Consider the following 144,179-nt stretch of genomic DNA (forward strand, 5'->3'; position numbering starts at 1 on the left):
TATGTAAACCTAACCCTAACCCTATGTAAACCTAACCCTAACCCTAACCCTAATCCTAACCCTATCCCTGAACTTAACCCTAACCCTAACCCTAACACTAAGACTAACCCTAATTCCCCTAACCCTAATGCTAACCCTAACCCTAACCCTAATGACCCTAACCCTAACACTAACCCTAACCCTAACCCTAATGACCCTAAGCCAAACCCTAACGCTAACCCTAACCCTAATGACCTGAACCCTAACCCTAACCCTAACCCTAATGACCTGAACCCTAACCCTAATGACCCTAACCCTAACCCTAACCCCTAACCCTTACCCCCTAACCCTTACCCCCTAACCTTAACCATAACCCTAACCCTAATGACCCTAACTCTAACCCTAACCCTAACCCTTACCCCCTAACCCTAACCCTTACCCCCTAACCCTAACCCTAACCCTCTAACCCTAGCCCTCTCCTCTCCTCTCCTCTCCTCTCCTCCCTCCTCTCCTCTCCTCTCCTCTCCTCTCCTCTCCTCTCCTCTCCTCTCCTCTCCTCTCCTCTCCTCTCCTCTCCTCTCCTCTCCTCTCCTCTCCTCTCCTCTCCTCTCCTCTCCTCTCCTCTCCTCTCCTCTCCTCTCCTCTCCTCTCCTCTCCTCTCCTCTCCTCTCCTCTCCTCTCCTCTCCTCTCTCCTCTCCTCTCCTCTCCTCTCCTCTCCTCTCCTCTCCTCTCTCTTTTTTCTTTTCTTTTAATTTAGCTGTTGAGTTACAAATAGATTCTTAGAAATACCAAAGAAATGCCTTATCTCCTGTATATTTTAACACAGTGTTTCATTTTACCAATGCTCCTCTTTCATTTGGTTCCAAAGTCTTTCTTTCTTTCATTCCTATTCACAACTAACACTCTTTTCATTGTTGGATCACTCTTTTCTGCATATCCGTTTTTCTCCTCTTCACTGTTCTGTTCCCAGTTTTTTCTGAAAATTACCTTGCTTTTTCTGTTCTTAGGGTTTTTTTGTTTTGTTTTGTTTCATTATCATTTTTAAATATGTAAGTAGCTATAACAGCCACCCTTAAAGTCCTTTGAATACTTATTGTCCTGCATCAAATTCTTCCAAAGGATATACTTATGCTGCATATAGAAAACAGATTGCTGTGCATTATGGTACCAGAGAGTAAGACTTACTAACAATGCAGTCTTTGCAAGAGCTGACACAATGTAGATCTAAGGAATAACAATTAAGATTTGGCTTCCATGTTACAAAAGAAAAGTACCCATACAAGCATAGAGAAAACTTACAGAAAATTGCACTTTTTTTTTTTTTTAAATTGCTAGAAGTAAATGGACACATGGACACCTGCAGCTACCAGCCAAATGAGGATTCCTCCTGCCTACCCCCTCCCTACCCTCGTTCCCTTACCTCTATGCCTCATTGAATGTAAGAGGCATTGTCCGTACAGACAGTGGAACATTACCTTTAGAATCAAACCAATTTATGACTTTCTAAAAGAATAAAAAAAGAGTGAAGAAAAAAAAAAAAGAAAGATTTAGCAAATAGATTGTATTTGGTAAAAGAAATACATTCTCAGTTTATGGTTCATAGCATGTCAGTAGACAATAGCATAACAATAAATGGTAGTACGAACTATCCGTATTACACCAATTAAAGAGCAGAAGACAAAACACTGTATTAGTTCTGCCATGCATACAGACAAAAAAGACTGCAATGATCTTGTGAATAAAGCTTTACATTACTTTAGAGGGACTAATTTACTGAGCCTAAAACTCCCCTTCATCCGAAGGCCCAGCAGAAAAAAATGCAAAGGGGTGAGGAGTGTCCTACAGGGTGGTACTAGACTTCAGGGCTCTACTCTGGATCTGGAATTGTGGTGGGGACTAATCATTTCAGCTTGGGAATCAGCAGCTCTGTGTTTTGATGCCAACACGACGATTCTGTGTTGGGGAGGAGGAGGATGTCTAATCCAGATGATAATGTCCCACCATTTTCTGCTAGCACAGGCAGCATTCTTAATATGTACGTAATGATGTTGCATTAAGGTCACAAAGCTAGTCTCCAATTGCTAACCCTTGTTGGGACATACAGAAAAAAAAGTTGTGTGCAACCAAAGAGGAGTGAAAGAATTTCATTTACACTATGGTGTGAAACCAATCCATCCTACAGAAACAGTTTATGCTTTCTCCAAAGATCCCACAATTTCTCACTCTTTTGGAGGCATGGGTACAGATGCACATTACAAACACAGTGGCACCCATACTGCCCATCTTCTGTTGGAAAATCAGAAAGATGCATTGTTTCTAGAAGCTGAAGAGAATTGAAGAGTGTACTAAGGCAGAGTCACGTAGAGAGGTGTTTGCTAGAGTTACTAAATTAGTGGTTTCTGCTCAGTGCTTTAAAGGTTTTGCTGCCGTGGGTGGAATCATAGGACCCCATTCTGAGGGCAAGTCTCCACAACAAATAAATGTTTCCCTGAGTACTGGCAGCTCACTGTATTACAGGATTTATTTTGTGTGCTTCCCTAGGTAAGCTGTCCTCATGCTTTGCAGCTTTCAGGACATACTCTGTTTGAGGGGGAGAGGCGGGGGCTATGGTGGCCACACCATGAATTTGAATAATGCAGAAGTTCAGATGTCATGCCAGGAGGGTGTAATGGATGAGTTGTTGCCCTTTAGAGCCTTGCCCAGTAAGACTGTGCTTGATTTGAAAGTAAGATTAACACACAAACAGACACATAAACACACACACACAGGTATGTTAGGGCTGCATCAGATAAATAAATAAATAAAAGTGCTGAGACCCTTCAGCTTCAATGAAAGTGATGACAGAGCAGAAGCAGTCAACACTTAGGTGTAGACCCTGGTTTCTACAGAGATCTTGTGTTGAGATTACCAGACACTGGATTTAAGCAAAGAGTTAAGTCTGAAAACAAAAGCATACACTTCTAAGCGTCTCATAAATTGCTTTTAACTGCACAAAGTACTGCAGGGTGCATATGAGCACCCCCACATTAAGTTGAATAGCAGCCAGATAAAATATCCTGCAGCTTTTGCTGGTAATCCTGATGAAAGGAGGCTTATTGTAATAGAGGGAAAATGTAGGAAAGATTTGTAGATAAATGATCATTATAATTCAGTGACCTGGGTGGGGACATGACACAAACAACATTATTTGATGAATCATAGAAAACTGTAACAGGAAGAGTAGCAATCCTTTCTAGCTTGTTTCCAATCTGGTCATTTCTGTAAGCTAATACAGGCAGAAAAATTTACTATAGAACTGCAGTGTGACAATATAGCTAGGTTAGTCAAAACCTGCTACAGAGGCAAAGATGAAAATATCAGTGTAAAAGCAACAACTGTTTTGGAAAACAGTTCTTTTATTTTCTTGACATAGTTCCTGGGAAGAGGGGGGAAATCCCATTTAGGAGTTTTTCTCAGTATCTCACATGTATGGAAAAAAAATCCACAGGTTCGCAGCTCATCTGTTATTTAAAAACATCAATCATTAGAAGGTGTGCAATTAACTTTTGAAATCTGGCAACTATGTACTGTCAAGTGTGTATAAATATGAGTCAACAGAGTCATTTTTGAAAATAGCCCACACAAAATTGAGATATGATACTTCTATGCCTGACAGGAGGGCACACATTCATACAGATTTACATCAAGATTGTAAGCCATATACAATAAAGCAAATTAATAAATTCAACATGAATAAAGCTGATAAAATCCTGTTTTTTAAAGCAGATATGGTTATCAAGTCCTTTAATGAGTTACTCTGGGAGAAAAAAAAAAATATGTTTAAAAGTTCAGTTACAAGATAGAGGCCCAAACATATGGCTGATGTTACAAAGTTTCCTACTGGTTGTTGAAATCTGTTGAATATTTTCTTGATATTATTATAAATGGCTCAGGATTCAAATTAGGATTAAATAAAAAAATAGGATGTATTAAAAGAATATAAAGGAATAGAGGTAAGCAAACAGCGCTGGGTGCACCGGGAGTCTCCGCTCCACCGGGACGCACACCAGTTACATCAAGCAGCTGATTTTTATGCACCTAGACTAATACATATTCATTACTACTTCTAAAAAAATAGATTATTATAATTAGCTTCCGGGGTCCAGTTCCTCCTACTGGAGCATGCGCATCAGTCTCCTCTGGGGGTCTCTAGGGGTCTTTCATGCTGAAGGCTTGTAGTCTTCCTCTCACCTTTGTACTCACTTGGCACTATTCCAAGTTTATGGAACACTCTCTGTACACTCTCTGCAGGTCTTGTCTCCCAACCGTCCTTCAGCTTCTTTTTTCTTCCTCTTAATCTCTTGCCCCCCCTGGCCAGATACCAAGGATCCTCATAATATCCCATAACAGTCACTAGTTGTTATCAGTTGTTCTGAAACTCCCAGACATCAAACACAAACAGCTTTCTTATTTGATGCTTCACGAGTAATTAAAACATTCTTCCCCAGCCATTCACAGACACATCTATAGCAGTGTTAAGTTAATCTCGAAGAAGACAGGAAAAAAGGCTGTAACTGTTAGAAATAGAAGTCCGGAATAACAAAAGCAAACAGGTTCATAAATTTAAGGAGTGTTTTCTGAAGACGTGATAAATTGACTAGAATGAGGGGGAGACTGGGACACACTGCATCTGTGGTTCAAGAATTAAATTGCCAGTGCAGGACCCAGAGGCAGACAGGATTCAAACAGAATTGTTCTTTATGGACACGAATTGTTAACACATTCCTCACAATATGAGGGAGAAAAAAAAAAAAGCTATTGAATTCCCATGTTTACTGTTCTCCTTTCAGGATGTTTTCCTAATATGAGACTGCATCAGGTAGCTACAGCTGTGCACTCTATGTAGGAATGTGCACTTTGACCCTAAATCTGAGTTTTCTGGGAAATGTAGTTTAGAAATCAGAAAGAGAAAAGGACGGTTTTTGATAGACTTATTTGCAATTGATGAAATTAGTGGTTTATCTGAGATATTATGAATAATACCTCTGAAACCAATAAGATGAATGGCTAAAGAAGATTCACTTGATTAAGCTGTAGCACCAGTGATACACTGATAAATGAAAGAAGAGTTGTTTACCATTTTATCTATCATTATTGCTTTCTTTCACCCGCTATATTTCTCCCACTTCATATTTAATGAGTATACCTACTATATAACTTTGATGAGTCTCAGCACAATGACTCATCTTCTTACAATGAAAAGTACCTTTGCAGAGGGTTATCCAAAGAAGGGATCAAAAAGATCTGCAATTTTACATGCACAACTTAGCTGCATCACTGGTATGGATGAAGTTAACACTGAGCAGAGGGACAGCTGCAGTGGCAGAAAGAATATAATAAAGTCTGCCAGAATTTCCTACTTGGTAACTTGAGGGTAGGAGTATCTCTCATATTTTTCTAAGAAAGTAATCACTCCCTAGCATTGGTAGAATAAAGCCATGCTCTACAATCTCCTCCCATGATTTGGCACGCAAGCCTCACTGGCCTTACTTACACTGGGATGCTGCCCCAGCGACAGACACTGTGTCAGTTTCACTGTATCTGCACAACAGCAAAGATTTGCCTTAATGAGATTTCAAGTGTTGTACCTGTGATGCAAACAGTAATTTCCATGACATATTTGGAATCTACAGATATGCCATTTCATTTGGATTTTTGTCAGGCTGAACGCAAAGTGTAGGTATGGCTTTAGTCTTCACAGGATGATCATCAAGACATATTTGTATATTACTCATAGAAGCCAAAAAGAATTCTGCATCAGATGGAGTAACGTTACAACAGTAGATCAGTTAGGAAAAATGACTTCCTCCTGTGGTGGGACAGAACAGGCATGAACCTGTGGATAACATAAATCACAAAAGAGAAAATTACTCCTCAGCCCTGACTTTCTTTTGTTGTATCATAGGTAGTTGTTGACTAAGACACCTGCAGTGGATCCTAGAAAAATAAAAGAGAAAGGGATTATCTTTAAATAACAAAAAAACAACAGTAGAAGTTTGTACCAATTACAGATTAAATTACTGGAGTATAAATATATTTCTTTTTGATTCCAGTATAAGCCTTGCTAAACTCAATACTTGGTTTGCATTCATTTGGGCTACCCCAGTGTGGCTACCTTAGACAGACAGCAGACTTTGATTCAGTTAGGTGCTCTTACTCTTTATATTACCTGAAGCAAGGAATGAAAGCTATGTACTATAAAGCTATGTACTATAAAGCTATGTACTATGAAGCTAGCTTCAAACTCTATGCCTCTGAATTGCTGACCTAAGTAGAAACGTGCAGACTCGCTTTATTAGATGCAAGCATTATGCCTAAAAGGGACCTTGATGCGTGAAGCCTGAGGCAGAATCCTGTACTAGTAAAGAATTTATTGTAGTTTTTTACCTAACCTGATCTTAAATCTTGTGAAGATTTTTCCTGATTTTTAAACTAATTGTATTTAAATTCTGCTCAGATCCCCTGTGTGTGTGTACAACAATTTACTACCTTGCTGTATTTTCAATGTGCGTTTGCACCTTTGATGACTACTATCCTCTCTCTTTTCAGTCCATGTTTCTGTAAAATAAACAAGCACAGATGGTTTAACTTTTCTTCATGAATCATATCTACTACACATCTTCCTGTTGCTCACCTGTAGGTTACCTCCAATTGATCTACATCCTTCTTGAAGTGTGCTGTGCAGGAGACACAATTCATCCATCACTCTAGCCTTGATGCTGCTTCAGAGAATGACAGGATTGGTTCACATATAACATGTACATCTAACAAGTCAGTTTATTCAGAGAAGTTCTATTTAACATTTTTGCAGTTATATTACATTACTGGCTTATGTTCCTTTTTAGCTGCTGAATCTTCTTCTGCAGACAGTGTTTTCAGCTAATATAATTGCTGCAGATAAGAAGCCAGTTCATGAAGTACAGACGAAAGGATCTAGAATTATGACCAGTGCAACAAAGCCAGTAAATACCCACTCAGCAGGGGAGGAGTTAATGAGAGGGTCTGTTAAATCCGTTTTGTGCTGGCATGTCATACACATAATGCATTCCAATCAGACATTTCTGTGGTTTGAACAATTCCTCTCAGCTTTGATGAAAAAAAGTTAAAAAAAATAAAAATTCAAATCAGGATTAACCTGAAAATGTGAAATGTGAAGCAACCAAACATGGACACCTCTGCTGCTTATTAATCTAATTTGGTATGTGCTAAAGTGATGAAATGTTGGCAGGCTTGGGAATTACAGGAAGACAGACACCTTGAGAGGCAGAACATATTCCAGGCAAGAAGATGTAAAAGAGAAAACAGGAAAAAAAAGGGAGAGGAACAGAGAATAAAAAATGGGGAAGGAAAATAAACAAAAAACAGTGGTAACTAACGGTATGGAAAAAACTGTTGAGTGTAATACCAAGTGAGAGAACAACTTATGGTACAATGGGAAGTTTAGTCACTGCATAAGACCAGACTCAACCTTTGACCTTGGTGCAAACTTTTTATCACCAGTAATGAATATTATGCCAGACACTGTGCCAAATGTGTGCCCCAAGAGCATAAACAGGTTGTAATTTGCATGCCTCTGTCAGATGAGTATCATACCCTCATGCTGAACTGAAGCTCAAAGTTCAAATGATTGGAACAAGCTTGGCATCAGAACCTCACTGAAGGACATACTGAATCTTAAAACCAGCTCTAGAAGTAGATAGTGGGTTCAGTAGTCTACTTAACACCTAAGAAGCAGTTAAGTAAATGAGGGAAGGAGACAAGAAAAGACTTAATGAGCAAAATATTAAGGACTGTTAGTAAATGTGTATAGTTAACACATACTTGTTAAGAATACTTGCCAACTGTATGGCATAAGATCCTTGTCAGAAATGATAACTCTCTCCTTGTCTGTTTCTTATGCTCATTTTTATTCTTTTAGTTCCTTTGCTCTCTTTCAGCCACGTCCTCTTCGTGTTTTCCCTGAGGAAGACTTTCACATGTCTCTGTATATTAGGTGGGCCTTCATCTCCAACAGCGTGGAGCAACACTGCCAGCCAGTGGCTGGCTGGGATAAACGCGGGCAGATTTCCCTGTGGTTAGCCTTAGGGACCTGGGACAAGCATGCCTGTGATTGATCTGAGCAGTAAGGAAGAGAAAGGTGTATAAAGAAACGTGTCCCAGAGGCATTATGCCTGCTGCCTGCATTCCCGAGAAATTTCACAAGATTTATTCTGATTTTGAACACCGTGCTTGGAAATGAGCTCCAGGGAAAATGATGTGAAGTGTGACAGACAGCTCAAAATTCCTTTATCTGGCCACACTGCTCCATTTATAAAGCTTTATATGTGAGCTGGTGTGCAGGTTTTTGCCCCTTAATCCCCTGAGGATTGCTCCCTCATCCTGGGACAGTCTGTTCTCTGTCTGTAAGGCCCTACAGTCACAGTCACAGTGGTCCAAGTCAGACTAACAGCACCATTTCCCTTCTGGCACAGATTGGGCAGATTGGGCAATGGAAAATAATGAGACATATGCCCTGGCAAGTGAATCTTGTTCCTGTTGCCTCCTCTTTTTTTTTTTTTTTTTTTTTTTTTTTTTTTTTTTTTTTTTTCCGATACTTGCCCTTGGGTAACAGCATGCCTGGTAGTTACTGCTGATTTATTAAGCTCTGGGACAAATCCACTGCTGACCACGGAAGGTTGCCCAGGTTCTCCTCCTTACATGCAGGAAAAGCCTTTCCTGTCGAAGGAGTGCGGGTAAACGTGTCTGTGATGGATTGTGAAAACTGATGTCCAATAGACCTTTGAAACATTTTACCACGAGCCATTTCATTAAAAGGCTCTGGGGAGGGCTGGCATCAGGCAGCAGTGTGTTACAGGTGACTTTTCCTTCTGCAGGTTTGTAGGAGTGAATGTTACACTTTATCAACATGTGGCAAATGAGCAGAAAAAATGAATTACTGAATTTTTCAGTCCCCTGTAGGAAGCAACCTTCCACACCAATTATTTTGGATGAGTGATAATGATAACGATAATCATTTGCTAATGCCTGTGCACTAAAAGAGCATTCAGCAAATGGTTTCAATCCACACCTACCAATGCTTCTGTATTTGTGAATATTACCTTACTTTAAAGAAACATTTATCGTTACTAAGTTGATATTTATTTAATATAGTTCAACAAGCTTCACATATTTTGCCTATAAACTATTTGAATTTCTGCATACTGTGAGAACTACCTGCTTTAATATTCTACAGTGCCGTTGTTCTTCCTTTTTTTTTTTCTTTTTTAAATCTCAGAATTATTAATCTCCATGAATTCTTATTGTTAGCCTAAGATTTCAGCAATAGTTAAACTGATATTTGGAGGAAAGAAAATCTACCATTTATCCCCAGTCCAATTAGCTGATAATAACAGTGAAGTAAGTGTCAAAAATATAAAAACATTTTGTTCTGAAATTGTAACTATATCCAAGGTCGTTTAGACAAAATCTAGCTTGGTTGCTTCTATTGAAACTTCACGGAAACATGACAAAGACTCACCAGTTCAAAGAAGCAGGTGGGATGGGTGACAGGGGAAGGGAAGGGAAGGGAAGGGAAGGGAAGGGAAGGGAAGGGAAGGGAAGGGAAGGGAAGGGAAGGGAAGGGAAGGGAAGGGAAGGGAAGGGAAGGGAAGGGAAGGGAAGGGAAGGGAAGGGAAGGGAAGGGAAGGGAAGGGAAGGGAAGGGAAGGGAAGGGAAGGGAAGGGAAGGGAAGGGAAGGGAAGGGAAGGGAAGGGAAGGGAAGGGACCACCAGATGGAATGTATAAGTAATCTTTAGAGAAGAAAGGAAACAATTAATCGTTCTGCCCCTGAGACCCTCTTCCTGATCTCCCTGGCGCCGTGATCGTCCAGCTCCGACGTCAAAGGGGAGCGGGGAGCAGCCGTGTGGGGAGACTGAGGAGCAAAGCAGCTTCTACCGTGCAAAACCCGGCATTTAGGCAGAGGTTTGGGAAGGCAGACGGCGACCTGCAGGGGGGCGGGGGCTCGGGGGCGGTGGCTTCTTCCCGCTGCACCGCCGCCTCCTCCGGATCCCCCGGGTCCCCCAGGCGGCCTGTGCTGTGCTGACAGCGGCCCTGGCTGCCCGGGAACCCAGTGGAGCCCCCCACAGGCTCTTTGGCCCGGCCCGGCCCTGGCATAGGCAGGGCCTCCCGCCGCCCCTGGGTGGCGGTGTTACCCCGTGGGACGCGGTCCCGCACCCGTCCTGCTCCGCGCCCCCGGGGGGCTCGTCCCTTCCTGGCGGGGTGTCGGGGGGATGGGGGCACGTCGTCTAACACCGGGAAAAAAAGGGGGGAGAGGTACCGGGGAGGCAAGAGGAGGGTGAGCATCGTCAGTGACCCCGGGGGGATGTCTGGATTAAGTTACGGGGCTGGAGAAATGGTTTTACAAGGGGAAAATATGGCTTCATCATCTCACTTAAAAAAAAAAAAAAAAAAAAAAAAAAAGGTCTGGGAGGAAAAATAAAGGATATTTAAACAGAAAGAACGGGGAGGAATAACTCAGAGTTTTAAAAAGACGAATTATAAACAGCTAAGAGTTAGGAATAAGGGAGCAGAAGTGGTGGGGAGGATGGCTGGGGATGGGTGGGTGCAAAAAGAAGTCGAGCTGCAGCGACAGTCAGCGGCGGAGTAGGACGGGATCGCCGGCCTCTGTGTCACTCCGGGGTGGCACCAGGGGCCCCAGATGAGGCCGCTCTCTCTTCCCCTCAGCTTCTGCTTCCCTCGCCCGGAGACCCGCTGGACATCCTTGAGTGCTGCCCCAAGCAGAGCCAGTTTGGGGGAGCGGGGTCGCTATGGGAGGCATCCGATGATGACCTCCAGTTTCACACTGTGTCACTTCAACCACGACAGCCTGTCTGGGCTTTAAAAAATCCTTTGTTCTCTCCATCAGGATAGATGAAGTTCTGTGTTCAGTCTCTTTTGCTTGCTTGTCACTGCCTGCTTGCCTTTCAGCCCTCACTGGTGTGCGTTTAGCTGTTTCTCTTGAAGAGATGCCTAGAGCTATCAGTGTTTATTGTTACTACATGTATATGTACGCTTGTGTGCAAGTGGGCATAGGTGCACAGGTTTATCCATATCTCTATAATTTACCGCAGCCCACAAGCGTGTATTGAGTGCTATTTAGACATGCGTATGCATGCAGATATATGCCTCCGGACAGACACACTTTGTGTAGTAGACTGGAATAGGTCACAGAATGCAGGAATAAACTGAACAGCTCTGAAATGTGTGAGAAAAAAAGAAAGAAAGGAAAGGAAAGGAAAGGAAAGGAAAGGAAAGGAAAGGAAAGGAAAGGAAAGGAAAGGAAAGGAAAGGAAAGGAAAGGAAAGGAAAGGAAAGGAAAGGAAAGGAAAGGAAAGGAAAGGAAAGGAAGGAAGGAAGGAAGGAAGGAAGGAAGGAAGGAAGGAAGGAAGGAAGGAAGGAAGGAAGGAAGGAAGGAAGGAAGGAAGGAAGGAAGGAAGGAAGGAAGGAAGGAAAGAAAGAAAGAAAGAAAGAAAGAAAGAAAGAAAGAAAGAAAGAAAGAAAGAAAGAAAGAAAGAAAGAGAAAAAGAGAAAAGCCTTGCTTGACTGTGTCTGAACACAGTAATTTCACGAAGAGCAGTTAACTTAATATCCCAAACTTATGCTAAAATCCAACTATATCCGTTTTTTAAAGGACGGGGAATGTTTACTTGCTTCGGAAAATGAAATCAAATTTACTGACAGGCGTTTTTAAGTGCACAGCAGGGTTGAACGGCCAAAGAGAAATAGCCTGAACACACACACACTACGTTTTAGGATACAGAGCTATAAGCAACCTGGGATTAACGCCTGCCTCTTTATGATTAAAAAGGAAAATAATAATAATAAATTAACAATATATTTCGGGAAGCCAATATATTACAAATGCAGCCTTACCATACTAGAGGAAATTAAAAAAAATAATGCTGCAGCTTGAGACGAGTCTTTTAGTTCCCTTTTGGGATACATTTTATGTGTTTTCCCAAACACTCAGGCTTAGGGACATGCCTACCGAAACATAAATACGCACAGAACACGCACACGCACATACGCATGGACAGATAAGATATGTATTAGATTCTGACACATACAGGGTGGGGGGAAGAGCAGGAGAGAGAGAGAGGGAGAGAGAGAGAGAGAGAGAGAGAGAGATCCTCCTACCTGGAGCCATAGATTGCAAGATACGTAGTGTTACCTGGGGAAGTCAGAACAAGTAAAAACACATTGAACTTCAGGGCTCTATGAGGCAGTTGATCAAGATCAGTGCTTGCTCATTTTCTTCCTCAGACTGTCTGTCTTGGGTTTTTGTTTTACCGTTTTGAACAGCTCTTTCTATTTCCTCCCTCTTTAGCTTTACTATCGGAGCCGGCTTTGGTCACCATGGCTCTGGGAAGAGCTGATTATCTGCACGTTGTTGATTTTTTGCAGTTTGGCCGGCTTTGCTTTGGGGCAGCTTCAGAAATGCTCTTGACTGGGATTTAATCGACAAGATCAGTTCGACTTTTTGTGCAGTTTTTATGGCTCAGTCCATTCCCTAGATCATGCACAGAAACTTTCGCAAGTGGATTTTCTACGTGTTTCTATGCTTTGGAGTCATCTATGTCAAACTAGGGTAAGTCCTTTTGCACCACAAACCTTGTCTTTTGGGTCACGTTAGCACGGAGCAAGCGCAGCCGAAAGAAGAGAAGCGACCGAGCGACAAAAGGACGGGAAGCGATCGTGTCTCGCCGCCGGGACCCCGGGGCAGGGTCGCGGTGCGGGGCCCGGTGGCGGCGGGGTCGCTCCGGTGTCGCGGAGCCTGGAGGGAGCCGCTCACCGGGGAACGCCAGATCCTCGTGTTTTGCACCGCTCTGCCGGGCTTCGGTATTAGCTCTGGCTCACGGTACCCTCGGAGCCAAAAAAAAAAAAAAAAAAAAAAAAAAAAAAAGCCTGACAGAGTTAACTCAGCCGCTGCTGATGAGACAATAGAGCGGAGCTTAAGTATTAAAAAGGAGAAAGGGGCGGGAGGAGGGGATTTGTTTTATGCAGGCCTAGACACAATTTGCGCTCCTAACCATCACGCCGACGTGGTGAAATTAACTTGACAACTGCTCCGGCTGCCTCCGCATCCCGGCGGCCGGCCGGACTGGGATGGGGGCGGGGGGGGGAGGGGGGGAGGGCGCCGGCAGGGGCGTCTCGGAGGAACCGGGGGGGACCGGAGGACCGGGGGGGCCCGGCCAGCGCTGCCGGGGATCTCGGCGGTGTCTCCGCGTTGCTGGATGGCAGCTGCCGATTCGGCTCTGTGATTTCAGTCGCTAGGTTTCTCCCTCTGCCTCTCCCCCTTTACCTGGGTGCCCTTATTAATATTGCTCGTCGCAGTAGGCTGACTTGAGTTGAATTTCCACATTCCTGAGCCCCAGCCGAGTCCTTACCTGTCGAGCTACAACCTCTTTAAAGATCCTGTCTTTGCATAGCTGTGGGATTTTTTTTTTTTTTTTAATGATCAAGAATGCATAAGGTGAGTTGCAGTCCGAAAACGCTTGCTTCCCGCCTTGAAACCAACACGGGAAAGAAGGGGCAGCTCGCGCGCGTGTGTGTGTGTGTGTGTGAAGGGGGAGCACGTCCCCGGGGAGTCAGGCCAGAAGCACGGAAAGGGCCGGCAGGGACAAGCACGGAGCCGGCCGCCAGGACCCTCCGGGGTCGCGCAAAGCTGTCGCCCGCTGCCACCCCCCGTCCCCTCCTCGGCCACCCCCCCCCCCCCCCCCGAGCAAAACGGGCGGCGGCGGGGAGGAGGGGGCCGGCGGGGCAAAAGAGAGGCGGTCTGCAGCGGGGGGAGCGCGGGAGCCGGTTGCACGATTTGGGATGGGGGTGGGGGGCCGCTGAACCAGGCTGCAAACGGGATCAGAAGGAAAGCGGTGCCCCCGCCGCCCGCTGCTCCTGCCCGCTCCCTCCCGGCCTGGCCCTGCCCAGAGGGTCCCCAGCAGGTTGCATTCACCTTCGCTCGCCCATCTGGCTAGCCACCTAATTCGTGGCCCGGGCAGTGCGGCAGGGCTCCCAGCCAGCCCTCACGGCTGCAGGTGCCCCGGAGGGGCCCCCCGCGGAGCCTCGGGGGTGCGGGCCGGGCGGGGTACCTGCACCGCCGTCCTCCTGATCCTTCTAAATCCACCCAGACGGGGCGCCCCGTCTGCCCCGGTAGCTGACCGGTAGATTCGGTGCAAAGGCGTCCCTCGCGGAGGGGCAGACGAGCTGAAAGAAAAGGGTTTGCAGAAGGAGGGGTAGTGCTAGCGCTGTTCGCTTTCACTGCGGTTTTAGTCGTAAAGGAAACAGAAGATTGGGCACGTGTTACAGTCTGGAAGGCAGATTTCTTTTCGAAATTGGTTGTGGCTGTTTTAGAAGGGGATTCGTGAGGGAAAAAAATCGCAAGAATGCTGTCGAACGGAGCCTGGAAATAAAATTGAGTGGAGGGCAGGAACAGTAAAAGCCCTTACATAAACCCCATCAGATCCATCACCATGCCTGTAAGGCGATGAGAATACTTCATATTCCCTGAACAATGGGAGAGAAATTTGCTCTGAGATCCAGGGCTACTTCTAGGCTAGGCATGTGGGATGCAATTATTTCCTCTTTCATCAGCCACTGGAACTACCATTTTGTTGAAACCATATCCTCTAAGCGTAATGATACCTTTCCTAGTGAACTCTGTGCGTAGCAAAGGCGGGGGGGTGGGGGGGCGATGAACTGAGATAAAACACGGTTTGCCTCCCCGTGCCTTAGGTTTAGTTTGCAGGGTGAAGGAGAGATGGAGGTAGCAAAGAGCTTGGCTCATGAAGTTACGTTATTTGCCACCGAGCACGTGTTCTTGTCTTAATAAAACGTGATCAGAACTGGCTTTCTGGCTGGACAAGGGCGAAGGGGAGCACGAGGGGAGGGAAAACAAGACAATGCCTAGCTGCTGAGCTGCGGGGCTGCTGCTGCGGCACGGCAGGGTCCCAGCGGCGGCTTGGAGTGGAGAAGCCGCTGTCCCAGTACGGAGGAAGGAGCGAGACCCCACTCAGGTGGTCCTCCCTTCCGCCATCCCTCCCTCCATCCCTCCTCCATCACTCCCTCACACGGAATTCCCGTTCTTCCCACTTCCATTTTGCATTCCCCAGTATGCTTCTGGCCGAGTCGAGCCTTGCTCCCGCACCGGCCGGCACAGGTGAGGGGAGTGAAGCCGCGGTGACCAGCAACCCCCCTGCCCCCCGGTGCGGCGGGGGTCGCTTCTCTCCGTTGCACCGTGCAGTCCCCCTGGCTCCAAGCATCTAGCGGCGAAAACAGAGGCAATCAAACGGCGACCTCGGCTGGCAACTGGATTGAAACGGACATGTTTCCTGCGAAGATCGCAGAGCAGCCAGCTCCAGTTTAATTAATAAACGCGTCGGAAGTTCAAAATCGCAGCTGTGCCACAGATGCAAGTTGCAGCGGATGCCCTAGGGATGAATGCTGGGACCCTCTGGAAAGACGGAGCCACAGGCAGTGCTCAGATCGGGGCTCGGGGGGCAAGCTCCCCGTGTTCCCCGTCGTCTTTCCTGGACGGATAGAAGGGGGGCAGCCAGGGGGAGCGGAGAGGATGCCCGCGGGGAGGAGGCCGAGGTGCGGCTCAGGGTGTGCAGCAGGAGGGAGGCAGGAGCTGGCCCTGCCCGGGGAGCAACGGAAAGCTTGACCCGGTGGCTCCTGCCCCAAACGCCAACGAAATCCCGCTCCCCTCTGAGCCTCCCCGCCCCTGGGCGCAGCCTCGACGGCGGCCACCATGAGGGAGGCAGCACCGGAAGTCCCGGAGAGGTCTCGGGAGGAGACGAGAGGGCTTCAAACGTGGCCCCCGGCCCCTCTCCCCGATGCCTTTGGCTATGCTGCCACAGCCAGCCCGCCGTCGGGGCGCGTCAAGGGACTCATCTTTGACCCCCTTCTTTTCCCCTGCAATAGACTTGCAGCTCTGTGAAGTACAAGAAATACCTGGTTCCGACCTGAAAGAAGTCCAGTGCGTTGCCTGCTGGACGTGCGATCAAAGCTCTTTCCGTCTTCCGACGTGCTCTTCTGCCGGACACTGCAGGTTTTGGTGTAAGATAGAAACCGCAGCTGGGAATACATAAAAGGAAGAAAAGGGAAATACTTTATTCATGCCTGCTCTGCTTCATCTGCCTTCTATCGCACCGTGCCGGCAACCATTTCGGTGCCGTCCTGCTCTTATTTTGTCCAGAAAACACATGTTTGAGGGAGAAGAAATGACAGATGCTGAAATGCCCATATTAGGGGCTACCACCAGTACCAGCTCCTAGAGTGCCACACCATTTTATATGGATTGTATTCGGCTTAAGTCGGTTTATTCGACAAAACAAGTGCACTTCTCGCTATTCCAGACTGCCATACATATAGATACAATTTGCAGAGAATTTAACGCGTTGTTGTTATCACCGGCATCATTGCTATTAATTTTCCGACGTAATAATCGGCCCGCGTTTTTAGCGAAAAGAATTATCTTCCCAAAATGAATCGGCACGATTTGGTTGATTTTATAAGACTTTCCTCCCTCTACACGACAAAGCTAGCTTCCTCCCAAAGCTGTGCAGAAGGGCAAAGCGTCTTCGTTTCGTCCGGGCTGGCTCAGCCCCTGCCAGCCTCACTTCGAAGTTTTCCAGCGTTTACTTTTCATTTTTAGAATTCACTTTCTTCCCTTCCTTCCCCCGCCAGGCACATATTTAAAAGCAAATTTTAAAATATATCTGAAGCCGAAAAAATGCTAGAAATAACCCATCAAAAATCTCTCCCCGTTCTCCCAGCTCGCGCTCAGCTCTGCTGCCCCAGCCACTTCTTAGTCTGAGAGGGGCAACGGGCATCACGGGAGATACACAGCTATATGTCTCTCTCTTTCTATATGTGTCGACAGATGCACACACACACTTAAAGAAATAAATACGACAACTTCAGAATCTTAAAGAATTACAAATAAATAAGAGGATTCTCGGATGTAAGTAATTGAGAGGCTTAAACTTATGTCCCTCATTAATCGAGAGTAGCGTCCTCCAAATGACGCTCACTGTACCAGCGCATGCATTATTCAACTTGTAGATGAAAGTCGTTAAATGAAACAAACCCCCGAGAAGACTCTTATCGGATATTCGGCGGGAAACACCGTTTTAACACCAATTCTACACTCGCGGTTCCATCTGAAGGCTTATTTCGTTGTGCCGCAGGGACAGCTGCACCCATGTGCCAGGACTGGTTAACTCGAGGAGGTGTATCCGGGGTGTCTGGGGTAGCTCTCGGCAAAGAAAGCTCCTTCGGTCGTTAGGCAATTAACCCGAGACGAACATTACAAACGCTACAGACCAAGAAGCCTTAGGAGCCCAATTCTTTTTCGCTCCGGCTGCACTTCAGCTAAACTCGCCGCGGCGCACATTTCTCTTCGGGGCTTCGTTTGGAGACCCGAAGCCCACGTCCTTCCAGCAGGCTCCCATCAGCGGGACTTTGTTTCCTTACCCGAAAACCAGATGAATCCAGGGCTCCGTAGGGCGAGGGGCTCCCGCTGGTGGCAGCAGGGTCGGGGCGAGCTGCCCCGGCCCGGGGCCCGAGGGGCACGCAGGGGAGAGGGGGCTGATCCGCCGGCAAAGCGCCTAGCCCGCCCTGCATCCTCTGGGAAAGAAGGAGGGAAGGGGAGAGGAGGCAGCTCTGCCCCCGGGGGCTGCGGAAGAGGTTCCCGGCCGGCCGGGCGCTGCGGCCCCCTCTCGCCCCCGTCCCCTCGGCTGCTGCCCACCCATCCTTTTCCCCCTTCTCTCACGCCAAAGCCAGCCCCGCCAGGAAGCTACGAGTGTGCATGTCTTTATTTCTCACTCAGGCGGGCTACGACAACGTGCATTTTTTTTTTTTTTTTTTCAGAGGTCCTCCCAAAATCGGAGCTTGATTTGCAACAGCAGGGGCAACAAGAGCCAAGAGCGCTCCGGGGCTGGAGGGGACGGCGGAGCCCTTCGGGGGAGCTGGGGCAGCCACCCATCATAAAGCAATTAACCGGGAGCTGCCGGCTCCTCCAGGACGTCTCCGAGCCAGAGCCCAAGAGCTGCCTTCCCCGAGGCACGAAGCAAGCCGCCCCAAAATGCAGCGCTTAGCGGGTGGGGACCGCTCCGAGAGCTGGGCGTACGGACAGGGCTGGCCCGGGGAGAGAGGGTGCATTGCAGTCCGGGCGACATCCGTGTCTCTCCATTGTCATCCTCTCCTTTAAAAAAAAAAAAAAAAAAAAAGAGGGAGAGAGAGAGGGAGAGAAAAAAAGTAGGCGGATTGCAGTGACTGACTGCCCAATGGCAGCCCCGAGTCTCAGGAGAGTTGCAGAGAGAGGGAGAGAGAGAGAGAGAGAGGCACTTTCTGCCATCCAAATCCCTTAAACCATCCTCATTCCAACACGAGAACCCACTGTAACAACTTCCAACCACTGAGACATGACAGGCAGGAGCCCAGAGGCAGCAGCAGCAGCGAGAGCAGCAGCAGCAGCACATACTCTGCACAGAGAGCAGCATTAACACCAGGGGAATACTAGACACAACAATACAAACAAACAAACAAACAAACAGACAAAGCCCCCCCAAGCCCAAGGGACTGGATTCCAACTCAGATTCAAGCCACAGCTGACACCAAAAAGGGTGGGGAGTTACGACCAGGGGGGGCCAGAAAGGAATAACCAAGGAAGCGAACTCCAAGAGTGTAAACGGGATTCAGCCATGATCCTTTTTTCATCTCGCAGTGTGTTACTCTCAGTGTATTACCCTCAGATTTTCCTCATCCTTACCAGTGGGAGTTACCTGTAAGTGATCCAGATTTTTTTTTAATTGTTATTTTTTCCAAATACCGTTTGAAATGCCCCCGCTAGCTACCTAGGGGCAATGCAAGCAGAGGGAGCCGGGACAAGCCAGCCAGCCCGGGCGGCGGCAGCTCCGCGCAGAGCGTGGTGGTGAGGATGATGATTGATGATGATGGTGGTGGTGGTGGTGATGGCGGCGGAGCTGCTGGCGGTCGGGCTCCGGCAGGGGAAGGTGCACCGCCAGGTAGCTCCCGGGGCTGTCCCGGCGGGGCCGGGACCCTGCGCGCCCCTCCGCGGGGCAGTGGCACCGGGAGGGCGGCGGGCACGGGGCGCGGAGCGGAGCGGAGCCGAGCGGCGTCTCCCCGGGGCCTGCGAGCCCGACTCCTCCTCCTCCTGCCGTAGAGGAGACGGCCACGGCTCCGTGCTCGCCAGGGGAGACCCAGCCCGCAGCCCGAGGGGAGTTGAGGCCGCGCTGCGCGGAGGCGCAGGCTGGCCGGGTGATCTTGCTCAGGAGGGATCTGCAGTCCCGCAGTTAGAGCTGGCTCCAGGACCTTTTCCTTGTGAGGAAGGGGGTGGAGGTAGGGGTGGGGGAAATGAGAGTCGGTGGGTGGGACTGCAAGGAGTTTCGGGCTCGGTTTTTTAATATCTATATCTGTATCTAACTTTGCGGGGGAGAAGTAGCGTACAGGCAGCTCCGTGCGGGCTGCGGGGAGAGGCGGCCGCCGCGCTGCTGCGGGTCCCGGGCAGGTCCGGGACGCCGGCCGGGGGGTCCGGGGCTGCGGGCCAGGGGTCCCCGCACCGACTCGCCGCCGTGCCCGGGAGCCCGGCCGGGGCTGCGCTCCAGAGCCCCGAGGGGCTGCTGGAGGGGCTGCCGAGAGCCCTCAGCCGAGGCGCGCCCACGTTTTGGGGCAGCAGCGCGGACAGGAGGGCGCGGGGGGCTGGAGTAGCTGGTGTAGCGCCCGGACCCGCTCCCTCCCTTGAGCATCCCTCCGGGACCCGGCGCGGCCCTCCGTGCGGGGCGCCGGGCTCGGGGGGGACCCAGGGCTAGCTCTGAGGCGGGCAGGTCGCCGGCTGTGCCCGGGGAGTCGCCTCGGCTCCCGCCTGCGCTCGGAAGGGGCTGCTTCGGTGTCACCTCCTCAAATCCCCCCGGCTGCAGGGGCCGGGAGGATTTCTCTTCTATCCCACCCCCGCGGCGAGCACAGATCTCTGTTTCACGGCGGGTGCAAAATTGGAGCTCCTACCCCTGAGGTGCATGTGGTTTTCTTTCTTTTTCTTTCTTTCTTTCTTTCTTTCTTTCTTTCTTTCTTTCTTTCTTTCTTTCTTTCTTTCTTTCTTTCTTTCTTTCTTTCTTTCTTTCTTTCTTTCTTTCTTTCTTTCTTTCTTTCTTTCTTTCTTTCTTTCTTTCCGTCCGTCCGTCCGTCCGTCTATCCTATCCATCCATCCCTCTGACTATTTTTCTTTCTGTGCACGCAGGCGAGCAACACACATGCACATAAACTAGCACGTGTGCGTGTGTTCTTCCGTGTGCGTATTTTTTTTTTTTTTTTGTGGGCTATAGAAAAATATAGCCCACCGCTAGGCAAAAAAAAAAAAAAAAAAAAAAAAGTAGGAATAAACACAGACATAAAAAGAAACTAAACGCCTATTTCTGCATTCTTAATTCTTAATGAAATGCACATGCCTTGGCTACCGATTTTTAAAGGCGCTTGATTTATGGAGCCACGTTAGGTTTAATTCGGTGGGATGCTACTGATTAGACCAAACAGCCGGGGCTGCCTGCTTCTCTTTCCAGGCGGGACGAGTCTGCTGGTAGGTGATCCAACAGCCCGTGAAAAAATTGCAATGCCATCTTCTTTTTTCAAACAGGAGGAAGGAGTCGTGATAAATAAATAAATATACCCATTTAATATAAACGTAGCCATATTTTTCTCAAAACCGTAGGAAATTACTATCCTACAAAGTTTGCCTTCTATAAATAGTTCAAATCTTGAAACAAAAGTTTTAAACCGCACACCAGATGCTGGGATGCTAGTGGTTTCCCTTGCTGTGTGACATAATTATAAGGTCCGAAAGCAAAAGCTATAGAAGTATAATAATAATACTAAGGCGACTGCTGAGGGGAAATACAAGGGGAGCAATGCCTGCTTTATTTAGAGCGAATCGCTCGGGGATCTTTTGAGCGCTGCCCTGCGACAAAGCGAACTTGTTGCGGGGAAATAATGCTGCCTCGGTTCATCCCGCCGGCGGCAGGTCACTGGGAGCTGGACCCGCGGAGCCGGAGCCGCAGGGACTATTGCAGTCCAGCAGAGCAGAAGGGAAAGGGATCAGGAGGTGAAAGCCAACAAAGCGCAGCCCCAAACCAGCGCGGACGTCCCTCCGGCCATCCATCACCCCGCGGGGACGCAGCCGCCGCCTCCCACAGGCCCCGCTCCCCCCAGCCCCGCTTCCCCCGGGTCGCCCCATCCCCAGCCCTTCTCCCTTCATACCCTTTCCCCTCGGCCCCCCTCCCTTAGACCCCTCTCTACCCGGCCCCGATGCTAACCCCCAGCAGCCCGGAGCGAGCTGGGCACGCTGCGATGCTTCGCCTCGCTCCCGCTTGGAAGTGAAAAGAAAGAGGAGTTATTTCAGTGCTTAATGGATAGTAGCCTAGAGAACTTGCGGTGTTTATTTTGTGGGTAAATATACTCCTCAGGCTTACTAATGGTAGCTTTTGAAGATTAAAGCATAGTAGAGCCTGTTCGAGCATTATCTTCTGGTGTCTGGTTCTGCTACCCTCGCTCTCTGGAAGGGAGGATGCTTCCCAGGCTGCTATTTACTAAACTCCCATGGACTGTCAATGATTATGTTAATTGTGCCCGAGATCTCTATCATCTCTTGGCCGTGCGAGCAACAAATCGTCTTCTGAGCTGCTGGTACTCAGGGGATAAAGGCAAAATTCACGAGGGCAATTTGCAGCAGACGAGCAGAGGGAGAGCAGCGCGTCTGTGCCGCGTCTGTCCCGCTGCCTGCGAGCCGGGCACGGCACGGGTCGGCACGGCTCGCGTGTTTTGCCAGCACGGCTGTAACACACAGGCCGTCCTGGTCAAATGCAATTTTGAAAAGCGCGCAAGCAGAAAGGCACCCAAGGCCTCGGTGCTAAGCGTGCAATGTCCGGGAGAAGACACTCAGATTTAAAGAACAAACTTCTTTATAAAGTCGATTTCTGTACTGTGAGCATGCTATCTGCTAAAGCAATCTTTTCCGGCGTGCTCACCTACTAACCTCTGGCCTTCTGAGACACTGTAAACATTTTTACAACCAGAAGCAATTAGTGTCTGACTTTTCAGAAAATAAAACCGACTTCAGGTAGAGCGGCTGGTAGTAGGGTGACTGATACGTGTTAATGCACTGGACATACGCTGGTAATCCAATTACATATTTAAAGTATACAACTGACATTTAATAATATCGATGTAATTAGTATAAATGTCTTAAAACAGGATTAGATATAACACGGTTTGGCACCGTTTCTCACAGTGCGTGTTTAAGTGCACATGTGTCTGTATGCATACATGTAATTAGCTTCTGAAAAAGACGGGGCTGTTCTGGCTTTCCATTTGTGTATCGCCTTCACTGTTCATCTTCTTCAGGGCTGGGTGCATTCACTAGCAACATGAGAGTGTTCTTAATAAGCTTATTTTGGGGATTATCTGCTGGTACATAGAGTTAATTCAGTTATTTGCTAAAAAGTGATTGGGAATAACTTGTAAGAGAGTGTGTATGTACAAGGTAATAGCAGCATAAACCTTCAGAGCAGCTAAGCATTCTGACACCACAGTATAGCAAATAATTTTTATTAGCCAGTAGGTATTACTAGCAGATTATGAAATATAGGAGAAAAATACCTTTGTATGTGTTGCGTCTGTTCTGCTGATGCTGTCACATCCTTATAATTCCATTTCCTTTACAACAGGGCTTCTCCGTGCCTGTGGGAAGTGGGTTAGGAGCATGTATTTTTCTCACGCTTACAGGAAAGTACTCATGCCTAATCCCTAAAGATTAGGATTGCTGGAGATGGTCCCTGAAATTTTTCTCTTAATCTGGGCAGTGTAGGAGGGAGCTACACAAACATAGAAGAGCAAGCCCGCTCTGTGTTGCAGCTTCTTCAAGAGGAGCCCACTCTTCCCATCCCAGTGAGATCAGAGCTATGTTGACCTCTGTGATAAAACTTGTTATTGGAATGGGATTGTCTCTGGCCCAGTCACTGGACTGTGGTGTTAATCTGTTTTTTCACTGCTCTCGTGCCTTGTTCATCTTTTTGCTGAGGCTGTGTATACTTTGGGGCAAGCTCGTTCCCTCAGCCTCTATTTGTGCAGCATCCAGTGTGCAGAGAGAGTTCTGGTGGGATCCTTAGATTCTCCTGTTCCATAGAACTTCATAATACTCATTTATAAGAGGATTTGGAATAGGACTACAACTTTATTTTGCCTCCACAGATGTGTTGGCTTAGATACAGAAGAGGTGAACTCCCAAATTATATTGACTATTTTTTAGGATCACCTAAACCACCTTTTCTTTTCCTTAGGAGAAACAAGAAAAATAAAGATTTGCATGCTGTGCTGCCGTAATCACTGTAAGATTGGTTTACCTGTCTGATAGAGGTTATTTCCATCTGTTGAAGCTGCCACACAAAGACAGAAAAGTGACTGTGATATAACTTCCTAGTAGCTTTAGAAGATCAAGTCTACCATTTCTCCAAGACACCCAAACTAAAATTCCCTGTCTAAAACTATAGGACTCTGGTAAACATGCCACCCTTCTCCCTGTTTTGTCTAGGCCAAACAATGGATACCCCTGAATTTAAATGCAGATGGATGTAGCCCCCATTCTCAATAGTTTGTGGCAAGCAGGTTCTGGGGATTAGATTTCTAGCACCCTTTAAATTTTAAAAACTCATGAAAAATAATTATAAGGAAAGGTGGTAGCATCTAGAATTTGTAGAATGACAGCCTGCAATTATTACGTGTTGCATTACTAACACAATATTACCATTGGATATAAAGCATCATTAAATATGCAGATGAGCAGGTCAGGTTTAAAGAAGATATGCTAGCATATTAAAGAACAAGGCTAATCCCTCAGAAAACAATCTTTCAAAGGAGGTGTTAAAGAGCCAGACAAAGAAAGCTGCAATTATACTGCTAGACTGACAAACACATTTTATGCAATGGAAAAAATACACCATGTGGACCTGGCAATATGGCACGGTAAAGGTAGAATGGTGCCAAGTGTTTTCTTGGTGCATGCAGCTGTATAATTTGGGCTGAAATACTGTCAAAGGGATTCCCCAAAACACACCTTAATGCTGTTGTCCTCCCAGGTTGCTACAAACAGCAGGAAGCTGGGACCAGCTCTAGATCAAAGGTGTTCTGCAGACATGCTGACACCAAGCATTACAGAACTGTTGCAAGGGTGATTTCTTCAGCCCATAACCTTTGCACATCATTTAACCCACAGTGGATTCTCACCAGTGTTTTTCACATACGTTGGCAAAACACATCTACCTGCTTGCTACCTGACAGCTGGCTTTTCGCAGCTCTAGGTCATATGCTTGACTCTTCTCATTATTTTTGTTCCTCCCTCCTTAATGCTTCATTGCCGTCCTGTACAGCATTGCCCCAACCTGTCCCAGTTCAGGCACACAACTTTTATAGTATGGCAGTAGTACCTACACGGAAGAGTTGTGTGGGAACCAGCCAGGCCTCTGGCCATGAGAACCATGACCAAAATATCAGTGCATGAAAGCAAAATATCCTTGACTTCTGGAATTTTTCTGTGTATGCAGGCAAAGAGCTGAATGAGCTTGTCACTGAAAGTTGTGGATTTACAAGCCCAGAATTACTTGGGAAGCTAAGAAAGATCAGGAACTCAGGCACGCTCTGGAAGAAAAGTCAGGGAAAGAAGGTTCTTCAAGACTATCCATCAGTCCTTTAAGGATTATTAGCACCTTCTCAATCTCTTTTACTTTCCCTTCTGTCTTGCCCCAAATGTAACATTTTCCTGACATGACACATTTTCCCTCCTTTGTGGAAAAAAATGCATAGGACTTGGTAGCTGCTTCAAGATAGCTCCTATATATTTGTCCTTGCTAAAATACATGCATAAGGAGCTCTGCAAATACTTCAGCTGGTGCAAATGTGACAAAATTTTAGCTACAGAGACACAAAGGATTTTCTTAGTAGAGTTCTCTATCTACATGCGATGTATTTCTGTGACTTCTCTCTTCTGCTACTGCCTGAATGCTCTTAGGACAAACCTTTATCCAAAGCACTGAACTGCTTTTTTCCACATTTCTCTTAGGCTTTGTTTCCCCTTTAAAGACAGTTTTCTCAACAGTCTGAGGAAGCTGCAAGATAGCTATCTTTTTCAGTACTAGCAGAGTATAGACAGTTTCTGCAAAGTTAAGATAGCTATGGCCAATGTCATCGCTTTCATAAAATAAATAAATAATAATAATAATAATAAAAAATCTTTCTTCCACTAGGATTTGACAGCAAGATAATTATCACCTGTTAAATATTTTATGGCCAATCACACCTTCTTTAGAAAGTCTGATGGCAGGCTAGATTAGAGAGCTATTGCATCTTTTTCTGGAAATAATTTTAAAAGTGGATACAATTCGTACCCACGTTGTAGCTACAGTTTTGCACATCTATTTTCTTCTCATCCTATACCTGTGTATCAGATCTCCCTCATGGAAAAAAACCACAAAGGACAAAATTCACATTTATGCAAAAATCCCACTTAATCATCATTGTGACATAGTCTTTGCTCCAGCTCTTTGTCCAAAGTCAGATTTCATCCTGAGTTCCTAACTAATTAGGAAAAAGGACATCCAGTGGTATAGCAAGTGTGCAACTGTGGGCAAATCTAGCCTCAGACATTTAACACGTGGCAGAATAATTTTCCCCAGTGAAGTGGCAGCAAGTCCACTGGTACTGTGTCCCAGATTGCTTGCCTGAGGTAGAGCCACTCTGCTGCTAGGTGGACTTTACTGGCAGATTTGTGGTTTCGGTACAAAGCATAAATATAATGCTGATGATTTGCCTCTTCCTCCAGAACATACCTAGAACGCACAACAAAAGTGTTTTCTTCTGGATGGCCACCACCAGAGGTTTGTGTAGCATTTTCGAAAGCTCCTATATCTTGTCTTTTCAGCATGAAGGCCTACGGCTTCTCTCCCCTGGGGTTGCATCTGCAATCTAGTAGCTTAACAAAGCAGAAGCAGCTGTGCTGAAGCTGTGGTTCAAGTGAGAGGAGAACCAAGCCCAAAGCACGAGGCTTGTTCTCCCAGCACCCCTTCTTCTGCAGCCTTGGCACAGGCATGCAGTATTTCACAATTTGAAGGGAATGTGGCCATACTCCCCAAGAACATACAGCAAAAGCAATATTAATAGGAGGCTATTCCTCTATATCAGACAAAACCCAAAATCAGTTCTATGGACTATTGAAGGAATCATTATGGCCTCTGGTGCCAGTAAGAGCTGACATAAAAACATTATTTATTTTTTTTTTTTAGGGGAGAAGCACTTCAGAAATACTGCGGCATTTGCTTGTTGTGCGCAAGGCACTGTGGGGCAGCCCAGCTTTCAAATCTGGAAGTAAGAATAACTCATAAAGATATAAACCACTGTCTGCCTGCAAGTAGGACCTGGAAAACAATTTGAGGTGTATTTAATTTAAAACTATTTAAGTGTGGCTGTTCTGGGCCTGGATATCATATCCACCCTCCTAATCTGGCTGAAGTGAGACATAATTATAAAACGTGACTACTATTTAGTAATAGTTGCTTTCATACAAGGGTTGTAAGTGAATTAATCCTCCCAGTACTCAAGTGAACTGGGCAAGGATCATTTCACTCACAGCTGGGGCAGAACGTGGCAGCTGCCAGGCAGCACATGTCAGAACTGTGAGCACATGGGGGCCAGCACTATTCCTAACATCCCCCACAGCAATGCAGGAAAGCATCTGCAAAAGCCCAAGTGCATCTCTAATTGACCTAGACCCTGGCCAGGGCAGTGGGGTAGCCCCGCTAAAGATGAGGCTTTTCTGTGGTGGGATTTGCTCTGTGGTGATAATAGAGGAGGTCTGAGACTGGAGGAAAACCTCAGATGCTGAATGGCCTGACTTCTGTCAGTTTCTGCCTCAGTTTCTCATAGCTTTAACAGGGCAATGACAGTGCTGGCATGGCATGGAGGGAGGGGAGGAAAGCAAAAGCTGCCACAGCACTTTGGAAATGGAAAATGCAGTGTAAGTGCCATGTCATTACTTTCAGTGACTCTTCTCTGACTGCAAAGAGGAGAGTCAGCGTGACCGTGTCTCCTCAGAAAGATGGCATCGCGCTCACCTGCTTCACCACCATGTCCAGTGTGGCCACTTCCCAGGGTCAAGAGCATCACTTCCGACTGTTTTTCCCCATCCTGGGAGGCTGGCCAGACACCCATGGGCACAGCCAAGCAAGGCTTGGCCACAGAGAGCTGCTGGGCACGAGGCGGTGGCTGGTGGCAGCCTGGGCAGCAGGCAGGACATGGTTAAGGGAGCTCTAGGGGGAATGGCAGCATCTCTCATGACTCTTTTGGCTGCTGGCCAGGAAGCCATGTGACTCGTTGGTTAAAAGAGTCCTCTCAACCATGAGACACTTTTTTTCCCCCCTCTGGTTGTACCTTTTCTTTTCTGAAGTTAAAACAAAACGTACCCACAAAACTTTCCACATTAAAGTTGTACTGTAGTCTGATGACTCAGGGTGAGAAATTCAAGGGGAATGAAGAGCAAGTAACATTTCTGAATCAGATCTGTTGTGCTGAGCCTTAAAGGAAAGGAGGATTTTGCTGGATGGAGAAGAGCACTTCTGTAAAGCACAGTGAGCAAGAAGCAGAAAATAGGACTTACATCGATTCCCTGCTGCTGTGGGCTACAGCTAAATCAGTTGGAGTAGCTTCATATACAGTGGACTTTGATGCTATCAAAAGGGCCAAGGGTGAGGGTGAAAATACATAAGGCTTCATCTGATTCACAGTAAATTCATTTTTCTCCACTCCCATGGCTTTAAGGGGTACAGAATTTAGCTTTACAGTTTTTGGTTGTTTTCCTTTATTGGCAACTGTCCTCACAGTATCTGAGCACCGCCCACAACTATTAGATTGGCACATCCCTCCTAGACTTCCTGGAGTCTTTTGTTCTTCTCCTTTCTATGTCCCTAGGGAGGTCTGCCCAGGGTAGGTGCTTCTGAGGGCTGGGATGGGGTCAGGTTATTGTTGTCAATGTCACTCTGGTTATGTTGTAAAAGATATATCAAAGAGGAAGCTTTTGCACTGTGACCCAAAGGTCATTACACTCTGGATTAGTCTAATCTCTGAAGGTTTGTTCCCCAGACAGATCCTTTCGACTGAGAGTAACTTACCTCTGGGCTCAGAGATTTGTCTTGAATTTTATGATCTTCGTTGTTTCACAGGAGCTCAATAGGCCTGGCAGAGCCCAAAGTTTGGTCAGTCTTCTGTTGCTGGGCCATAATCCACTAATTGCTGTAGGGGTTAGGCTTTACACCTTGAACTGGGGATGAAAGAGAACAGGAGGGATGAGAAAGACATGCATGCAAAGACAATATGCAGAGCACAACCTCCCCTGGTCATACTTTGAAGTCGATATGCTGTTTTCATGGTCAGAACATGTTGGAAGTCATAACGCGTGTGTCTCTCTTCGGCTTTGTCTTCTTCTAGGAGAAAAGGGCAAAACGTTTTGAAACCCCCTAGCAGGGAGCTTACCCATCTCTTTTGGTCTTATGTAGGCCACACCGTGTGGCTGGAAAGCAGCAAGTTCAGGGCTGTCCATTAACCAGTAACACAATACAACCCATGCTAAGGATGTGAGTGGGTGCAGGGCAGACTTTAAAAACAACACCTTACTCCTTTGTAGACCCAAAACACAGAAGTACTTCTGAGCAGAACCAATCCATCATCTCAGTGTAAATACTCAATTTATGAGAATGGACTGGGACGAGCACTTATGCCTGCTGCCCCATCTGCTCTTTTTTTCTCCTTCCCCTAGCCCGGTGTGCTAATGCCTGCTTCTCAGCAACAAGACTTGGCAGGTGGTACCTGATGAGATAATTGTGCCCCAGGGGCAGAAGGAGGCATAAGGTGCAGCCAGGTGCTCCTAATCTGTCCATGGGTGTGATTTTCTGTGGTAACCACACCCTCAAGTGTTGTCTTACTGCAATTAGGAAATTTGTTTAGTTTAGGTCAAGTACTTTTATGAAGGTGCTCTTCACATCTAGTATGTGTTGGCATGGCAGGAGTGTGTAGATGTCCAGGATCAGGTGCTGTGCTGAGTGGTATCCCTGCCACTATGAGCTCATACTTCTCGTCACTTTGTGCTTATTTCCAATCCTCGACCTTCCCTTTCTGCTTCAGGTGCAAATAAAAACAAATGGAAATGCTTCCCCGGGGACTAGGCACAAGTTATATCACAGGCAAGGACCCTTTTAAGAATTCACCACTTTTCCTTTCTGGAGTTTCCATTTTACAGAAAGGGCGTTGAAAGCCAAAATATATGAGGGCTGTACTGCAACAAAGATCAAATGGCAGCTCCTTCCAGAAGGTAGCAAATGCTTTGCTTTTGCAGGCTGACTTGCATTTCAGTCATGCTGCAGGCAGGTATGGCAGCTAGGTTCTAAATCAGTCAGGTTATGAAGAATACCTGACAGGTACACATCTTTCTACTGTTTTATTAAAGACTTGGTGTAATAACATCTGACAGGCAATAAGGTTCTCTGGCTGCCACCGAGGTGAACAGGAAAGGGAGGCCTAATGCTGCTCGCAGCATTTGTTCCCTATGTCTTTACTTGGGCCGAACTGCCGTTGCTTGCCACAAACTACACTGTGGTTCCTGTTCCAGCCTTGCCTGCTTAGGCTGCAGGAAAGGAAGAAGTCTCCATGCCTTCACGCAGGGAAGTGCGTGCAAAATTTTTCCTGTTTGCCCTTCATGTAAGCTTAAATTTTGGTTCCATCTAAACTTTGCCTGAGTTACTACAGGATTTATCTCACAGTATTTTGTTAGGACAGTGCTGTTTATTGTAAAGATGTAGCAAAAAACATCAACTCAGAAGAAGATCTCATATGCTGGGTAAGGGTAAATCAGGGGCCTGGTATATTTTACCTCTCTGAAAGTGGAAAACACTTTCCGTGCTAACAAAAGTCTCGTTTGCTTTTCTTCATATTGCACAGATTATTTTTTTTATTTTTTATTTTTTTGAGGTTTATCAGATCTTTGCTTACATGATAGTTGCTATTGTATACCCAATTAGAAATCAGCATTAGCTTGCTGACAGTAGCTGGCATGGTTTGAGTTCCCCTTAAGACATCTTGTGAGATAATTAAAGCGATGACTGACAACATAGCATAGCAAAAGTAATGTTTCTCAAAATGACGCCACTTCCAGGTTGCTTGTACACATTCTGTTAAATGCAACCCCATTATATCTACCCTTGTTAATGAATTCCCTGAAAATTAGACTGCCCTCCCCCCCCCCCTTTTTTTTTGAGAGCTAATCCTGTAAGTCTCTCAATTTCTGACTCCTTTCATGTTTAAATGTATGCCCAAGAATAGTGTTTACAAAGGGTGCCTGAATCAGAGCCCTGGAAAATGAATTCCTCTCCTTACCCACAAAACCAGTACAGCACAAGCAGAGGGTGTGTGAGCTTCCCCACTCCACCCCATCCTTGTGTCTCATCCATGACCTAGAGGGGCAACCTCTAGCTAGGCATAAGCGGGTGGCTCAGTCTCTGTACTTATTTAATCCTTGGCCAACCTGCTAAGGCTGCCAATAAGGGTGCCAATTGTGGTGGTGGTTTCTGTGATGTGGATAGTTGTCCACTGGGAACTGGATTAAGACCATCAACTCATTTCAAATACTCTAGGCCACAAAGCATCTGCCAAACAGTAACCATTTTTTTTGGTCACTACTGACTTGGGTCATGTTTGGATCAGTGATGAAAGGCTCCATATCCCAGTACCAATCCTCTGAGCAATACAGTTTCCCGGAATAATTTTTTTAAAGAAGGAAAACATTATTTATTGTCCTAAATTCTCCTTTGATCTGCCGTTTTTAGTGTGCATAATGGCTCTTTAAGGTGCCTAATTTTAATTGCCTCACTGTAGAGGATTCAGAGACTGGGAGAAGTTTTGGAAGATGGCAGGTAGCAGATCATGGGGTGTGATCCAGTGAGCCCTCAGGAAGAATGGATACACACCCCAGCACCTCAGCTGGCATTGCATTTGGACCTAAAACTTATACCTTCTTAAAACTTATCTTATACATACTTCTTACAGTCTCTCAGTAGGGAAACTACCATTAAATTGAAGATCACATTGCTTTTGTGTTTGCTCTTGTTCTTTCTAATATATCTAGATATCTATATCAGATAAATGCAGCCAACCAGCTTTTCTGGTAGCTCTTCCAGAAGCTGATTATATTGTCAGATATCTTTGTTACCACAGTCTCTGAACCCTCCACAACCTTTTGTATATGCCTGTTAACATATAATTTTTTTGGGAAATGCCCTATTTCACATGTATTGAACTGAAGGATGCAGGGACTAAATAATTTCACTCAAACCACACAGTCCAGCAGGGTGAGGAAATGAAAGGGAACTTTCCTGATCTCAGTGTAGACCCCAAACCATTAACAGTTCTTCTCTTCAGCATACCTGAAAGTGGAGCTAGGGTCTGCTGAAATTCATAGTGTAGTTGGCAATTAATAATATTGCCTTCAGTAGCTTTGTGTGTTGTGCAGAAAGGACCCCATCTCAGAAAATGCCTGGGTAGGAAGCATGTTGTCAGTATGCTGAAGGAATGTCATTGTGGCTTTTCTTGGATAGTACAAAGCTGTGCAATATTCCCTATTCCCACCAGTTCTCCCTTGAACTGAGCAAAATACTGAGAGGTTACTTTTATCCTACCTTCCTTCCTTCCTTCCTCCCTCCCTCCCTTCCTTGTAAATTCCTTGGGGTAATTTACATTTGTGCTACTATGAAGACACCTTGCTTGCATTAGTTCCTTAGAACAATGACAAATCTACCTTCTTATTCTCCGTTACACCTGGAAATGACGCATGTTATGATATCAAGAAAGTGGCTGTTAAGACAGAAAATTCTCGGCAGATCTATTACAGAAATCGATGGTCAGATGCAACAGATATGGGTAAACAACAATGATATTGAATTAATTGTGAGGCTGTGATAGTATCTGCTTTCTATCACACAAGCAAAGTGTCAGGATCATCATATCAGTAGATATCTCATGGAGGTTTATTGATATTAGGCTGCAAAACAGATATACTGGATTTCCTTATATTTTGTTTAAAATAATAAACAAAAAATATGTTATCCCATGTATCCTTTCAGTGTGAAAAGTTGTTTCTATTAAGAGAAATAGAAGAAAATGGAAAAAGCAGGGAAATTATTGTGTTTGTAAGACTATATGCAGAGATATAGATATATATAGAATTCATAATTCTTTAGTTCTTAAAAAATAAATGTATCACTATAAAGCTTTCTTTTTTTTCTCTCTTTCTCTCTTTTTTTTTTTTTTAATTTAAAGTTTCTTGGCTTATTTGAAGTCCTTTTATCTTGAGTTTCTATTTCCAGAGTAGAAGTTTCCTTTTTAATAGCAGCTGAGGCTTAAATCAAGAAAACATGGAAAAAAATTAAGTATACTGGCTTAAGAGAACTTGTAGTTACATGCATATGTTTAAGTAGACCATGACCTAAACCTAGAAAACATGGGACATACACAGGGCCTACCACCCTCCTATGGTCCCAGAATACAAAGGGATTTCAACACAATTAACTCTTTCCTAAATCAGGTTATTAAGTTGAGGGATAGCTCTCAATTTTACTTTCTTATTAGTATCTAACACACAAAAAGTGAGCTGAAAACATAAAGTGCCAGTGAAATCTCAGGTTGGGGCATGACTCAGGTTTTTCCTTTCAGCCTGATGGCTGTGTACAAGGGCTAGACTTGCTGCCTCAGGAGCTTCAGGACATAAGGTGGGGGAGAGTGAGGGGTAGCAAGGGAGGGACAGCAAGGACAGGGGCTGCATATACCCCATGGAAGAGAGAACGGAGAGATATAGGGGGTGGAAAACCCAACAGGAGGGAGAATGAGTGAACTGGGAAGAGAAAAGGGGAAGGAAGCAGCAGAAAGGAAGAAAATCAGAGGTCAGGAAAGCATGAAAAACAGAAGAGATGGAGCTGGAGGGTGAAGCAGACTTTAGGATCATTGCCAGAGGAAGAGTTCTTGGGAGGTTCAGCACTTAGCTGAATCATGGTTTAACCTTTCTTGTTGATCAAACCTCCATCAGCTGATAATAAATGTAACCACCTGAGAGCACATTTTTTGCAACTCAACATGAGGACCAGAGCTGGGAGAGGAGAATAGTCTGGAACCGGGAGGTAAGTGTGGAGTTAGGAGATGTGATCAGAAAGCAGGAGCAAAGCAGCACAGGAAACCACTCTCAGGCAAGTGACACTCTACTGTGCCTCTGACGCTTAGTTGTCCCCCATAGAGGATGTGACTCAACATCACTGGTCAGGAAGAGACAACAAAGAATAGAGCAGGAGATGTTGATGGCTAATTTCAGCAGGCAAAGGATGATCCCCCTTTTGAGGAGAGGGTAGGGGGAGAGATGCAGGAGAGGGCATGTAAAAGGAGTAAGAAACAAAGCAGAGTTTACATCAATAAGAGAATTTGGCTTTGGAAGAAGATTTTCTGCATGGCTGCTCCACATAAATTGTGTTTAGCTCTACAGATTTTGGGATTTCTGACAAGGCTCTTGAATGTAAACTCCTAAGGACAATTTTACCATTTAGCATCCAAATATGCTGTCATCCACTGAACCTAAAGCCTTGTGAGGGTGCACTTTTAAGTTTAGAAATTTGGTGATATTCTAATAACAATGGTTAATAAGCACATAGATTAAAGGCTGTCTTTATGGGATTTCATTTGTGAGTATTGGGGTACTAGGGAGAAAAGGCCTGTCTGGCCTGTGATTCCATAACTGTAGTGTGTAATATATATATTAGTAACATAATATCGCATTTCTTCAATGATAGCAAATGCTGTGTAATACCAGCATGCAGGAGTGAATTGGGACAGTCACTTGGAGGGGACGCTCAGCTTTTCCTTCCTCTAGAGCATGAGTTCATTTCGAAAAACAGGCTTTCAGGGAGTGTAACATTGTGCGTAGCCAAACCATGAAGGATTTTCTTCTCAAAATATATTCAGCTTCTTTCTTCCCATCTCAATAACTAACTCTCTTCAATCTTTCAGCAGACTAGAATGTTGTTTTTGAATATATATATAGGAGCTATTGCTTGGCACAGAATAGAGATTGTGGCTTCCATACACTATCAGGGTCCAGTGTATTACACTGTATTTTGGAATGTGTCTTTATATATATATATATATATAAAGCTACCAGACATATTTCACATCTCTTCTGTTGTCTTCTTCATGAACACAGATATATAAAGGGTTGAGAAACTATAGAGAGACTCGAAGACTTCAAGTGATTTTTGGATCTTACTTTTAGCCCTGTTTAGAGTTCTCTTTCTAAAGTTTCCCCCAATTTTAATTGAAATTATTGCCTCATACACACATACATGATTTCAGTGTAAGTCACACAAAGTGGTCCCTAAAGTTTCACTCAACAGTTCTTACTGAACTCATGTATAAGTAGATCTAAGACAAGGCAAATGTTAATGTGCACTGGCTATTTTATCTCATCCTTCTAAGGAATTTAAACTCATGGAGAGGAACAGAGTGAGATTGTCATCTGAAGTAAACTATTTTATCAAATCTTAATCTCAGTGCAGCTATGCTGGTTTGGATCTTGTCTCTGGTCTCACAGTCACAGACCTGCATTTTTCTTTTTCTGACTCTTCTATTCCCTTCATTACTGTTTTTCCTAAAATATTTTATTTTAGGATTAAGGAAGGAGATAACTGATAGAGAAACACAGCACTGAAACAAGGCTCTGAAGCCATTGATGGTCCTCTTGGTGCATTCTGCTCCTTGGAACAAACCTGGCATCACCTGCTTTCCATGAGATGTAAAAGGTAGAGAGATGCTACCCAGAGAGTAGGAAGCACAGTGTAAATACCTGGAGGAAGGTTCACTCACAGGCTTAGCGACACATGTTCACACACATGTCACCCAGGCAGAACAGTAAATGCTACAGTGCTTCTAAGCTGAGAACACATATCTGGGCAAACATAGGTTATTATAACTCTGGACAGCAAACCACAAAGGCATTCAAAGAATCACCACCACAACATTTTACAGAATATTATTACAACTGTCACCAGCAGTTCTGTCAGAAATCTGAAAATTGCAAAGGACAAAATTTAGCTACTGAGGAGCAGAGAATTCTCAAAAATTCTCTGGCAGTATGCTGGCACAGTTTGGACCAGAGAGAAAAATGCTGGGCTTTGCTGCTAAGCATCCTGAAGAGAACAGGGAGGAAATATCAGAATGATATTACATTATCATCTACACCTCTTCCTTTACAATCCTCCATGCATTCTTGTGAGCATCTTTATGCGTGTTCTCTGTCTCCTGAACTGCAACACCCCTGGAGCTGCATTAGCTCCGTGGACCAACTGGAAGGCAGTTCTTCATCAAAACCTCTGACCTCACCATAGTTGTCAATTTGGAAATGGGTTTGAATTTTATGAGAGAGAAAGTAAAATGGAGTTCTGCTCATCTGTTCTATATCTGTAGCAGGAGAATGTGTCACAGTATTAGTGGCACACTAGTTAAATCATACCTTTGATGTCACATAAAGCACCCAGTTGGGCATGGTCTCTCTTGTTGTTAAAAGACTTATTTTGTGCATTTATATATTCTGATATAAAATACCTGATATTGTGTGTTGCTCAAGAACTTCATTATACATTATTGATTGTCAGAGGAGAAGTAGAGATTCGAACACAAGGATCTGGGAGCTGGAGCTTCTGGAACTTGGGAAGCTTCCACAGGGGGGAATTTTGGGGGCTGGAGCCTTTGGGGTATCTTGATAGGAGGTGGAGCAGGGCGGCTGTTGAAGAAGTGGAGAACTTGAATTTCTGCTTTCAGTCCTATGACTGACAATGGCTCTAAAGAACCCTCTCCACTCTGTGTCCTTTTCAGCTGCTCCTTCAACCAGAAGTGCCCCACCAGTGCATTTCCTAAAGGCTTTAGTTAAATTATTAGAAGTGAAATGGTTAAGCACACTGATTGCCATTTTCACCAGATTTCAGTAAAAGCAGATTTGTAACATAAACCATGCAGCTTGAATTTCTACCAGAGCTATAGTTCCAGACTCCTTGCAGACTGAAGGGAATGGCAGAGTTACAGTAGTTTGTATGTTGAAGGGCTAAGGGAATTTTTAATATATTCATTTTTTAATATATTCAGTGTCCTGGTAATGGGAGGCACCAAGAAGGTGGAGATACTGAATGCTTTCTTTGCTTCAAGGATTCCCCCCCAGGACTCCTTGACCCTGGAGGGAGGAGAAAGAGTCTGGGAAGCGAAGATCTCCGCCCCGGTTGACAAGAGAGTGGTTTGGGAGCATCTGAGTAGGCTCAACACACACAAATCCATGGGTCCCTATGGGATGCATCCACGTGTGCTAAGGGAGTTGGCAGAGGTGATTGCTGAACTGCTCTCTACCATCTTTGAAAGGTCCTGGAGAACAGGAGAGGTGCCTGAAGACTGGAGGATAGCCAATGTCACTCTGGTCCTCAAGAAGGGCAAGAAGGAGGATCCAGGAAACTACAGGCCAGTCAGTCTCACCTCTGTCCCTGGAAAGGTGTTGGAACAGTTTATTCTGGATGCCATCTCCAAGCAATTGGAAGAGAAGAATGTTATGAGGAGTAGTCAGCATGGATTCACCAAGGGGAAGTCGTGCTCAACCAACCTTGCTGCCTTCTATGATGTCATCACCAGCTGAGTAGACTAGGGGAGAGAGCAGTGGATGTCACCTACCTTGACTTTAGCAAGGCTTTTGATACCGTCTCCCATGACATCCTACTAGCAAAGCTGAGGAAGTGTGGGATAGAGGAGTAGACAGTCAGGTGGGTTGAGAACTGGCTGACTGGCTGAGCTCAGAGGGTGGTGATGGGCGGCACAGAGTCTGGCTGGAGACCTGTGACTAGCAGTGTTCCCCAGGGGTCAGTGCTGGGTCCGGTCTTGTTCAACATCTTCATCGCCGACCTTAATGAGGGAATAGTGTCTGCCCTCAGCAAGTACACCAGTGACACAAAGCTGGGAGGAGTGGCTGACATGCCAGAAGGCTGTGCTGCCATTCAGCGAGACCTGGACAGACTGGAGAGGTGGGCAGGAGGAAACCAAATGAGGTTTAGTAAGAGCAAGAGTAGAGTCCTGCACCTAGGAAGGAACAACCACATGTATCACTACAGGCTGGGGGGCGACCTGCTGGAGAGGAGCTCTGAGGAGAAGGACCTGGGGGTCCTGGTGGACGACAGGTTGACCATGAGCCAGCAGTGTGCCCTGGTGGCCAAGAGGGCCAATGGGATCCTGGCATGCATTAAAAAGAGCATGGCCAGCAGGTCAAGGGAGGTGATCCTCCCCCTCTATTCTGCCCTGGTCAGGCCTCACCTGGAGTACTGTGTCCAGTTCTGGGCTCCCCGGTACAAAACGACAGGGATCTCCTGGAAAGAGTCCAGCGGAGGGCCACAAAGCTGATTCAGGGCCTGGAGCATCTTCCCTATGAGGAAAGGCTGAGAGACCTGGGTCTGTTCAGCCTGGAGAGAAGAGGACTGAGAGGGGATCTCATCAATGTGTATAAATACCCAAGGTGTGGGAGACCGAGGGATTTGGCCAACCTCTTTTCAGTGGTTTGTGGGGATAGGACAAGGGGCAAGGGCCACAAGATGGAGCACAGGAAGTTCTGCACCAACATGCGAAAGAACTTCTTCGCAGTGAGGGTGACGGAGCACTGGAACAGGCTGTCCAGGGAGGTTGTGGAGTCTCCTTCTCTGAAGATATTCAAGGCCTGTCTGGATGCCTACCTGGGCAGCCTGCTCTAAGGAACCTGCTTTGGCAGGGGGTTGGATCCGACGATCTTTCAAGGTCCCTTCCAACCTCTACAATTCTGTAATTCTGTGATTCTGTGATCAAGATGTTGCTGTAGTTTCCAAACCATAAACAAGGACATGTCAATGCAGTTGGCCCCAACTAGTATCTGTGTGAAAGCCTGCCAATATATGTGCGAAGTGTTGCTGAGCATGTGCAAACCTGTGCCAGCCAAGCCTTGTTGCCTCTGTCATCATGTATTCCAGCAATAGCTCTTCTGGAGCTCCACACACATGAGCACATCCTGTATGCTCCTCTATGCTGGGGTGTGAGCACTGCCAGGGTGGTGTTCAGTGGTACGTGCTTTCTGTGCTCCTGTGTGATGTCCTGTACAGGAGAGGATATAAACAGTTCAGAGAGGTATAAAACATATCATTTTTGCTACATGCCATGTCTGTCTCTCTCTAAAGCCATTTGTTTTATCATTGAGAATTGGATGACTTGTCTGTAATACAGCACTGACATGGTGGAGTTGTCACAATGTCCAGTTGTGAAATCATCCCATTGTGGAAAAATCCCTTCAAATGTCACTTCCCTAATGACGTGGCAATTGGTGTCGATCTGGAAAGTGAATTTCAGCATCATGTCAGCTCACTTGGGCCCCAGCCATGCAATGCTGGATGGGATATTTTGTTACTTGGTGTGGTTGTTTGCTACCATGATAAAATACAATTTTATTGTAAAGGTAAAAAGACTTCTACTTCACAGGCCAGAGGGAAAATGACAACATATCAGAACAGGAGTACTTTTGAAGCAACCTGAGGCTGCTATCCTTATAAAAATGCAGATTGCCTCAGGGTCAATGAGTATAGTTGTATAAAGTCTACAAATGGTCAGAAAGTCCTAGCTTCTCTGTTGTACAGCACACTCATTGCCGGTGGCAATGACTTATAAGATATTTCACATTAAGCCTGTCAATCTACCGAGACTAACTGTTCCATCTCTGATATGAGAAGTACTGTTTGTGGGGGAAATATGTTTATTTATGTGCTACTGTTTCTATAAGTTCTCCTTAGGTTTGGAGCTTCAGAAATGGCTCTGGCATGCCCAGGTTAAGGTGCTGGATAAATTATTAGGCATTTCTGCAGCTTACCAGCTGATATCACCACAATGTAATAGATATCAATGTACGTGCTGAACAAAGCAATCTGTTGTATCAGGTTCCCACCTACTTCACTTCAGCGAGAGGTTGATGTTTTGTGGCCTAATTTCACTGAAGTGCGTAATCCTGGGAGTATCCCATTGTCTCTGATCTGAACTCAGTGGGAACATATACAGACTTAAAACTTTCCACACGCTCTTAGAAACATGCCTAAAGCCCATGCCTGGTGTACTCCATGGAACAAACACCGGAAGGTTGAGTGTCTTCTGCAGCCACTGGTGACAAGTGTGCTTCGGTCACAGCGTACTCCCTAGGGTGGGTGATTGCTTCACCAGGCTGTTTACAATTACATTTTTTTCTGACCAGGGCTGTTTAGTTTGCCCCTTTGCTCTCAGACCTTTGCTTGGACAGTCTGGGTCACTTTTTAAGAGCTGCATTTAAAACACAAGTTCAGATCTCTTTGGGAAATCTGCCTGCAATCATCAAAATTGAATGGGACAAATCTATATATGTAACATTCTGAATATACATTGTCACTCAGTTGCCTAAAGGAGATATGAGATCTTGAGGAAATTGGGCTGCTTCTGTGCTGGAAATCCGTCTTTCAACTCCTTGGAAATCCAAGTGATGGACAGATGTCCTTTCAATAATCTGGCTTCCCAGCACTGTTACAAGCTGTACTGAAAGCCTGGAGAATATAGTATGTACTGACTCACACACGTGTGTCACTGACCATGCATCCAGCTGAAGATGTGTGCCTTGCCCAGCGACCTGTATAGTGCTGCCTTTCTTCTCACAGAGCTGCATCCCTGGCTGCATCACCACCCCATCTGGTGATCTAGAAGGGAAGGAGAGGGAAAAACATGGACACAGGCAAGGTCCTGAGCAGAATGGAAATACTAAGATAGCAATAATGAGAACTGATACTGCTCCTGCCTTCCTATGTACATATTGCCAGGCAACTTCTACAGTGAGGACAGTCATTTCTCTGGAGTCCTCAGAGACTCCTGTGGACTTAAGCAGTCTTTAGCACAGGCCACATTTGTTTGCTCCAATCATTTGCTTTAACAGGGTGAGTCAAATAGCTCCAGTTCCCTCCCAGTTTGAGACATGGTTGATTGAAGGGGAGGGTGTGGAGGTTGCAGCAGGAGGGAGAAAGAAGGAATAGTCTCCTTTGAAAGTGAATAAATGCTACCACTTCTGCTAATTGCATAAAAGTCAAAAGCTAAGCCATAAATGGTAGTGCAAGTCTGAGATTACTCGACAGTCCTGTTATTCAAATGCAGAATGCTGTATGAGGCAAATATAGAAGAGCTTAGTGTTAGAAAAGGCTCTTATCTTCACTTCTTAAACCACTCGTGTGTTATGACAAGTCATCCCCAGCCTAACAAATGAAGCTTAGAGCACCCACCAGCAGCATTAAAAAGTACAGATGCTGAGAACGCTAACAGTGGACCCAAATGGCCCCCAATATTTGAAGAACTGACACCTCAGTTCAGCCTTCACTCATATCCCTTTCTCATGAAAGGTCTGAAACTCACCTGTCTGACACCTGCAGATGACCATGCAAAATACTCTTTTTGATAGGAGAATTGACTTCCCTGTCACATTAATCTAGTAATAGACTCTTATGGATTTCAATAGTCTTTGGATCAAGCTCAGGAGTGACCGATAATGCACACAGAGCATTAACATGTGGCCCTGAAGGATGGCAGACATCACAGCTTCTGCTTGTATTTGGCAGCTCCTGTTAAAGCCAGGGCATACCAGAATGGCTCCCTGAGATGACTTGCTGTGGAGTGGCAGAAAACTGGCCTTGGTGTTAATATCTAGAGTTGTTTTCAAAGTGAACTGGATTACATATTTGTGCATGGGATCTTTCCTTTGAAAATTTCAGTATATGGAAACCACAATTGCTCCATGATAAGAGGTAAACAAAGAACAAAAGGAACTATCGTGTTGCAATCCATTTGGATGTTTATCTGTAGCAACACATAGAGGTGGATTCACACGACCAAATTTAGGCAACTAAGAGAGTCAAGTTAGGCGTCTAGTCTCCCTGCATGCTTTGTATAGTTAATGGAGAAACAGGCAGGTCCATGGCATTGTTCAATCCACCTCCATTGTGAATCATCCTGGGACTCAGCTAGCTCTTTCCTTGATGGTAGAAGGAATTTAGGGTGCCCTGTTGCCTAACTCAGGCACCTTTGGCAACATTATGAATGGTATAGAAAATGGGCCCAATGAAGAACACTACCAAATATCACCACTGAATTCCTATTAAAATGAATCAGACCTAACTTTGAGTAAGAATGCTGAGATTCAGGAGAGTTTGAAGGGAGCAAATGTTATGCTAAATAGGCAGGGGACCAAAAACTCTGTGCCTATATCACACCTTGGATCCCAAGTAACATAGGGAAAATGCAGTCCTGGCAGTCTTTCTGCTGCATGAATTTTCAGATTGATGAATGGGAGCTGTAATAGTCCCACATAAATTAAAATAGTCTTGCTACATTGCAGCAGCAGCATCCTTCTTTATGCTGGTGGACTGAATGACAGCACTGTTACATGACAGCATCTCTATGGAGGTGGGATAGTGAGGGCCCACTTACAGGGGTCCACTTACCCACTGAAACAAAGCAGTTCCACAGCCTTTTGTATAAGTTATCAGCACCATGCTCAATGTACAGCTGAGGAGGAAGGAGAACAAACCTCTTTCTAATTCAGGTAAGGAGTTCAGCAGCAGTACAAGCAGAGGTAACACAATCCCTATTGCTGCTGAAACATGTTTGGGACTTCCAAGCAGTGTGAATGAGTCACAGGGAGGGACAGAGAGAGAGAGAAAGAAAAGCAAGCTCAAATCTGGGAAGGTAGGAAGTGTGGGTGGAAGGCAAATACCATAGAAGAGCAAAGGGCTGCTGTGTGAGTTAATTGAATCCTATACTAATACTTATCATAAATACCAAAGAGGTTTTAGCAACCGCAAGCTTTCAGAAAACAGTAAATGAAAACTGTTTCCTGTGGCCAGAAGTACCAGAGAGGAAGATGTGAGTGGAGGAAAAAGAGATAGCAGGACTGTGAACACAAGGGAAAGAGTACTGCGGAATATGACATAATGGAACATGGATTAGCAGTGATTATGTGGCATGGATAACAAGATCAGATGATTAGCTTTTCCAGAAAGATGCTGTTTTTTTTTTTTTTTTTTTTTTTTTTTTTTTTTTTTTTCCCCAGTTATCTCTTCTTAACAGGGTGCCAGAATGCAAGAACAATACAAGAAAAACTCTTCTTATTCTAGTGGCTTTTCTTCTCATAACTCTGTACATTTTGCACATAAAGCATTGCAGGATACTTTTTTTTTTTTTTTTTTTTGAGCTACTTAATTTTAGTATTATGTTGCTTGCTTGCTTTGGTTTTCAGACAGCAATGAAAGCAAGTCTTATTTTTAACTATCAAAGCTGCTTTTCGGGAGCTATGTCAATGTGGACATCACCATTTATTACTTTATACTCCACAACATTATCTTCAACAAGGGCCTGCCCCACGGGGTGCAAAATGCATCTTAGAAAGTAAGGAAGAAATGCAATGCAGAGGAGAGTACAAAGAGATTTCTTTGACCCTTTCATGAGAATGTTATAAAATAAACCCTAAACTTTAGGCATTGCCAACATGCGGAAGTGATATAGATATATATATATATATATAAATTTCCAGGAGGACAGAATGCAGTGAGTTTCAAATATAATTGCCAGTGTTGGTCTGTTGGTCTCCAAACCTTCCCAGGTAACTCCATCCACATGTTAAGTAGAACAGTATTCAGAATGGATATAATGGTGAGAATCTGGGCCACAGCTGTTGTAAGTTAGCATTATACATACAAGCCAAAACAGAGAGGGAGGTTTTTTCTTGAAATTGTAGGAATGATTGCTGTGCATTTAGTTTGGTGTTGAAACTTTTCCTGTTCTGTGACTGCCACAGTAATTTCAGATGAGGCAGTTCTAAAGGCTCTCAGGAAGAGGCTACAGAAAGGATACTGCCCTGACCTTCATGACTGTTTTTCTCATAATCTCTAGAGTGCTCTTGAGCAGGAATTTGCAACTGACATCAGAATTGCTGCTCAAAGTTGGCATATAAAATCTCCAAGTTTGTGTTGAAATTTCAGCTTATTTATTTATCTATCTATCTATCTATCTATCTATCTATCTATTTATTTATTTCTTCTGGAGAACTGCCAATGAATCATGTGTGTGGATTGTGTGCCTAAGTGTGCATGGTGTCTTTAACTTCATGGTCACATTTTCCTATGGGATGCCCACATCAGGAGTGCATACCCTAGTATATTTGCTGAAATTGACTGAGGGTCTGCAGGCTTGCTACTTGTGGCTGTGAATGAACACAGGCTGTCTGGACAAGAGAAGGAAGGTCCTGTGGATCAGATGTTTGCGTGTTGCTATCAGGAGCTACATTCTCTTTCCTGTCCTATCCTGGCAGGGGAGGCACCATGATCAGGCAGGTGGTTTTCCCTTACACTCCGGGTATGCTGATCCCTACGATTTCCCCAAATGTAGGAAACTTGAATGTATAATTTGTGGTAGTGGGGGACTGCATTTGTGCTCTCCCCTGGTAAAGGAATTGGAGCTAGATGATATTTAAGGTCCCTTCCAACCCGAACCATTTTATGATTCTATACCATTTACCTGTGTATTGCTAGCAAAGTCATTCAAACTTCTTTTTCATTTTTTTTTTTTTTTTTAATTTAGTAGTAGTTGTTCCCCATGTTTGATTGCTTACTTTGGGTTCCCAGCATATGGCTTTCTGAAGTGGTGAACAACCACAGTTGCAGAAAAGCACCAGAAGTCAGAGGGATCAGTGTTTAAAACCAAAAAGTACTCTGAAGGCTGGTGTCTTAAGACCCATCAAACTGAATTGTTCATACCAGCAAATACTTCATAGTTACATCTTACTAAAATGTTAAGGTGGGAGGAATCATATCTCCTTACCTCAAGTGGATAAATTGTTAAATTATTTTTTTCTGTGATTCTCTCACACTTCACATTGGTTGGTACTATACAAAAGCTAAGGTGAAGCTCAGAGTTAACCTATAAAATGGAATAAAATAAATAAATAAATAAAAATAAAATAAATAAAGAATCAAGTCTGGAGTGTGCATTGAGCAAGAAGAAAGTAAAACAGGGCAACTGCTCATCAAGAGAGTGCATCCATCCTGCACACTAAGTGGAGGAGAGGGTCCTGTGGAATAAAAGGTTATGTTACCATAAGCATGGAAGATAGCTGAATTAAAGTTTCACTGTCAGTCCTCATTCTGTCACTTCCTAAATTTTAAGTACTTGAACTTATGACCTTGAAATGTTAGTTTAGAAATGCTTTCTCTCCATTAATGTTATGCATGCTTACAGTGGTTAATATGGAAAGATTGATAGAATGACCCTTGACATGAAAGCCTGATGTAGATTTTTATCCCCTCCATTTTACGGCAACAGCACTTTCCATACTTGATTTTCTGAGGCTTCCTCTATGACTTAATATATTGGCTCACTCACTTTTAAATTAACAAGTTACTTGAAACCTGTTAAATCCTAGAATTTAACAGTTTGGAATTCTAGAGGCATTTACCAAATTCATCCCTCATACTACTTTAATGACTTTGGTATTTGGCTTATTGCACCCATTTTCTTTTGGAAGATTAATCCTGCTAGCCTTACTCACAATGAAGAGATGCATAGACTTGGCCTATTACACTGGACTTCTTTGTATCAACAACTCAGTAAACGAAAAGACATATTTGGATACCTTTGCAGGGCAAAAAAGAACTACTCTGTGTTTTGCAGAAGAAACAGAAGCATTCACAGGGCAAATTACAACTTTGCCACATAGTTGATAGGAAACTGCTAAGTGATGATTTCTTGCAGCAGTTTGCTGAAGATCTCAGTTTGCTTATAAGCTCTTTGTTAAATACATTCTAACTCTTGAACTCTAGCTCCTATTAAAAGAAGGTGCATTTATAGATAAAGGTGTTAGAACACGCTGTATTTTCTACAGCTGATTATGCTGCTGAGAAAGTATAATCCAAACCCTGCCTTTTGCAGAAGGAAAGCAAAGTGCTTGGCTGTGTGTTAGCACATAGGTGCATGTGCACATGTGCATGGGTGTGCAGGTGCCTGTAACAAAGGAGGAGTTAACTACTCTTTGAAAAAAAAAAAATCAACCCTGGCAATTTCTGGTTTTACTTCATTTCTTTTGAAGAAAAAATGTGTGAAAGGTGAAGCCTGCAAAACAACTTGGCTACATTAGGCTAGGGAGCATGAAGAAGGCCGACAGCAGAAGAGAGGTATCATGGAATACATCTGGACATAAGCAGCATTGGTTGGAAGACATCATCATGCCATGGCTGTTTGGTGGCTAAGGATAAGATGGATGTTGTAGGCTCCCCAGGGGCCTCACCAAGTCCCTTCTGTAACAGGCAGATTTACCATCCCTGTTGCCAGTGTTGGCTCCAAGTCCAAGAGGTAGGTCTGAGAATGTGACTTTTTCCTCTGAGGGTCCCCAAGGTTATGGATAAACTTGCAGTGAGTATGGCAGTACCCTCCAGCCTTTCAAAACCCAAAGACAATGGACAGCTGGGAAGAGCCTAAGCCATGGGAAGCAATGGGTTAAATTTACTATCTCACCATTCATCTACCCAGAGAAAAAAATAGAGAGATTGGCTTGTGAAGAAAGAGAAATCAACTCAATCTTCAGTTGCTACTGTCAGTGTCATAGAGCAGAATTAAATTTCATACTGCAGAAGTTTCAGTTTTCTCTTTGACTGTCAGTGGCATACATAATTGCCTGAATCAGTGATGGGAAGCTGAAAACAGAATCATTCAGATATTTATAACAGCAAACGTTATAGCAGGAGTCATAAGAGCAAACCACTAAGGGGAGGAATGGACCATTCACCTTTGAAAGTGCTCATAGAAAGTCTGGATCCTTTCTGGCATGGGCTATGGTCTTTGGTTTCTTAAATTAGTAGTTCATGGCCTCTTTAGAGGTCCAGTAAGGGTTCAGATGGTATTACAAAGTTTTAGGTAGCAGCATGCAGCCACTTGGTTCCTCCAAGGTGGAGGAGTGAGGGGCAGCTGTGGTTACTGACTGACTGTGGTTGCACCAGCCAAAGCACTGTGCAGCAGCTTCAATTTGCTGACAGGAGATTGGCTCCTATAAACTGAGGTGCCTTGCAGCCAGCTAGGAGAGTAAAGATGGTGGAGCAGAGAAGAGGTATGTTACTGCCAGGTGAGGAATCAACATAGTTGACATTAACAAATCCACAAAATTTGTGTTGTAGTTATACACAGGCTGCATCTATGATAAGAATTTGAGATATAATTTATCTACTATGTCCTCCTTGTCTTTAGAAGGAGATAATCAATGCATGTGATAATACTTATTTTAATGTTAATATTAGTCTGTTTAAGATAGTTGAATTTAAAAATGGTCCTTAAGATGGTACTGCTGAGCAACATGAAATGAGACATTTAAGATTTGCTATACCTACAGTCATATGCCTTCTTTGGGACTGGGAAACATTGACGTATCTTTGGAAAAAGTGAAGCGGATGGTTTGTTTTGTAATTACTAAGTGCTGGACTCAGCACCTGGGATGGGGCATCCCTGGCTGTATATGTACAGACTGAGGGACAAGAGGCTGGAGAGCTGCCCTGCAGAAAGGGATCTGGGGGTTTTGGTTGACGTCAAATTGAACATGAGCCAGCAGTGTATCCTGGATGCCAAACAGGCCAACTCTACCCTGGGGTGCATCAAGCATGATATTGGTAGCCAAGGTCAAGGGAAGTGATTGTCCTGCTCTGCTCTCCTCTGGTACAGCCTCACTGCAAGTACTGTGTGCAGTTTTGGGCGCCAAAGTATAAGAAGGACATAAAACTCTTAGACAGTGTCCAAAGGAGGCATACAAAGATTGTGAAGGGTCTAGAGGGAAAGATGTATGGGGAGTGGCTGAAAGCACTTTGTTTGTTCAGCCCAGAGACTGAGGGGAGGCCTCATGGTGGCCTGCAGCTCCCTCAGGAGGGGAGCAGAAGGGCAGGCACTGAGCTTTGTTCTCTGGGGACAGCGACAGGACCCGAGGGAATGGCATGGAGCTGGGACAGGGGAGGGTCAGGCTGGGGGTTAGGGAAAGGCTCTTCACTGAGGGGTGTTCGGGCACTGGAACAGGCTCCCCAAGGAAGTGGTCATGTCACCAAGCTGCCAGAGTTTAAGAAGCATTTGAACAGTGCTCTCAGACACACAATCTGATTTTTTGGTTGTCATGTATGGAGTGAGGGGTTGGATGCAATGATCCTTGTGGGTCCCTTCCACCTCAGGATATTCTGCAATTCTATAATTCTGCAATACAACTTCAATAAAAACTTCAACTAATCTAGGAAAAAGCTATGGACAGCTAGAAAGACAAAACAAACCCACAATGCAACATCTTTCTCTTGAACAAGTGAATAACAGCAACTACAACGACAAAGATCAGGATTATTACGAAGTGTGAAAAGGATCATCTGGATGGCAGAGGAAAGCACTAAGCATGATGCTATTGTCAAATTTTTTAGTGCCTCTCTTCTTTGCTGTCAGCTTGTTCATTACTGGTGGTACATATGTAGTCAGTTGGTATGTGCCTTCTAATTAATTTTTCAAGTAAATTAACACCTAGCACTGAGTCCTTATCATGAGAGAGATCACAGTAATGGGCAAGTTACTATCCTGACCCACGTACCCTCTGTGAAGGTAAAACGAATGCAAGGAAGCAGGAAGGAAGCACAAGACAATGAAGTGGCTTGTCCAAAAATACACAGGGACCAGAATAGGACCAGATCTTGTTATTTTGAGCTGGTATCCAAGCCACTAGAGAAGTGACTCTCCAGTCTTGCCTGTGGGCTTTCTGGGAGTGTAGGTTAGCAAGGAAAGCATGCCCAGGATGCTCTTCAGGACCAGAAGACTTGCAATATCCTGCCTCTCTCTGATGCCACCCTCACATAGTTGGACTCAGAGCTCAGGCTGCTCTGTTCACTCCTAGGTATCAGTTCACTTCCCATGTTCACTTGCTTTAAGGAAGTCTCCTGTTATGACCCATCCTGTTTAAAGTGCATTTCATAGTAGGGCAAATAGCCAAATATTTTATGAGTCTATGACTCCAGAGGAGAATCTCCCAGATTTGCATTTCAAATGTGAAACATATGGGATACTTGGCCTATCCTCTTCTTGATTTGACTTTATAATGGTAAGGTCTCTCATTCAGAAAGACAATAGGAAGGTAAATGTGGTAAAACAGTGCACTAAGTATACACCAGGGAGGATTTCCTTGCCGTTTAGCGTCTGACATACAGCCAAACAACCAAAACCAGCAAAACTTAAATGAGTGTCCAGCAGCTGCTTGGTTTTGGTCTTATATAAAGGAGTACTTCTATTCAAAAATTTATCTCACAGTTTTCTTCAAACTCATGTGTGGGGTTTTGATCCCTTCTTTTACTTTGTACTATAATAGTAGGACTCAATCACTCCAAAAAGGGAAAGAGTATTTCTGTAAATCTCAATAAGCACTGAGAAGCTGTATAGAGTTTGCTTGGCAAAGATGCTACATGTGAAAAATTTCACTGTGCTAAGATGGTAGGGAGCCATGTAAAATATTCTCCAGTGACAGAAGAAAAGCTTTTCCACTAAGGTTCATTACAAGCTTTGTGAAGTAAGAGATGTTTTGGATTAATTGTCACATTCAAATTCAAAACATATATATATATATTATTATTTTTTTTTGCATAATTCTGTGCCTCAGTATTTACATTTCTAACAGTACCACTTCTCATTTCTTGTTATTGCTAGGAATTTCCAATCCCTAATTTTTAAGACCCTAGGCTTTTCTCTGCTTCACGTAAGAGATGTTTGGAAATTATTTGGTTTGTTTGTACAGTGTCTCACTGCTAGATCATACTGACAGCCCATGTCAATCATGAAAGAAGTTGTGGATGTTAGTGGACTGCAATATTTTATGATCTTACATTACAGACTATCTTATTTCTCTTTTCTGTTCTGAATGACTGATTTTCTGTGTCACAGGAAACATATTCTTGATGGATTTTTCTTTGTTTTCATTTTATGTAGTGACATTTTGTGGAGATAGAGGATACACTGCTGAACATAGGGCAGAACTGAGAATAACGCCTTCACCAAGAAACTTACTGTCTATGTCTTCCACTGAAATAATGCAGGTGTGTTTTTGAGCTACATAAACAAACTGGCTAGAGAACTCATCATGACATTTATGGTGCAGAGCAGATCTATGGTATACAAATGGTTATAATGTCAAGCTTTCTGCTTGAGGTCTCCAAGTCTGATAATCACATTTTTTTTTTTCCTCTATTAGCAACACAAGAAGGGTCATAATCCTCTTCTATGCAGTGTGGATTTCTTCATGTCCTTTTCTAGAAAGCCCTGAGATCCTTAGAATACACAATGTAAGTGCAAAAGCAGTAAGCCTATTTCACAAATCTGGCCATACTTACTGTAAGCCAGCTGTTTTGCTATCCACAATTCCTCTGTGGTAGGTTATGTCCAAAATCCATCCTGGCATGACTTCACTTCTCCAGTCAGAGGGCATCCTAAAAAATACACAAAATCATACACCCTTTAATTCTGTGTAAGAGATGCATCCATATACCTTGTATATGTGCCTGTATATAAGGAAGTCATGAATGAACGGTATTTTGTTCCATCCTGAAAGAGTCCCAAAACAGTTGCAGGCCTCTGACATGCGTATTCAATTTCACAATCACAGGGCTATCCCACTGGGCCATGGATTTAAATGCCAAATTATGTCTAAATTTCTAAGTAGAATCATTCAATTCTGAACTAGAAAATGGCCATTTATCAGCAAGCTCTAATCAATTTACTCAAGTAATCAGCTGGTTTCTTGCCCCCAGTTTTGCCAGAAACAAACAAACAAACAAACCTATATTTTTCATTATTCAAGTCAAATGCAGAAAGTGTTAAGGCAAAACCAGAATGCAATATATATTAATGCTTGCAAGAATTTTACCCAGACAATTATAATTAACTTATTTTTCATCAGTTCTCTGATTCCAAAAAACACCAGAGAATTTTTAACACAACAAGAGATCAGGCCCTCTGTTTTATCTCTGGGAGGCAACATCAAAATGTAGTACATGGATCATCATCTATCACCATCTATTTTCACTGTGAGTTAGACATTTGGTATCTCCAGAGGTACTGTCTTTTGGGTTAGTATGAGATTACGTTGTTTTGTTCTACAACAAAGATGCTGATTCTTGTTAGCATTTGGGAGTTGGTTTGTGATGCTTGGATTGTATTATCAGATACTGCGCTGTATGTGTTAGTTATCAAATCCATCGTGAAGTTATAGTTTTCCCTACACAAAACAAAACAAAACAGAAAAAATGGGGTGAAGGTGGTGATTTTCTTATTCTTGTGCTTATGTAAGGCAGAAACAATGTTGTTGATCTTTCTTTTTCTTTTTTTTTTTTTTTTCTTCTTTTTTTTTTTCTTTTTTTTTTTTTTTTCCCTTTACGTGACAGGAAGTTTTCAAGCATAACAAGCAAGAGAGGTCTAAAGTATACTTTAAGACATGGCATTAAGGTATTATTTTACAATATCTTTTGTTGTTGTTGTGAAAATATTCACAACATTCCCTTTGGTTTGTTGAAGTTAACTTGCTGAACAAACATATGATGTTCACCCGTTGCAACTGTTTTTTCCTTTAAAATTAAGACTAATACATCATTCTGTAAGTACTTTTTTAGAACACACGAGAAGTCAGAACAAAAGCAACCAGCTTGGAAAACACTAGCCACTCTAGGAAAAGCCTTGGGAGGATGGATTTTAAATAGCATGAACTGTGATTTTTTTCTGGGCACCTGTGGGGTGGGCTTCCCCACACAGAAGGGCAGTTTGTGTCTCATGGTCAAATTTTCAAAATAAGTGAGATTTCTGTTGACCCTCCAAATGGGTGGCCAACTCATCAGAAAGAATTGTCTGTCAACTGAGTAGATTTGTGACAGGGGTGAGTGGTCCTACTTACGGACTGAACCCATGACCTCCTAATCCTATCTCATGTATAGTGCCTGCTAGACTGTTCAACGGTCATTAGACCTGGGTGAACTATTTGGACAAAAATTGAGCCATTCTGGGATTAAGGAGCCATAGAAACCAAAACCAGCTCTTAAAGTTTTGGCTTTCAGTTTCCACATAATTGTGTATTTCATTGATGTCTTGCCTGTGCTATGTGTTTGTTTTGCCATGACAGTAAACTTTCATGCTGGATCCTATAGGCTAAGCTTGGAAAGCTCAAGCATATGGAATGAGTCCTTTGTGTGTGAGCCAGAGAAACTAGAGTTTAAGGATTCACTTTGATGGAATAACGTGATGGTAATCCAATAAAATCAGGCAGTTTGAATTTTACTCGGGATGAAATGCTCAGAAGTTCAATTAAGAAATGTAAACACTGGTTTAAACCTAGAGTTGTTTATTTTAAGTGGTATTGGATAGAAAGTTTTATACCACGTTCTATAAAAATCCATGAATTATAGCAAATTCAGAAGCATCTAATAATTTGGACTCTTAACTCCTAGGGCCCCTTGAGCATACAGACTGACCTAGAAATTAAACAGAGAGAGACTGTTTTTCTGTCCGGAATTGAAAGACACTTTTTCACCAGCATGTGTCCTTCCTTACTAAAACAAAACAAAACAAACTAAAACAAAAACAGACAGACTTTTCTTTCACTCTGTTTTGAGATAGAAGAGAATAACCCAGTAAGGCTGGAAGTGATGCTACCTCTTTTACCTTAACTGTGCACAAATCTCTGATTACAGCAATTCACGTGCACAGTTGTTCTAAGTCTCTAAAGTGCAATGAAACCAAAACAAGTCAAGTCTACTTCAGCTATGACTTACTGTGAGCTCTTTTTGTCTGCTGTAATTTATGCACCAAACATTCTTTAGATTTATCTGGAAGCCAATATATGCACTATTTCTAAGACTCTTAAAATTGGTGTTTTAAAGCATGACTTTTTTGTATATTAAGTATTTAGTAAGGATATTTTTAATTGCCAGAGTTTTTTTTCTGTCTCAAACACTAGAAGTTTTATTGCAAATTTCGAGACTAAACTATTAAAATTGTTTCTGCACCTTTTACTACAATTCTCCATCTGCCCCAAATTTTCAGTCAGAAGCTGCAACTCGTTTTAGACACAAATGAAAGAGGTGCTGATACTGACAACATTGTACAATGCTGCTGTTCCATCGGTGGGGGCTGAGACACAAGTTCAAAGACTCAAAATATTTTTGCAGGGCTGATTTTACACAGTGCAAGATAGCTTTAACAGTGGGTCCATGCAAGAACTGAAGAAGTCAGAAGAAATGAAAGATCATTTTAAGATGTGTATATAAGTGTAAATAGTCACTTTACTTCAGATCTCCACTCTCTCTGCCTTGCCTGTGTACCTGTTTTCAGATTTGGCGGTGTTTTGTTTTTACATGGCTATGAAGGATATAAGTGAAGACCCCAGTGCTGAGTCAATGTTGGTTTTGATATGCTTCATATATAAATTTTCACTCTCAATATACCAGTACCAATGATTCCTCAGATGAGCTTATTCCCTGTCACCTACAGCTTTCTCAGAAACTGACAGTTAATCTAACATGGGCAGGCAGGGTTGCTCAGTATGGCAAATGGCTTGAGGTCTCTGGTCCTTAAAGTCAGTTGAGCTGGTTGTTTGCCTCCTACAGGGCAGCACTACACTGGATCAAACCTGAAAAGAGCAGTGCTTCTTTTTTCAGGCTGTGATATGAAGAAAGGAGGAACACCTTGGCATTTGGCTTGGGGGAAAACATAGGCAAACAGAAGAAGTTAAGAGTGCTATCTGTAAGAAACCCACAGATTGCAACTGTATTGGGGTATAGGGTATAAAGTCACTGCCCAAATCAAAGCTGCGGGCAGCCCAGGATCACTGGGAGCAGGCAGCATCCAGAATGGCACTACATGTATGCTTTATGTAAAGCCTTATTCTTTCATCCTCGAGAGGAGGAGAGGGGAGAGTATATTTCCTTCAGTGCCAGTCATGATAATCAGTTTAACTTTTTGTGCAGAAAAACATTGACCAATGTGGGGAGGTCTAAAATAGGTCTAGGAAATATGCCTAGGAAGAAAAGCTGCTTTGGAGGGCTGGTTTGCTCTAGAGAAGACTTATCAACAACGTAAAAGATGGTGCAATACTCCCAGGGACAAAATATTCTGTTTCCATGCATCAGAGAAGTGCTGAACTTTAGTTATATAAATTAGGTTAGAGCATAAGGGAAAATAGGTTTTTTAACGGACAATAAAGTCCTGGAACAGATTGTTTTGGGACATTTGGCATCTCCATTACTGGTGCTTCTTATACATAAAGAACTAAGTGCATTAGGAATGAAAAAGATGTAGCTGATCTTGCCTCAGGATAGGTGGATGGACTACTGCCTCCTTATGGTCACTTTCTGTCCTGTTTACTTGTTTCCATTCTTAATACTGTGCTGCCCTACCACCATTCAGACAGAAGTGATTACCACATTGCTTTCTTACAAAACTTTCTATAGGGAATGCAGCTCCTTTAGTCTCCAGCATCTGTGGTCCTGTAGTATCCTAATGGGAGCCTTTTAATGTGCACATACAGTGGCCAGCTCTGCACACTGCCGTACATAAATATCTCAGTCCAACAGAATGCTCTGGCACTTACAGATGCTTTGATGCATGGGTTCTTCTGATATGCCTAAAGACAAGCATACACTTTTTTTTTGGCAAGGCATGTCACATCAACTTAATGCCCACTGTAAGAAACTATGAATGCAGGTTGCAGATTTCACATCTTAGAGCACATCCTGACTTCCCCTGGCTGTAATCACAACACTGTTAAACTGACCTCCCCTTTGACTAGCGGGTAAGTTCCATAGGGCTTAATGATATTTAACTTGTGAGATTTTAGAAAAATGTTTCACAAACTTTAATATAGCCTATGGTATTATTGCTAGTTGAAGTATTTCTGTTCTAGAATGGTTAAATGTAATGCAGAAAGAAAGGTTATATTACTCTATCAATTTCCATTGCACTTAAGGGTAAAATGTTTTTTTGAAAATCAGTAGCAAAAGAATGCCAGCACTGGGGAAAAAAAAAAAAAAAAAAAAAAAAAAAAAAAGGCAGAGTAAATATTTGTTAGCAGAGAAGACTCTTCCAAGAACACAAGGTTGGCTGAAGACAAAGACTGGAGTGCAGCGCGGAGGTAGCTGTTACACCACGCCCAGTCCTCCCAGGGAATTTTCAGCTTTACTGAGCCTGCCCTAGGCTCTTGCTGACCAATGCTGCATGTGCTGTGCTGTCTGCCTGTACACTCTGCAGACTGCATACGCTGCATTTTTATGTAGCTGTTGTAGTACAGCCTCTGCTGGCTCAGCTGTGAATCCCAAATTATTATTTTCACTCACCTCCTTAAATAGGTTCACTTGGGAATGCATGGTAATAAAAGGACTCAAATAATTAGATTTAGAAAGAAAACTGGAGGAAAAGTAGCATGCAAAATACAGTGGAAAAAGGCAGACTCAAAGAGCATCTGTATTTTGAAGGCAGGAAAAAGCTGAAATGGAGTCAATAAACACAGCAAAAATAAATAAATTAAAAAAATCACACATATTCCAGGTGTGAGTACTGGAATATGTATGATTTTTTGAGAGATCTTAGAAGGAGAAGTATTTCATCTGGTTGCTTTCACAAGCTTATAGTGATTTGCAAAAAGCCAGTCCCTAGGGACACACCCAACACAGGCCACTGGGATAATAACACAGATGCACAATGTTTACAGCTCTATACCAAATTTAGAAGCTAACCCTAGAAAAACAACTCAAAATGTCTTTTACTAATCCTTCTGAACACCTGGAATAAGTGCAACGAGCCAGGGACCTAGAAAAGATACCATGTGCTTTCCTAATGCTTTTACATCAGTCAAACTTAAAATTTTGAAATAAGCAGCTAAAAGGAATCTTAGAAATTCATGGGCAGCCTGTTGGGTGTTAATATTGTTCTGTGCAGTGTTGACAGTTTAGATTATACATGTAAAGCACCGTATTTCTGGTCACAGAAAGTCCTGAATATAATATTTTGAATGCTACGAAATATGTATAGGATCTCTCTCTATATTTTATATTCTACAGTTTTTAAGGGGTTGCACACATTTTCACCCTCACTTTCTCAGGCTGCAGCCATTTTATAGTAATGGCTAACTTCTGGAAATAGATCTAAATGTTCGATGAGTCTCACAGCGTGCTAGCAACTAAGCCCTGCTTACAAAGGCTTACAAGGGCCCTGCTTAACCCTGTTGTACACAAACTGCCTCACAACCTCATGCCAGTACTTTAAGGATAAACGATCCGGTGGATCAGAATTTCTTTTTATGTGATTATCAGTGAGAGCTCAATGTAGAAGGCACAGGCCTGCTCCGTAAAAGTGGTTTTGCATGCAGTTAGTTATGATAATGCAGAAGGCTGCAAATAATTTTGTCACTGGAAAATAAGGGTCAACAAACAGACTTTGAAGAGAAAAAGCAAGATTAATTAATGCATTCATAGGCTATTTTTTTTCTAAAAGCAATTCAGTTTGACATTTCCTCAAAAATATGTTACAATCCTTTTTGTTTGTTTGTTTGTTTGTTTTTAGACAGGTATTTATTAGAAACTTACAAAACCTACCTAATGCAGTGTTTCCGTACCATTTTACTTAGGCATCTGCCTTAATGCAAAACTTCTACCTCTTAGATTCATTTTGGGATTTGGTGTTTCCTCTGAAGTCTACATGCAGGGATATATTCTGGTACTTCAGCTGACTTGCAGTTTAATAGCAAATTTTCAGTGCAATAAATGCAACAAAATGACAAGCATGAATTGAAAGCAAATATTGAAATCAGTGGTAGATGTCTTGCATTTAAAGGGCTGGTCCTAACAGCACTCTCCTTCTTTAACTCAAAGCTCTGCAAGATCTTACCTGAGCTGTGCAGGCTAAAAGGGACTTCTATGGCACTTCTGTTTTGGAAGCATGCTTACGTTGCAGCCAGCCAAGTGAAGTCATTTAAAGCTACCTGTCTGGCCGCAGCAAAATCTCCTGGTTGCCAAACCTGTCCAGGGAGCAAGACAAGTACCCGGGCAATCAACTCATGCTGGCCTCTGTGTTGTGGTGGTTATGCTGCAACTTCTGCCAGGTCATCTAAAGCCAGTCTGTATATGTCTGCATGGGGCTGAGCTCACAGCCAGGTGATGGTGCAGGGCTAGCCTGGTCTGGGAGGAGGGTTAGCTGTGTAACCCTGCATCTCCAGCAGCAGGAACAGGCGGGAGGCTGTATCTAAATTCTCATCCATAAATGAACAGATGTCACTCTGCTGTTTCCATTAGTTTGTGCCTGTGTAATTTTCTGTGTTCTCTTTTCTGGTTGTGCTGACCTGCCATTAACATGCCTTGGTATTTTGGTTACTGGTAGTGACACGACAGTACCAACCACAGAATATGTTGGGGCTCTTAATCAATAGAAAAATACCCAAAGGGGGCAAAATATCTTGATTCTAAAAGGAGACTTCCAAGTAGGAGCTGTGATGTAATTTGTTGCTCTGAAAAAGGGCAAAGCATGCCTTCGTGCCAGACCTGGTGAGATCAATGATTTCTGTTTCTGGGATGTCATGTTTCTTTCATATTTTTTTCTACATCCTGGAAACAACATAAGTACATTCACAGTAAGAGAGCGTACACCAACTAATGTAATCTGAGGGAAAGAGAACTGTTGAAAGTGGGTCTAGGGATGAAGGCTTTGTGAGCAGATTGGGTATATGTCAAAAAGTCAATGATCTGCCTGGTATATTTGGGCTCTTGTTAAGAGACCCAGTCCTCACAATTGCTTTCTACATGCTGCATACCTATGCAGGAGAGGCTGTGTTCCACTGACCATGCTATCATCTCAGAGGTTAATCAGTTGAACAGAAAAACTGAGAGACCTTATGATCTTCAACCCCTCCGTTGGCAGACAACTGTCTTGCTTTAAGATGCAGCAAGCATATGGGATTTTGGTTTTAATTTTGCCTGTAGATGTTTTTCAGTTTGATATTCTGATATCTCATGGCTGTAGCAAAGATTTACCACCATGATTTACCACCACTTCAGTGGTGAGGAAAGGAAACAAGAGAAATCTTGAATCAAATTATGTTGGTGTATTCAGTGTACAAAAATTTAATGTCAATGACAAAGTGAATTTAATTTTTTCTGTTCTGCTGTTAATTCAAGACCAGTTAGACAGCTAGATTTGTGGTCATAAGTCAGTGCAGAAATAGCAACCTCCAGTGGTCATTTAGTCCAAGTTACACATTTTGCATGGGGTCAGTATGGCCCCTTTACTTTCATTTCTTGAAAAGACCTCCAAGCTACGTTGTATGGCTTTTCGGTTATAGCTAAAAGCCACATACATGCTTTCACTTTCATGCTTAACAACCAGTTTTAAAATTAACATAAAAGACTAAATACTCTGATAGAATGATGTATTAGTAAATTCTCAGAGTTTATTCTCATTGGCTAGCAGAAAAGAGTTCCTACCTGCACTACCTGCACTAAAGCTTATTTCTTTCTGGGAAGCAGATATTTTCCTTTCTTGTAGATCCATTATTACATGTTTTCCTCTTTCAATTTCCTCTTTCAATTTGTGTGTCATGTTCATGGAAGTCCTGTGCATGCGAAGCCAAAAAAAATAAAAAAAAAAAAGATGATATATCATATACTTAAATGCTAAATGTAAATACGAGAGAGCCTGTATTTTAAAATAGATTTCACCAACAGTCTTCAACATTTAAAAAACACAACCGCATATCTGCTATTAACTAAATGACAATTTAGAGTGAGCTAGCAAAGTGGAATATATGTTTGTATGCATCAGAGCCATTCTACCAGGATTTCAGAGCCACACCATATCTGACACACATCATCAGATTTCACAAACTAAACAGGATATGGTCTTGCCAAATTTTGGACTTTACCCGAATGACTTCATTTTTCTCCTACTCTTATAACTTTTTCACAGGGAAGAGCAGTCTGCTGAACTTTGGACAAAACCAAAACATACACTTCAGTTAGACTTATTTAAGGCTCAGAGTTGATAAAGTTTGGAAAATTTCAATAGCTATGTGTCATCTGTGATGGAGACAATTTATTCATTCTTATTTGCTATATGAACAAAAATCATATAATGAAAGCTTGGGATTTTGCATCTTGAAGTGTGACATTTTCATTTGTCTATAACATTGAAACATTTTAGTGTAGACACATAAATTGTGTGGCTTATCTCTTCCAGCCATTTTGGTATTTCAGAGTTCTATTCCCCCACAGAGAAACTGCAATATCCCATCACAGTTATGGTGCAAGGTAATTTTTTTCCTCTGTAGTGAATAACTATTTAGCAAAAAAATGTAACTTTGTTAGGTATCAGCATGATTCTTTCTTGTGCTAAAGGAAAACAGAAATAGGGTGGAAGGCAAATAATAGCATTTGACATCCATACCAACTGCAAATACTCAGCAGGCATTCAGGACTGGACATGTTGTTATTGATAGCAGATGTTGCCTGGTTCTTTGCTGGGCATAACACAGGTGTGTGGATGCTTGCAGGACTGAAATCGTAGGTTCTGTTAACAATGTGCTTATATAGCCATAAGACAAAAAAATAAGTATTTCAGTGTGATTTCTACATCTGGCATGAAATCAAATCACTTTATATCAACACCATTTTTTATTAAACTTACTCAGATAGTTACATCTTGTGTACCGCCACCATCATCACTGGGAAGACCAAAGCAGTCATATTGTAGTCTCTCACAAATGACCCCTCACATGCCAGGAGAACCATGGCCTGCCTGCAACTTGCTCAGGCCTATCAGCTTACTCTGTTTTAGCAAATAAAATGCTTTTTGAAACCCAAATTGTTTTGCAATCAATGTTTCCCACACTTCAGGTATTTTGACATCCTATTTTAATTTCATTGTTTATAGGTATGCAAAAATGTGTTTCTCCATCTGACAAGATGCCTCTAGAAAAAAAACTAGTGTAGACCAAAAATGAAAATGCTTGTTGCACAGTCGTTTACCTTTGAAATACGGTATGCCTACTTTAAGAGATTATGCAAATGTCCAGTTTGGCAGTGTGATTTATCTGATAGGAGCTATATTTACAGAATCACAGAATTTCTAGGTTGGAAGAGACCTCAAGATCATCGAGTCCAACCTCTGACCTAACTCTAACAGTCCCCACTAAACCATATCCCTAAGCTCTACCTGTGAGGCATTTCTGTTTTTCATGAGCCTTCTCTTGGTGTGAACATTTTCCCACAAAGATCAATGTGGAGAAATGGCTCCTAGATTAGTACGTGGTCACTAAAGATTGTCACATCCTAGACATCATCAGGACTTTATATCAGAAAGGCCTGATTTTGATCAAATATTTATGTTGTTCTGTTTTAAACATAACATAATGGGAAATAAACTCATTACTTTTTTAGAATTCTAAGTTCTTTTGGAAAAGATATTTGCTCTTAGATAAGGCCTCCTGGCTCTTGAAAATGAAATCTGTGGGTAATGCACAGATTTCAGAAAAAAAAAAACAAAAAACAAACCACCATAAAGTAGCCTTATATATAGTGGAGTAATAGTCTTGAATAAATTGAATACAAGTAAACTAGAGGTGTAACATGTCTTCAGGATATCCTGTTACATATCAAGAGTTGCCTCACTAACTGATGAGTAAGTAATGATTACAGTGGACCATCCATGCACCAATCAGATTGGAATGTCATTGTGGGTATAAATCTCAAGAGATATCAGACCAGAAATACTTGTCAGTCATAGTTGCTTATGCTTTCTCTTGCTCTTGAGTGACCAGAAATAACTAACAAAAGGCTTGTACCAAGCACTAGTGGAATCTGTGAAAACAAGTGAGTAGTGGGTGAGTCATTTTTTTTTTTTCTTTAATCACTCCCAGCCCTCCTACCCTGGCATAACACTATTTAGATGAGGGGTAGCTCCTGGGCCTTCAAATTGAGCTTCAGCTATCTTGCATTAGAAAGCAAAGTGAGCACCACGCCCCAGCTATCCTCCATTCAGGCTCAGGACCACTCATATTTGTATGATTCTGTACAGCAAGCTGGGGACGCCATGAACCCAAAGCTTTGCATAAGCTTTCCCCCATCACTCTTGTGTACAAGGATCTAATGTGGATCCTCGTTTCCACTCCTCTCTAAAGCAAGCATTTTGTCTAAGGCACACCCTGCCCTTGTGAGAGCTGTGCCCTCAGGTTTATCTATCTTACCACATTCATTCTGGACCATGCCACCAATCACACTGTATGATCCAGAAGGCTCTTTTTTGAGTGATCTCAGAGAAGTCACTGCCTTTCATTTAACATGAATGACCATGTTGCCACCAATGGCCCACAAGTCCAAAAACTTGGCTTGGAGCTCCAGTGGAGATGAGCGCACCATGGGACAGTATCAAACAGTCCTGTTTGATTTCAATTTCAATAACAGATACACTGAACAATGATTTCTTAAGGCCTGCTGTGGAAAACAAAATTGAAAGCATAAACATATGCAGACGGAATTCAGAGCCCATGATGCTTCCGCCAATTCGTGCAACTTATGCATGCTCAAAATATTTACGTAGGAATTCCTAATTAAGCAAACTATTCAGTAGTGGTGTACTATTTCAGATATGTTACAGTGTCACCACAAAATATGCTAGTGCCTCCTTCCAACAAAGATCCCATTATGGAGCTTTTTATCAGGCACAGTGGGGTAGGTTTTCAGTACAGTAAGCTGTGCAGCTCCTCTTCTGTTAATGGGATTCGTGTGGCTAAATCCCTTCATTCCTTGCTGAAAGGGATCTCCAACAGCAAGTGAAGGTGAATATCGAGTAGCGCAGTCAGGGCTGACATCAGGGTAACCTTAAGCATGCCTGTTCAAAGGACTTGCAGCAAGGCTGTCGATGGCTTGTGGGGAAATGTGTACTGCACCACTGTGCAGCCAGGAATACAAATGAGTAAGGGTGTTAGAGGAGATGGTACAGCTTCTGAAGCCACTCCTGGCCTATAATAAAGTGTTATTTGCACAGGGAGCAAGGACTGATGGAAGAGAGTTTTGAGTGCAGACTCAAATTTCAAACTAAAAGGTTAAAATCAGCTTGGTTAAGTGCTTTGTTAGTATGAAATGTGTTGGTAGTTTTATATTTCTTTTTCTATTTTGCCTTTCATTTGTTGGAACAAAATTCTAAGCTCTTTGGAGAAATCTCAGTGCATGTTTGTGCCTGTACTGGAACTTGGTGAGAACTCTGGTTACTGACTCCTATTTATCTATAAACAGCTAGCTCTATTTATCACTTTGCTAAAAAGCAGATTCTTCTAACAACAGTAAAAACTAGATTTATTTTTTTTTCTCATGTGGTTGTACAACTGCCCATTATAAGGATTTATTTTATATTTGTGTATTTGCCACTTGTGCAAATAAAAAAAGCCCCTCTATAAAATAGAACTCAGGTGATGACGTTCTTATGCAGGACATTCATGAAGTTGCAAGAACATAATAACATTTGATATCAATGAAATAACTAATGTGCTAAAGTTAAGGAAATGCCTGCATTTGCAAATATAAAATAGAGACTCTAGAAAAATTGTTAATGAAAAGTGCATTTTTATTCTGAAAAGCAATATGGCATTCAATATGTGCTTGTTAATTGCTCACATGATTTTAGGGATTAATATTTAATTTCTGAAGTATTTTCAAAGACCTATCATTTTAATGAACTGCTGAATTGCTTGCAATATACAATAATTTTCATGGTTCTGATCCTTACATTTTTCCCTATAATGCTGTGAAAAGGAAGGTTCTGAGACACCACTCCTCAGGTTTAGCTTGTTAACTTTGAACTGCAAAGTCCTATCCAAGCCCAGATTTTTATTTTATTTTATTTTATTTTATTTTATTTTATTTTATTTTATTTTATTTATTTGAAAATTACTCTGTTTAGAGCTCAATTTCAGTTCTGGTGTTTCCCTTGCATTAATGATTAGTGATGGAGAACAGTGATGACTATTCATATGCCAGCCACTACCATTAATTGCTTCGATGTGCAATGTTTTCCCACTAACACGGTTCAATTGGATAACCCATGTGGATGGCCCAACATCACACTTTGAATTGTGCATAGGCTATTGCACTGTGGTATGGTTACAATTATAGCAAACTGCACCCAAAATCTTATCAAAACATTTTATTCAGGATTTCCTTGTGATAAGAATCATGAGAGTTTGTACCACAGAGAAAGATTAGATGGGAAAAGATGCCAAAATGTGGTGTGTGAATCTGTCTTTTGACAGTTATAAAGCAAAACATTCTCCATCAAGTAAAAAAAGTGTGGTCTTCAACCTGCCAAGGTACAGGAGTAAAGCACAGTCCTCCTCAATGTGTGACAGACGCACAAACTGAGGGACACCACAAGAAATAGCGGAGAGGAAGCTTGAAATGCTGCTGGATGCATTTCTTTATTATAAATAAAGTTTTCCAAAACCTCAGATTCATGATTCAGCATTTCTTTTGCCACTAAAATTGTAGTAACAATTTAAAGTAGGCTAAACAAGTCTGAGGGAATATGCTGGTAAATTCAGGCCAAAGAGGGGGAAGTCCCTGGAAGTAGTAATTAAAAAATGAAGGGTCTCCTCCCCCTCTCCCTCCTTCCCCAGTAACTGAAGTTTGATCCTTTTGATAAGGAAGGTCTTAAATCTCTCTTCAAGCACACAGTAATTATCAATATCCTCACAATACTTCCTGAGGCAGATATGATGGTACTTATTTTCTGGATGAATAAGCTGTCCCACTTTGACCAAGGACTGCTCCAAAAACAATGGGAGACCATAGAATACTCTCTTAAACCTAATTATGAGACAGTAGCAATGTGTATGGAGGAAGCAACTAAACTGTAAATTATACATGGAGTAGATACTGTAGCCAAACCTTTCTTACATTTCTTTGTTTTGAAAGTCATAAGTTTTTGCTGCTCAAGTTGAGATAATTGTTAGTGGAAGCTGTGGGGGAAGCTTTCTTTTCCAAAAAAGATGCCAGAAAGTTATCTCATAACTTTTACCAGTATTTTAATGTAAAAATATATTTATATTATACATTATATATATATATATGTTATTTACCAGTTAACTGGTCATGTAGCCTCAGCTAGTCAATGACCACTGGGTACCCAGTGGACCAGAACAGTGTGTCTTGTGTACATATGTTGAACGTCATATTAAATTTTGAAGTCTTGTGTGTGTCCACATCTATGACTTAACCCCACATTCCTTCAGGATTAGGAATTTTCCTCAGCTGGCCCATTGCCTGTGCTTCCTGACAGCATGGCTGACCTGTGTGCCTTTCAGCCTCCCTTACGTGGAAGAGCCATTGACCAAGCTGCAATTTCAGGTCCCCTGTTGGGCATATTCATGTTACGCCTAGATTTATAAGAACACTGTCAAGTAAACATGGTGAGACTGCTCCTGAATCATTTGAGACCCATGTAGCTCCAGGGGTGAAACCTGCCATGGGGAGAAGGGGACAGTACCAGTTATTTCTGGTGTTGGTGGTATGCAAGCCCAGAGAACACAGCTTAACATCAGAGCCCAACAATGAAATTGCAGAGCAAATGTTCAAAAGCCTACTAATTTTTGTAAACTCTTTGCACCTGTCTTTGCAATTTGCTCTCTCCTCTGCCTCAGTGTACAGTGAAGCTTCTCTGCAAGCTCTTCTGCAGTTTGCCTGTCATCCATCACTTACCAATTTAGTTTGCTTAGAATTGGAACTACAATGTTTTCTTTGTCGCTTGGAGAGGCACCCAACTACTATCCTTTATACAACATAAACAGTGTAATGCTATATGATATCATGTGGCTGGATATATACATACTCTGAACAAGATACAGTTCTCTTGCTGTAACTTTGAAAATAGTCAGACTAGATACTAAGATGGTTTGGGAAAAGATTCTGGTATTTTAAAGTGATCAAAGTGATACTTTTCCTTGAAATTTGAAATGACTCCTTCACATGTTACTATCTAAGTACTATGTTAGTTACATGTTAGATGGTCTAAAACCATCGTGGAAGTCAGAGAATCGTATTATCTCTACACAACATTCATTTTTTATTTATTTATTTTTTAACATTATTGTATCTCTTAGAAAGTTTTGGTTTAAAGGCATGTTCATTTAAATATTTTATTGATTTTTTTTAAGTAGAGAGGCCAGAAACAAAATCTCAGCTCAAAACCTGCCTGAATCTTGGGGAGTTGTGGATTCCAGATGCTCCAGCTTTGTTGCTTAGTACTCAGAGAAACAAGAATGAAAGCAACAGGTCTGAGCACTCATGCCCCAAACGCTGTGAGTGGTCAGAGCTGCAACTACATTTTCTTCTTATTTTCGTTTAGTAGGTAGTACCACATGGCATGCATGTTCTGTATTTGCAATACCTTTTTTTCCGTATCTATAAAGCCCCAAGCCATAAATAAAAATACAATGGAGAAATTTCTCATGGATTGTTAACTTTGGAAAAGACGCACAAATACTTATTAAAGGCAGAATGAATCATCATGGAATTTCCATCCCACAGTAAAACTTGTATTTTATTTTGACCAGTGAAGAGTTCTGCATTTCACCCTTTTTGCTCTAGGTTTTACTGTAGTTTATTGAAATGGCAAAATGAAACACTCTGATTTTGTTTAAATGCAACATTTATGTAATTTTGATTACCTTTGAGGTGAAGTTGATAAGTTCCTACAAAATGCTTCAATTTTATTTAGTCAGCATTTTCCAAAATGAGCACTTCCAATGGGAATTTTTTAACACTAAGAAGAGAGGCATAAGTGAGTGTTCAAGATGGAGAGAAAAGGAATGTGGAACTTATTCTGTATCCTGTAACTAACAGGATGGGAAAACAAAACTATCTGTATGATCCAATACTGGGCTGGGAAAAGCTACAGAGGGGAAAAAGTTTGCAGAGGTACTTCCTTGGAGCTGTCAATAAACAGGATGCTGTCTGCCGAGCACAAAAGCCAGCTAGTCCATGCAGCAGGGGCTTTTGCAGGCTTCAGAAGGTCTATATAACTAGTCAGGGATGTGGATCAGTAATAATGACCACATACATCGTTATGGGGTAGTATGCCTCAAGCTCTTCCCTTTTGGTGGTGTATGTTTTTTTTGAAGACATTTTCCAAAGTGTTTCATTGACTTGGGTGCTGAAGAGTGTTTTCTGAAAATGGACTGAAGGCTCCTAAGTTGTGTAGCTGTCTCAGGGTCCAACACATTGGGATGAGAAAGGACTGTTTTGCTAACAAAACTATATTGATTTCCTTGCTCTTTCTGGCTTACCCAGAGTCAGTTGAAGTGTCCCTGCTGGTACTTGACAGATGTGACCTGAGGCATACCTGAATGTGTACCCACGTTGTCTTATTTTTTCAAAATATAACTGCTTAAAATGTAGCTTGTACTGATGTTGAAAAATGAGCCTGTAATGATGCTGAAAAATAAAAAATAAATGCACTAAAGTGAAAACACATGGCAGGTGCAAGTTATATGTAAGCTTTACAAATAATGCTGAAAATATACTTGAAGAATGAGAAATACAAATGTTTCTGGTCTGGATATCCCATATGAAGGATCACTCATATGTGCTCCATGATATTTGCCAGGTCTCGAAGTGCAGTTATGCTGGTGAACTTTCATTAATCACCCAGTACAAGAGTGTAATAACGGGCAAGAAAGTTGGTACTGTCAAGTCATCCTCTAAATTGTGTTCAATGGTTTCAAATGAGTAATGGATGGATGGGCTGCAGTAATTAAAACACTGAGCCTGAATCTGTGTAGGCCATTCAAAGCAGACATTAACTTCAGAGATTCACATACAATCAGTTATCACTATTTCCTTTTTTTTTTTTTTTTTTTTTAAATATGACTTACTTTCCACATCTAAACATCTGATGGCAGTGTGTAGGACTGGAAGCAGAAGTGGCAAAATTCCACTTTTGTGGTGTTTCTGGCACAAATCAGACCAAGAATTACTGCAAAATTTCCAAATCCTCGTACCAGATCAAAAAAGTTGGGATAAATCTGCAGAATTATAGGAACTAAACTTCCAATCCTTCCTCATTTACTTAGCGCCTTGCCTGCCACATGGCAACATACAGCAAAAGCAATTAATAGCCTCATCCTGGTTCTAATGTGTCTTTTTGCTTTTCTTCAGAGCTTTGTCATCTGTGGTGGCTTTAGGAGCTAATATCATCTGCAACAAAATCCCAGGCTTGGCCCCTCGGCAGCGAGCGATCTGTCAGAGCCGCCCTGATGCCATCATTGTGATCGGAGAAGGGGCACAAATGGGAATCAATGAGTGCCAGTATCAGTTTCGGTATGGGAGGTGGAACTGCTCTGCGCTGGGAGAGAAAACAGTCTTTGGACAAGAGCTTCGAGTAGGTAAGGGAGTCTCTAATACAGTGCTAAAGTGGTATGTTGGGGCTATATGTCTTTTAGCTTTCTCACTATGGTTCTGCAATGTTCTAGCTCCCTCTAAGGTATTTGCTTCCTGCAGTTGAACAGTGATGCTCCCAGAGCAACTGTGGTCTGTATTTTTCAATCATCAAATAGTAATTGGCAAGAGACAAGAAATCTCTAATGAACTCTAGACGAAGTCACTCATATCTGTGCAACTTCATACCTAGCAATGACCCAGATCCCTGCACAGGCATCCCAGGGCATAGTCATCACAGCCCATGAAAAACTATTTCCAATTGTTATCCTGTTAGAGGCTGCCATGGTAACTGTGGTGCCTGCTAAGGCCAATCAAAAGGGAACTACAATGAAATCCAAAGAACACCTCCGCAGATTTCCCAAGAGCTTAAGTAAAAGGAGACTCCCTACTAACTGATGGAAGTGTAGCACATACAAAACTGGCCTTCCAATAAAAAATAGCGATACATATCCATTTTAATGTTTCTATCATATTTTTAATAAAATACTGCAATTGATTTGAGGCAGGAAACCTATTTGAAGAAAATAATACTGGATCTTGGCCTGACAAAGCATTAGCTGGCAGAAGTTAAGTGATCACTTTCCATTTACCATATGTATGCTATTATTTCATAGGGAGGATTATGCAAATTTGCACTGAGATCATTATTTTCCTCATCAACTAGCTCAGTATCCTAATCCTTTTCTTGTCCTTTCTTCTCTCCCCCAAGGGCTGTCCACTTACCATATCTCACACTTACAGTGCTCAATGTTGGGATAACATTTTGTGGTGTGTGGCTCTCACAAGAGTGCTCAGAATGAAATCATCCAGCTTCTCTGTGTGGTTGTAGCACATTCTTGTTGTGTCACATTCTTCTCTAGGTGACACCTCTTTCTTGAATTCAGTAGTTCAAGTGAGTTTTGTAACACAATTGAATGTAGCCAGACACAAGATATCTTTAAAACTGTGTAAAAAAATAGCATAACAATTATTCCCATCTGTGCAAAGAAGAGGAAACTTACATAGTGCTTTGGTTGTTAATAGAGATCAAGGCACTTTTTTTTTTTTTTTTCCCCCAACATACTTGTGCAATAAATGCCAAAAGCTGAGGTGCACTTAAGTCAATGACAAAACTGAATACTTTTTTCAAAGCACATGCAAGACTTAGAGTCTGATTGAGGTCTGGGCTTTTTAAGAGCACAGTGGACTAGTTATAACGACTTGTAACTGAATAAGTACATTGATGTCAGGAGAACTGACTTATACTAGCAGAGAATTCATCATACTCTGGCATTACTCCACACAAAATCACAGAAGTGAAAAGACCTAGAAAGCCAAAGTAATGGCTAAAGAAAAGTCTGAATTTTTTGAACTTTAGAAAAATTTTTGGTAGAATTGATGCTGAAAAGATGTTAGTGAGAAATTTGATTTTCAATGTCTCTTCCCACATTTGACTGAGGAAATTTCTAATTCCTCTTAGAAAATACATCACACCTAACCTTTGTTTCTTAAAAGGAAGTGGAAGGCATTAAACATCCTCGAGACACCATATACAGGAAATAAACTAACACTTGACATTTACCTTCATCTTAAAATGAATCAGAAAACCATCTAGTCACCTGTATTGACTATTAGAAGCACAGGTCTAGTCTTCCTTGGTTGGTCTTAAACTTATTTGTGATAAGATGATATCCAAAATGATGTTGCTACTAGAAAATATATAGATGCTAAGCATACTACTGTTGTACTTCTTTATGCTCCTTGTCTTGACCTTGTAAAGCCTGCAGGCATGCTCTGAACCTTAGACAAGTAAGTCCTCTTAACATCTGTGAGATCATCTATATCCTTGGAAAGAGACACTTGGTAGTATTGTAACCAAGTCAGTGTCACTGCTAAACTTTCAGTTGAAAATGTTTTCATGACCTCTGCTTTCCTCTTCAAGCTCAGAATCTTGTGACACCTCATCAGCTTAGGTAGGATTGTATTAATACCTAACAATCTATACCACTGACAGAAATTGTGCAAGTGAGCACAGTGAAAACACTTAAAGAGAATAACAAGTCATGGTTGTGCTTTCTTTCTGAAATAAGAGGTATAGGGAACAGAAATTGTTTGGCATCAGGATGGACCAGCTATCAGGATGGTCAGACTATACAAGTTCTGAAAAAACAAGGTTTTCTTGAGCCACTGATCAGGTCATTTTTGCCAAAATGTTCACCAAATTCTTGACCTCTTCACCAAACCTGGGTGGTTTCTTTCAGCTCTGAAATGACTGATGTGGAATTTGGTGGGTTCTTTTATGGCTTAACCCAAACACAGACAAAACTTGGCAGTTGCAGCTGCATTCTGCTTTGACATTTGTTGGGTGTGAAACCACACAAACTGTAACGGATGGAGAAGGTTTACACGACCTCTGCCAGCTGAGCCAGATGAGTTCCATGCAGGTCTATAAAGAATCCCATAATCCACATCTTTATTTGTTTTATTAGTGGAGTAGCACCCAGAGATGATGTGATCAGTATCTAGGGAAAGGACAAGGTTTAGGAAGTGGTGTTATTACCCTAGTGACGGGAAAACAAGTGAAAAAAAAGGACAAAGTTAAAAAATAAAATAAAATAAAATAAAATAAAATAAAATAAAATAAAATAAAATAAAATAAAATAAAATAAAATAAAATAAAATAAAATAAAATAAAATAAAATAAAATAAAATAAATAAAATACTTAAAAGGTACAAAAGACTTGTGAACATAAATATTCACATGTGTAACAGAACATCTGTATCTGACACACACAGAAACACTAAACCAGACATTTGGTTCCGTCTTGAACAGACTGAAGGAAGAATTAAGACAAAAAAAGACAGATGTTATTCATTTCATCCTCAATAAGCTATGTTGAACTGATGCTGAGCTATCTTTTCAAAGACTTACTTCAGTGAATGGGTCCTCTATCACCACCTATGTAATACACAGGGGTCACCTGTGTATTAAAAACAATGCAAATAATTTGTTCAGAGGTCAGAATAACAACTGTAGCAACCGTGTTATGTGTAGGGCATTCATACTTGTGTGAAAGATTTATAGCAACCATTGATAAAAAGTGATAAGGAGATCCAAATTAGTAGCATGAACAAAGGATGTGGCATGGAAAGAATTAGGCAAGCCTTGTGTATAGCTCCTTTTTTTTTTTTTTAATTGTCTTTATATATATATATTTATAGCTGAGAACTTTTCCAGTCATGCTAACCCCATAGAAAAATATCACTACTACACTTACTTTACTCATCCTGTCCCTGCACATACTCATAATTGTCACCTTCCTGCACTCATCCTTAGTTTTCACACCAGCTTCTCACATAATGTCATCTTTTGCACTCTACTCATTCCTCTTGTTAGAAGCCATAAGTTTACCTCTTTAACAAATGGATTCACAAATTAATTGGTTAATGATAGATAAATTGGTATTATACATCCGATAATCATTGTTGAAAATCCATTGTCCTTCTAACTTTTTGAAGGCAAGGGCCCTGATTTGGAAATGTATAGCCTCTGGTCCTACCAAGCTACTGATGCAAAAGAGTGGATTGGTGTTAATTGCCCCAAATGATGGTTTAAACAATCTGTATGAAGGTACCTCTAAAAGTTATAGATTATTAATAGCAATCGGAAGCAAATAACTCTAAGCAAATAAGTAGCCAGTGCAGCCTTTAAAGTAGGGAGTTAGAATCAATATCAGAATTGAAACCTACCATGGTTCTTTGAAAGTAGATTGTTCTGGCTAATTATTTGAGCATTAACCATTTCCACTGAAATTCTCCCAGCTGAAGTGCTTATAAACAGACTGCTCTTATAGTGTTAAATCCAGGGCAAAAATGAGGTACAGCGGACAAAAGTCTTAGAAATGTATAGCTGTAAATATATAAAGATATCAAAATAATCTGTAGAAGATTCCTTTGTCAGACCCATATAGAAAAGTGTCATGAATTAGTAGTATTCATCTGGCTGTCTCTCTACTCATCAGAATGTCTCAAAGATAACTTTAGATATGGGTTATATGGAAAAACTTATTTGAACTGAACACTTTACAGGGAAGAAGCAACAAATTGGCAAAAAACAAGGGAGTTCTGAAGATTTTTTTTTATTACTTTTTTTTTTTTTAATTTCTGACCTTTTTTGCGGATTTGTAGATTTCTGGTATGTTGAAAAGATGCTTCTGAAGTGAGGCTAAGCTTTGATTGCTGTGAGAGATTTAGGAAAAGACCAATATCTTAAGAAGTTTCCAGTCACCATGCATTTACCCAAATTTTATTCCACTCTCCAGGCTGAAAGGGAGAGGGATGGAAGAGAAAACTGCATTTTTAAAGACTACTGAAATATGTGGATGGATTTTATTAACTCACAGGTGAAGAAGACCTTACAGGTTATTTTGAGAAACAGTCAGAAAATAAAGTTGATTGTCAAGGTTATATACAAGCTTTCACTTGTATATATGCACACATAAAATGCTAGGAAGACAGCATAATTTCAAACAGAAAGTGAAGAAATGAAGGGAAATACCTTCCAGAAGAAAGACACTCATAAAATTGTGATTCTTTATATATTTGCACTGGAAATAGATAACTAAATCCATGTTGAATCCCGCTATTTTAGCTGCAGGCCTAAAAGAACATGGGAATCGGGCATGAAAGATTTGCAAGTGATGGCATTGTGGAGAAATGGTTGGCATTTTATCATGCATAATTAAGTATGTCAGTAAATTATTCTTGGTTCAGGCCATATATAGGCTTAATTAAATTTGGATTCACATATGAATCCAGTCATTTTTATTCTGGGCTACAATGGTGGATTGACCGAGATGCCAAATGTTCATAAAAACTTCCTACCAAAAATGGGAGGAGTAGAGAGGTTCATGTGGACAGTCGGTTGAATATGAGCCAGCAGTGTGCTCAGGTGGCCAAGAAGGCCAACGGCATCCTGGCTTGTATCAGAAACAGCGTGACCAGCAGGGCTAGGGAGGTGATCGTCCCCCTGTACTCGGCTCTGGTGAGGCCGCACCTCGAGTACTGTGTTCAGTTTTGGGCCCCTCGCTACAAGAAGGACATCGAGGTGCTTGAGCGAGTCCAAAGAAGGGCGACGAAGCTGGTGAGGGGCCTGGAGAACAAGTCCTACGAGGAGCGGCTGAAGGAGCTGGGCTTGTTCAGCCTGGAGAAGAGGAGGCTCAGGGGCGACCTTATCGCTCTCTACAGATACCTTAAAGGAGGCTGTAGAGAGGTAGGGGTTGGCCTGTTCTCCCACGTGCCTGGTGACAGGACGAGGGGGAACGGGCTAAAGTTGCACCAGGGGAGTTTTAGGTTAGATGTTAGGAAGAGCTTCTTTACTGAAAGGGTTGTGAGGCATTGGAACAGGCTGCCCAGGGAGGTGGTGGAGTCACCATCCCTGGAAGTCTTCAAAAGCCGTTTAGATGTAGAGCTTAGGGATATGGTTTAGTGGGGACTGTTAGCGTTAGGTCAGAGGTTGGACTCGATGATCTTGAGGTCTCTTCCAACCTAGAAATTCTGTGATTCTGTGATTCTGTGATTATTCTCCAAAAATGGAAAATCACATCCAGGGCGATACATTAATCTAGTACAGTAGTGTCTAGTATGGTATGAGTTGGCCAACTTGGAAAGCTTGACTTGCAGTATGAGCAGAAAATTTTCAATACATGAAGACAGGCAGCATTCTTAGGCATGCTTTACAACCATACATGTGTTTTAATGCTATCAGCAAATCAATAAAGGGAACCATAAACGAGTCCAGATAGTTTGCCTAAAGTAAGTACACTTCTATCTCTTTATTTCCCTTTCTTTCCTCTTGTCATTTTTTTTCTTTCAGTTTCTTTATGTTCTCATTTTCCAATTTTTAATCAATATATGTTGTTAGTTAATACTTACTAATATTCATGTATCAGGTTGACTGTATGTTTATTATTCAAATATCTGTGTATTTATTATGGGAAAATCTATATTTATGGAATTGTGTTATATCCAATAAAAACAATATGGGGAAAAGAAAGGAATCGTGCAGCTGGAAACAATTTAGAGGGGGAAAATGAGTTGGAATTAGATTATTTTAAATGTGATACAGAGAACAGTATACACTTCACCAACGGAAAGGCAGTAATTATCTTTGTCATAGCAGTAGGTGCTATGATTGGTTTAGGCATTTGCCAGTTACTGTCAACCGCAATTGCACAGTGGCCTTTGGATATAATGTGGATTTTTTTTTTCTGTTGTTGTCATATAGCATGGTTCCAGATAACAAAGTCATTTTAACATTCAAGCAACTGATCAGAAAGGAACTTGTTTGTAATTTGAGCTGGATGTCTGCATTGGTGCTAGGATATGGCAAAAGACATTCCAATGTAGAATGGCATCTTGGCATCTTGGGGGATGGCAGCAGCTTCCAACTCATAGTGCAGCAGGTTATCTGGGGTTTCAGGACATAGGTACACACAATATGTTCAATCAGCCAAGACTGTGTGTGAAACTTAGAGAAGCCTGCCTAATACCAATACAAATTGGGTCCTTGCTACTCACATGGCTAACTTGGATTGACTGCTGATGTCCATTTCACAAAATGTCATGTGGAGGCATTGCATTTGCTTGTGTGATTTAGTTAAATGAGTATATGCTATTAAATGCCATGGCAAATTTAATGAACCATGGTTTATGCAAGAATAGTTTTTAATAGAAACACAGCGTGTATTACAAGATGCGCAATCCTTAGTTATTTAAAGAAAGAGATTTCCAATTATTAGGCTGAATTAAAAAATAAAAATAAAAAATAAAACAGTGCACAGTGAACTGCCACCGGTACTGTTTGAGTAACTGTCTGGGAGACAGGCAGAGGCAGCAGTAAAGAGAAGAAAATACAAGCTCTGAGGACCTCCTCAGAATGTTCATTTTGCTGGAAAGATTTATCTTAGTGCAAATACCCATTGAAAGCCTTATATTAAATAGCTCAAACAAACCGTGTATTTCTTTTCACAACTGACAAGTTGTTGTTGGAAGGAGAAATAAAAATATTCTTAACTTGAAGAATATCCAGTATATTTGTACTATCTTATTAGATATATATTGCAGAAAGATTTCAGTTATACCAGAGATAGAACAAAGATAGAAAGTCCATGTTAGAACAAATTTGGGCAAATCTACCTAATGTCCCTCATACCTATATTAGTTATCCTGTAGGCAATAAGGTAACTAAAAAAAAGGCATGCAAGCTGCCTTATGAGGACAGTTTTTACAAGGCAATTCATTTTGATGGTGACCTAAAGAGTAGAAAAAAAGCTGTGAAAATCTAGTGGCTACAAGGCAAAGTGAGAGGGCTATTTTAGTTTGCATCACCGACTTTGAAGGAAATTGAAGAAAAAATTTGAACAGTTCATACTTTGTGACTGTAGAAGGGTGGATAAGCTTTTGCTATCACAAGAAACAACGCAAGACAGTAACCCAAACCAGAATAAGAAAATAAACCTCCCAGCTGGCAGCAGCTGATGTTGGGAAGGGTTAGTAAAAAACTTATGAAATAACTACCGTGCTAAGAATTGATATTATTCTAGCTGAGGAGACCTTTTGTGAGAGTGATAGGTTGAGATTTTTCCTAATTTTAGTAGGATTCTGTCATCTGGAGGTTTTTAGAAAAATAAAAATGTATTTCTGTTCTAAGGAATTACTTTTGTATTAAACAAACTTCCTATTTTGAGAGGGTGGAGGATTCCAATCTTAGTGAATCTACTCAAAAATATGTGGATAATAATTTTTCTGTTCTTTAAATATTTCTTCAGGTGTCAGAGTCCCGTAATCACCCAGCGAGCCTTAATTAATGTTTTCAAAACAGACTGCAAGTCATAGGTGAAAAGATAAATGTGAATGGACAATACCCTTTGTAAATTATTAATTGATAATAATATATTTTGTTTGACTTTACTAGAAACAACATCATTTTTCTACATTAATTTAGTCATTTCTCTTTTTCTTTGTCTCCCCATAAAAGAAACTTGTCTAGCATATGTAATTTGTGATATAGATAATCACCTTTTTGTAAAGTATGACTGTCTAGTGCAGTGTAGCTCAATTATGTTTTTTTTTTGTTTGTTTCTTTTTTTCTCAAGGATCATATGCTTGAAGAAAAGTACAAGTTCTCTTAGATTAAAATATTATCACTGCCATTTAAATATTTACCTCTTTGGCAGAACGGTTGCTTTTAAAAGGCAGACATCCTTATTCTAAACGCAGCACTAATATGTTAATACAATTACTTCATGAACTCTGTGTGGCTTGCAGCTGGATGCTGAATGGTAGATGCTGAACTGAATGAAATCTGGAATTCCCATTCTGAGAGGAGTGCTAACTCCTTAAACTTTTATTTCATTTGTCATATAAAGATTAAGTTTTCCTTGGAATACATTTTTTTCTTCAGACACCTTCAAACTAAAATACCTGACTCTGAACAACTTCATTTTGGTTTACTAATGCACTGCCTTTCAAACTAATTAAGGATTAATGTGCATTGATGTAAATCGATGCAGGGATCTGTAACTGGGGAGGCTCAAGTATCTGCATCTCTTGAGCCTTGTTCTCACCTGCTTCCATATGCATCTAAAGTTATATGGCTCTGTGACACATCTTGCAGCTTGGTAACTGAAATCTCAGAGCAAGACACACTGCCTTCCTGTGACATTAAACCTCAGGTTACAAAAGGGCCATTGTTTTCTCAGAAAACAACAGGTTGATGTGGGGAAGCAGTTTAATACTTTGTTTTAATGGTCCAAAACTAAATGGACCACTTTTTTCTTAAGTGGAATAGCTCCTTTTAAGTGTTGATATAGAAAATAACTTTTTTTTTTTTTTTTTTTTGGTGGATAGGTACTCGTGGTTTTTGGTATTCTGTGATTGTCCTAATAAATCTATAATTAGCTGTAGTGGCAAAGGATGCTGTTATGTGCAATGTGACCTTATAGGCAGAGTCTGTAACAACCCGTAACTCATATCATGCTCAGCACTGACCAGAACAAAATCCTCATTTTCTGTTGCTTTTAACTTTGATTTTAGCTGCTCAGAATAAAATTTTCCGTGTTACTGGTCTGCCTTGGGATGAGTGAGTCAGAGGTCCTATGGAAAAGATAGTATGCAAATTCTAGTCTATTATTTAATTAAATGTAGTACAACAATTTGGACACAACAGGGCTAAATTTGCACAGCAACATTAAGTATGGCATTTCTTTACATCTAAGTGCCTTGCTTGGAACATTAAGGTTCCTTTATTGTCATTTTATTCATGTCATTTTGTAATAAAATTGCTGGCTACAAATGATCCTTAGTATGTTGACTAAATTAGTTCTAGCCTCCCAGTCCTATTGGTTAGTGACTTTCTACATTACGCACACTTAAAAAGGAAGGCAACTAATATTTAAAATTAAATAAATTCTGGTTCTGGACCTAGCCCAAAATCACAGATGCCAAATTCTAGTCCTTTTACAGTCAGTAAAATTTTAGCTTTTGCTTTTGCCAAAGCCAGGATTTTACAGCCACTAAAAAGGCACTTGCCTTTTGGGTATGAGCAGAAGTTCAAATGGGAGCTGAGTTTCATAGCAGGTACTCTGCTAATGCCTAAATAGTTAAATGGAGATAACTGTGCAACATTTGATTTTTAAGGTACAGAATGACTTTGGAAACTGACAGGTGCTGCTAAATCTTCCCACTGAAAGAAAAGTTCTTTATGTAAAACAAAAGGTAGTGCAGGACAGCAGCTAACCTGAACCTGCTGGTATCTGATCCTGTAATAACTTAGGCTTCTAGTGACTTTGAAGATTCCCTGAGCTTTACTAGTGTGGTTAACTATGTTGTCAAAATCTCTTCCCAAGAATTACAGATGATAGGTTTGGTCATCGAGCTCAACCTCTACATCAGGCAGGACAGACTAAACATAACATTAGACTTTGGAGTTACATGTGTAACAGCATCCCTCCCTTTTCTGCCCTGTTCCTTGGGATGCATTCTGTTTGGTAAACCATCAGTTTCTAAATTGAAGAGCTTGAAATGCACAGAGAGGCATGTACAAACATTACAAAAAACACAGCATTTGTTGATCTGTACATTTTGGTTTGCAAGTGAATGTTACTGCATTCATGCTCAGATTGCTGATCCATGCAGTTTGCTATCCTGCCTCTAGTCATGAGCAATTTCTTTTTCTAATGAAGTGGCTGGCATAGTCCAAAATATTATGACTGACAAATATCTTATTTTCTAATTGACAAAACTTCCTTCCTTAGTATTATGCATGACATTTTAGCATTGGATTAAAATACCAATGACTGTAGTTTTTTTCTTACCGATTGTGGAGTGCAATATTACTGTTAATGGTATGAGTTGAATTAAAATGAAAGCATGTAAGCAAGCAAGCAAGAAGACAGTATTATCTATTGTTTAAAGGTTTGTAAAAATGAATCTAACACAGTAGTACTAAGGTAGCTCTTCTCTCAGTCTTCAAATTGGCCAAGAACTTTAGTTTTGCACTGTTTACCCAATATGTGCTTAACTATAAGCACTATGTTTTAAGTCCTATTAAAGCAAAAACGGGTTTGAAAGTGCTTCACTTTAAATGCATGCCCAAATGGTATGCAGAGTACAAAAGTCACAGTGAAAGCCAGCATGCAAATCAAGCTGGGGATGGGTCTTTCAGATAGTTAAAAGTGTAGCACTTTTTCAATTTTGACCTAATTTGGTTTTAGGATTTAGGTAATCCTAGGTGAAAACTTGCAGTCGCAATTTTAATTTGTTACTCTGTCCACTACAGAGGCTCAATCTCAGATTTCTGGGACTGATAAAGAAAGATGATTCATAAGACTTAACCAATGTTGGTGTAAGTGGGCTTGGATAGCTAAGGCATATTTAAGAAAACTGCTCTAACCCCAGAAATCCAAACTGTGTGCTGGGAGAAGACACCTGTATCTCTAGATGTAAGCTCAACAGATGTGGATTGGCTTTGAAGAAAATAGTTAAAGACAAATTGCTGTAGACCGAAAAGCTCTGTTCAAGTTGCTAAAACGAATGAAGCTTACTCATGGATCATTATTTATTTTTACTTGTTTAATGATTTCTTCATGACAACATGGAACCTGGTTTTCTGTCTGACTCAGCATCCACCCATCCTGTTCAGAAAAGATGTCCATACAATGTCCCATTGACAGGGTTAATTCAACCTTGCAGTTTCTGCGGGAAAAGACATGAGAAGTAGTGGTGGTTTCTGTCTCTGTTGCTGAACTTAAGGGCTTCAGACAACAGAGGCAGAAAAATTGGGAGTCCCTTCCTCACTTCTTTCTTTTGGCCCAGTTTCATACCACATAGCTCCAGGCATTTGGTTGAGATGTCTAAGATACGAACCTAGCCAGCCTGTATTCCTTGTATGGAAAGGAATACAGAGAGAAGCACTTTCAGAGGGTGATTTGGATCTTAATTTGACTGCATGACTGTGTGGAGGTCTCTTGACTATCCTGGGAGTTTAGACTCCCTAATTAGGTATCAAGCCCCTTAATGTCCAATTTTGGTCTGTCCGTGAAACTTTTCCTCCTCTCTACATATGTTTCTCAGGGGAAAATGTGGTCTATAAAGTCATACCTGCTTGCCTGACATAGCAGAAATGAAAACATGACCTTCCTTTAAACTCTTGGCTATTCTTGGTACTCATTTACTCATTCACCATTAGTACCTGCAAAAGTCATCTTAGCTGATGGCTTTCAGTCAGATACTGGCAAAGAAAAAAAAAAAAAAAGCTGTAACCACAGGCATACGCTCCACCACTGCTATTTGGAAATTTAAGAACAAGTGGGAGTCCAAAATTACCACCAGATGGTGCACCTATTTAGCAAGTGACAGAGACATGTTCCACAAGAAAGGGTAGCCACAGCCTCCAGCAACCCATCAAGTTGCTTCCCCTGCTGTTTATTCTCAGCTGTGATATGAACTGAATGTGTTTGAAACGTGGACCTGCTGGTCATACTATTCTGTTACATTTAATATGGAGTATGTTTTCAATCTCTGCAGTGAAAACCTTTCAACTGCCTGGATAGGGGAATGAGGAAGTGAGAAAGTGTGTAGCAGATCTATGAGTGTGTGTAAAGGGAGGAGAAAAGAAAAAGAGATGGGCTGGGAACAGGAAAAATTGGTGATGGTGAATGGTGATGAGCAGGTTCCAAAATCAGAAATGGTGAGAAAAAAAGCATATCTGCACTACTGTTTTCTTAAGTGGGAATAATTCTGGCTATTTTTGGTAAGTAGCTGGGAGAAGGTTGAAGTCAGGGCATTTCTAAAGTACAGCCTTGATGCATAATTTAATATTTTGGAAAACTGTCAGTGCCAGTATCCCAGGTGAAAACATGTGGGATAGTTTAATTACTGCATAACAAAGGTGGTGAACTTTCCTAGACAGTAGTGTTTGACTACTGCTCATTCTTAAGCATTTGTGGTACTCCATACTCAAATATTAGCACCAGTTAATATACATATATTTTCTGCCATAATTTTGACAACACAAGACCATGCAAGCCTTCAACTTGATTTGCTCTAGATCAATACACTATAAATGTGTAGGACATAAGTAGGTCTTTTTTCTCCTCATACTTTTCCTTCTTGCTTTCCTTCTTGCATGAAGTAGTATGTAGGTTACTGGCAATCCTCTTTCAAGAACATTAGAAAATTAATCTAGAAGAAACATTGTGAGTCTTGTTTTGGTGTGCTTTAAAAGATGCTATAAATAGAATTTACTATATTGCTAGAGAATGACTAATTAGAAAAGTTGTTTTTTTTGATTACAGTTTGACCAGTACAGAAATGTCTGATCAGAAAATTTCCTCTGAGCAAAGTATGAAAACATTTGAATATTCTTCTACCTGAGCAGAACTCATTCTGAACAGATAAAATATTTCTTCATTCTCTTTGTCCAAGCTGAGAGGAAGGCATCTTCTAAAGAAGCTCAATAAAATTTCCTTTCTATCATTTTTCACATATCCTGTGGCTCCTAGTCCAATGTGAGAATTATCATTATATGGTTAGAGCATGGACCAGGAGATAATGGACTTGGACAGTTCCCAGCTGTGCCATATACTTTTCTTGTGACCTAGGGCAAGTCACTTCATACCTCTCTCTGAAGACTAAAGATGACTAATTTCAGTGGGGAATTGAAAGGCTTAATTAATGTGGACTAACCTCACTGGGACTTAAACTTTTGTGAAGTACCCTGCGATCCTCAACCAGAAATGGCCACTCTTAAAGACTTCTTATCCAAACAGGAAGCAAAGCACAGATGTGTCATGAAGGGATTTGTTCTTACAGAACATGGGTCCAGGCCTGAAACAAAGGCCATGTTGAAAAATCTTGACAGGCCTGGTAAGATTATTTAGTATGCATAAGAAGGAAGTATGGAAGCTTTGGTTTGTTGTCCACAAACAGTCTAAATTCCAATTTCTCAAAGATAAAATATTGTCCAGTACTTATATGTAATATTATAGAGAAAGAAAATAAAGCCCATGTGAACTGCTAGTTACTTACTGTATGCTCACTGTATGTGTGCTGTGATTCTTTGAGTAAATCTTCCTGTCCAAGAGCTTCTTTTTATAGCTATTGGTGCACAGTGACATCCTGACACCAGCAATGGGGCTTGAACACATTTTCCCCTCCCTCCCTTTCTTTTTCTTCTAGTTGTCCCCCTTTTTCTTCTCGTTGTCCCCCTTTTTCTTTTACTTCAGCAGTTTGGCGATGCTGAAACTGAGTTCCCTTCTTTTGTTTGCCCATTGATCAACCATGTTGCTTTATTTCAGATACTGTAGTTTTAAGTACAATATAAACAGAAGTTCTTAGTAGGAGGGTTAACTGGGATTTCCCTGCCCTCTTACACAACTAAAGTTTCTGCAGCACTGCTCTCTTGTTTGTTTTCAGGGATTAGTGGCAATATTCCACGTACTACTGTCAAAATGAGGCACAAGTTTGTTCAAAGAAGGCAAAACATTGTATTTTAAAGGACCCTAGACTACAGTGCAACTAGGGATGACCATGGAAAGCTTGAAAGGCAGCAGTCTACCCTCCAATGTGAGTGATAGTAAGAGTGATGATGGGTTTTTACACAGCACAAATTATTTCCATGAATACTGTGTCCTAATCGAAGTTAAATTAAGTGTCTGCTCTGAATATCTCATATAGCAGCATGTGTATGCTGTCATTCTGTATTAGCCAGGGGAACATTACATCATGTGATAGGCAAAAGCACGACATGGTACAATACAGACTAATCCAAGACTTTTCACGTGAAACATTTGTTTTGTTTTGGTTTTCAGATATTTGCCTTTCAAACTGGTCTGTTTTAATTACAGCTCAACCTGAACCACAAAAAAACATAGATTTGAACTTTCCCAGAATTCAGTGGTGTTTAGATCTGGCTTTTGGTTTGGCCCATCACAGAGATAGGGGTCAGCTTCAAAGTTCAGATCTTCAAACAAGTTTCTACAAAGCATGGGGCTGTGAAGATTATTTAATGTGTCCAGTATCCTGTTTTAATGGTAGACTTGCAGTAGAGACACTTGCTAGTGTTTTTTTTTTTTTTTTAATAATATTTTTTATAGTGTCTGGAAGACTGATATTAATACCAATCTATTTAAATACTCTTGTATTCATACTCCTGGAAGGGAGTCATGTCTCCTTTCTAGGTCACAAAGCCTAGATCCTGTACTGAAGCTGGAGTACTTTAAAAACCTACAGATTTTGCTTCTGATCTCTGTTTAAACTCATCCTTCAGTTCTGGGATATCACATCTAAAAACAAAGTTCCTTGTGGGTAAGAAATTTGATCTTTTTATCCTTTCAAATTTTCAGCTAAAAGGGCAGTTAACTCACAAGGCAGGCATCTACCCATTTGCCAAATCCTTCTGTGCAAAGTCTTGCAGGTATGGACCAGCATCTTAAAGTGAACTTGTGCAGTATTTGGCAAAATGCTGGCTTATCTCCCTGATTTTAGCACAACACAAATAATAAATAAGTTACTAATCTCATAGATAAGATAGCCTGACTGGTAGCCAGACAGATTCAGATTAAACAGTAATTCAGTATCTTTCATGAGGTCTAAGAAGATTAGAGTAATTGCTCCTTATTTTTGTGAATCTTGTCACTTCCTAACTCCTGTCAGGACCAGAAACTCCAGAACTGAAAAAAAGACTTTGCTCTTGTGATGTTTCCAGACTCATTTCGCAAACCAGAGAGGTTTGGACAAGCATCTGAACTCTGTATATTTATCCAAAACCCTCTGAACTCTTTAGTCTTTTAAATCTCTTTCATATGTGTGATTAGTACTGCGTCTCATTCACTGATGTTACAAACAAGTAGCAGGCAAAGACTCTAGGAAGGAGGGCAGACATCATCACTTGAATCTTAGCTCTCCCCTCAGAAAGATTGTCAGGCAAGCCAAATCAACTAGAAATGTGAATTCAGCCATACAAGCATTGTAAAAGCATTTGGAAGATCTTTAAGTAAATTTGAAAGCAACTCTCAGTTCATCCCTTTTCATCAGAACTTTCTCATTTGCCTTCCACAAAATCTGAGCTCTGGCAGGGAGCAGCAGTAATTTCTGGGGTTGCTGTCCAGCTATTTGCCCTACACCTGGAAGATGTGATCTCTACAGCAGAATTAGCAGAGCAGAAGGCAGGCTTATTCTGATGATCTGCAAACCCAGACTCTCCTCTGCCACCTCCCAGGAAGGGCTAGTTTGGGATGGACTGTAAGCTAAATCCAATGAGGCATGGTTCTTCTGCTACCGTGGGTGATATCAGCACAGTGGTAATATCCTAAACAGTAGTACTGAGACTCACTGCATCTCACTTGTGAAACCTTGCCTTGCCAAGAATGCACCAGAGAAACACTATAAAGACTGCAAGACTAAGATTGTTGAGTCACCAGTGATAGGGCTCATGGTAGAGCTTTGCTTGTGAAATTTAGATATTGAGTTGGTCCTCTAGGTTGTCCTGTCAGGCATCAGAAACTGTGCCAGGAATTTAAGTAAACAACAGAACAATCAACATGCAGAATTACCTTCCAGAAAACTGGCAGAACTTCCCTGCAAACACAAGAGCCTCTCTGTTATGTTTCTGCGGGTGCATTTATATAAAAAAAGCAACATTCCAGTACATTATTTGATATGAATTATTTTTCTTTCTTTATCAAGCATAAGAAATGGTCTTTTGTCTATGTCTACCACTACTATGTCTTCAGTTCTTTGAAGAGTATCTTGAAAATACCATTATTTGAAGAATATCTAGAAAACCAGAGTCTATGATGTTTGGACAAGATGACAGCATAACAATTTATCTATCCCAGGCATATAGGAAGAGTTTATCCATGACCAGCAGTCTAAAATTCTTCTTGGAGCCCCAGGAGGGGCTATCACCTTTTTTGAGGATGGGCAGTACTTACTCCACCTTCATTGCTATTACCACAAAAAGTATGCAGATGTCATATACCTATGAGGTATATGACAGTAATCCTACATTGCTAGTGCACTGAAAGCTACAGTATTACAGGTGGCTATGCCATTTTATGATATTTCTGTAATTTATACTGGAAATCTGAGAAATACTTTATATAAATACTTATTTATTAGATCCTGGCTAGACAAAGTATATTCCCTGTCTATGCTCTTCAGTTTAATGAAGGATACTGACACTCTTCGTAAACCTTACTTTATAAATGTCATGTCTAGGTAGAATGAATACTTTATTTCATATAAGAACATTCTAATTCCATACTTGATATAATGAAGTTTAATGATACTCCAAAAACTAGAAAAATACATTAGAAGAATTTATATTGTGTTCAGTTTTATTGTTATTTATATATTAGTTTATATATAGAATAGTATATATATACACCATATATGTGGTTTTATTGCTTAATTTATATTGTGTATCCTAATCAATGATACTAGCAAAGTAATCTTCTAGCTTTTAATCTAATTAAATCTTTCTTTCCCCAGATAGAATACAAAACAAGATAATGGGCTGAAAGTAGGATATTATAAGTATGGGATCCCCTTTACCAAAATCACCATATAACCTCAGAAATTACACTTAGATGCCCACTGCCAGCATAGATTGAAAAACTTTCTGTCCAGGGAAATGTGGCTTATCTCTGACAGGATGAGTTTAGGCCTCTGACAGGATGAGTTTAGACTCTTTGAATTTTCTACACACTGTTTTGGGGGTTTCCCATCCAGCTTGATCACTTCTGGAAGTCTGGCTTTGTGGCATCTAACTCTCTCAATACTTGATAAGGCTCAATTCCTATCCTTAACACATGGAAAATACTAGGAGGCAGAACACATAAGAGACAGGCTTTAGAGCCAACATCCTGTGAGAGATTTATCTTTAGGTGTCTAGCTTTTGTCCTGTAGATGCGATTAATTTTGTATACACTGGCATTAATTTTGTAAACACTGTCATCTAATCTGAAAACTGTATCTCATCTCTGCAAAAATAAAGGTCTATTTTGACACCTATAAAACACCAGCTTAAAGTTGCAGGTATCTTACTTCTTACTGGTAGTGATAAATATCATCAACTCCAAATGGAACATAAAAACATTTAGGATCTCTGAAATTCATGGTGGTTTTTGTTTGTTTGTTTGTTTGTTTTCCAAGTGAAAATTAAAGGAAAGGTATGTGTCTAACTCTCTGCAGGTATGACGTGAGGAGGTGTGAGTACAGGGTGTTAGGAGCAGGCTTTGCTGTGTACTTCTTCTACATCACAGGTAGGCATGGTGATGCTAAGCATTGCTGTGTCCAAATCCCTTTAGGGTTCTGGCAGGAGATGGACTGTTTCAATACCATGATGGAACAATATGTAGAGGTGCAGAGCAGAGAAGCCTCAGTCCAAGGGAACACTTCTGCAATCATGTTGTCTCCTGCCACACTGTGCATTTGCATGGACATCCTCCTTGCAAATGGTTGAATTTGTGTTGGATGAGAAGTCCACAGCTGCCTTCCTCCATAGACTCCCCACAAAGAGAACTCAACAGGAGGACAGCTCATTTTCTTGCAAGTCCTTCTGCCATGTGGATAAATGCCTGAACATCCTCATGTCCCTATGAAACAGAGGTATATAGTATCTATTGTCCTCTCCAGTTGAAAGTCACATTCCATTTTAAGTCACAATCTACCTCTCGCATAAACAGATTTTATCTAACATGAATTTCAGCTGGGCATCATATGGTATATCTGTAATTCAATAATTATGGCAAAGTGGTACTTGCCCACTAATAGACTCTGCACAATATATTTGAGTAAATGATTTAAGTAAAACATCTCAAGAAATTCTGAAGTGAGAGATAAAATTTCATCTGTAATGTACACAGATACTCACACCCACAGATACACACCCACAGACACTCTGGCATTCCCAGGTATAGGAGCTTAGTGTTGACTTCTACTTATAATTTAGCAAACCCTTTAAGAGGTATTATTATTTAACATGTTTCTACAGCAAAGCACAGGTGTGCACAGTGATTTACAAGACAATACAGACATGACCACTGCCCTCAGGGATTTGTTATCTATGTTTGAAGTGACAGAATATAATACAGGAAGAGATGACTTCATGCAAAAGATAGTGCAGACTTATTTTTGAAGAAATGTTCTTCAACATTTATAAGTCAGGCCACTGAAGCAATTCAAACAAGTTAATTCAAATACTAACCCAGTACGGAGTCCACTTAGAAGGTCTGATTCTGCAAAGTGATAATTTCTTAATATTTATAGGCATGGCAATGGGGATCACAGAGTATTTGTGAAATTGGGTCCATAGCAAAGTCAAATACAACCACAGAATAATTTAGGTTATAAGGATCCTATATTGGCAACCATGTAGAACATCCCTTCTAAACTGTTTCATTCACTATGAGCTCGAGTTTATTAAATCCAAACACATGAAAATCTGAGTGGTAGCAACATACTCAGCTGTTGTATACTACTAAATTGGAGCACGGTTAACTTCAAAATAAATCTCCTTTAAAAATGTGGTAGTACTGTCCTCCATTTCTCTGACTGGTTCAGAGTGGATTTTTTTCCTGGTTTGTTTGTATGTTTTGTTTTGTTTTTAATGTAATTAAATTAAATTAATGATTATTTTTATGACTATTGAAAGCATGTTTTCTATTTCTTAAATTGAAGCAGGCAACATAGCAAAGGTTTCTCTCAGAAACCTTTAACAGGCCATATTGTGGTGCAAGAGCATGATCAAAAGCAAACCAAAAAAAAAACCCAACACATATGTCCACATATAGCTACAGTGTCCCTTCCCTTTTTCTTAATTACCATTTTTATTTCTCCCTGGGAAATGTTCTTCAAAAAAAGGGAGCATAATGGACAGGCAAACCCTATGCATAAGAACTGTTATCATGAATAGACTGACATGATTATATTTTTATAGCAACACCTGGTTTCTCATAGACCCATCTCCTTCAAGGACATTAGCACAGTTTAGGACCCAGTTTCTATGAGCAGTCTTCAGGAGTCCATGCTTTATGACAGTGGGTGCAAACAACTTAAAACCAAAAAACAGTATGCTTCAAGATGCTTCCAGCTGAGCTTTTACATATTACAATATGTTAAACCACTAGTCATCACTGAAAAGCAAAAACACCAAACATTCAACAGGGAATCATTAAGTCCCACAATGAAACTTCAGTAGGTCCAGAACAGAACACAGGCAGGAGACAATCCCTCTGCTCCAGCTATTGCTTCCCACATACTACTTTGACAGTATTAGCAGTAGTATTGTGAAAACACATCCAGCTGTGACACTGCACAGGCTTTTCTCAATGGTACAGTGCATGTGGGAACTACCCCCTCATGCTTTGTACACTATGTATTTTTCAAGCAATGGTCTTGTACATTTTTTCAAGGAGAGCTTAACACCATGTTTTGATTAAAACTTGACAAAAACAAGCAGTAGTGCTTTTGGATCCAAACTTGATTTCCCCATTTTCTCTAAGAACGAGATACAGATTTCTTCTTAGAGCTGAGTTAGTAAGAAATACTTGCTGCAACAAGTATAGCTTTACAAGGGAGAGCTTAAAAAAATCCTGTTTCCCTAGGTACTTTTAAACATCACCAACATGAACATCAGAGCAAACTTACTGAATTCACAGCTGTCCCAGAAAACTCCAAATGATATGCCACCAAAAGACAGTCAAATACGAAACAGAATACAAAACAGAACGCTCAATTTAGAACGGGAATACTGACTATTGTTTATAGTTGTCAGGAGCTAATCGTATATGTTTAGGGGGCAAATTAAGAAAAAAATCTTGTAAAATGTTGGAAGCCTCATTAGAGAGACCACTGTGGAAAATACCACCAAGCCTTTAGAAAATAACTGAAACGGGAGACATGTTTGAAAAAATATGAAAAGTGGAGGCGTGTTAAATATATATATATATCTATTTTAATAGACATGCTTCCAAAACTATATAAATAGTGAGAGCAAGGAGTTACAAAAAGCAAGGGTGAAATAAATCTGGCTCATGTGCCGCCCATTCTAAAAGAAAATCTGACAAACCCACATGAGCAACAGAAAACAATCCAGTTAACAGAGTGATTTTAGTCTGATGGCCAAAATTCTGGCACTTCCACCCATAAAATCTTAGTGGGATTATAGAGATGAAAATTACTGAATAACAGAAGAATCTGTAAACAAAACATTATGTCACAGCACTGCACAATCTCAGCTTTGAATATGCATCATTCATTCTCTATCCCATCCAAGTGTAATTGAAAATAGACATTATGAGCAGTCTACAAAGAAGCTGCTGAAATAATTTGCAACTCCTGCTTTACTTCTAGTTTAGCTAAACAGGCCTATATGGATGAAATATTATTAAAAAAAAAAAAAAAAGACAATTTTAATTAGATTGTAGTAGAAAATAAAGATTTTAGGCAGGACAAAGAGAACATTATCCAATATGACCATCAAAAGACTCCATCAGATTTGATCAGAAAGCCCTGCCAGAGTAGCAGATATTCAGTCTGCAACAGGTTCCTCTTTCAGGAGGACTTCTGAGTGCAGGTGTTGCAACATGAACCTCATGAACATGGGTGACTCTTTTTTGTTGTTGGTGGTGGTTTTGTTTATTTGATTGTTTGTTTTGACAATACACTACACAGTAATGATTCAGTCAGTACTTTGTCAGTGAGTGGAAGATGTATAAAAAAGTACTACTACCATAGCAAGTGTAAACCAAGGATAATGTCAAGAAGGTCAAGAACTTATTGCATCAGCCTTCACTAAGAGAGTGAGTGGTGAGCAGATGGTTATAGAACTAACATACTCTACGGAGGAACATCATCTCAGTGTTAGCTTGGGGGAAGTATCTCTCCAGGTTGTGTGCTTTCTAATTAGCTGTCCCTCATATCAGAACATTTAATGAAGCTGCTTTAGAGCCATTAGTCCTGGCAGCCATTAGAGCTGAAAACTTGTGGAGAACTCTCATTAAGAAAAATTGAAAAGACAAATGTACATGTATTGCCTTTGTCTAAATGAAACAGCAGAATTATAAGACCAATCATCCTAAATTCAGTAAATTAAAATAATAATGGGAACAAACACCCATTTGAGCTCATAACTGAAAACAAGGAGATGAGTAACAGTAACAGTCAACAAAGGTCTGTCAAGAACAAATCATGTTAAATCAATCTGATTTCCTTATTTTGCCACCAAAGGCCTCAGAGGCAGAGAAGAATGATTTCATACCATATATTTAGGATTTAAATTAACCTTTTGACATTACTTTATATGACATTCTTGTATAGTTTTTTCACAAGAAAACTAAGGAAACTCTAACCAAATGGGTATATACTTTCAATAAATTTATTTGGAGGATAGTTATCAAAATGGAGGGAGGTAATAACTAACTTGACTTTGTGATCTGTGCTGGTTCTGGTATTGGTTAATCTTACAGTCTTGATTTGACTGAAGGCATAAACTGAGCTCATTGAATTTACAAATGAAGTCAGGCTGGGGAGGACTGCAATGAAATTGGAGGAAGTTTCAGTCAAAATTGAAAATGATCATGGAAAAACTGTCTGAAAAGGAAGAAAAAGGAACAAAAAAAAAAAAAAAGAGAAAGAAAAAGGAGGTAAATCAGAAAGACAAAGATCTGTATGTGGTAATAATCAGCCTCACAAATGCAATATGGGAAACATCTGTTGTGATAGCAGCAACATAGAAGAAGACCACAAACTGATTAAGAGTCAAAAATGTCTTGCTGAAAACACCATACTGGCATGAGTAAACAGGAGTGTAGCATGAAAGATGTGTGAAATGCTACCTCTGCTCTAACCCCAAATGAGCAAGGCCTTAGCTGGAGCAGCCTGTTCTATCTCTGGCATGGATCTGCAAGGCACAGGACAGCTAGTTGAGAGAGCCCAGGGAGAACAGGAATGGTCAGAGCCAATGAAACTGCTCTAGAAGGACTGACAGACCACATCTAGAAAGGGGGTGGAAGCCTTTAAATGTTTAAAGGCTGCTGCTGTAAGAAGGGAACAATCAGGTTCTTAATATCTGTACAGTAAGAATTAGTAGGCTCATATTCAAAAAGGCAGTTTCAGGTTAATACTAGTAAAACATATATAACAACATGGATCCTGAAGCAATGGAATAGACTGTGGAATCTCCACCATGAAGAACTTTAAGAAAGGATATATAAAAAACTATTTTGCAGTATACCTGCATTATTAGCCAGATTAAGGTCGAGGGATGGACTAGAAACCCCCTTGAGGATCCTGCCAGCCCTACTTTCTCATAGCTTTTCTTGTACAATCTGATTTCAGTGTTCTCTCACATGCCTCACTGTAAATTGGTAGTAAATTATAGTAAATTAGAAGGCTATTCCAACCCCTGCTTTTAGATTATAAACCAAGAAGTACAAAATTAGTTAACTGAAAATGCAAATAGAGAAAGGATCTGCTCCAGACAGTGAGAAAACGCTCACTGACTTGTATTACCCTTGGATTGAACCCAAGGAGAAGAGCCTGTACTGTTTTCTTTGAGAACTGCTAATGAGTGTGTTGAATAAAATACAAGATTACAAAGGAACTAAACTTTTCTGCAAAAGACTTTAGCCAGCCCTACTTGGGGGGCTATTGTCTGAGTTTCAGTTTACTCATCTAGATGTATCTCTTTTGTCCATAAAAAATGACTTAATGTGTGCTCAGCTTTCATTTGCAAAAGAGTTGTCAAAAATAACAAGTTTGGCAAAAATAATCTAACTTCTGCTATAGTTCATTTTTCTTATCACCAACCTTTATTGAATTGTGTCATATAATTCAAGATCCACTGTCTACAGATTGTAAGCATATAAGGAATTTGTTTTGTTTAATAGCAGTGTGTACATTTTTTTTATCATTGTTAATCCAAGATTTAGCAAAATACTGGCTAAACAGTGTATATTCCATAGTCTACTCTTTCAATTTAAATTAGAGTTCTACTAGCTGACATTTGATGATGCTCTTATTCATTTAACTGCTGAGAAAATACATTTCTGAATGACGTGTGGAATAGTAATATTCACATCTAGTTACTCTGAAAAACAGATGCCTTACTAATAACTATGAAAAAGTTAAATCTGTAACCCTGCACTCACAGACAAATGATCAAAATATATATTTAGCATGCACGATTCTCAGCTGATTGTGGTTACATGCTGAAAATATGCTGCTGAATATATGCATATTAGAATGCAAGTAAACTACAGCAATTATGGAACTTGTAATAATTTCCACATCAGCATGCTAAGTTTAGGGCAGTTAGCAGTCTAAAAGTTAGTCAGAGATGACATCTAAATTAGGGCTAAAGTATAGGCTGTTCCAATATTCCAACAACAAATAGACTCCTCTCACCCTTTCTGCCAGAAATTGTTCATTGTAGGAAGCAATGATCCAATATCTGACTGTCTGAGCAGAAAATATCTACATTACTGGGTAGTAGGCCACTTTTAAAATACAACCCACCGTGAGAAAAGAAGTGAACTGAAGCAAATGGCAGCAACTCAGACTGGCAGACCACAGGCAAGACTTCTCTCATGGCCTAGCAGATTGCAAGAAGTGACTCTCAGCACCTTTACCAAAAAATAAAAATAAAAAATTGGCTACATTTCAGTCAGTACTGACTGTCATCTTCTATTGGAGTTACTAGATCAGACAATTTCTCTGTACCATTCTATGTTTGGGGAATTAAATCAGAACTGTCTTCTTTGACATGAAAGTAGGCATTTCTAACGTAGGAAATGTAGGGATCCAAGGTCTGCAATAAAAGCTAAAATAGTGTCTTTTCCACTAAATTCAAATCTTGACAGAATTATTCTTGTCTACATAAAAGAAAACTTTGAAAAGTCAAACAATAAATTTTTGTTCTGAGACACGGGTAGTGTGCACTTATACTGCCAAATAACTAGGTGACCAAGATATTCACAGAAAAACAAAACAAAACAAACAAACAAAAAATTCTAGCTTCCAGGTTGAGTCATATCCCAAATGTTCTGATATTTGTTTTTCCATTTAATGAAAATTTTTTGAAAGATCTGTCTCTTTCTTTCATTGCAGAATAAGAATATTTTTGAAATCTCAAAAAAATGTGTAAAATGAGATTATTGTTCTTCATGCAGTTATCAGAGCAATCATTGCTTAAATTGTTTTAGCTGCCTAACAAGGACTTGCTTAGGACTGACTCCAAACGATGACATGCTAATGGAAAGCTTTGTGTACAGCAGACTTATTATTCAAGCACAGAGATTCCTATCCCTCCTCCATCAGCATTTTTTGATAGACTCTCTTTATCCTAGGACTTTAGAGAACTGTTGAGGTAATGCTTGCCCTGAAGGTCAAAGAAAGCTTCAGAACATTCTTTAGATAAAAACTAATCTAAACTAACTAACTAAATAAATAAAATGAAAAGAAAAAAATATTATTGGCAGGACACCTTAACTTACAAAAGCAATCTGATTTTCAAGCCGTTTATTGTTTTTGATCCTTTCTTATTTTAGAGTTGCATTGAAACAGAAGAATAATATCTTCAGAGAGTCAATGTGATTTCCATTAAGAATTACTCCATGACTTGAGATAATTCCTTTACTGGTATAACTGTCAAGTGGGTGAGAGAAAGATATTTTCCTCTATTCCCAAATGTAACCAGGGGTATAATGGGAACAAAGAGGAGAAAAAGGAATACAAAGCCAGAATATTCTTTGGTTTTACAAAACTGATTAAGGGAAGTGATGTGTGAAAACTCATGAGCAAGACATAGTGCCATTACAAAATGTCACTTTCTACTCTGGATACATGTGGAATACACTGAATTGAAAAAATAAAACATCAGCAACCTCTCTCTAGCTAATCTCCTGATAAATTTACTGAACTGTAGCTCACAGCTGTGGTATTCCCTGACAGGAATATGTTTCTGCTTGGTTACAAGTTTTTCTACATGTGTTTATTCCCTGTCATCCTGGAGAGGAAGCAAAACTTATCACTATATGTCATTTCTGTTATATCTCATATTTCTAGTCTTTCAATTTAAGAATAAAGAATCCAAATTAAGAATAGATTTTTTTTTTTTTTTTTTGAAAGGAGATGAAGAAGGAAATCCTGCAAGTCAACAGGTTATGTTTTAAAGGACGTCTCAGTTTTGACTTCAGCTGGGGACTGAAAGAGAGAGGAGTGAATATTGATATACATTTTAGAGAACATACTAGGAATAGAAGTTCCAAAACTTTTTTTGGATTGCTATAAACCCTCAGAATTTCTTGTGGACCACCAGGCATCATTATCATCAAACTTTTAATTGAAAACACTATTAAAAACAGTGTTTAATATGGCTCTACAGATTAGCTGCAAACCCTTTACTGTGGCCTCATGGACCACCAATGTTCTGTGGACCATGGTTTGGGAAACACTGAACCAGACTACACACATCGTACACCTCAGCAAAACACTTGTGTGTCTGAAAGCAGAGTCAAGCCTTCTGGTGGGTGATATACTCAAATACTCTAGAAGTCAGTTTAACCTTCCTGGTACCTGAATAAAAACAGACCCTTTTATTTTTCTCTTACCTTAAGTTACTTTTTTTATTGCTTTGGAGAAAAATGAAATGGTGCCAAAAAAGAGTTTATGATTGCTTCTTGTAGGATCTCTCTTGTATCCTGCAAAGGTGTAACTTTTCAGAAAGCTATATATGCAAATAAGACACATAAAATATAAAAAACCCCACACTGTACACAGGTCATTCCAGAATAGTTATGATATCTGTGAATACTAAAATAAAAATTTAAAAATAGATTCTAAGGTTTTTTGTTTGTTTGTTTGTTTTTCTCCTCTGGAAGATCTGTTATTTTTTTTTTTTTCTTCCCAAATCCATTAACCAAGTTAAAGCTTTGTGTGTGGTCATTAAAGCATTTCAGCAACTTTCTGCAAAACTTTCAGCAAAATTCTTTGCAATTGTTCTTTGGCAGTAGTATTACAAGATTGTCTGTTTACCACCAAATAAGCACACAGAGGAAAATAATGATAGCACTGAGAGGGGAATTTGTAGGGAAATGTTGTAAATAAGTACAGCAAAATGAAAAGGGCCATACTCTACCCCTACATGAAGTCAGTAACAGAGTGTGGACTCACATGAGAGCAGGCAGAGGTTGTAACATCCTTTTAAACTGCTCAGCCTCTGTATCTCCTTGCTTATGTGCATCCCGAAAGTAACCCATCCTATCAATGTCTAGTCAAGAAACGGCATTTATTTGTCCCTTACATACTCAATATCAATACCTATAACAAGGAGTAGGGAATGAGTAGTGGCATAAATAATAATAATAATAATAATAACAATAATAACAATAACAGTAATAATAGTAATAATAAAAACAAGGCTTTGCCTTCACAGCAGCATCTCATTTGTTCCAGAGAGGAAACAATGCTTCCTTAGCACTTCCATCACTCTGTAGACCCACTAGACAAGATAAAGCAGAAATCAGAGTCAGGGTGGGAGTGGAAAAGTTCACAGCAAAACACACACATGAGAAAAGTCAGCAAAAGAGGTCATCTCTACTTCACCTTGAAAGAAAAAAAAACTACCTAGTTCTTGTCCCTGTGAGCAACTCTTGCCATAGCTGACCATCAGCATCACTAATAGGCCCTACTGGTCCATAAAGGAGCAATAATAACCTCCCCCATTTGTGTCCAACCCTCTTGTGCACCCCAAAGGATCTGGTATTTCTTAAGCTGTCTGTACACTTTTTCCAGGCAGTACCAACTGTTAGAGCAAACAACTGTTTTCCAGTGAGCATTGCCTTTGGTGACTCACCTATTATTCACCCAAAATACATACCATTCAGCTTGGAAACCTGACGAGACAATATAAAAACAAATCATATTGCCTCACCTCACCACTGCCCAGACTCATTGCTGAATTTCCTTCTGGTTCAGAGAGTTAGACAGGACTGTCATGTAGCTGGTGCTATGAGACCCTGGGGCAATGAGACCCAGACGAACCAAACATTTAAAATACATGTGTAATTCCGCCAGAATGCAAAGCACATGCTAGAAGTAATGCCTGCCTCACATTCCTACCTCACACCATTGCTGTACATAATGTGTGTACTTTCTTTAGCAAGTGCTACCTTTCTGCAAACCCATCAGCTTTTGGCTTCTCTCCACAGGAAGCAGGGAAGCTGCGTTCACCTATGCCATTACTGCTGCCGGGGTTGCACACGCTGTCACAGCTGCCTGCAGCCAGGGCAACCTCAGCAATTGTGGCTGTGACCGAGAGAAACAGGGCTACTACAACCAGGAGGAGGGCTGGAAGTGGGGAGGCTGCTCTGCGGATATCAGATACGGCATTGAGTTCTCCCGGAGGTTTGTTGATGCCCGAGAAATCAAAAAGAATGCACGGAGGCTGATGAACTTGCACAACAATGAGGCTGGAAGAAAGGTATTTGAGCGAGCAAGAGGGATGGATGGGGAAGTGTATGCGCTGGAGGAAGGGGGGAGGCTGGCTTGGTCACAGGAGGCATTCCCCAAGAAAGTACCCCTCTCTGTACTGTTATCTCGCACTCACACCATTACCTGATGGCATTTAATATTTATGGTTTGTTGCTGTTTCTTTATTCATAGTTGATTGTATATTACAGCCCCCATAGCTGTTCTTCACAATGTTTCTGCTCCCTAAGCCACCTTTTGAATTCCCCCAGTAACAGAGAGGACTTTGCTAGAGCTGTTTGGAATAAAGCTAAATCTTTGCCTTTCATCTCCTTTGCAAAAGTCTAGCAAGAGATGACAGGGCTTGTGATGGCACAGGACTGAGTTTCTGCATTTCTGAACTCCCACAGCACTTGCAGCTATTTATTCCATCCAAAACCAAAACACTTCCTAGACCGCAGCTCTAATGAAATACATACTTCATAGCAAATGCACAATTGTCTGTTCCTCACTAGCAGGCTACAGGCGGCTGCATGATAAGTGCCACTTTGGAAGAAGAAACAGCTTCTTGTCTACAACCACGATTGAGTTGCTTGCAATCAAAACAATAAACATCATGGGGTTACACCGATTTATGTCCGTTGAATATCAATCCTCACAGATCTCAAAGATTGCCCTGCAAAAAGTTAAATAAATCTTTGTACATAACACATACCAACCTCAAGAGAGATTTTACTGTATCTTTCAAGGTGTTTTCATCCAGGTTAAAAAATGCTGTTTCTACCCTCCAGTGTGAATATATTTTGTTGCAGGTGACACCAATATTCTGCTCCTCCCACCTAGCCCCCAAAGTTGGACTCAAATTTTCTTCTCCAAACCAACATAAGCTGTTATTCTACACCAAGTACTAGCAATCCATCTGTCTGGATTGGTGGTGGCAGAAGCAATGCACTTTTCTTTCTGCCTGTATTCTGGAGAATTCTTCTTAATGCTCAGAGCATGCAACAAAATCTCCAGGGAAGAGCAGTCAGTTGTTCACTGAAATGGAAGGTGTCATGTAGGCAATTGTTCACTGAGATGAAAGTGTTGCATAAATTCCAAGTGATGACAGAGATGAGTCATGGGGCATAATTGCAACCATAGAGACAGAGTTGATACTCAATTGGTGCTTGATACAGAGGTCTCCAGAGTCTGACAGAAAGCATCCTTAACAGTAGCACTATCTTCTCCCAAAAACTTGTTCTGCCAAGGTGGGTAGGAGCACCCCATACTGCTATGCAGTGTCATGGAGGACTGGCTCCAGGCTTGACTGTTTCTCTTAGCCAAGGTGTTTCACTTTGGTGTCATGCATTGCATTTAGATGCAAAAGAAGCTGAAAGTCACACGTTAAACAAGTAACAGAGCATTTTTTACTATTATCTGCACTATGGTCCCTGCTTTAACTGGCAACCCTCCGTGGTGGGCACTGTGCCACCCCCACAGAGATGCAGATGTATGTCCTGTTTTGGACATGTTACAGCCTACATGTGAAAATGTGACAAAAGAGCAAAAGTGCATGCATAGATTGAGAACAGTGATGTCCCTTGCACAGGCGCAGAAGGCAGCTCAGCATCTGAGCATCTGAGCTAGGCACTGATTCCAGGTCCCCCAGTTCTAAATTTAGTCCAGTAACCACTAGACCACATTGCTGATTCTTATTAAGCAAATTGCATTTTTACTGTTCATCAGAATTTCATAAGCAGGAGGACATTAGCAAATCAAAGAAGTGTGTGCTTTTACAAATATTACTGGTAGCAGCATTCATGCAATTGCATTTCTTTCAGCTTCTCTAAAAACTTTTTCTGCAAATGTTCTTGCAAAAACAAATGATAATGCTCACATTTTGTGTTTTCTTTTTTGAGATAGGAATAAAAAGGCTTGCCAATAATGACCACATTCTTCCCCCCCTCTCCCTCCCCCCCCAAAAAAATACACTTTCTTCATAAATGGTGTTTTGGAATTAACCCATTTTGTTGTTGGTGATATTTTTCAGTAGTCATTTATAACTATATATTTTCATTGTAATCTTTAATGCATCATATAGTTTTGAACAGCTAAGGCTGCCTGAAAGAATTTGATGCAGCCTTTTGCTTTTGTTTTTAAGTACAATCTATAAAATCCTGAGGAATGTGCTCATATAAAAGATGGTTTGGGATCCATGCTTAGAAATAATGTTGGTGTTATGACATACATTCCCATGAAATGAATATGCAAAGTTTTACAGTATATAATACTTAGTGATTTTGGTTCATCTGAGATCATCTGCTATTTGTACAAATTAGACATTCTGAACTTGAGGACTGACTGAAATTCAGGGCTAGAACAAAACTCTGGAAATCAGGATAGGTTTTCTTTGTTTTCTGAGCTGGACCTTTAAGAAAGCAGCCACAGAGTTTTGTGCAATTTCAGCCTGAAATCAGAAGTCCCTTCTGAGAATCCAGACAAGCTTGAAATTGTTGCTACATTTCCTAGCAATGTGGCAGTTTTGGATATTCTGGGTAACCTTAGATTGGATTGTGAGCCAGAAACAAAATCCCAAAACAGGAAATTTTGTTTACATGTGGATGTTATTCTGACATGCTCCATGTGTTCCTTATTCAAAGTCAAGTCAGAAATATTGCATTTATGGCTGGACACTTGCTGAAGTACCACACTGGATCTCCATCTTTCTTCTTTCCCCTTCCAAAATCTCCTCCAAAGACTGGGAAAAGTTCATACCTCTTTGCTTGTTCTGTCAGTACCGTTCTGCTGATCTGAATGCAGCTTGTCTTAAAATTTGTAATCATTCTGGAATCAAGCTTTGTATTCCTGTCCAAGATTACTAAAGGATCAAAGTAAGGATATTTTCCCTTGTTCTGAATACGAATAAAAGGTAAGAAGGAGACCAAAGTAAACTCAGGTTTTGTTACTCCTTTGTTGCTTCAGACATTGTCAAATAATCTTTTCAAGTTCAGGGTGGGAATGCTGAGAAAGTAGAGGAAATGTATGCTTTTGTATCTTCCTACAGAGATTCCATCAGCCATTGAAATATTTCTTAGTTACAATTCAATCTTATCAAAACTGGTAGAAGAAAAAACAAACAAACAACATATTGTTTATATGAACATCAGTCCATTTGCTGAAGTTTTATATTTCGTGGGACTTTCATTATTTTAAAAAACATGTTTACATCTTTAACATTAAGGCTCTTAAGCCTCACAGTTCTTAGTCAGTTCATACTGTATTGGCTTTTTGAGTTGCATAAGACTGACAATATTTAGGCAATAAATTTGCTATCTTCATTTTAGTATTGTTTTTAAATTCCAGAGCCTCCCAATACAGAAAAGTCGGCAAAAAAATGTTGCAGAGATCCCAACCTCACCTACAGTTATTCCCAGGTTGCTCCAAAATCAGTGGAAGGCCCTTGACCTCAGTAGACCTCTACTAAGTGCCCAGAAAATCATTTCTAGAAGCATTATTCACGATGCTAATCAGCAGTTTTGCCCACAGAGCAATTATCTGAATGTCCCTTATATGCCTGCATGGGATTTTTCATGCACTGAGGCAGGATTTTGCCTATTTCCAGTCTTTCCCAGCACTTGTCCCAGAGTTGTCATATCTTCCCTCAGACATGCCTGGTGGTCAGAGACATTTGTAGCTATAGCAGTGACAGTAATGTTTTGCTCTCATAGGGATGTTCTCTAAAGCTGGCCTGCTGGCATTTTGCTCTTGTTAAAAATAGAGTACTGAGGAATTTTTCTTTGAGGAAAAGACAGCATGTTGCATAACTGCATGAACTTTGCAAGAAGATGAGGGGGAAAATAGTTCTGGGGGACTCATTAATGTGACTTTGCAGCTGAGATGCTCAGCACAACACTCAGAAACAGTACTGCCTTGAAAATGCAGATATTTAGGCTTTTCAGGGAATTTTTGATAACCGTGGAAAGAATGAATCTCCTAATTGCTCCACTAATTGCATCTCCTGATTTCTCTGCATTGCATTTCTGAAAATTGTTTCATCTAATGGCAAGCTTGTGAAGTTTCTAATACGTTTGCAATAAATAGCACCAGTGACAAAATCATAAACTTGCCATTGGCATCATTTGGAAGAAATAAACGCTTAGAGATTCCTGATGACATGAGATGCTACTGATGGAAGATTTTTGCTTTGCAGAAAAATAGTGCCACACAGTGTAAAAGAACAAAGCAGCTAACTTCACAATCATTATTTAAAGGTCTGCTGTGATTCAGAATGGAAAGTACAAGTGTGGTAAATGAAAACAATCCCCCAAAGGAAGCCTAGCATAAGCCTAATGCAAACATTACTGTGAAAAGGGGAAAGAATGGTTTGTTGTAAATCTGAATGATTACAGAGAGATCTGTGGGCAAAACTTTGATAGAGTAATGAAAAATTAAATAGCAACAAAACCAAGTGAGCTTTGATGCTGTTTTATGAGACAGCTTTCTACCACGTATTTTTAGAAACAAGTGTCTTTACTCTGAGATAAATGAACTTAGAAAGAGTAACATCTGGGAACACATGCCATTAATCTTAACGTTTTGTTGAAAGGTTCAAAACAATGACTAGCACTCATGGTGAATATCAATGATAAAAATGTGTTTATTTGTTTGTTTTTAAGGAAGGGGAGGGGGAGGAGAGAACTAAAAGAACAAGCTGACAAGTTGGTAGCAGATCACAGTTTTTACCAAATAGAAGACAAGAAATATTTCTAACAGTTTATGAATCAATTAAGCTCTTATAACAGACAATGTCTGTGGCTACATGGAGAAAAATCTGGCCTATTTCTTTCCCTTCCATGGACACACCCATAATACTGACTGCCAGAAACTCAGCCTGGTACCATCCCAATATTTATTCCTTTGCAATGTCAATGGGTTTTGCCTGTTGTTTTTCTGGAATGCCTGGAAGATGACGTCTTATTTTACATTTGAAACAAGAAGAGAGTGGGGACAAAAAAAAATAAAATAATCAGACCCTCTTTAAAAGAGATTATTCATTTACATGTGACAATATTTCCATCTAAGCCATGACTAGTTCTCACAGTTCCTGGTGCCACAGAACTGTGGTACTGGGAAGGATTTTCTGCTGACATGCTTTGGCAGTAGAACAGCAAATAAGGTGACTTGTTGGTCACCATTATGTATATACATATATATATATACACATATATAAATATGTAGAGAGTGTGTGTAGGCACGTCATTGTATATATTTATATTTAAATCTATATGTGCTGTTTGTGCATCAAATATGTAAGAAAGTGTTAGCTCAGTTCACCCCACCTGAAATATTTAAATTAATAAGCTCATTTTTGCAAGATGCTCCATATGCCTTAATATATTGCAAACTGCCTTCACAGTTACCTAGCAGGACATGAAGTTTAGAAATAATCCTCAAATTCTGGATGACATGCTCTGAAGTTGCAACAGAGCCTGAATCCCAGTTTCAAATTTGAAAGCCAATGAATTTTCTTCTTCTATAAGCCTAAAATATTCTTCAAAATGTGACTCTGTTTCCTAAGTCATTTCAGTGATTTAAAGAACGTGACTTTCCAGGTTTTACAGCCCTGAGCCCATTATTTGCTGAATATTTTTTTCTCTAAAAAAGACACACAATTTCACTGCAATTCCGTTGTAAGAATATTCATGAAATAAAAGCTTTTGATATTTGTGCTTGATGGCATACTTTTCACTTTCCCGCTTAAATTGATTTGCAGACAGTTATAAATCCAACTTCAAAAAGTTTGGTGTTACAGCTTGGGTGGGTTATATGGATAACTAATGCTTATCCATATGTCCTGAGTATGCAAGCTTTGGCTCAAAATCTCATGAGGATAGTTCTCCCGCTTCCAGTTGGGCTGGATTTACTAGCCTATTTTTTTTCTTCCAGAAACACACCCTTAATGTTGACTGCCAGAAGCTACATCTGGTACTATCCTACATTTTGAACATTTTGCTTTAAAATTAGAGGGGGGAAATAGCCAAATATTTTAGAACTTGTTAAACAGTTTTATTTTAGAAATGGACATTTATTTTAGAAATGGACTTGCCAATGCAACCTGTGTGTAAATAAGATGTACATATCATTCATCTAGTAAAATATTACTTCACACCCCCTAAACCTGACATCTCTATTGTCTGATATGGTAAAAATGACAATGAAGTATTTTCATCAATTTAAGATGATATTTAAATAATTATCTGCAAGCTTCACATCAATTTCCATTAGAAAAAAATAGTGAAATAACACATTTGCACTTGTTTTGGGGATGTTTTAAGGCATGCATCTGGAGATTTTTGCTTTTTTCAACATTTCACTGTGAAAATACATTTCAGAAATTTTAACTGGTTGCAGCAGTTTGCTGCCCAGACTTAGAAGCTATTTTCTATTCTTCTAGAAGGGCAGGAAGAGGCCCAGATGTGTCTATAACACATCCTCATAATAGTATCTATAGAAGTCTCTATAGCCCTTATAACAGTAGTCCTTATAACAGTAGGGACTTTCATCTGATCGGCAGGAGGTCTAAAATTCCCAGGCTTGTATTCCTGCTAGCCAGGAGGAGAACATGGGTAAAGAAAGCAACAACCTTCTTCCATTTTTTAATGCATTCAGTGGGATTGGAGACAGATGAAGGACAGACGGAGGTGAATTAATGTCCCTGGTCCTGCTGAGCTGTGGCCAGTGCCAGGGAAAAGCCATCTTGCGTTGCAGCTGGACACTGATCCACTGCCAAACAGAGGGTCCTACTCCCATCAAACTAAACAATAATAAAAAAAAAATAGGGATGCAATAAAAGAGGGAGTAAACAGTTAAGTTAATTCCTCACCTTCCCTCATAGAGTAGAAATACTGGTTTGATGCTTGATGGAGTAACCTTAAGCAGGAACACAAGGTAAAATACGCAACTGAATCACCAGTATTGCTTTCTTGCTGGCTCCAGTACACCTTCTCTTCACAGGGCTGGACACAATCTGATGCAATATGACATAAACTGCTCTATTTTTAGCTCTCTGAATTACTGTTAATGAAGAATATTTTGAGGATATTTTTATTAGAGGAGTAGTGTTACATTCTAGTAATATTAGAACCCCTGTCTGTCAGAGTTTTTTTTTTCTTTTTTTTTTTTTTAAAAAAAAAGGGGGGTGGAGAAGGGAAAGGGAAAGGGAAAGGGAAAGGGAAAGGGAAAGGGAAAGGGAAAGGGAAAGGGAAAGGGAAAGGGAAAGGGAGAGGGAAAGGGAGAGGGAAAGGGAAAGGGAAAGGGAAAGGGAAAGGGAAAGGGAAAGGGAAAGGGAAAGGGAAAGGGAAAGGGAAAGGGAAAGGGAAAGGGAAAGGGAAAGGGAAAGGGAAAGGGAAAGGGAAAGGGAAAGGGAAAGGGAAAGGGAAAGGGAAAGGGAAAGGGAAAGGGAAAGGGAAAGGGAAAGGGAAAGGGAAAGGGAAAGGGAAAGGGAAAGGAAACAACCCCAAACCCAAATTTGTTTCCCAGATGGGTCCATGAGGTCGCATTTTGCCAGCAGTGCTGGACACCAGATTGCACTGGGACTAAGATTTGCTGGTACCCAGACATAAGTTCTCATGGCTGCAGCCGCTCAAGTATACAAGGGGATGGTGACATCTCATGACCACAGTATGTCTCTTTGGGTACTGGTATTACCCAAGGCAAAAGCTGATCACTTGCATATTTGATGGGGGAAAACTTTTAAAGTCTTCAATTTCTTTTTGATACTGCAGTCAAAAACTAATATGGATTTTGTTCCATTCAACATCTGGTCCAAAAATGTGCATTTCCACTAAGGAAAACACAAACCAGAAAAGGCAAGCCAAAACAAACACACACAAAATGTTACTATTGTTTTTACATATTTTATCCAGATAGGATTTTTAATATGTACAGAAACTGTATCTGATATGCAGTTGGGTCTAGATATGGAACTTGAAAAAATGAGTTTCTTTTCATGCATATCATTTTGTTTTATTTCAGTCTTTGCTAGGTTTTTCTACTTTACTGGCAGCACAAAACCCTCAAATTGTATTTTCAGTATATGATTTATATAGGTATAAAAATATGTGGAATAAGAAAGCTTTAATGTTATATTTCACAATTCATTTAACAAAGTAGCAGCAGTTAGAAAATTTTACTTGGCAAGATCCTACTGGGGTGGGAGTGGGCCTGTATGTGGAAAATGGACCTAAAGAATGTTCCTACTATTAGTCTGAGGCAGCACGGTCCAGCAATGGGAATTTGCTTTGGGAAGTAGATCTTGCTGTAAACTATTTGAGATTAGATACGAGGTGCTGACATATGACAAATGAAACTGCTGAATGACTGGGTCATACAAGCTAATGATTTTCAGTCTTTAATCAGGCACCTACCTTGGCATAATGTATCAGACTTGAGTAAATAAGTACCTTTAAGGCTCAGGGTCGAAACTCTGATGGGAATTTGGCTGAGGAAAAATAAGTTGGAGGGACATTTGGGAAGAAAATGCTAGTCATTCTTTGTTCACAGTACTGCGTGGAGAGGGCCAAATACTACTACTTTTGCCAGGCCCAGTAGCACCTTGCAAGTGGGAAGCTCCTAGAGATACCAAGTGAAAAGGTGCAGCTGTCCATGTAAATGGCAAGCTGCAAAGCAGCAGGGCCTGCTCCGGGATCTCCACACTGCGCCTTGTGGGGCTTCACAACCACACCTCTGGAAAAGCCTGACTGTGCTGGCTTGCTAACAAAGAGGAATGCTCAGCAGCATCTGTGTAGAAAAGGGAAAAAATATAAAAAAATCTTACTTTGAATCTGCTTAGTTTGGGCCTTGTATTCCCTGACCTCCAAGTTTTTGGGCACAATTTTATACCCACAGCTGACTGTGGGCACACAAATTATAGCATTCAGGAATTTAACTACCTGATGATTGGGCCTGTGCTCAGTGTTGTAACCCCAAGCATTCCACATTCATGAGAGAAGTCTCAAAACAAAACAAAACAAAACAAAACAAAAAAAACCTGCAAGATTGGCTTCAGGATCATGAATTAATACATTTTGAAACTTTTTTTTTTCTTCTTGTGGCTTGCATATTCAAGTTCTTTCACAATTGTAGATGTCAGGAATATCTGAAAAAATACAATGATGGAATCTGATTCCTGTACACCAAAATGACTCATGGAACTGCACCTTCAGAAAGACAAAAAAGAAAAAAACAAAGCAAAAGTTAGGATAAAGTTGCTGCAGATGGTACTACAAAGTGTGTCTGGCAGTGCTGTATATAAAAAACAGTGTCTCAACCAAATACACAGAGATAAAGATATATACACATGCACATATAAATATAAATATACATATATGAAGATATCACCAATGGCACCTGAGTGGGTAATATCTTGTTTTGCAAGAACAACAACATTCTCTGTTGTAGGAGGTAAGCATTTCAACAAGAGAGAGCAAGGCTCCTCAAAACAGTGTCCCGAGTGTTAAGTCCACAGATAACCAGGAGCCTCACAAGCTTCACCTCCTCCCACTCTCTGGGCCAGTTACTGATTTGGCCTTTCCAAACTAAAAATCAGACATCACACGCTCACAGAACCTGATAAAACATATGCTAAACCACAAACCTCTGCCCTTCACCAAGAACTGTTACTTAGGGAGGAGAGGAACACAAATCAGGCATGGTGGCTCAGTCCCATTGCTAATGCTTTCCTTACATCTTGAAGTCCTTACATCCTGTAGTGCTTGGTGAAGTTGCTGTATAGAAGGGTACCTCCATTCAGCTTCTGTTATGAATTTTGCTGCAGTGCTTGTGTCTGCAACTGTATGGTGACCACCAGTCAAAAGAGAGAGCTGTAGAAACAGCTTGGTTTAAAATAATGTATTTCAGCAATGTCAGTGAAACAAGCAATTAAAGAAAAAAGAAGTATATATATACATAATGCACATCTAAATACCAATAGATTATTTCAACAGAAATTTGTGGAACAGGATTGTATTATTTTTTTTTAGGGGCATGAGGAAGGAAGGTCTTTGAAAAAAAATCACATTCTTCTACAGATGAGTAGAAGAGTATTCTACTCACAAAGTAGAGTCAGAGGAATCCTGACAGACTCTAGAGTATTTCATAAGGCATCCCTCTACTTGCAGCTACTGAGCTACTGTAACATTGCTGCCATTGCAGAAGGTGGCACTATTTTTTTTTTTTTTTTTTTTTTTTACTATGGAGAAGACAGGTGGGTGATACAGTTCATTAGAGAGCAGTGGCTGTTCCAGTGTCCATAGAAAGCAGCTCATGCTAGCCTTGCTGATTTTACTTTTAGAGTATTGCAACTGCAGGAGCTTCTTCCTTAACCCAGTAACCCTTGCTGCAAGCCACCTTTTCTTCCTCTGAGCACTGAAAGGCAAACTGGACACTGACATTGGAAAAGCCTGTGGTTCCAGAAAGTCTAAGGTATTTTTGACTTGGATGCTCAGCTGTCTTGTACTTGCTACTGTATGTTGGCAAGTCCGAATAAAAACCAAATATTCTCTTTAATATTGAAACCCCAAAAATTTGGGAAAAAAAAACAAAACGTACAATTTAACTGAAACTTGAACAACTCAGGAGGGTGCCCTCTATTTGCAGGGACAACCAGATCTGTACAGCTTTTATTTTAAGGCCAGTTTCTTAAGCAGTAAGCATTTTTTACTTCCCTTCTGCTTCATTATGCCATTGTACTCAGATTTCGTCTCTTTTATCCTTTGCCCACTTCAGTCATGTTCTGGGATATGCAATGAAACCACTATTGGAGATGGTCCGCAGCATCAGTAATGCTTCAAGACAAGCCTGGTAGCTCATATTTCTTTGTTAGCATCCCATCGTGAAAGAGAAAGATCAGTTTGCTTTGTTCTTAGGCCTTGATTTTCATAAGCTAATGATGACTGTGGGTGCAGTTGTGGCCAGGCTTAAGTGGCAGCCCAAGGGCAGAAAAACAGAGAGGCACTTCCCTGAGGCCAGTGTCCTCTTCCCACATATACAAGAGGCAGGAGGGCATCTCCCTGCCTTGCCCAGGGCTGTGTCAGTGCCCAGGGAAGGAGGGATGAGCCAGCTGTGGTGTGGCTGAACCACAGATGAGGCTAAAGATGAGGAGTGGAGCATGAGCATGAATGTCCTCTAGTGTTGGAATTCTTCTTAGGGTCCACCTGATTCTGGGTTAGCCTCTTCCAGAGGCTGGTGGCAAGACCATCACTGATCCCTGAATGCACATCCATGATGGGAGGGAGGCATACTTAGGTATTACACAGCCATAGCAATAATAAATAATCCCATTTCTCTTTAGCTCACAGCTCAGCAGAGCCCTTTGGTGGTTTTTATTTTCTCTAATATTGCACAACGATTGCCCCAGGGTGAAAAATATACTTATGTATGAACATTTGCATGATATGGGGCGAGGTGCAAGAAGTGCTGCTTTTAAGGGTGATGATGTGCTCTGTGGGTTAAATAGTTAATAGGAATGCTGCTATTACCACTGCCAGTGTAGGCAAAATTTTGATTATGCAGTGAACATGCACCCAAAAAGTATAGTTCCGTGAATTTTAAAGCTGTTCAAAATTTTAAAATATTTTTTAAATATTACTTAAAGCAATTAAGATTAAATACTCTGAATCTTAAAACACTGTTTGAAAACTTTTCTATTTTCTTCTGCTTTCAAAATGAAGATGATATGATTTTATTTTTTTTTTTAAGTCATTGTAGTCTTGTTTTGTCTATAAAGACATCTTCTGAAATTTCATTAAATATTTTCCAATATTTGGAAATAGAATGAAAATATTTTTTAATGAAATGACAAACCACTGTGTTTCTCATCATGTAAAACAAAATGTGTTACAAGCATTCTGCTGGGAGGCAAGAAGATTCATAGGCATGCATTTGAAAAAATTTCAGCCAGCATTAATGAATATTAATATAAACTAGACAGACAGTTTTAGGTAAGCTTGCAATGTCATTTTCCTCAGTAACAATATGTAAATGTCTATACACATAGGTGCTTGAAGAGAGAATGAAATTGGAGTGCAAGTGTCATGGAGTTTCAGGTTCCTGCACAACCAAGACCTGCTGGACCACACTTCCTAAATTCAGAGAGATAGGATATATTTTGAAAGAGAAATACAATGCTGCAGTGCAAGTGGAGGTGGTACGAGCCAGTAGACTAAGACAGCCAACTTTCCTGAAGATTAAGCAGATCAAGAGTTACCAGAAACCAATGGAAACAGATTTAGTGTATATCGAAAAGTCACCCAACTACTGTGAGGAAGATGCTTCCACGGGGAGCGTTGGTACCCAGGGACGACTCTGTAACCGAACCTCTCCCAATGCAGATGGGTGTGACATGATGTGCTGTGGAAGAGGTTACAACACACACCAGTACACCAAGGTGTGGCAGTGTAATTGCAAATTCCACTGGTGCTGCTTTGTGAAGTGCAACACATGTAGCGAGCGGACAGAGGTGTTCACCTGCAAATAATGGCATAATGTGCAAATGAACAGAGCAAATCACCACAAGTGAAGATAGTGGAGTACAACGAATGATGACAGCATCATTTTGCACATCTAATGTTCTTTGGGAAAAAAATAAACCAACACAACGACCAATCTCTCCCCACAACTTACACCTCACAGATGGTGCATTTTGGCTGGCAGGCTGTTGTGACTGCTTTGGAAACAAGGGCAACAGGATTAAGGTGATGTTGACAACTACATGACAACCTTTTCTCTCTCTCTTTTTTTTTTTTTTTTTTAAACAAACAAACAAACAACGTACAATCTGTTGTAGAGTTCTCCTAGTAAGTGTTTTAAGTTATACATATCAGAGAAGCTGATTGCATTACAGCTCCCATGAAATTTTAAAGAAAAAGACACATTCTCATATTTTACGACAACAAAAGCACAAAGCCCTGTGCAAATAAAGACATTTTTTAGGAAATGAAATCTTCACTGACTAGAACAAAGCAGTCTTGCTGCAAAAAAATTAATTGCTAAGAAAGCAGGTAGAGAGAAAACTACAGCTGGTAGGGAGACAAAATCTGTGGCGGAAGTACTCCACTATTACAGCTTGAAAAAATAAAGTTCACAAAATTACATCAGCTGCCAGTGACACTGGAACTCTTTGAATGAACATTAAAATAATTATTTATGTTTTTAATAGTATCAAAATTTATAAGCACTAACGGGTAGCTATGTCTTAATTCTGTACTAAATGTAAACTGATTGGAACTCTAACTTTATGATTTTTGTATTTGGTTCTCCCTAAGTTCTTCAATGCTACTGATCTGTTGTCACTCCACTAATAGAGAGTTTGATTACTGTAGGCCTTAAGCAATGACCAGAACTGAACAAAAAGATCATGTGAAGCTGTGGTTACAAATGCTTGATGAAGACTTTCCCCACTTGCCTCCTGAATGACTCTTCTAGATTCAGGCTTCAGGTGTGGATCACCTACCCTCAGCTCCTTGTAGGGAGATTCAGGATACAATGTCATGCTCTGACAAATATTAAAGATTTGCTTTGCAGTCAAATGCACTGGCAAGATCTTCCAAGCATGACACTGCTTTTAATGGTTAAAACATAATATTATCAATAGTTTTTGAAAAAAATATCCTCAGCATGAGCTGAGAAGTTAATAAAAATATGGTAGCTGAACACTAGGTTGCTGCAACCTGTGAGCTGCCGTGGCTTCATGACCATAAGAAAGCCAAAATTTGGGTTAGTCTGTGTCACCATTATTCTAAGGTTGGCCCAGTAAATGCATGAATGTTAAGAAAGAAGTGGACTTTTAATACCACCATTCAATTCTAATTTACACACCTTCTCCCTATGAGAGATTTTTTAAAAAACCCTCAGACATTTTACTACTGTAGAACCTAGTGGTTTAAACTCCAAGTGCCAGATACTTCCAGGTACAATACAGCATATTTAATCACATTAATTTGCTTGCATCAGGGATCCTTAGCTGAATTTCAGAAAAATTGGATTTAAAATTTCCTAATGTCTGTGTATCTGCATTTCTAGCTTTTGTTTCATCCTGTTACCTTTTGTGAGGGGCTGCACAGCCATGAGGCCTCCTCATCCAACACGGAAGCACATGCTACACCACATTGTGCTCTTGGGGCAAGGGGCTGGTGGAGCTGCCATGCCACCAGCTCCCATGCTGAGTATGTAGATGATCCAGGATTACCTCCCAAATTTGTGGTCCTGTGTTATCTAAGGTAACCAGCCACTTGGGCACCTTGGTTTGAATGCTCATGAGGGCCTGCCTTTCTGACCACAAGCCTTTCTTACACTCTGAAAATCATACCCTTTTGATGGGTGTTCCAAGGATCAACGCAAACTCAAATCACTCATGCCTTTTTGTTGTTGCTACTGGTTTCTAAGTGACAACTAGAGTTTCAAACTCAGCCTTGGCATAAATGAATGCAATCCCACAGAAGTAAGCAGGGGTCCCCAAAATGCTAGAGTCAATTGATATAATTTAAAGTTCCCTAGATTTATGGGTACTGTTGTTGAACAATAGTGGTATACTGTACTTTCACTACATTCTTGACAGGAAGCAAATAAAGCTCCCAAGCACAGTAATGCACAGTCTTATGGTACTAGATACTGTAAATATATTAGGATAGTATTTGTTAAGTACAATTGAGGAATCCAATTAAGTTATATTATTGTATATCGTTTAAATGTCTATAGAGTATTTTAAATTATTGTGAACTACACTGCATTAAGAAATGAAAAAAGGTTATATATTATAACACCATCCACTCTGAAAAGTGGACCAAAATGACACTTTCTTTTTTTTTACACACCCCTATTTCATAGCTCTGTCAGCTATTCAGAATTGTAACAGTCTTACGATTGGATTAGCTGTCTAGAATATAGTGTTTCAGAACATCCTATAAAGCCTTGCTCATGTGGGGGTGCAGCATTCAGAAAAGTAGTGTATGGCACAAAACAGGGGCTGACCACAGAAGTTCATGGACTTTGAACTATGTACCAAGAAAAAGTGGTTTTGGTCAGAAAACACCATTACCACTAATACACTGAAATGTCAGAAAAAAAAAAAAAAAGAAAAAAGAAAAAAAAACTTTTCACAAAGGTGTTTATGAACAGAAGTAGGTTACACACAACTTTTCTTTTAAAAAATGTAGTTTGATGTTAAAGAACTGTGACAATAGGTGTTTGAACACAAAAAGCATCACAACATGGTTTAAGCGTACATTAGCCATGACAAAATTCAAAATACTGTATGTTATTAAAAAATATAAGAACAAAGATCGATTTGTTTACTATGTGAATGTTTTACGGCAAGCAGAAAAGATGAGAAGTGTTTCCATTAAAACTTACTTTTTTCCCCTTCTAGCCCACTTTTTTTTTTTGTTGTTCATTATTTATTTAGAAAAAAATGAAAAAAGACAAAGGCTCCTCTGGATGAGAAATGGCATGCAGATTCCAAGTTCTAAGCAGGTTTTATGTTTGTGAGAAATGGTAATGAGCAGTCCTGTGTTTGATATTGAAGTCCAGAGTCATCTATCTACTTTAGTGGTAAAGTGAACTTTGTAGTAGCACCAGCCTTGATATTACCAGAGATGTCCATTGGCTCAAATGAGACAGAGATAAATGTTTTCTGATAGAAATGTGTCTTCAGACTCCAAAATGCTGCCCTTCCACAAACCCCATGTTATTGATTAGTGAACAGAAGGAAACACAGGCATATAGGAGGTCTGAAGGCCAGCACTTGCATGCACTCCAGCTTATTTAAGCAAGTTATGGACACATCTGAAAACCTAGCTAAATCAGGACCTAAAAGATTTTACAGCATTTACTTTGCTCAGAATAGCAGCAACCTCCTTGCTAATGGAAATAGTGTATTCCTATAAGAAATCTAAAGAAAATGCACAACATTTGTTATATTTGTCCGTTAGGATAGATATCCAGCTATAGATAAGGGTATAGCCAAATTCCACATGAACTAAGTTGAAAGTAACTTCATTAAATGACAGGAGTATAAGTATGCATAGCATTTACACACAGATTCCAAAGAAAACACTACACGTTCTTTCGAATTACATCATGAGAAACTTGTTAATAGAGCTGCAAGAAGTTTTTATAGCAAATGGTAATATTGCATTCATTTCAACAATGACATCTGAAAAGTAGAAGAAGCTAACCAAAAGGTTTGTAAATATTTTAACAAATCTAAAGCATGGTGTGAATAGGTCACTTAAAGTTTCCAGCAATTATTTCCAAGGATTTATTTGATTAAGATTTAAAATCAAAAGTGATATTAAACATAACAAATTGAGACCTTCCCTTTTACCAACCTTCCCATGTGAATAACTTGATATGTAATTATGCCTTTCACTACTGAAGTCACTCTCAACGTTCAACAGAAAATACTTTCTATAAAGCTGGAGATAATTTGCATTCATAGAAATTGTCATAACTAGATGAAACAACTGCACATTTCCTTTCCAATTGCTGGGACCTTTTGTTGCAGTGGCAGTTCCCATAGCAAGGGCAGTATAGTAAATAGTACAGTAAAGTGTTATTCTCCCAGAGTGACAGCCACAGTGAGACACAAATATACACAAACAATTCTACATCCAAGGGAAAACGTTGAGGTGGAAAGGCAGAAAAGGTTGCAAGTAATTTCAGTTTGTGATACTGAGACTGTAAGAAACCTCTTGCATGGAAAACAAACTGCATTGTAAGCTGAACATGCAATGTTCACATACAATACTTTTCCCCTCAAACCCAAAGTCCCTGTCTGCATCTCTGCAAATTCAGAAAATTTTGTTGGAGAAAAACCATTTGCAGAGATTGCCAATTATTTCCCTTTCATGTTTTAGCTGTTATCAGGAAATTGTAGGGGATCATTACCTGACAAAGAACATACAATTGTAAATTTAAAATTTGTATCTAGTTTTTTTTTAAATTAAGATCTGTTTTTCTTTCCCCACCAATTCCTCTGGTACAGATATATGTATGCCAAAAGATTTGCCTGGTGGAGAATAAAGATGGCAGTTTTTACATAATATATACTTGTTGGTCATAATGTGTTCCACAGAGCGCTAAGGTAGAGGGTATAATACTGCTTTAAATTTCAAACATTTATTTGTATTGTTTTAACGGATAACAGTACACTAAATATGAACTGTTTGGAGACCCAAGTGCAATTCTATTTTATAGTATGGTTCTTCTCATAATTTGGTACTATGGAAGGCCAGGAAAATGAGAATAATAAAGTTTACTTCGGTTTTGAGTCCTCCTTCCAGGTCCTCACAGCAAACAGACAAGATCAATAAGAAACCAGATTTATGATTTTTAAATTTGTGCCTAGGTATTAAAAAGTATTAATATATTTGTTTCGTAGATGATTCCAAATAAATGTCGCTGAACTAGCCACTGGAAATATTTGTATTGAAAGCCAGCTGTATGATTAGCCTCTATCTTTATTTGCCCCACAATTTAGGGAAAAACAGCATTTTAGACCCATGCAGCTAAAAGGAATTCCCAAGGAGATTATAATATTTTGATTTTATTGTTTAATTCCTTTAACTGAGGGTGAAAACGAACATTCCCTACTTCACTGAGCAAAGAGAAAATTAAAAGCATTTTGAGGACTACTCACACCACTCATCTTAAAAGGCTGGCTAAGAGGGCTCACTGCCCTTCAGGGCTCCTTCCAGGATGGTCAGGGGATGTCTTGGTTCAGCCATGGTCTCTGACCTTCTCCTCCTCCTCAGCTGGAAAAAAATCAAGGAGATGTGTCAGGGGGATTTACCCAATCAAATAAAGCACCAAACATTGTGCTGTGGGAATAAAATCCCATGAGCTATGCCCTTACAGAAATGGTCTCAAACAAAATTGTAAAAGCTGGACTATTATCCAATGATTTGATGAGACAATTGTTTGCAATATGTTTTATTTATTGTTTTGACTTCCTCTTAAAATTTGTGCTGTGTGGAGAAATTAATCCAAGGGTTGAACATTTAATAACATTTTGATACTTGTGAAGGATCCCAAGAAGTGTGCACTGCAATGCTCCCCTAGTTATTCCATGAGATCACATCTACACTTCTATTTCTGGGCTCATCAGGCTATGCCAAAAGGCTCTCACAGCAGCTGCATCCTGATTACTTGCATGAGTTGCACTTTGCCATTAAAGCTGAGTTCAGCCTACATTTTGGTTTGTTAAAAAGGCAGTGAAATTTAATAGTCAAGTATTTTCAATAATGCTAGCCATCACATGGCATTCTCATCTCAACACCTTTCTGAGGTATTATACATTTTTAAGACAAAGAAAAATATACATAGCAGTACTTAAAAAGGGTTTTCCTGCCCAGAGAGAAGAAAAAAGGCACTTCTCAAAATGCAGTGTGTACACCAAATATAAAGTCTAATATGCACACACATCATGCATGTATTTCTGTACACACACATACAAACATACGTAAATACATAAAAATACATAAATATATGAGCGTGTGCTTGAAAAATACACACAGAAGATATTCAGCGCAATTTATGTAAGATCATTGCTAATTTTGTCCCTTTCTAAGGGGAATAGATTCTGTCCCCTCACACTGAACTACAGAGCTACAGATTTTGCACATTTCCTTGCAGATATGCTGTATCATCAGCACCTGATAATGCTTCTTTTATTTGTAGGTCTTTTTATTTATTTCTATTTTTAAAGAAAAACAACAAAAAAGAAACCCAACATTTCACAGCTGGAGAAAGTGCAGATGTGTGAAATCTCTCCCTCCTTCATCTATTCGGGAAGAGGATGCAACATAATTTAGCTCTAAACTATTTGCCAAAGGCTCCAGCAAAAATCTATAGTTAGGACTACTACTCAGATGTCCTGGTTTTTGGACTGGAGCTCTAACTGCCAGCCATACTTGCCATGGTTACTGTAATGTATCATTGGCTGTGATGTACATATATGTACATTTTTATTGGCAAGTACATCACAACTCTTCTTCCTTATCTCTCTCTTTAAAAGATAAGCTACTTAGTATTTGCCCCTGGCTGCTATCAGCAGATGTGTCATGATCTGCACTCACTTTGTACCCATGTTAACCTTTTGAGCAGATGCAGGCACTTTCAGTCATAAAATCATCACCAGTACGCTCTTTTAGTATATTTACAGTAATGAGTCAGACAAATGCTTTCTCTTTTTAAAAGGTTGGAAGCAATGCAGCAGGACAGGTTTGTCCACCCACCACATTTTGTTCCAGCAACTCTGGCACAGAGCTGCATCTGGGATCAAATAGTCTTAGGAAGCCAATGTGCAAAGTTTGAACAGTAGGCTAAAGTAAATATATAATGGTGTGGGAAAAAATCTCTTGTTTGTTAATATTAGGTGATCTGTTGTTCAGGACAAGGAACTGGAGCGTTGTTGGATTATGTTCAGTTGTCTTAATTTCACTGCATAGGTTGCTTTCCTCTCTGTGTTGGTGTGTATGTGCATGCATGAGGACTTAAGAAGCATTTAAATCAATGCCTTAATACATTTTTCATCTCATAAACAGGAAAATAATGGGGCAGGGGGTGGGTGGGTGGGAATTAGTAGAAACCTAAATGAGAAATACCTGGAGTTGGCTCGCAGCAACATGGTAAGAAAATATGTGCTTTGGAAGGTTCAGCTGACTACCTAATGCAAACCACTCCTGAAGGAAGGAGAAAGAATGAGGAAGTCAGCTTGTGGTCAGCAGCTTCTCTGCCCGTGATATCCAGTACATAATTACTGCAGGGCTACAGTTCAGCCAGCTTTTGACAAATGAACTACCAAGAGTTTTCTCTGCATGTTTTCTATTCAAGTGTGTTTAGTCATAAATACTTGGTTCCAATGGCATTTTCTTAGTCAAACAGAACCACTCCTAAGCATTAATAATACTTCTTATTCTTACTATAAGCCTCTGAACAAGATTCTTTTATTCTGGTTGAAGGTCTCTTTACAGAAGTTGAGTACCCTGGACTTTCTCCACCCACGCTAATTTAGACTAATTATACCCCTAGTACTCTTCATCTCCAAACCCTTTGCAACAGACCATACATTCTGTGCTGAAAAGTTTCCATGAAACACATTCTGTGCTGTACAATAAAATTATCAAATTCATTTTACGAAAGGAAAAAGCAATACCAGAAGGCACAATGTTAGAACACCAAATTTCCCTGCTCCTTTACTCGTAGTCAGCTTCTCTTTCTTCAGATTCATAAAATGGCAATTCCTGAGTGCATTCAACGCCCCCAGTAGCGCACTAGAGATATCACCATTTTAGAGGTATCAGTCACAAAGACCTGAAAGAGGAAGTAATGAGCTATAAACACTCCCTGGTAGTGCTGCTGTATGATGTGACTGTATTTGCAAACAATATTAAAATAATAAGGTGTGGAAAATGTTAATTTTTAGTTAATACACATTTTTCAGGATATATCACTTTTTAAAATGAGGGGCAGTACTCATCTTCATTCAATGCATTTTTACAAGCAGATAATAGGAGGTCGTATTCCACTTTGGTGATGGTTTCCTGAAGTGTAAATTAAGATTTAATCCCAGGTGCCCTTACAAGTGTCTGAACCCTTTTTATAATCTTTGACTCTGTATGAGGAACTTAAAACACACATGTAAAATGCTCTTAGTGAAGTACCAACACTGGCAATTTTTGTCTTCAGGTATTCATCTTCTATTTTAATCCCCACCCCTAATTACTGACCAGCAAAGAGAACAAACAGATTTTTTTTTTTTTTTAAACTAATCAGCCAAATGGATACTTTTCCAAGAACCTCTGTTTGTTTTCCTTTAAAAACAGTACCATCTGTCTTCTGTTTAAAACTTTTTGCATTCAAGAGATGCCTCTTCTCCCTAGATGGGTTCACTTGAGCTTCTTTCTCCACTTCAGCTTTTTAGTTAGTTACACTCCCTCACAATCTGATGCCTGTTCAAATGTCTCTACTCAAGCTGAGACAAATCCAAAAAGTACTTGTAAAGGGTGTTGGCCACAGTCCTGAAAGCCTTTCTGCTGGCACTTCAGAGCAGTGAAGTGTTTGCCTGCTCCCATCATCTCCAACTGAATGAGGAGGGAACTGAGTTTATCCTTCAGCCACAGACAACTGCAAGGTAAGCCACAGAACTTAAAGGGGCAATAAATCAAATCATGCCCCGCTCAGTTCCTTGACCTGAAACTTGACAAAGGTGACAGTTATCACCAAATTCAGCTCCCGTTCAGTCGCCAGCAGAGCAAGACTAAGGAATGCCAGGACCCTAAATGAGAGGGTTTTCTAAGCCTTTCTAAACACCTCACCCTAAATATCCTTTTTCAATTTTGAAAATTTTGAATCAAGTTTTGCTTAAAAGCTCTGTGTTCATTTAAATTCCCATATCATACTTCCATTCCGTAATTTACCTATCAAAGAAAGACCTCTAAATGTGGGAATTTAAAGATTGGTCTCACAATAATACTGCAAACCACACACCCAACAGAAGCACCAGAAATAATAATAGTAATACAAACGTCAATAAAGCTGTCACACAAAACTTAAAAAATTGAAACTACTGAAAAGGTGGAGTCTGTGCAGAAAAATAATGTTGGCATAGATTATACTTGGGATGTAATTGCAGCAGTTCTGAGGCCAGAAGGGCTGAACAAACTTACCTGAGCTGGAAAAACAAAAACAAAAAACAAAAACAAACAAACAAACAACAACAACAAAAAAACACCCTGTAACAGAGCTTAGAAAAATATTATTTGGTGAAAAAAGACAGATTAATCAAGACCAAAACAAGGTGCAGCTGGGATGAATCTCAAACTGTTTATAAAAACAGGAGATTAGCAGGTGATAAAACTTTTTAGATGGTGCTTCCTGTTTCTTTGTTTTTATTTCATTTTAATATATTTAAGCTAAAACCTCAAAAAAGGGAAAGAAAAACAGATACAAAAAGGATTTCACAATTATTTGAATGAAATAAGCTGACGGGTTCAAACCAGACCCTATCTTATATACAAGAAATCCTAGAACTATACATTTTTGTGCTTACTTGGAAAGAAAATACTTTCCAGAGTTCTTTTTGTGTGTATGTGCATGATGGGAAAATTATCTCACCCCCAGTTTAAAGAGAATGTTATCTTTTTGAATGTTTTGTTCAAATAGATTCCATAATCTTCCTTCCTCTCCAACTTAGGTAAAAATCTGATCAGGTGATAGTGGTGTAGTTTCAGATTCCAGTTCTGAAAGATGACAAGTCCTTCTTTTTCTTCCCTCTAGCCTTTCTCAGATTTATACATATATATTACAAGATATCTTTCTTCTGAGTTCAGACATCCAAAACAAACAAAACTGGAACAAATAGTCTTTTTTATCTTGGATGAATATTAAAGCTAAAATCAATTAAGACCATTTTTTAAAGGTAGGTTTTTTTTTTTTTTTTTTAAAGCAAAACAAGAAAACTCAGTACCATTTAAATAACAGAAGCCTAATATTTAAACAAATCTGGGCTGCCATATGCCATATTCTCTCAGTGTTTTAACATAAGCACAAGTGGTCAAATATGAGCTGACTGAACAAGACATGAATTCTCACTTTTGAAGTATGGTCTATTGGTTAGGTATGTTCCCCTTTTTCTGCCTTCAGAAAACCCTGTTAAAGCTTGATGCCAAGGTCAGGAACAGCAGACGACACTTCAGAGAGACTAGATCAAACCAGGGCACACATGCGTTATAGCAGTGCACTTGCTGTCATGGCTTTTTTCACATCACCATAGCTGTCTGTGAGAGACAAAAATTGCTGTGCCAATAGCCAATAGCCATACCATAGCCAATTTATGGCTAGAAAGTTTTTCAGACATGTCTTGGGTCTGACTAATAGTGCTTGACTTCTCCTTACCATTGGATGTTGTCTACATCTGCATCCCCAGTGGGAGAAGAGGACAGAATGCGAGTCTCCAAGGCTTCATTTGGGAAACTGAAGGTGAACTGCTGAAAAAGCTGCGTAACAGTATCAAAGAAATTATATGAGAGAGATAAGAATAAGATGCAGTCAGTGCCCTAGTACAAAGCTCTTCTCAAGCACCACTGCAGTCCTGTAATGCTAACAGCTCCTTCCTGAATCCCCCAGTATTGAGCCTCTCATAATTGGACAGCACTGGGTCATACCTGTTTTCTTGGTGCTTAACCAAAAGAAAGCAGAAAGTGTCTCTCTTTTCGAGAGAAGTGACAAATCAATGCCACATTAACAGGTTGCAAGGGGAGGGTGCTGTTAGATGTCTTCAGCACAGACTGCAAAGTCACACCAAGCTGGGCAAAGTAAACAAACAAACACCCCCCAGATGATAAAATAAATACGTTGTTTGTGTCTTTTTGGCTGAAAGGCACCAGGGGAACCCATCCACTCACTGGAGCTGAATGGGGTTTCTGCCCTTGGAAAGCTGCCTTGCTGCCAGCACAGAGTCATGGCTGGGACCACGGGGCTGGGCAGGCGTCAACCCAATGCACGGCACACCTCGCTGCCTCGCTTGCAGCTCATGCTGAAGAGATCGTGTTTGCATACTCAGGGCATGAATAAAGGCGAAATTTTCCAAACTATTTTAATGTAAATACAGGGGCGTCCACAGCTAACCAGCATGGCAGTTTGACTGGGATGACTGCCAAGGAACAAATTTAATGCAATGTATTTCATTTACTCCTAACAATGGGTAAATGGCACTCTTTCTGTTTAAATGGCATGCCCACTGCTGTCTACGTGTCTGCCCACAGGTGTTATGCAGTATGAACACTTACGTTTGTTAACATAAATTTGTTCATTTGTATTTGCTTCCCTCTTCTAGCACGGCTGCTAAGCCGATCAAACTGACAAAACTAAACAAGTACAAACACTTCTTGCAAAGTGTGCATGCAACAATTAAAGCACTCTGAGGTAGGGTGCAGAGTTTTAATCACACTGGCCCTTGGCCAAGGAGTTGTAGAAGTGAACTGTGTTTCCCCAGTCAAGGAGGAAGAAGGAGGAATTTCCTCCAAGCCTCTAGCAGAGAGAGATGTGTTGCTGTTGCTCCTTAGTTTTTAGGGCTACCTCCTTGTCCACGCATTTCTACCTGCCAGTGGATCTTCACATGAATACTCTTAGAATTTACGTCCACTGCAACTACTCCTGGAACCATATTAAATAGAAGTATAGATCCTTTTTTCCCCCGACAATTATTTGTGAGCAAACAAGCTTCAATTGAAGTGAATCTATTACCTTATTTGTGCAAATGCTGACAGCTTTGTGTTGCTTTTTGCAGTGTTTGTGAAATGTCAGTGCCAAAAGAAAGCAGAGAAGATATTTTACTGTTACACAATAACAGAGGAAAATGTAATTTTAAATCATTGAACTGAGATGTTTTATAAGATAATAGGCTTAAAAATGAGCATGTTAAAATGAGCATGTTTAAAATGAGCAGAATCAGTTTGCCAAATTGTAACCAAAAAGTTTTGCACCTTCTGAGACCAAACCCCAGTGTAGTACTGATGATGGGTAACAAAGAAAATCTATTTATTCTGTGAGTTTTTCTTTCAAGTTTTTTTTTTTAGTTATTTAATGCATTAGGATGTAAATTTGTGTGTGTGTTGGGGAAGGGAGCCAGGCACTCCCAGAATGTTCAGCTTTGTATTTGCTTTTCCATTGCTGTGAAATAACTGGAAATGCATCTCAGACATTAGCATACAAATAGTTAGACTAAATTGTTTATAAACATCAAACATTATTTGTAGCTCACACACACACACATCTCCATGGAAACAAAGCAATTGTTGTACTTTTAGGATGCAATTTCTCTGCACAGTGAAGCAGAATGGTAATTTATCTGCATCTGGGTGGTTTCACATTACTGTTTGTGGTCACAGATCTCCCCTCCAAATCATCTCTTGGATGTGAAATTAGTTTTGATTACCGAAGAAAAGATTAGATCAATATAAGACAGACAATTTGAAACAGCAGAACACATGTGAACACTGCATTTATTGCACAGGAGTGATGTGAACTATTCAAGGACAGTGATTCAAAGGCAAACCGAGGAATTTCGAAGCCAGTGAAGGTCACTGCGGGCATTTCCCATCTTGCCGTTGCTAATGGTCAATGGTTGTTGCCATCTGCTTGTTGGTTGGCAGCCTAAATGAAGTTGTATTGATTATAGAGTGCGAATCTAAAAAATTAGCATGAAGAGGCATCCTTGCTTATAATCTCTCTGGTAAGGTCAAGGATTGAATAGACAGAGAAATATTTTCCCTCCTTAATGAAGACAGCGTTTTTGCAATACCAGTTTTTAAGTCTAAACAGAGATATACCAACAGAATGTAGGGCACAGTTTATACAGATAGACTTTTAATGTTTTTTTTTTTTTTTTTTTTTTTTTTTTTTTTTTTTTTTTGATAACAAATAATGTAAGGAATTGAGATCGCTGTCTTCCACCTTGCACTTGAAATGGAGACTATGATTCAAAGAAACATATTCTTAGTCCTAATAGTGTAAATGACAAGATCATCACACCTTGGCAATAACAGCTGTCTACTTGGTCACTCCTGAATAACAGGAGCCCTTCAAGGGGGTTAACAGAAAATGCACAATAATTCATCACAGCAGCATACCAGACTGTACTAAACCATGTCTTGAATTAATAATATATTTTTAACACAAGAAAACACACTAAAATTCTCACACAACTGAAATAATCAGTCTTCTCAACCAAGTTCTGTAAGAGTGGGCTTACAGAATTCTTGCAATTTTAACAAAAAGCTCACAATGAGGCTCATCTTGCAATATCACGGCAGACAACAATCCCAGAGATGTTCTGCCTGAGTCAGAGCTGCAAAGTCACTCCAAAAAGATTGCTCGTAGAAAGTCCCATTACTGCATGAATTCATTTTATTCCCCAGCTAGATTTGATATGAATTGACCCGCATTCTGCTTCATTAAAAAGTGCTCCTCAACTCAGAATGGAAGATTCCTTTGTGCAATCTGTCCTAATAACACTGAAAACAGAATGGCTTCTCTATCTCTGACAGAGGCTCTTTTTCAGAAGGAGAAAAAGGAGTCCTCTCTCTCCTCACAGATGTAAATGCTGCAAAATACTTTGGGAGCCTTTAGGATAAAAAACTGCTCGAGTAAACACAGGGTATAATTATCATCATCTGTCATCTCTGCGAATCCATACATTTTATATTCCACTTAAAACAGAAAAAAATCCTCAGTGGGATGTCTTCCAGCGAACCAATTTAGCTAATGAGACTGAATATCAATGACTGCTGGCTAATCAGAATGGTATTAGCATAAATTTTACTTAATGAGGACATATTTGGCTGGTGCCAGGAGCAAAATGGTACTGAGCTAAAGTGTAAAATGCAAAGGATGTGTTAAGTCTCCACAGAAAAACAAAACAAAACAAAATCAAAAAATACCCTCTCAGAGCAAATACACAGAACTGTATCTGAGGTCACAGTTATACTAGCACTTTCTTTGCAACCTGAGATTTTACCCTCACTTGAGGCTTTTCAAACTTTTTAATTATTACAGAATCTTATCAACCTTTTAACTGCGATGAATAAAACACCCTGGGGAACAGCCTGACAAGAGATTCAATTGAACTCTTTTAACCTCATGTTGGTAGGTAGATCACCAAGGGAACTTGCTTTCTTCTTAATTTAAGGCATGCAATACACGCGCTGTGCTGCACAACCAAAGTATATTTTTCCTTTGTGCATTGTGTAAGGCTTTGTTTTGAAAAATGCCCAAATATTGCTCCCAGCTTCAAAATGAGAAATGTAACATTGCCCTCTGCCTGCCTGTTAGCAATCTCAGGAACAAAATTCCCTGCCTCACAGTCTGCCACTACTGTCTTGAAGGAGTTAACTTCTAGAAGCATCCAAGTGCTGTTGTGCACAGCACACTTCTTCTTTATATATGCTCCGTATTAGACAGTCTGAGAAGTCTCCATGAACAATATGAAAGATTTTTGTCACAGTAACATAAAGGGGTTAGAGTTCAATGCTCTCACAAAATATTTAATCTTGTGAAATGTTATTTGTAGTGTCATTCTTGTATATACCTGCTTTGAAATTCCTAACCCTAGATTCTTCTATGCAAAGGAATATAGGGCAGAAGTGTTCTTACCTTTGATATACTATAGGGTCTAATAATATTTAACCGCTGAAGTCATTTTTGTTTCCAAACCTGTGTCTCAAATATGCTTGGGAACGTGGAAACTCACAATGCCCTTATTCATGACATCAAAATCAGTTCCATGGTAACACATTGTGATGACAAAATACACAGATTGCAAGGTCACAAGTCACACTTAAGAACAGGCAGGGGAGAAATTGTTAGTTTAATGAATAACATTAGCCAATTCCAATAGGAATAAAAATAAAGAAAAAATAATGTGCCTAAAGTAAACGCCCTGAAATGCACTTCAGAGCCATTTCATCTTAAGTAGTTCTTCAAAGGCAGAAGGCTTCCGCAGGTTTCACCTCTGCAGCAAATAGAAGCTCATGTTAAAAATAAAAGCAAGATGCTGTACAGTAATGATCATACTCATGCTTTTTCTCTGTGTGTGTAGACAGAAATGGTAACTGCAGGGGAAAAAATAGCACAAAAAGAATCAACCTTAAAAATATTGACATTAAATTCAAACTAAATTTTCCAAACAACTTATGGTTCTTTCACTTTACAAGGATTTGGTTTTCATGTACAGTGACCAGCCACTTCTGTATCTTGCATTTCCTTGGTCTATAGCCAGGTATTTGAAATATTTCTGTCACAGAAGTTAGCAATGGCAACTCTGTTATAGCTTCTTCTAATGAATTCCTAGTGCTTCTTTTACTGCTTACTTGCTGAACACTTTATCACAAGAAAATGATCCAAATGTATGAGATTTAAATGTACAGAGGCCACCTCTGAACTTTAATTCCTTTTGCTGCAAGAACCTTAATATATGTAGGTAGGAGATATCAAGATATCACCACAGCTAGCTCATCACCTAAGAACATAAAGCATACAAAAAAGGGAAAGGAAGGAATACCAAAAGAACAAAATTGCCAACCTGAGATTTGAACAAATGACAAACACCTTTAAGTCTTTGACATTGCCATCAGCTTTGCTTGTAGCTTCTCAGAGCAATGACAGGAAAAATTTGGAAAAACAAACAAACAAACAAACAAACAAACAAGAAAACTCTGTGGTTAAGGGACTGCTCTTGAACGTGTCATGTCTTAAGCTTTACATGGTTGTTCGTAAAGGCACTGTACAAAAGGTAACAAGAATATATTTGGATGAATCTTTCCTTCTGACTTTCATGATCAAAACTTTTTTTGAAATTGCAACTAAAATAAATTACATACAATCTATTTGACTTTACTGTGTCATAAAGTTGGCACTACTTAGTCTGTGCTTACCACAGTCTGAAAAGTCAAAGGAGAGGATGGATTTCCTTTAACCTCTTGTTAAAATAGCACCTTATTTTTATTAGGAAACACACACACACACATATATATATATATATATGTTTCCTAATAAAAATAATATATATATATTACCATATCATGGCAGACAGCCCTATCCCAATACATCCTTACATAAACAGTGATTGAATAGCCAAAAAAACAAATTGCAACTCAAATTCTACAGGGAGAAGCTCAGATTAGTTTTCTTTCCAAGGCCAGAGCATTTCAAAATTGATGGGAGGACAGCATCTTCGATTTTATTTAAATGGCGTAAAACCACGGGATTATTCAAAAATAACGAAGCATGGTTTTGTAAGACATTAACATTTTTAACATATTCTTGCATTCTGACAGTGCTGGGGATGGTAAAGTTCCCTCTATATTATATAAAATGGCTTGACAGTTGCATACATACCCAACCACAGGTGGGGGGTTCTTCTTAAATTGGTGTTCATCATGTGATGCTTCGTAAGCAAAGAATAGCAGGCCATGCTGCTTTATTCATCTGGGTTATGCTTTTACTCTTTCTTCCTGCATGTGAAAAGCATAACAGAGAGCTAGCAGAGCAGAAGTAAGATGTGTTTTGTTAGTTGTCTGAAGCCCTGGGGCCCGGAACCGGATAAGTCCTGATATTATACCCTGGATTGAGCAGAATAAATCCATTTTGTTTCCTACAAACATTTAGCCATTAAAAAAAAATATGAGATAGAAAAACAGACTTTGCTGTCTGCATGCCTTCTTGTAAAGCTTGTATTGTGGAAATGTCAGAATCATTAGGTCATTGGCATATATTTTGCAAGCCAATGCTTCTACTTTAATTCTCACTGGGGACTGCATGTCTGCATAAAATCTACAATTAAATCTAGACTGGAGAAGGTGAAGTGAGCTTAAAATGATGGTGGTAATGCTCTGTGATGGCTGATAACACTTCTAGGTATGAGTAATTAGGAAATATCAGACAAGGTCGGTACAACCGCAGCTTTTTAAGTACCTACTTTCATATCAAGCTCCACAAAAGCAATTGGTAAGTGTTAAAATTGTCTCATAAATATTTGAGGCTCCTTTTAAATGCACACAGACACATGTGAATGAATAAAGTTTTAAACTAAATATAGCACGGTAAGTAAATTTAATATCTGAAATTATGCATATCATATGAGAAGCATGGAGGCTTATACACCAAGTGGGTAAGTTTTCTCCTGAATCACCAGACAGATGTAGAAGAAGCGGTCACAGAAACATCAGCCCCATTCCAAAAATAGAAACATCAGAAACATCAGCCCCATACCAAAAATTCCTCTCTTATAACATAGTTTGCTGATAAAATCTGGCATGTGCTCAAGTAAGAGGTTAACACTAATAGGCATAATAATCCAAGTAGAAACACTCAACTCACAATTGGATAAGTAGGTCTTGAACTTTCTGCACAAACTCCTCTGCCTGAATCTATACTCCCTGCATCAGCTTTTCATCTCTCTCTTATAGAAACACGTGCATGCTTTCTTCTGTGTAGAACAGAAGCATGACTACTCCTGTCAGAAAGACAGACTCTTTGCAGAAGCCGTCCTGCCTCCTCTACATGGCCCCTGTGGCCTTGCCTGAGGCTCCTGGAGGCAGCAGGCCTGGCTGGCACCTCCAGAACTCCACATTGGGGGGATGGGGGGGAGGGTTAGGGGGGCTTTCATGAACTCAAAACATCCCCTCAAAAGTCAGACAAAACCATCGAGTGCTACCTGGTTTCTTAGTGTGGCCAGTTTAAATCATATGAAACCACAAGTTTAGTGTGATTTTGATACTGCTCTATACATCAACCCAGGTTTATTTGAAAATGAATTTAGTGTCAGTAGACAAGCTAGTGAATTCAAACAGACCTTAGGACAAATGCAGTTTTTATTCTGAATTTCTAAACAAATCCTCAAACTAAACAAATTTCACACAGTTTCTGTTTTAACTGTGGACATCTTGCACAGTTCTAACTAGTTGCAGATTTCTGGGTCCATTTTTACGTTTCTGATCCATATTTTCATGGTTGCATGCTTCATAAGAATCCTACGGGATATATATCCCAATCGCCTTTCACAGGAACTCCATGTACTGTTACACACTTGCTTGAAGTTACATAGCTCCAATACATAGGAAAATCAGCTGTGAACACTAAATGCCATTTCACTGGCATTCTTCAAGCTATCCATTTAACTTCTGAATGCTACAAACTCTCCGTAGGAATAGTATGTATGTAGGAATAGTCTTCACTAATATTTTAATAAATCAAAACTGCTCTGCAAAATTCTTTAAAGTGAAACTACGGGACCCAAAAAGATCATGGGCAATTCATAGACATGATTCTGTAACCATATATTGTAAAATTTGAATACTCCATTGTACTCCATTGTAGAAAACTTTTTTGCTGATCTGTTTCTTCAAACTGAACTCATTTGTATTTATTTGAATTAAAATCGGTCTGACTGATGCTATGTGCTATGTATTACAGTAATAATACCAAAAGCATTCTGTGTCATTCCTCTCAAACTGTAAGAATGACAGTTGCATTGTCTTATGCAAATAAAAGATGAATTTACAGATGTTCAGTTATCATCTGTAAGTGTCTCCCCTCCCCTCCCTCCCCCCCCACATTTGCACTGCAAGAGTGGGTAAGATGATCAGTAAATAAATCATTAGAAATGGAAAAGTTTTACTCAAATTCTGTTTGTGATTCATTCTTGTCCTTCAATAAATTTGAGCAGTTCAAAGCTTATTGGGAAAAGGTGAATTCCCAAAAGCTTGAACACTGAAATAAAATAATTTTCAAAATGTATACCCAAAGAACCTTCAGAATATATGCTATGCAATGTAAATAAGTCCTGGCCAGGCAGCAGTCTCAGGCAAAGAACAGATCATCTTAAGTATCAGCACCTTCAGTAAATGTGCATGGACTACAAAGAGAGAAAGACAGTTCACAGAGAAAACTGTAGAAATATGAATTAACTTAGTTTCTTTCAAATATTGTGGAAGGACAGTAAGCCTGGAAATATTTTCAAAAATCAAACACATATTTTCACAATTGGCTTTGCATATAAATTTTCTCAGATTATTGGCTCAGTGGTACTTTTATTTTTTCTCAACTGCTATACAAAAAGAGTTTGCCAAGTATTAGCCTCCTGTATTTTCCTTTCCAGATCAAGTGCAAGAGGAACTGGAACATGATTAAAAAGAAGACCATATTATTGCTCCTTAGAGAACGATGGCAAAGTTTTTGTGGGTTAGAGCAAAAGAAGACACACTCTGCAAGGGAACTAGCTCTCTAAAAGGCATGGAACTTTTTGATTTCATTGTGTTTTTAGAATTAGCTGGCTTCATGAAGAGCCCCTTCTGCCTCTGTATCTTATAAATATCTTCTTTTCATAGGCTGTGAGCTTGCTTATTTTATAAAAGACTTGCTAGATGTCACTAGAGTGATATCAACTCATGAGCATTGTCTGGTGCCATAAACTTGGAGGTGACCTCCAGAACTTGAGGAAAGGATGAAAGAAAAAATGCAGGGTTTGGAAAAGCTAATGCCGGTCACAGAACCAATAAAGGTGGCACACAACTAGAAGAGGCTCAAGGGTATTCACCTCCTCATGAAGACAGTGAGTGGCAGGAAGGCAAAAATTGTGATTATTTTGAATTGTACTGGGTCAGAATCATTAGGCTTATTAAGAGAGAAAATAAAGCTAGTTCTCATTATAAATTACAGAAATCATATTGATACGATTTTAGGAAAAATGAAACTATGAAGATAGAAATTTTTATCCACATAGTAAAGGTAACAAGATGGAAAGACTTTTGAGACATTTATAACAAATGTTTGACTCTGACTGCTTAAATACATAATCATAATTTGATATGGATCACAGCCATAAATCAAGGGAAAAACTGATATGATTTTGTTACAAAAAGGAAGCCCACAGAAGGCAAAAGTGGAGACAGGCTACCCAGGAGGACTACAGAGACACTGCTTGATCCTCCAGGGCTGGAATTAGTAGGGGATGTGAAGGGCAAGAAGGTGGGATTATTTATTTGTTTGTTTGTTTATTTGTCTGTATATATATAATAGCAAAAGGAAGGTGAAGAGTCACATGAACCCATTGTTCATGGGGATTTAGTGATGAGGAAATGACTGCGAAAAGACTATGGTACACAATGCTTTTTTTTTCCTCAGTTTTCACTCGTAGGGTTTGCCCCCAGGTCTCCCAGATCCCTGAGCCTAGCAGAGTCCATGAGGAGGAAGCAGAACCCACAAAAAAGGAAAATTAGGTTAGGGATCACTTAACACACCTGGATGCACAGGACTCCATGGAGGGGAGAAGATGTATCCAAGGGAGCTGAAGGAGCAGGCCAATGTCATTGTGAGGTTGCTCTGTCACCTTCAAGAAGTCATAGCAGTCGGGGGAGAATCCTGATCGCTGGAGAGAGGAAAATTCCACACCCATCTGCAAGAAGGTGGCAAGGAGGATCAAGGCCAACCAGCCACACACATCTTGGTTCCTGGGAAGGTTATAGAGCAAATTCTCCTGAAAGTCATTTCCATGCATGAGGAGGACAAGAAGCTGACTGGGAGCAGTCAGCATAGATTTAACAAAGACAAAACATACTCACCAACTCTATTGCTTTCTGTGGCAATGTGATGGGCCCTGTAGGCAAGGGGAAAGCAATGCATGTTGTATACCTTGGCTTTAGCAAAGCCTTTGACTTGGTCAAAGCCCAGGATAAAAAGAAAAAGTGGGTATTCCCATACTCTGAAGTAAAAGAGAGGAAAATGGGTAGGAAGCTTTTTGAAAAGAAAGCTACAACCAGTAACTGAAATATAATGTTTCTGTAGGTTAGACTTAGGTGCATGAGTTATTCTTATATGCAGAGTGTATAAAGACTACGAGGTAACCAGAGTTACAAAAACTGGTTTTGAAGAAAAAAACTTATATATGGTGAAAACAAGTTGCTAAAAGCTTTCTTTGATCCCACTAGAGTGAACTCAAGCCATTATGTGTGGACATGAACTCCATGTGAAAGTATAACAAAATCTTGAAGAAATAACATTTATAATTGTTTTCTTATAAAACATTTTCAGGAAAGGGAGTACTTACTCAAGGGGCAAAAATGCCAGATATTAGGTTGTTAAGAAAGTGAACACAGGAGGAGGACAGAAGCCACTAAAAGGTAGAAAATATATCCTCAGATATTTTTAATGGCATAGAAAAGCTATCAAAGGAATATAAAATAAAGTTAACAGAACTTGATTTCTCTGTTATATACATGCCAACACATACCTAGATGTGTACTTAGACAACAATTTAAGGAAGAAATTAGACTTATTACTCAATCTAGCAGAGAACACATGCTTCTTTAGAAGTATTATTTTTTCTCTACCAGCTCCTGAAGAGAAAGGGGAAATTCTTCTTACACCTAAGGGGATAAGAAATCCAGCTATCTACTAGGAAAGAAATTTCTTATCAAAAGTTTTTTGCTCTTTATTTATTTATTTATTTATTTATTTATTTTGCCAATACCCCTTGCCTTCTCATCTCACCTAAGTACTTTACGTTGACTGTGGAAAGTTTTTTAAAAAACAATTAATTTCCATAAAATTGTAACTTCCTTCATTTGAATACAGTGCTTTACTGTAACTTTTAGGCTTTGCTCTGTACCCATATCATTTCACAAAATGATATCCCAGCATGGCAAGATACTGAAGGCAATGGAGTTTACTGATGGTATTTTGCTGTGAGTATAAACTATAGAGTGGGATCACAGACATTGATTTTGTGATGTAATCCTGAAACTTGTCAGACAGTAATGTAAACTTAGGGGTGAATAATTTTTCACTTACACACTGAAAAAGTATTGAGTGATTGAGGGGCCCTGTTGGGGGGAGGGTCATAGAAAATTATCAATATTTCTCTACTTACAGAGAAGGAATGATACATTTGGCTAAAAAAAATAAAATATAACCAATCTATCTGCCATAACTATTGATCCAAAAATATTAATCTGGAAAAAAAAGATAATGTATGAAAGTTGCTAAACATGACAGGTAGCCTAAGAACTGTTTATAAAGAAGACACCCTTCCTTTGATTCTCTGATGGTAATTGCTATACTGAGTTACCCAGTGAGTCCATTATGAAGGCCTTGCAACATTTTTTGCAGAAATGGGAATCACCAGAGGCTGTAATTAATGCTGCAGAAAATCTAGCTTTAGGTGGATACCAGTGAATATGAACAGAAAAAATAAAAGTCTGCTATGCTTATGTATGCAAGTAAATCACAGAATCACACAGAATCACAGAATTTCTAGGTTGGAAGAGACCTCAAGATCATCGAGTCCAACCTCTGACCTAACGCTAACAGTCCCCACTAAACCATATCCCTAAGCTCTACATCTAAACGGCTTTTGAAGACTTCCAGGGATGGTGACTCCACCACCTCCCTGGGCAGCCTGTTCCAATGCCTCACAACCCTTTCAGTAAAGAAGCTCTTCCTAACATCTATCCTAAAACTTCCCTGGCGCAACTTTAGCCCGTTCCCCCTCGTCCTGTCACCAGGCACGTGGGAGAACAGGCCAACCCCCACCTCTCTACAGCCTCCTTTAAGGTATCTGTAGAGAGCGATAAGGTCGCCCCTGAGCCTCCTCTTCTCCAGGCTGAACAAGCCCAGCTCCTTCAGCTGCTCCTCGTAGGACTTGTTCTCCAGGCCCCTCACCAGCTTCGTCGCCCTTCTTTGGACCCGCTCAAGCACCTCGATGTCCTTCTTGTAGCGAGGGGCCCAAAACTGAACACAGTACTCGAGGTGCGGCCTCACCAGAGCCGAGTACAGGGGGACGATCACCTCCCTAGCCCTGCTGGTCACACTGTTTCTGATACAAGCCAGGATGCTGTTGGCCTTCTTGGCCACCTGAGCACACTGCTGGCTCATATTCAGCCGACTGTCCACCATCACTCCCAGGTCCTTCTCTGCCTGGCAGCTCTCCAACCACTCATCTCCCATGACAATACTCACAGAAGCAGACTGCAAGCCATTTATGACAGTGGTGGAGAAAAGGGTTTCATAAACACAACTTTGATTGAAGAGGTTATTCTTTCAGTTGCAGTTGGATGATTTATAGCTAGAACATAAACCTGGAAAAAAACTCATGTCAGCAGACACCCTGTCTGAGCCTTCAATAAGAGGTAGTACAAACACCAAGTTTGATGTTGTTCATGTAAATATGTTCATGAAAATATTCTCAGTTCCAGACAGGATGCAGTCTGTCACTGCAAGAGACCATAATAAGACTCTACAAAAGGTAATACCAGCAATTAAGGCTGACTGCCCTTCTGAACATAAAACTACTCCTTTTAACAGCTTTGGAGAAGAAATGTATGTTGTAGATGGTACTTAAGAGTTCTAGATCAGTAGTATCTGAAAACTTAAAATAAGAAATACAAAATAGAGTACCTGAAAGGTATATACATATCAGAATTGGAGAAGACTGGTTAGAGGCATATGGTATTTGCCTCAAAAGTAGTGCAGACATTGGAGAGGAAAAACAAACAAACAAAAACATGATACCAAATGTAAAAAATAGGAATATTCATAAACTATTGGGGGTGGGGTGGGGAAGGAACCGTGACTGTAATTTAAACAAGGTTAGACCTATAGTCCTCATTTACTTTAGATAGATTGATGTGTTTAGATGAATAACTATTCCTGCTTTGGTTTGGAATTATTATTCTTAATTTCCAGAAATATCACCATTAGATTATATAACCATAAAATATATGCCCACACATATCTAACCTGTGTTTGCATACAAGAAATTACCTGCCTAGTAGAACCAATAATGCTATGAAACATTTTTGAAAATTTTTATTTTCAAAAAATGAAGCAAAAGACATACCATGATAATATACCACATGAATTAAAGTCTGTGTAGTCACAAAATAGCACACACAAGGTATTTGACAGCAAATGCAGTTATAAAAATCACTTGTTTCTTGTAAAACAAGTTTGTTCATTTCTCTTAGAATAATGACTAAGAAAGGCCATACAAACAGTGGCCATCTTAAACTTGCACAAAGGGAAGAGGAATAAAGAAACATTAAGATGCTTGAAGCTCCAAAAGAGAGCACACTAGAAAAGAGACCAAGGATCAACCAACTTAGTGGAAAGGATTGAACAAAATATTTTGGAGAGCTACAAGCAAATGAGCACAAGATTAGAGTCAGACAGGAAGCTATGCAGAATCTGCTGCATTGTCACTATTTTTTCCCGCTCCTTCATGGAGAAAAGAAAAGGCATTGGGTCCTCAGGGAGGTCTCACAAAGTCTTTTGTCCATTTAGTTTACGACTATTAATGTAAGCAGCCTGATTTTGACAAGGGATTCATCTCCCTTTCTCCTGTAAGCGGTCACTACCTGACATTGAAAACTCCAACTGATTATTGGCCACCACCTAAAGATACAAGACAGGCCTCACATAGTGTATGGTTCAGGTAGACAACCATGATGATGGGAAAAGGGAAGTAACCGAAGCTGACTATCAGGAGACAAGCAAAGGAAAAGCAGCTAATTCCTTTACTGTTACTACAAATTTATTTCCCTTTATATCCTCTCCAGACTCTTCTTTTAAAACAGTTTAAAGAAACAAGCCATCATCTGTGCAAAGTGAGTTTTGAAAAAGAGGCTAAAAGACAAGATTTGTAGTGCATATATTAATTTGCCACAAGACTACAGGAAGCAGTCTTCCCACAAGGCCTGCTACTGCATATCTGTATCACTCAGCCAGTATTGATCAATGGTAGTAGCTCAAGATCCCTAGATTTGCAAGCAAAGAACCTACTGATTTATTATAGCCATTTGGCCTGTCTTGACCCCTGCTTGTATCTTGCCCCATTTTATGCATTTAGACCTCGATGAAGAGAAATCATTTATGAATGTACTCAACTTTAAAGAGGTGTTTTAAGCCTGCAGACATCAATAGCAGGTAAGCACATAATTACTTATGTCTAAAATAAAGATGAGATTTGTACACTTTAAGTGCATTCCTGAAAGGATTTTTTTTTTTTGGTAATTTTTTTTTTTTGGTAATTTGAGATTTTTTTTTTTTTTTGTAAATTTGCTCACCTGTAAAAAGTCTTTCACAAAGATTTCTGTAAATAAACAAAAGCAGAAGCATTTCCTTTGCAAGTATGTTTAAGAAAGAAACAGATAATTTTGATTCACTTGGAACACAATGTATTTCAACATGTATTAATTTCTTCTAATATCTGTAGTGTCACATCTGTAGTGTAGGGTTTTTCAAGACAGTATAATCTACCTTTTGATTTTTCAAGTATTATGTCTATGCTTCTACTTTTAAGTCAGCCACTAATTGTCACTCACAGTCACAGTAAACAAGAAGGCTTCCTTCTCTTTTTATAAGGCCTGTTTGATGCTGTTTCTTGATCTTGAATTAGTCGACTCATATCAAATGCAAATCAAGCTCTTTTACAGTATGAATAATTGCTGCCCTTGGTTAAAGGGGTAAGAAGAGATGAGAAGGAAAACATTACATTTCTGGACAATGCTGATGACTGAGGGCTGGTATGACTCATACCTAAGAGGGTTGATAGACACTTTCAAGTCAACAACTTATGAGATGAATAAGCAACTTCAAACAGGGTTTTCAAAGGGAGAAGAAAACAGAAACTGGAATAAGCAACGGAGTACTGCATATGGCCACATCCTGAACTCCTCAATGGTGCAAGATTCCCATTGACATGAAATTCATGTTTTGCAAGCAGTGCACTTAGAGTTCATGGTTTAAGACTGACCCTTTGTTAGCTGGGAGCTTCAAACAGCTGAAAGTCCACTCAGTAGGTTTTTAAAGTAATTATTCTTTTTGGTCAGATTTTGTAACAAACAGGAATGCAGAGAGCTGTATGTCATTTTCCATGCACAAAAATGTTTCTTTCTCATATATAAAGTACTGTTTTAAAAACAATGTTTATTATTATTATTATTATTATTATTATTATTATTATTATTATTATTATTATTATTATTATTAAAAACAGAATTATTTTGGTGTCCAATCTAATTTTACACTATATGGGAAATAACTATGGAATTAGAAAAATGTCCACCCTTGCAGCAAAGCATCTCCCTGCTGAGGAGAAAGAGACAGCAAAAATGTATTAGAAGATCAACAAATCAGAAATGTACCCACTTTTGCTATTTACTATAGACAGAAATAGCTGTTTCTTCATAAATGTAAGTGAAGAATGTTGTGTTTTGTTTCTTTGTTTGTTTTTTCTTAAATTCACTAAAGCTTGAAAGAGGTTTTAGCTGTTCCTTTAGAGACAACTTTTGTTTTGGGGGTATGCTTTTTAATCAAAGCTTGTTCCATGTATTACATTATTACCTACCGAATACATTACTGTACATGAGCTCCCTTTATATTTGGCTATGCCAGATTTAACTGCAGAACCTATATTGCTCTCTTTGGAGGACAAGAAATTTTGTGTATGAATAAGAGTCTGTATTAATCCTATAATAATTTTCTAATTCCTTTCATATTCTTGTCACTAGTGTTTAAGACAAAAAAGAAAAAGGTGAAAAGGCTTAAAAACAAAGTCAAGATTTTGCTCAACTAATGTAAAAAGAGCAAGCAAGAAGAGATTTACTTATTTTTAGAGCAGCAGTGAAATAAATATTTCTACTTTGAAGAGGATAGATGACTTGATTTTGAGTCTTTAAGAACATTTTGGATTAAAGAACAAATGCAATTAGAACTACTTGGCAATTATACTGAGGTAATCAGCCAATGATCCTGCACAGAGATATGCTACTTCTATCACTTCTGCCCAAAGGAGGGCATTGTATTCAATGCCAATGACCCAAGGAGTGCCTGCTATCAGCAGGGAGTTGTCCATCAACCCTCCTCCTCTAACATCTCTGTATGAAAACTTTGCTGCAGGCCCCCTGTCTCCACCAGGCATTCCTGTTGGTGGGGGGAGGTGAGGGCACACATGGGGACTTGCTCTCTAGCCACATGCTCACTCTGCTGGGACCTATACCATCTCTTGGCTTCACACGCTGTCCTTCCTGCTCCACCAGACAGTGCCAAGCAACTGCGCTAAACCACGCATTCTAATATGACAGATTAAACACCAAGAATGAGGAAATCAAACAGCGCATGAAATCCACAAGGCGAGTTTGCTGGACAAATATTTCCAATTAACTTTGCAGTTGGGGCCAAGTTGACTCTGAAGCTGGCTCTGTAATCAGAAAACTTGCAGTCAGCCAGATGGGTTTCGTGTGGTTGGGCTGTGCTGTGTTCAATCTGGCAGAGGAGAAGAGAGTCCTGTGGAAAGGACATGGTGGGAGGATCATAAAATTGGTGTTCTTGAGGTCTTTAGGACTGGCACTCACTTATTTGGGTTGCCATTTAAGCAGGCAAGCCAATGGGATTCAGGTGTTGAGCTCCCATGAGCACATCTGGAAACCTATGTGGGACCCAGGAGCCACAATACAGTGAAGTCCCAGTTATTTCATGCTCTGACACAATGTTCTGCCTAGCCTTTTGGGGAAAGCAGACTGACACTCATTCAGCATAGACAACACAGGCACTGAACTATGTGCCTGCCTTGTAAAATTATTAAGTTTGAGACCTTCTGTTTGTCAGAAGTGCTCCTAAATGTAAATCAAGAACACACAGTACATTGCTCCTTTAAAGCAATATTAGATCTCTGTCTTGCCAGACCTTCAGTAACTGCAGCTTTAAAGTTTTGGGTAGCACTAAAACGGTTTCTGCAAAATACACCACAAATATCTTCGCTTCTAATTTGAAAATATTAGCATGAATAACAATTTTTGATATACATACAGCCAGTTATGCCCTTGGTTAAAAATAAAATAAATAAATAAATAAAGACTTGAATAAACGTTTGAGACAATCTGTCCACAGAAGGGAACAGTATGTATTTGGGGTGTGTATTCTTATCTGTTAAAATTTAAAATAGAAAATCAGGTTGACTAGGTTTCCCATTTTAACTTAATTTTCTAGATATCCTCTGATGTTAAGTAGCTAATTACACAAGTGAGACATAAGTCAAGTGCTGAAAATTTGTCATACAGAATACTTACAGTCTTGCATAGACCCCAGGGAGCAATGCTATACCAGAGTTACAAAGCAGAGCTGTGAAGCTAAAACACTGAATTCCTGCTTGCAAAGAAACAGCACAAACAGCAAGAATTCCCAGTACCCAGTAGCATCTTTTGTGCACCTCAGATCAGACTCTGATGGAACTGATGTGTACTTATCATTCATTTAGGTCACCCCATGTATTGCAGTCTGCTTTAAAATCCTACTTTTAAAACATTGATTCAAATATCTTAATACGTACCTGGAAATGCTGGAGGAATAATCTCCCTGGCAATATTTATTTATTTATTACTGTTTTGTCATGTTTTACACATCAGTTTTTTCTATTTCATTAACCAAAATGAGAGAAAGCAAATCTGCAGTAGCCTACAGTCCCACCTGTACATTCTGCACCTTTCTTTTCATCACCACTGGGTACAGATTTCCTTAGGGCAGCTAGTGGGTGGATGGGAGACATCCATCACATGTGGGCTCTCTCAAGGACCCCTGTACTTTCCCTCTCATTTTCTGTGACCCTGTCTGCAAATGCAAGCTCCTTCTCCTTGATGTTAAACTGACTGTTAAACTGTGTGTGTACCTAGCCCTGCACACACCTATTTATTCAGTCTACCGTGAGTGATTAACAGAGAAGAGCACTGACTACAAACATCCACTGGTCAGAGCAGTCCAGCCTAGATTTTAGATTCATCCATCATAAACTCCATCCCTGTCCTGTGTTTATCTGCTCTGAGACACTGCTGCTATTAACTGGGACCAGGATTTCATCACGTTAGGCCAAGGGCACATATACAGAAACAGCATCAGAAAGCAGTGGGATCCCCAAGAGCTGACAAAATCCTGAGCAAGCAATGAGAGGAGATGTGGGAGGACAGGCAGACAGTAAAGACATGAAATGATGCTGTGAAAGGCTGAAGTGGCTTATGAGCAGAAGTCTCACTTACTTTCAGCAGGGCTTTTGAAAACTGCATCCAAAAAGTCTTCTCCAAGTTCACAGGAGAAGTCAGAAGTGAAGCTGATACATGAGCAGCAGTCCAGTACCCACAGGACCCCACAACTCCCCCAAGACAGCTGGAGGCAGACTTCAAATGCTACAGATAACCAAACTGAGAGATTAGATCCAAGTCAGAAAAAAGTTAAATAGTTCAGCAATGCTGCTGAAAACAAGCAGTATGGCACTGGCACTAATGCTAGCCTCAGCATCCAAACCACGGAAAAGAAAGCCATGGCAGCAAGGCTTGCTGAATAAAAGAACTCAAAACCTCATGAACAGCTATGAGGGAAGGAAAAAAGGATCTGCAAACTCTGCAATCATCCATACAAAACTGCATCAAGATGTAAAGCTAGTGAGGTCCTCATGGTGTGATGAACAACACATGCATGTGCTCATGTCTTAGTGCAGACTTAAGATGAGAGAACTGTGACTGGGAAAGAATGAGAATGTAACTAGAAGAAATTAGAAAATAGTAGAAGGGCTGAGGGGGTGGGAACAAGCCCAAATCCCTCATTTCTCCTATGCAAGCAACAGAAATTCACAAATTTAAGGAGCAACCTTGAATTCTTTTTTTTTTTTTTTTTTTTTTTTGATTTTTTTTTTCTTCATGTGGGCAATTTTTTTTTTCTCATTCTAATATGAGGCCAACAATAGCAAACCATATGCTCCAAGAGATGGCTGTTCAGGTAAGTAATGAAGTGGTAAAATCCTAATGACATAGACGCCTGTCCTGCCAAAGTGGTGGCCTGGATCCAAGGTGCTGAATGACAAAATGATGTGATCAATCCTAGCCTTCATCAGTCAGCAGGTTAAGCACAATCAAGCAAAACCATTAGGAATTTTGAAGACTTTCTCTAGACACCCCAGAAGACCACGTGTGGGAGACATTCATGCTGTGTTTGGAGAGGCAAGCTAGGGCTGCTGCCAAGATCCAATTTGCTGCCCAGGGATGTCTGGCAAGTGTGCGGCCCCATGTGGTGCCCTCCATGACAAAGGGGACCTCCCATACTTGATAAGTGGCTTGATAGGGTGCTCAGTGTGACTGGGAAGGCTCTGCAGGGAAGCACACCATGAGAGAGTAATGCACTCATGGATGCTCCCCAAGCTCATGAAGACATGGCCACAAGGCAGGGCCGTAAGAGGAAAGGACATCTAAGACCCCACACAACCTGCACAGAAATTTGCTTTATCTTAGCATTTATTTTCTTGGCAAAGACATGTAGCTATTTTTAACACCCACTCTCTAGATTACTTCTCTCAGCAAACTAAGGCTCGTACTGGTTTTTATGCTTTTCACTAGCATGACTTTGGTAACATCATTACACACAATGCCAGAAATTTAAAAACTCTAGTGGTGCAGGAGACTACAAAAGTGATGTCAAATACTGAGGCATTAAACAAAGAATGACACTGCATGACAAATATTGAAGCACGACACTGAGATGTGTCTGCCCAGGCCTGTACCATAATTACAAAGAAATTCCCTATAAGGCTTTTAAGCTCAAACACTGGATTCATTTCCTTCACTCTCCACCTCTTTCCACCTTGTTCTAAAATGAGACAGAAGAGAATAAATGAATTAGACGTAATTATTTCCCCACCCAATCCCTACGTTTTTGCAGGGTGCATCCTCTGGGGGATTGGCTGCTTTTCACCATCTCTAATTCTGCTTACATGGAAGTAGGACCCACCTGGTCTGCAGCAGTCTCAGCACATCTCAAAGTCCCTTTGAGTCCATCATCCTGCTGCTTCTCAGATGTCACCACTCCCTGATGGTTTATAAGCTCCTTGCCCTTTGTGTGGCACTTGGGACTTTGGCAGTTTTCACGCTTCAGCCCTTCCACTGGGTCCTGCTAGATCCTGGAACCAGAAGCCACCTGCCTGGCCTTCCTCCATGACATATAGTATTATTATGAACAGAGCAGCAGGGCACAGGCTACTGTCCTTGGTATTTCATGGGGTGGATTAAAAAAAATAAATCGCAGAATCACAGAATTGTAGGGGTTTGAAGGCACCCCCAGAGATCATTGGGTCCAACCCACCCTGCCAAAGCAGGATCCCTAGAGCAGATTGCCCAGGTATGTGTCCAGAAGGGCCTTGAATATCTCCAGAGAAGGAGACTCCACAGCCTCCCTGGAGCCAGCCTGTTCCTGTGCTCCGTCACCCTTACCATGAAGAAGTTCTTTCACATGTTGGTGCGGAACTTCCTGTGCTCCATTTTGTGGCCATTGCCCCTTGTCCTATCCCCACAAACCACTGAAAAGAGGTTGGCCATATCCCTCTGTCTGCTGCACTTAAGATATTTGTAAACATTGATAAGAGCCCCTCTCAGTCTTTTCTTCTCAAGGCTGAACAGACCCAGGTCTCTCAGCCTTTCCTCATAGGGAAGATGCTCCAGGCCCCGTATAATCTTTGTGGCCCTCCGCTGGACTCTTCCCAGAAGATCTCTGTCTTTTTTGTACTGGGGAGCCCAGAACTGGACACAGTACTCCAGGTGAGGCCTGACCAGGGCAGAATAGAGGGGGAGGATCACCTCCCTTGACCTGCTGGCCATGCGCCTTTTAATGAATGCCAGGATCCCATTGGCCCTCTTGGCCACTAGGGCACACTGCTGGCTCATGGTCAACCTGTTGTCCACCAGGACCCCCAGGTCCTTCTCCTCAGAGCTCCTCTCCAGCAGGTCGTCCCCCAGCCTGTAGTGATACATCTGGTTGTTCCTTCCCAGGTGCAGGACTCTACACTTGCTCTTGTTAAACCTCATTTAGTTTCTTCCTGCCCACCTCTCCAGCCTGTCCAAGTCTCGCTGAATGGCAGCAAAGACTTCTGGCATGTCAGCCACTCCTCCCAGCTTTGTGTCATCGGCGTACTTGCTAAGGGCAGACACTATTCCCTCATCAAGGTTGTCGATGAAGATGTTGAACAAGATCAGACCCAGCACCAACTGTTGGGGAACACCACTAGTCACAGGATGGTGGGGGAAAACTGCTATCTTGTAAAAGGTGGCTCGTTAACAGCTGGATAAAGCAGTCCAGAATAGTCTTAGTCCTCATTAAAAATTAATGGTTGATCAGCACTCATTGAAGAATAAATAAAAAGCACAATTTAGCCAGTTTCCTAATGGAGTAAATATGAGTAAAAATAATGCCTTGCAAAGCAGTGTGTTGCAGCACAAGTTTGACTCAAGTTGGATTTTGTGGAACAAAGCTTGTCTTGCCTGGTGACATAAAGAACTGCTAGGAATGGTGAACTTGGTGTGCATGTACATGTGTCAGTGATATTAGCCAAAGCAAGTGAATAAGAGAGGATATGAACACAGAGATTGTCCTGAGCAGACAGGAGAGCTTTTAGTAGTGAAGCAAGCAGAAAGAATAGATGTGGACCTCCTGTGCTGATGGTGATATGGACCTTTACCTGGAAACCAGAACTGTGTGCATTATCCACAAATGCATGGCCTTGCACCAAAGAATTTTCCTGACTTCCATCACTTTCCCTTCCCAATACGAAAGGTTTAACTAGTGACAGCAACCATCCCAGTAAGCTGCAGATACACCCAGAACACTAAAGTTGTTCTGTAAATTATCCTCTTAAACTGATTCAAAGCTAGTCATTTTATTTATTAAGTTTCCAACTATGCTACTGTCTGTTAGTCTTGTTGCCCCCTGTTCAGATATTTATGTGATGGCAAAGTCCAAGAGAAAACTTTTTTTTCTTTTAAATAATGGCAGGTACAGTTCCCTTGAAAAATCCAATCCTGCAATTTGGTTTTGCTTCACATATACAAAGTCTCAGTAACAGATTCTAAGGGACAGCTCTTGAACCTTGCTGTGGGAAAGACATGTTGCTTTTTCTGAGAGATGTTTAGAGCCTAGAGAAAGTGCATTTGTTGAGTGTGAAGAAGTATACAGTCAACAGGGAAGATAATTCAAAATGAAGGAGCAATTTAAAATCCTTTCTTTGGCCAACACTGGCAGTAAATGTCTCACTTGAAATACTGCAGGGAAATACAGCTAGTCTTCACAGTAGAGTTTTGGCAGAGTTGGAAACTAGGTCTAGTAATTAACAGAGAGATTTTAGTTCTGACGACATAAAACACAGAACAGCACATGGCGCTTTCTATTATTTCGCATTTCTGTCTAAGAACAAGGGCAGACTTTGAAATAATGCAAAGGACTTCAGTGAAAGTTAATCATTCAACAGCACGTCCTAGCAAGGTTTCCCTGACCCTCTCTTGGAACGATGCTGGGCCCTCTGTGAGTGCTTGCATCCTCATTAGCAGATCATGTTTTGCAAAACTGGTGCCTGATGGACTGGCTAAAAGAATTCAACTTTATTGCTTACCCAAAGAGAGATGTCAGACAGCTACAATAGAAGTACAAGGGAAGTGATACAGACCTTGCTGATTGTTCAACTCTAAGAGTGTGCTGAAAGATTTCTTTCTGAGCCTACTCCAGCACAACTCCACAGTGAAAGCTACTGCACTGGGTCTACAAAAGTCTTATTACTGTGCACACTGTGTACTAGCTCGGCAATGAAGTCATTCAGTAGTCTGATTAAAATAACATCTTCTAATTCCCTTTTTGTTGTAATTTACAGTCTCTCTCCTTTGGCTGAACCTGCCAGCCATCCTGGAGGTGAACAAAGAGAATGTGCTAAAGTTGCCAATTCTGGGGCCTGGTGTGAGAGAAGGCATTAGTTTCCAGGGGTTGTATTTACTCTGGAGACAATTAATCAAAGCTCTGCAGAGCATTGTAATTCTTCTGTTACTTTCATACGGGTATGAACTCTCAGTGTCTGATCCCCACAACTGTCTTTCAAATCCCCACAGTAAGCGAACTCAATTGTAACTTACACTAGGAATGGTTAAGAAAGATTCAAGCTTTTTCAAAATGTCTGTAGGTAATTAGATTATATCACTAGTGTGCAAAATAAGACTTGGAGGGAGTCACACAGCATGAAGGAAGTGAACATTTGGGACAATATCATCAATTTATCAAATGCCTAACATAAATTCAAAGGATGATTCACACAGACACATCCAAAAAGAGCAGGTGACAAAGGTGTGCATATTAGATTATCTGATCTCAATTTGCTATTAGCCCTCCTCCTTAATAATTCAGATTGCTTCCTACCACACATAAAGACTGCACATACTGAAATGACATTTGATAAATCATTTGTCTTTCATGAAAAAATCACACACAAGCTCTCTCTAAAGTTATCTGCTGAATCCAGTAAACACTTTTTTTTTTTTAAGTTCAGCTGAACAAAATCATAAATAATTTCACATGACCAGGTTCTTAATTTACTCTGTTACACAAAATATGAAGTCTGTGTTGAGAGATTCTAAGGTAAAGCAAAACTAAAGTGAAACCACTCATTCTACTGTAACTCTGACAAATCTAGTTGAGAGCTTTTCTATCAAGCAGTACAGTCTCTTTCCAGTATAAAATTATGTATGCAAGAAACTTTCTTGGTCAAAGAAATGGTGTGCTACTTAACATGCAAATATTAGAAGCCTGTTTTGAAATGCAGATACTTGAACAAACAGATTTGTAAAGCAAGCAAAGGCTTTTTAGCATGGATGTGGATGCCAGTTATCCTAGATAAACATTAAATATGAAGATCACTGATTTATTTTTAAACTGTTATTTATTTTTTAAATGGCTCCATTACACAAATGCAAACAAAGCACACTAGGAACAGAGCACTCTGTGAGAAGTCCCCTGAGGACTGCCTGTGTGCATACATCCAGCGTAGAATGTACAGTGAACTCTAAATAATTTCAGCCTATCTCCTTGGAGAGGATGCTGCTCTATCTAGGATCAGTTCTGGGTGTCCTTCCGTTACATTGGCGAGATTGTTTTAATACAGAGAATGATGTAAAGCATTTTGTGACTCTTTAGGAAATGATTATAGTGAGAAAACGGACACATTTAACACAGTTCCTTCACCATCTCTATGAGATGAACCACACCAACACCTATCTTCTTCACCTTTGGTTTGTTTGCATTGCACTTTTGCCAACTCATTCCCCTGCCAGTCAGATGCTGAAACTGGGCAAGGAGCAACATATGCCAATCTACTGGGTCAGTGGGACAGTGGCCAATCTACTGGGTCAGTGGGACAGTGGGCAAGGAGCAACATATGCCAATCTACTGGGTCATTGGGCTAGGTCTCAGATGTCTGGGTTTGTCTCTAATTTACTGCTGACTTGTGACCTTGGTTCACTTTGCTTCTGCTTCAATTTTAGCTTTTGTAATCTTGTGGCAAACTTGCATAAAGGTATCTGCAACAGTGAGCAAGCTGGGATTTCTTGTGTGCTGCAGTACCAAGCCCATGTAGCAGCAGCAGAACACCAAGGAGACTGTGTTGTCAACTACAAATGAGAGGTTGCCTATACAGCAAAGCATGGAAACATCTGAAGGCAGCCACTCTCCCTCTCCCACCAGAAATGCATTGGGGTAGTGCAGCTATGCTCCACATTCCCTAGATTATGGTCTGCTGAGAATTGCCTCATCACATGGTATTTTCTCCTTCATTTCTGAGCAGTGGAAACCATGAACTGATGATACGCAATATCTTTCCTGCTTTTCCAGTATCACATTTCAATTAAAATCATTGCAACAGATACTACAGAAGCAAAATACGTGCTCAGAAACAGCAGGAAAAGTGATCTGTGATACAAGCTTTGTATTAAAATGTAGTCTGCCATAAGAATTAAACCAAATCTCAGGAAGAGAGCAGAAAAGAGCAATACAACCCCAGTCCAAAAGCCAGTGCATTCTGATGCATTAACAAAAGATCAAGGTCAGTTGTAAAAAAAATAATCCTTGAGCACAAAGCCCTTTTGTAGCATCAGAAGATGATTGTGATCTAATAAGACCAGCTCCGTACCCACCTGAAAAACTCTGATTTTATGCTTACTTGCTTTTGTTTACTACTGTCAGTTTCACTTCAACAGAGAGAAAGCTTTTTCTAATTAAACGTGCAACCGCTTACCCTGTGTGCTTAATTCAGACTGTGCTAACGCACACAACATGGATAAAGCAAGAACAGCAATTCTAAACCACGCTGTTAGATGGGGTTGGCTGTCCTCTCAAGTGGCAGCATTTTGACTTATTCTGTCTGTCAGAAGTTAGGATTGTGTCACGTAAAATCTATCATGAAATCTGTCCCCTACTGAAAGGCAAAACTCCCAGATACTTTAGCAAGTCCAAGAACAGATTCCATCCTCTGTATCTATAGCAATGCAATGGCATAAATTGCATCCATGGGACCTTAAAGTCAGAGAGCAATGTGTGGCAATCATAACAAAGGTGTTTTTCCCATGATTCTTAGAAAACAGAAATAAAAATCTATAATATTTTAATATTTCATTTCACCAACTCCTCTTCATGAGTCGATACAAGTCCACAGAGTTTCCCATTGCCAGTGGTCAATGATACCATTCACAATGATTTTTCTATACCCTTCTTTCACTGTTACAGTTTCCTGTGGGCTTTGGTTTGATTTGTGATTTTCTTGGCTGTGAACTGACCTGAAAATATGAGGCTATTTCAGGCAAAGTATCAAGGTAAAGGGGAGGGGAGGGGAGGGGAGGGGAGCTTGACTGAAACTATGGATACATACCTAATGCATCTGGAATATAATTACACAGGCCATATGTGGCAATAGAAATCAAGTTATTTCAGGAAGCACT

At 40.5% G+C, this 144,179-nt stretch overlaps 1 protein-coding gene, 2 long non-coding RNA genes and 1 pseudogene across 10 annotated transcripts; 2 read left to right on the top strand and 2 right to left on the bottom strand.

Annotated features, from left to right (window-relative positions):
• Positions 1–3,383: 3,383 nt before the first annotated feature.
• On the bottom strand, positions 3,384–12,306 carry LOC140002958 (uncharacterized). The gene is made up of 3 exons (XR_011810732.1): positions 12,194–12,306; positions 6,654–6,738; positions 3,384–5,855 (listed from the first exon to the last, which is right to left on the bottom strand). It is a non-coding gene; the product is annotated as an uncharacterized lncRNA (long non-coding RNA).
• On the top strand, positions 12,242–110,214 carry WNT7B (Wnt family member 7B). 6 transcript variants are annotated; one of them, XM_072041155.1, is made up of 5 exons: positions 12,243–12,644; positions 17,924–18,839; positions 66,514–66,740; positions 94,551–94,822; positions 106,847–110,214. In XM_072041155.1, exons 2-5 carry the CDS (start codon positions 18,757–18,759, stop codon positions 107,324–107,326), a joined length of 1,062 nt encoding a protein of 353 aa, XP_071897256.1. In that variant the 5' UTR covers positions 12,243–12,644; positions 17,924–18,756; the 3' UTR covers positions 107,327–110,214. The 6 variants fall into 6 exon arrangements, with proteins under 6 accessions (XP_005010086.1, XP_071897256.1, XP_027308459.1 ...); XM_027452658.3 differs by lacking the exon at positions 12,243–12,644 and adding an exon at positions 13,230–13,529; XM_072041161.1 differs by lacking the exon at positions 12,243–12,644 and adding an exon at positions 26,395–26,476 and having other exon boundaries at positions 18,823–18,839.
• Positions 20,096–29,265, bottom strand: LOC106017673 (uncharacterized). 3 transcript variants are annotated; one of them, XR_005266557.2, is made up of 4 exons: positions 28,778–29,265; positions 28,507–28,587; positions 28,276–28,424; positions 20,096–22,801 (listed from the first exon to the last, which is right to left on the bottom strand). It is a non-coding gene; the product is annotated as an uncharacterized lncRNA (long non-coding RNA). The 3 variants fall into 3 exon arrangements; XR_011810729.1 differs by having other exon boundaries at positions 28,507–29,265; XR_011810728.1 differs by having other exon boundaries at positions 28,276–29,265.
• On the top strand, positions 43,587–43,733 carry LOC113842481 (U1 spliceosomal RNA; annotated as a pseudogene).
• Positions 110,215–144,179: the final 33,965 nt, after the last annotated feature.

Source organism: Anas platyrhynchos, chromosome 1 (assembly GCF_047663525.1).
Source record: "Anas platyrhynchos isolate ZD024472 breed Pekin duck chromosome 1, IASCAAS_PekinDuck_T2T, whole genome shotgun sequence".
Lineage (NCBI taxonomy): Eukaryota > Metazoa > Chordata > Aves > Anseriformes > Anatidae > Anas > Anas platyrhynchos.

Coding starts and splice junctions, on each gene's coding strand:
- WNT7B (XM_072041155.1), top strand. CDS start 18,757: ATGATCCTTTTTTCATCTCGCAGTGTGTTACTCTCAGTGTATTACCCT. Junction 18,840..66,513: donor CTTACCAGTGGGAGTTACCT/GTAAGTGATCCA, acceptor GCTTTTCTTCAG/AGCTTTGTCATCTGTGGTGG. Junction 94,823..106,846: donor ACAATGAGGCTGGAAGAAAG/GTATTTGAGCGA, acceptor CTATACACATAG/GTGCTTGAAGAGAGAATGAA.